We start from the raw sequence: 144,179 nt of genomic DNA on the forward strand, positions 1-144,179 counted from the left end.
AGATAGTAAAGCCCCACGCGAGCTCATTACCACCCTTAATGCGTTCTGTCTGAAGGCAACTCATTTATCACATAGCCTGTTCCCATCGTTATTTATCACTCGACTAATATTTGTCATGGTGCAGGTTTTACTGGCGTTATCTTATGCGTATTTCCAGAACACGCATTAAAAATGTCAAACTGTTCCTGTAGAAGCGTTTCCTGCAGAAACTCAACAGGAATTTGACAGGGCAGTAAAAATCAGTCTTAGAGGCTCTTATTCGGCAATAAGTACTTTAACACGTGCTTCTAGGTGCTGTAGAAATGTTAAATACAACCATTCAACTTACTGCAACAGACACCCCGTGGAAAAGAGATCGCTCTTATCCTTATGCAGATTCTTCTAGTAGCTATTCTCTCCCCTCGCCCCCAATTCTCAATTTTCTCTGTTAATTTACATGCCATGAAACGATTCTTTTATGATCTCTGGGTTTGAGATTTTTACCTGGAGCTAACGTCATGCCAATTGCTCAAGAGTGCCGTAACATCTCATGTTTAGTTTTTTCACCATACCAGTAGAACGGACGAGACACTTTCGAGAAATACTCATGGATGGTCTGCAAAGCAGCTCCTGTTTGCTTTAGGAATCAGTAAAATAATAGACAGGTTTTGTTTTAAGATCTACAAAGTGCCACAAACCTGAACCTGCCTGCTCAGCAGCCTGCCCCTTTTACAGATGGAAATGCCAAGACATCAGTGTTTTGTAGCCATTCTAATTAAAGTGTTTATTCCATATATTTCTGTGTCCCCATTTCTGGAAAAACTTGAGGGTGAAAACGGCTGTCTGTTCTTACCATGCTAACAATTTCATTCTCTCAAAAAGCAGAACTGAACCCTACTGAAAAGTGCTATTTGTGAGCATAAAGTAGTGGGGGTTTGGATGGGGATTAAAATTTAGACAACTTCAGATCTAACTGCTGAAAAATTCTATTTCAATGATACATTAAATTCAGCTACTATTACTACACTACAAAATTCACAGCTCTCTTACTCAATCCTAGCTCTGCAATCCTAGCTCTGCAAAAGTCTTTGTCTGGACCTGTGCCCAATATATAGCCCCAGATCCTAGGGCCCACCAGCAGTGTGCAGTCTTTGGGGGGGGAGGGGGGGGGGATGGTGCAGAATAGCAGCTTTTCGAATCAGTTGTTTCCAGTGTTTTTGAACTGGGATGCTGATATTTCATACTGAAGAGTCACCTACATGCCGTGCTGCTGGACTCATACTTTCCAAATGTCTGTCAGATGCAGGCAGGTTACCTGGGCTTTAACAGCCCTTTTATCAGCACGCACCACTCCCCTCCCGCTGCTTGTATTTCCCCAGACTGCAGCAGTCTCAGCCGGGCTAATTTCTGCAGGCGAGCTTGCGACTTCAAAATCTTTTTTTTTCAGATCTAGATCCCTGCCTTGGTTTTCATAGAGGCTGTAGCAAAGCTGCTCGGCCACCTAACGGGATAAATCCTTGGCCTGCCTTCTTCTCCCTGAAGGCCTGCGCGGGTTCTGGCCCAGGCCCGGGCACCCCCCAGCGCTGAGGCGGGAGTGGCTGGGAGCGCCCTGAACAGGACAAGATCCTCGGAAACTGCTGGAAGCACACTGAAGGAGCTCTCCCCAGAGCACCAGAGCGAACCACGGCCATGCCCCCAGCAGCTCTGACACTCCAAACCCTGCCCCGCTGCCGCCTCCTCCTCCTCCGCCCCTCGGCGCCTCCCCAGCCCCCCGCGCGCCACGGCGGCTGGCGCGGCCGTTCCCCATTGGCTACGGCGGTGCCGGGGCCCCGGCGCGGCCAATGCGCGGCGGCCACGGCGGGGCGCGTGGCGCGGGCGGGGCGGGGCACGCAGGCCGTGGCGGCGGCGGCGGCGGCGGCCGAGGGAGCGGGGCAGCCATGGGGGTGCGCGGCGCGGGCCGACTGTGGTGGGGTAGGAACCGTGAGGGCCCGGGGGGCGGTCTGAGGGGCAGCGGGATGCGGCTTCTCTTTCCCTGGCTTCATGGGCCCCGTCGCGGCGGGAGGGAGCGGGGCCCGAGGCCGTGCGGCTGCTCCGCGGGGCGGCGGGCGGAGCGGAGAGCCTTCTGAAAGGAGGATGTAAGCCGGTGGGGATCGGCCTCTTCTCCCAGGCATCTTGCAGTAGGACTAGAGGCTATAGTCTTAAGCTTCGCCGGGGGAGGTTTAGATTGGACGTTAGGAGGAATTTCTTCATACATAGGGTGATTAGCTGTTAGAACGGGCTGCCCGGGCTGCGGAGTCACCGTCCCCGTGATTAAGGAAAGGTTGGACGCGACACTCAGTGCCATGGTCTGTTTGGCATAGGGGTGATCGCTCATGGGCCGTGCTTGATCTCAGAGTGCTTTCCCAGCCCTGTTGGTGGTTCTGTGGGGGCAGCGCTCGCAGTCGCGGTCCGGCTGTGGCCGGTCTGTGCCGCGGGGGCGGGGGATTGCTCGGTGGGTTAGCGAAGCACACGTAGAGAGAGCCTAAAGATCCCCGCAGGAAAAAAAAAAAAAAAAAGAAAACCAAGAAAAGAAAAGGATGGTTATCTCTCACCCTAATCAAAGACTTTCTTTGATTTGAGTGATTTGAGTAAGCGGCGGTGTTGTGCGTGCCTGGCTGCCCTGCCTTGCGATCTGGCGCTTTGAGCGCAGCAAGAGAGCAGTGACCGAGGTCAAACGGAGCAGTCCGAGCGGGGTTGGTGTTCCCCATCCTCTGCCCCTGCTGCCGCCTCTTGTGTGCCGGAACAATCGGTAAACGATTCCCGTTCGGGCCCTTGGAAGGAAACGCCGGAGGTGCCGGGAGCTCTGCTCGCCGAGCGCACGTGTGCGGGGATGTGGGGGCCCCGGCACACCGAGCACTGCTGCAGGAGGGGGTAATTGTAGGAGGAAGTTCACAGAATCTTTATCATCATCCCGTGACAAAAGCTTTTTTTTATAATAGATCTCCTGACTTGGCATTTTGCGGTTCAATTAGGACTAGTAATACCAGCATTGAGCTGCCTTCGCTGGTTTATTGATGCTTTTGTCTTTGTGATTTGCTTACATTAGAAAACAACTTTTGAAGTCAGATTATGTATTTCTTTTTTCCTTAATAACAAGGACAGATTTGCATTTATCTGGCTTGATGCTTATAGGAAAATGATCTTTTTCTTTGCTGAAGTTGAATTAAACCTTGAGTGTTTCACTATAGAAAGGAAAGTTATGCCACCAGTTGATGACTCATAGTTTAAAAAATGATGCAGTGACGGGACTAGGTGAATTTCACCATGTACTTTGTTTTGTGAGTTCTCTTTAGCAGGTGTATTTACATAAGCTAGAACTTCTCTCTTTCATGGGACAGAAGTCGCTGAGTGAATTGTCTTCTGAATGTATTCTGCCAGAGATCACCTAAAGGTGAAGCGAGAATATGCTGATTTCAATTTAATGGTATCATTCTGTCTAGAGGAGGTTTTTTCTCTTGAGAGTGACTGTAACATTGAAGAAGCTTTTTCCATCCTTTTTTTTCTTACTCTTCCCCAGCAGCAGCTGCTGCTGTAGGTCATTGTAACATGCTGTGACAGCTACAGATCGCCTTGGAAGTCAGTTTTTCAATGCTGACAAAGTGCTGCTTATGTATGGGTTTACTGAAGAGACAGAGCCAATCTAACACATACATCTGGTGGTGGAAGCCAATTTTGATCACCCCAGAAGAAAAGGGTTGGGTCCTCGTGCTAGAAGAAACCATTAGTATGGGGTAGTGGTGCAGTGGAGAGGGGACTGGTTTATATTGTGGCAGTTCAGTCCTGATCTCTGCTTGAGTAACCTGGAAGATGTTCTGCCAGCTTCACTCTCCTGCAGAATAGAAGAGTGGCTTTTGTTGTGTGGGACTAATAAAGTATAGGTGATGCACTGCAGTCTGTATACCATGTGCTGTAGAATTTCTGCATCATTGACCTGGTTTTCTCTCATGTTGAGTCTTGAGAGAAAATCTGCAGCTTCCCATTCAAGTTGTTAACCACTTGAAGCAAAGCTTTTTTTACGTCTGGTCCTAACTTGAGTGTCTGAGCTCTTACTCTCTCCAGTCTTTAGTGGATTAAGAGAAGTTTTTTGCTGGGTGGATTTTGTTAAAGAAATGCTTGTCATCTCTCAATCTCCCTGACTAGGTAGAAGGAAGGATTATGAGGTTTTATGTAAAAAGTCTCAGGTAATAATAAGTTCCAGAAATTATCAGAAGGACAAATCCATAAGAGAAAGCAATTTCCTTCTTTTACTGTTATTTTTTAGCATTCTCAGGGTGCTTGAGTTGTTAACCAGAGAGATCTAGCTGTTGTTCTCCAGTCTGTTCCTAAAGATATAAATCAATGGTAGACTAAGATCCTCATGAGCAAGAATGATGCACTTCCAGTGCATCAAGTGCTGGTCCTAAAATCACTGTAACTGTGCCAAGCCTACTTGGGACAGTCCTGCATTATGTGATCCTATGAAAGATGTGTTTGAGTGCCTACTGTGCAAGAGGTTTGAACAACTGGCTTAGGAGTCTGTATAAGAACTGAAAGAAAGCATTGCTGATGGTGGGGATCCCTGCAGAAGTTCTGGTGGTCTGGTGCCAGCAGGAGTTAGAGTAGGAGCTTTGACACAAGTCTCTCTGGAGAGCCATAGCAGGAGTGGTGTAACTCCAGCTAGCTTTAGTCACAGACCTTATTTTACATGATCCTGTGGAATCATGTTTTAAGCAAGGGAGAGCATCTGTCTTGCCTTAACTTCCTTTTTTATCTGGTCTAACTGGAATCCCTTCCCACCACTGCTGATTTGCGAAGAGTGGGGAGATGATTTAGCCACGGCAACAGGAGAGTCATAAATGTTCTACAGGACTGCTGATGTCTTTGCTTGTCGTTGTAGGCACGGTGAGCTGCACTTTGTTCCTGGCAGTTAATGGTTTGTATTCGGCCAGTGATGATGTGATAGAGCTCACACCAACTAACTTCAACAAGGAGGTCATTCAGAGCGAGAGCCTGTGGCTCGTGGAGTTCTATGCCCCATGGTAAGAACTGCAGCTGTGTACTTGCTTGCTCGTATGACAGAGAAGCAGCACAGGAATCTGATGCTGATAGCTCAAGGTTTCATTCAGTTGTTGGTAGCACAGTTGTCAGTTTGATGGCCTCATGACTAGCAAAATAGCTGTACTTGGGGTTCCTGCTTTAAATTATTTTCATGAGGGAGAAGGGCAGGAATTGACATTTCAAGTTTGCAAATAGAACCTGGTAGCAAAACCTATGCCATTTTTCTACTTGATTTATTCTGGTTAAATTAGTATTAAAAATGACTGATTAAAATTCAGTAGTTAAGTGAGAAAGTCCCTCACTTCTGTGTTTCTGAGCCTGATGCTTATGTGAAAGCACAGATCTGAATTCACACTTCAAACTTCCAATTTTCATTTAAAAATACTGGCTTTGAGCATCTTAATTTAGCGTTCCTCTTTGTCTTCTTTCTGCTCAGGTCCAGAGTATGGAGTCTCTATTCCATTTAAATTCTGGTGATATACATATTGCATCTTTGTACAAATCCTCTGTGATATTGCCATCCAAAGCTTCACATTCTGGAGAAAGTGGCCTTTTTTTGCAACAGCTTGACTCTAGACTGAGAGGTTTAGCGGAAGCCTTGCTGTGCCTCTTGTAGTGTTGCTTGCAGTCTATATAATGTGGAGGTTTTCCTTCAGAAGCCTGAGTGATGTGATCTTGTGGCGCAGGCTCTTTTCCTCTTCATGAGTAAATCCTCAGTATCCTACAGTTTGCTGCGACTGTGAAATAGTTGTCAGATCTGAGTGACATTTACCGTTTTTTGTTTGGTTTTTGTTTGTTTTTTCTAAAAGGTGTGGTCATTGTCAAAGGCTAACCCCTGAGTGGAAGAAAGCAGCAACAGCTTTAAAAGTAAGTTTAGCCTTTCAGATGTGCTTGTGGAAGTGTATTGAAGAGAGTTTGGCTGTTTGGCATTTGGATTTGGAATGTGGGGGGGTTTGGTCCTTACAACCATTATCACTTTAATCATACTTATCTAGCCAGAAAAGTGTTATTCAGGCACCTGAAAACTCAGAATTTTTGTTTGGTTTGGTTTGTTGTATCCTTTTTAAAAGAAGCCATTGAATTGTAGAGGAAGAAAGTCAGTTCTGTCCCTGTGAATTCCCATTACTATTCTTGAGGACTGAAAACAGCTTTGTAAGCCATTGGTGTTGACTTATTTTAATTACAGAAAAATTAGTCATGTTGTGATAAGCTGAACTCTTGCCTATGTGAAATACATATATATTCTCCTCCTTAGAAAACCAAACAAAAACACCCAACTAAATAATAGCCCAAACAATTTAAAATTTATTTTGTCACGCTGAAGAAAGAAGTGGACATTTTTAGCGTTCTGAACTTTAATGCTTGTGGGGTAAAATGCCTCTCTTCTGTTGCAGTGCTAGGAACTGCCCCTCTCTCTTCCCCCTTTCCCTTGTGCCCCCAGCAGGGAAAAGGTGTTAAATTGCTGTAGAAGTCTTGGGTGTCATTTTTTGTTTTGTTTCTGCAGGGAGTAGTGAAAGTGGGTGCAGTAGATGCAGATAAACATCAGTCCTTGGGTGGACAGTATGGAGTCAGAGGGTTTCCAACTATCAAGATATTTGGAGCCAATAAAAACAAAGCGGAGGACTATCAGGGTAAACGTGATGAATTTTTAGATGTTGCATGCCTAAAACCTTCCCTAAATGCAGTAATCATGGTAGCTGTTAATGCTGTGTTGAGTGGCTTTTCCTTCCTGTCTAGTGCTTGTAGTAGTGGAGAGACAAATGGGTGGGAGTGGTTTGACCAAACTGTGTATGCCTTAGCATTGTCTAACAGTCCCACCTGCAGTTCACAGTTGTTTGAGCTTGATAGGGAGTTTGAAGGAATTATTCCTTTCTTCCTGTTTATTTGGAGCTTGCTATAGAGTCACTCCTCCTAAGAAAAGCCAGGTAATGAAAAGGTGTAGTGAAGTCTGTCTTGCTGTTTGTTTTTAAGTAAGATGTCCCACCAGTAGTACCATATCACTCATAGCCCAGTCCTGCTTTTCCTGAAAGATCATTTGGGTGAGGGAAGATTAAGTTTGTAATTAAGTTACGAGCATAACTTTAACTGGCCATTTGATGGTTTGATCATTTATTTTGCTGCACTGCAGGTGGCAGGACAAGCGATGCTATTGTTGATGCTGCTCTGAGTGCTCTTCGGTCCCTGGTGAAAGAACGTCTTAGTGGCAGAAGTGGAGGATACAGTTCTGGAAAACAGGTATTTGAGGGAATGTGTGTTGGTTTTTCAGCTGGAGAACTGTCTTGTACAGGACATCAAAGCTCCTCAGTCACAGAATTGGAAGAGATGTCTGGAGTTTAATCTAGTCCAGGTGCCCTGCCCAGTGCAGGGCCAGCTGCACCAGAATGCTCAGGCCTGTGTCCCCTAAACTTGTATCTCCAAGAAGTGAGACTCCAAATGGATTGCGTTCTCTGGGCTACCTCTTCTAGTGTTTGACCGTGTTCACAGTAGAAATCTTTCCTTTTATGTTTTAGGTTACAGAATCATAGAATGATATTTCTTGTATTTCAACTTTGTCACTTTTGTCTCTTGTTGCAGCAAAGAGCCTGCCTTTGTTTTCTTTAATCTCCTGCATCCTCTCATCACATATCAGATGCTCAAAGCCCTTAATCAGCTCTGACTGTTGGCTGAACTTGCTCCTGTGTGTGCATGCCTGTTCTGTGGGGGAACCTAGAACTAGACCCAGCACTCCAGGTGTTTCACATTGTGCTGAGCAGAGGATTGCCTCCTCAGACCTTTTGGCAACTCTCTGCCTAGTGCAGCTCGGGAGGCTGTTGATCACCTTTGCCACAGGATTGCAGTGCTGGCTCATGTTCAGCTTGTCCACCCGGACACTCATGTTCCTCTTTGAAAAGTTGCTTTCCAGCTAGTCAGTTCTCAGTGCGTACTGGTATAGGGGGCTGCTACTCTCTGGGTGCATCTCCCTTTGAACTTTGAACTTGTTCCTGTTAGCCCCATTCTCCAGGTGGTTTAGGTACTGTTTGCTAATGAGGTACCTAATTCTAATCTAAATTAGGCAGATTAAGTTTTTTTAACTTTGTAGTATTTTTTCTGAAGTTGGCTTGCTGGATTTCTTCCTGAAGGTAAATTTAAAAGCTTCCAGCTCCTACTACTATTTCTGAGTTGCGGTGCAAATACAATCTGACATCCTCGGGGTGGCCACAGAGAAGACCTGTGGACTGTACCCTGTAGTGTGTATCGCACTCCCACTTGTTTGTTTTGCCTGGAAACCAGGACTTGGTTCCAGATGGAGTTGGGCGTTGGAGAGCACTGTATTCATGGACAGATCAGTGCATGAAGAACTGAAAAAGTGTTCCTTCGTCTTCTTGGTAGTCAGCTTGACCCAATTTCTCTCTTTTCAAGAGAAGGTTCATTTGCTGTGTCTTGAAAATGCTGTGGGGAGTAGGCTGCGTGTACTGTCGGTTCTAAAAAGGAAAAGTTGTATGACCTAACACTGCCTGTTTTGTATATTGCTTAAATAAAGATCATTTGTTTCAATGTGACACACACACAGGAGTTGGCCTGTGTGGGAGACCAGTTTTGGTTACTTCTTATACGGAGGTCTGTTTGTTTCTTATAGAGCCGGGAGAGCGGAGGTGGAGATAAGAAGGATGTGATTGAGCTGACTGATGACAGCTTTGATAAGAATGTCATAAATAGCGACGATGTGTGGATGGTGGAGTTTTATGCCCCATGGTGTGGGCACTGCAAAAAGTAAATGAGGTTTTACTTTAATGATTCAGTTCCTGTTAGTGCCTGTTTTGTTTAATACCCTTAATCCCCTAAAAGAGACCTTGCATCTCTGGTATACCAGAAGTGAGGTTTTTTGTAAGGTGATCTAACAAAAATTTATGGGCTTCTGATTAGGGCCCCTTCGTGCTGCTCTGGCTGCACTCTTCCTTGGCAGTAAAATTCCCAGTTATCAATAGAAATAAAATATGGAAGTTTAATAAAACTTTTCATTCCTTCAGATGAAGGACATCAGTCTTGTTTGGATAACCCCCTTAGCTGTCATTCTCAGCAAGAGACTTTTTTTCTTGAGTAAAACATGCTATGTGGTGTTGAAGTGTGGTACACTTTTGCTAGCTCTGAGAGCGCTTAGGGCACTTGTACTCTCTGTTTTTCAGCCTGGAGCCAGAATGGGCAGCTGCTGCCACTGAGGTGAAGGAACAAACAAAAGGAAAAGTAAAGCTGGCTGCAGTAGATGCAACAGTCAATCAGATGCTGGCAAGCCGATACGGGGTGAGTGTGCTCTGCAGTGATTACAATTTCCTTTCCATCTCTACCAAATCAGATTTCTCTTCAATCCTTAGTGAACTGTTCCTTAGTCTGGTACTACTTGAATGTTTTGTGCCAAAAATAAGTGACACATTCAGTTTGTTTCCCACAAATAATTAATGAATGTCAGTAGCAGCATAAATAAACAGAGAAAGAGGAAAAGAATTATTCTGGATGTTGCTGAGGAGAAAGGCTATTTATTTCCATAACATCTTGTATACCTTTATCATCTGGAGTAAGAGGTCTCTTTCTTGAGACTGTAGGCTGGTTGGGCATCTCTGGAACCCTTGGAGCCAGTTATCAGGGATCACTGACAATATCAGTTGCCTGGATCAGGTGCATTGCTTGCCAAAAGAGAATGGATACCCTTGAATTTTTAGTACTGTCCATGGAGTTTACAGTGTCCTGCATAGTTTTCCTCTAAGTGCACATGGCTGACAACGTAGAGGGAACACTGAGCAAGACTTACTGGAGGTGTAGCAGAAGGAGCTTAAGGTCCACTTACTGCCATGTAGGCCCAGTGTTGTCCACCCCCAGACAAATCAGGAAATTAATGTTTAATAAATATCAGGGTTAAAGATAGTCCTCACGGTGCTTAAATCTGCAGTGCTTGGTGCATCTAAATTGAGGTAAAACCATTGCAGGTTCATCAGGCCAAAACCCCAAACAGCATTTTAGTGTATATTCACCTTGTTTTGAATTGATGCAAAGGTAGAAAGCTACAAAATTCAAGTTGAGTCAGAACATGTGAGACTCAATACACGAAGATGTTGAATCTCCTCCCTTGCTCTTAGTCTAGAGGACATCAGACAAGCTGATAATTTCTACCATAAATATTCAGGTTTATTTGAGCTGATGGTTTAAACTTGTCTTGCAGATTCGTGGATTTCCCACCATTAAAATCTTCCAGAAAGGAGAAGACCCTGTTGATTATGATGGTGGGAGAACGAGATCTGATATCATCTCTCGTGCTCTGGATCTGTTTTCTGATAATGCACCACCACCTGAGCTCCTGGAGGTACCTATACATCATTTTCTCAAATTTCTTTTCCATCATACTGTTGGCAGCAGTTTTTACTGGTGTATGTGAACGTTAAATAAAACTGCCTAAGTGTTGTGCTTCTGCACTGTTTTGCCCCAGAAAGTAAAGGATGACAAACTCTGAGTAACAAAAAGCTGAATGTTCATTTCTACCATCAATTTGTTGTTGTCTGGAAGATGGTCAGAATTGATACAGCAAAGGCATTGACAGGATGGTGCCAGGGTATCTGAATCTTCTCTTGAGGAGTGAGTGAAAAAGTTGAGTTCTGTTCCCTTCTCTTTTCTTACAATAAGAGGGCAGGGCCTTGCCTTTTGCAAGCTGTCCATTAGGAGATGCGTGATGAGTACTTTTGCTTGTTGTCCAAAAACTCCACCCTCTGTCAGGCGACTTCTTTTTTTCAGCTTGCTGTTGGTAGATTTTGAATGATGATCACTTGTCTCCAAAGTGAGGTGCACGCAGGACAGTCAGTTGGGATGCAGGAAGGAAAAAACCAAAAATATCTGTACTATTAGTAAAGTATAGTAAAGCACCGTTTTTATATGCTGCTTATTTCATCTTTCTTATCCCTCTTAATTTTTTATTTTGTATGCATTCTAATATTAAAACATGTTGATGTATGTGTATATGCATACAATTGATTTTTATATGTCAGAGGCTGCATGCTTAAAAATTTATTTACTGGTAGGATGCACAATCAAAGTTTGGAGGCCACTGTTGTAGGTCACTGGATCAATTCCTCATTGAGACAGATCCCACAAAACCAGTGTTGCTGTTACTGTTGCTTCAACATCCTCATCCACAGCAAAGGCTGCCTCTGCTGGCTCTCCTTGTGCTCACAGGCATTCGCGTGGGCCTGGGGGTGCTCTTTCCAGCCTTGGGCAAGATCAGTGGTTTTGAGCAAGAAGTGACATCTGACTGTGCCTTCTGTAAGCCCGTTTTGGTACTACTGCATTTTCCTGTTACTGCAAGTCTCAACAGAAGACTTTGTGAACTCTTTGTAAATTACTCTTGTACTGGGGGACCAGTGAAGTAGAAAAGACTTGTAAGCTGTTGTGTCAAGTTGTTTCAATGCTTACTACCTTGCAGGATGGAGTTATTAGGCTGTTGGAGGGAAGTACAGTCACAACTGAAGAACCAGATCTTACTGTCATTGACTTTGTGCTGCTTTCTTCTAGATAATTAATGAGGATATTCTGAAGAGTACCTGTGATGCTCATCAGCTCTGCATCATTTCTGTCCTGCCTCATATTCTTGACACAGGTACACACATAAGCAAGAAGACTTCTGTATGAATTTGTCACTTAAAGCATGTAGTTGTGTATTTTAACTTGTCCAATTCTGTTTAACAAACAGGAGCTTCAGGAAGAAATTCTTACTTGGATGTCATGTTAAAAATGGCTGAAAAATACAAAAAGAAAATGTGGGGGTAAGTGTTATTGTCCACTGGTCATCTTGGAAAAGAAGTAAGCATTTCTGGGTGTAAATGGGATAAAATTTGTATGATATTGGTTAGGCTACAGAAAGAGTTGTTCCTCGTTCAGGGTAGGATATCTTGGTATTTCACTAATTACTGGAGAGGGGAATACTGCAACTTTAAAATAGCCCTTTTTTTTTAAATTTCATCCACCTCTCAAATTCTGCATTTACAAGTGATATCTAAGCATTAATGAGATTAAGCATCTTTTACTCTCTTGTCCTGAACACTCAAGTATTTTTGGGAGGTTTCTTTTACCATCTTTTGCTGGTTGGTGAGTGTGCCAGTGTGACTTTTGAATTCTCCAAGAGACAAGTAAATTGCAGTTTATTAACATGTTTCATGCTCTCAAAGAAATAGGCCAGCAAGCTGTGCCTTTACTCCTCCTTCTCTTAGGTTCAGGTTAGGATCTCTGTGACTTCTCAGGAAAGTGAGAGCTGTTCTGTCACACTGACTGCTGTGAAGAGGAGCAAAATGGCATGAAAACCTGGGGGAAAATGCTGAGATTGGCTCATTCCAGACATTGCTCAGGGGTCTTGCTAAGATGAGAGGAACTGAGACTTGAGTGTCCTTAGCTAGAAATCCTCCATAGTGATATTTGGGCAGGACTTTGTAATCTTTAGATCTGTGACTTAAGTACTTTTAAACCTTTCCCTTAATACCAGCTAAAGTGTAGCTGTGTGTTCACGGTGTTAACATAGTTCTTCCCCTGCACTGTGTTTAGTGGCTGTTCTTACCCAGCTTTTGGTGGTTGTGTGGGTGGGACTGGCCTACTGAGAGGGGGCTTTCTTCTGTTGCAAGGTTCAGGATCAGGACTTTCCTTTTCCCTACTGACTTTAAAAGTGTCAGGGTTAATACAGATCCCTGCTTGAACTCTGCAGGGTTGCAGGATATGTGATTTGAAAATTATTGTGGTGCCTATCCTCATTATTAATTTTCTATTTCATCTTTTCCTCAAGGTGGCTGTGGACAGAAGCAGGTGCTCAGTCAGATCTTGAGAGCTCTCTGGGGATTGGAGGCTTTGGGTATCCAGCAATGGCAGCTGTTAATGCTCGGAAGATGAAATTTGCCCTTCTGAAAGGATCATTCAGTGAGCAAGGGATTAATGAGTTTCTCAGGTATGAAATCTTTAAATTATTTAAATCTTTCTGTATCTAGGGCTATGACTCTTTAGACTACAAGCATACTCTCCTGCATCACACAAGACTTGCATGGTTAAGAGCATTAAGACGAGAATTCTGTGGAGTCAGGGAATGGTTTCAATGGCAATTACAGTAAAGCAGTCATTACCTTTTTGTGGTGTGCAGAATTAAGTTGGCCATTTAGACTTAGGTAGTTTTAGTACAATATTTGAAAACAAGTAGGTTTTGATGTTGAAAAATTCTGTTCCTCTGGTAACTTAAGAAATAACTTATTAATGAATTTTATTCAATTCAGAATTGGTGCATTCTGACTAGTCATTAGTAATTGGAAAGTCCCCAGTATGGGAATCATAATGGGTGCTGTTGAAGTTCTTGAGGTTGTATATGTTGCTGTTCATCTTTCTGATTCAGTCCTGTCTTCCCCCACCTTTCCGTTCTCCTGGCACTTGGTAAATTGATTGGGAGAGTTGAAACAATCCATCCAAAAAGTCAGTAACTCGCTGCTCAGCACAAGTCCTGTGAAACTGCCTCTTGAGTAGCTGGGCAAGAGCCAGTGCTGAGAAGAATGGAGTAGGGAAAGGAACTGGAGAGGATGACAGAAGGTGGCAGCACCACTGAAACAGAACAGCCAAACTTAAAGTGTTACTTTAGTATGGTCAAAGTGAAGTGGGAACTCTGCTTCCACATGGTCCTGGTTTAGGGCAAATTTGGGAGAAAAATCCTAAAGGGGTTCTAGTAGAAAGTAAATTTAAGCAGCCCCTCCCCCAACTCATTTTGGAAAAGATTATCTTGGAGAAAAGTGGGGGAAAGCTTTATTTAACAGACAAAGAATTTACTAGCACAAAAAATGAACAATATTAAACAATAAAACCTCTTGGTGCTCTGAAGAGATGGCTAACTCAGAAAGTCTCTTTCATGGGCTGCAGTTCAGCTCACTCAGTCTCTTATTAGTCCCTCTAGTGCTGGAAATGCCAGACTAGACTAATAGACTATTAAAAACCACCTTGAAAGCACTGGGTGGGGGATCTTTCAGAAATTTAGAGCAACACCTAACAAAGTCCATCCAGTTAGTTAACACCCGTTAACTAACTAGTTAACTAGTGACATCAGAAGTCACTATTAAGTCCTTTTCCCTGAAGGACTTCCATGGGCTAAGAAAATATTACACCTGATGAATCTATAATTAGTTGGTTAGTCCATCTTTATGACACTGCAGGCGAGGCTACAGTTCTAGACAGTACTAAAACGAGGCATTTAAGATCCCTGTCACATGATCCAGGTATTGACCAAAGAATGATGGGGAGGATAACCCTCAGAGTATCTGGGCACGGGTTCTAGGAAGTGTGACACAGATCTTTGTGTGTGCAGACAGTCTCTATATGCAGCAAACCCATATGGAAGACCATAAAACAAGGGATTCAACAATTAAAAAAATAACAGTAGCAGAAATTGTCTTCTCAAATGACCTAAATACTAAATCCAGACTTAGTACCTTATACATCGGTGAAAATTTATACTACTTGGGCCACAAAAATACGCTTCTGCTTTAGCAATAATGAAGCGAGATGACAGTGAGGAGACTGTGCTTGATATGGCAAAGAAGCTGTATGGCAAAGAGCATATGCAGATGCTGTGCATGGCCCAGTACATGCAAGAATCAAAGCTGTAGAAACATGTCTGAAGAAATTAGAGAAGAAATCAAAGAGAGCTTTCTCCAAATCTCAGCAGTACAGATCAAAAGTTCTGGTACCAAAAGCAGACGTCCCCCAGATAGGGAGAGAAGGTACACCCCACAAGCTGAGCAGGATCTTCCTGTGTGACCATAGAGAAAACTTGAAGAGATAGGATAGAAAATCTACTGCTACTCTGGCTCTGGTGCTTAACTTAAAAGACAGCAAGACTCACAGAAAAAGTTCCACCAAAAAGGAAGGAGTTCCAGTAGCCCGTAGCTGAACTGCCAGGTATGATAATGATGACAGCATGTTCAATCCCCTTAGAAGAACATCCAAAACGTATGCCCAGGGAAAGAAGGATTACCAGGCTTAGAGGGGCCCTGCCTCTAGCCAGATAGAGACTAAGGAAAACCATAGTTTTTAGACTGTGTAGATTCATTAGCCTGGCACATCAGAACCACAAAAATATTAAGTCTTAGTCAGCACTAGTGCACAGTCCACATTAATCCCATCAAGACGTGGGGGCAGAATATGTTTCTATTGCTAGCGTGACAGAGGGATCACAAGATTTTACTCTAATGAAAGCTGATGTAAACCTGACTAAAATAAATGAAAAAATACCCTATTGTGACTAGCCCAGAGGCTCCATACATTTTAAGCATAGACTTCCTCCGAAAAGGGTATTTCAAAGACCCAAAGAGACTCAGGTGGGCATTTAAGGTAGCAGCTATAGAGACAGAAGGCATTAAGCAATTAAACACCTTGCTTAGGCTATCAAAGAACCCATCTGCAGTAAGACTTCTGAAGGGGGAAGAGCAATGAGTATCAATTGCCACTTCAACAGTGCACTGCCAACAGTACAGAACAACTCAAGATGCTGTGATTCCCGTCCATAAGATAATCCATGAGCTAGAGAGCCAAGGGGCAGTCAGCAAAACCTACTCACCCTTCAACAATCCCATTTAGCCTGTACACAAATCTGAAAGAAAATAAAGATTTACTGTAGACTACATGCCTTGAATAAAGTGACTCCACCATTAAGCACTGCTGTGCCAGACATGCTCAGAAAATTCCTTCAGGGTTTGGCCCGTATCCTCTCATTCTCTACACCACTCAGGATTTTCCATGGCTGGGTCTACTTCTGGGTCAGGGGTCTCATCAGCTCCTCTGGACATCTCAGCCCTCATTCTAGACAAGCTGCAGACCATATAAAGGAAGCTTACTAGATTAAATATTAGGATGCTGGTATCTTTAACATTCAGGCGAAACTGAACATTCTCAAAAAGTGACTTAACAGATACAAAGGAGAAGGAGGAAAGGAAAGGCTGAAAAGCCTCATCCCCTGCTCCTCCTCTAACAAGCTGGGTGCAATTACCAGTAAACCTCCAAAATACGCTTCTGGAACTGGGACGCAGGGTAGGATGAAGAAACCATAAACCATATATATTTAAACAGACTCTAGTACCTTTATAAACTGCCTATAAATCATTATGACTGAGCCCAGCACAATAGCTGTTCTAATGTGTGCCCCTCTACTGTAAAAGCTACATGTTAGGGACAATACTGGAGCTATTTCTGGATAAGAAAATAAGCCTAGAAACCAGAAAGGTATTAAAACCTCAAAAAAGCCTAGGAACCAGGAACACAAAAGGCCTCCACCCCAAGAGACATTATGAATTCAAGCAACACAGCTACTGACTGCTTTATCCCAATACAGAGTAAGCACAACCAAAATGTGGTTCATACAGTTTTTTTCCACTTTCTCAAGCCCCATGGTTGGTGCCAAAATAATGTATTTGTCTTGGTTTAGGGCAAATTCGGGAGAAAACTTCTAAAGGGGTTGTTCTGGAAAGTAAATTCAAATGACCCCTCCCCCAGCTGGTTTGGGAAAAGATTTCCTTGGAGAAAAGTAGAAAAAAACCTGTTTATTTAACAGGCAAAGCATTTACCAGCACAAAAAAAAAGAACAATATTTAATAATAAAACCTCTTGCTGTTCTGAAGAGGTGACTAACTCAGAAAGTCCCCTTGTTGGGTTGCAGTTCAGCTCACTCAGTCTCTTATCAGTCTCTCCAGTGCTGGAAATGCCGTGGCCCAGGCCCAGCCTGGTGGGCCACAGATGTGAGCTGCTGGTGCTCTGCTGGGTTTTCAGTCCAGAGCAGGTTTAAACAGTTCCAAGAAAAAGAAAAACCACAGTCCAGGGAACTTCTCTGCCTTAGCTAGCTAAAAACTACCTAAAAGCAAAGGAAAGCACTCTCCCACCGCCTGTCTGTTCTGCAGACAACACTGTTCAGGAGAAGGATGTGGGGGAGTAAGTGCAGTTTCTGATAACAAACTCTACGCTGCTTCTCTCTCTCCCTTTACTCTTGGAACCTGTTTTAAAGGTGCAAAACTTATTTTTGGCCTAAACAGACAAATGGGGATAGAAGCATTATAAAGTCACCTCAGGACAGGTGCCATAAGGTGCCACATAAAAGGACCAGCTGCCATAAATTATTCAAGAGCCCTTGAGACCTGACATTAGAAGTGTTATTTCCACGTCTGACCTTGGAGAATGACAGAGAACAGCAAGAATTGCAGAAGCAAATGCAACAGCCTCTCCCCACCTTGCCATAAGAAGCACATTAATTGAATGCAGTTCCTACTGGATTAATGGAATCAGTGCTACATTCTTACCTGTGAAAGTGATCAGGCTTCCTTCTTAATGCCAAAAAAAGGAACATTCTTAGGGCATCAAGTTAAAGTCAATATACAGATGCAAGAAGAGAAATAGCAGATGGTTTTGTACTAATGCAGGTGAAAGTGTCTGCCTTTGTGAGACATGGCAAATTTTCTTAGTCTGTAAAGTCCATCTTAGTGAAGCCTCTCATGGGTGAGGCTGGATGGTGCTTCAAGGACACAACAGCAAATTTAACAGCTTATATTGCATTAGGTAATTGGTTTGGTATTGTCTTACCATGCAGCACTGCTTGCTAGAATAATCTCTCCCTGACACTGCTGTCTAGAGAAAGCAGTATAATCACCGCTAGTGTGGCTGGCCATTCACTCAGCTGCTGTAGGCAGCTTCTGCAATCCAATAAGCAGTCTCAGCAGTGTTGACTACAAGTAAGGAAATTGGCACCGTGAAGAGCAGAAAAATTGTGAATTCCATTTGGAGAGACATGCTAATTCAGTCTTATTTGCCTCTGAAAGATGCAACGGGATTAGCTCCTTAGGATTTTAATGCTGGGCTTTTTGAGCAAGCTTAGCTAGCAAGCTCAGGATGGAGTGTTTAAACAAAGCTGGTTACCTCAAACCCTTTGGAACCCATGGAGACTGTCTCCACTAAAGAAGATCACTGGTGATTTCCACTAACACTTGCAGGTGACTTCCAGAACTAGAATTACAGCCTCCCCTTGGAGATGCCTTAAGTGATAAACTGTTAAAGAGGCTGCATTTTTCTGTGGTTTTTACACTGCTGGAATATGATACAGTGTATCTCATGGATGCCTTTGAATCCAGTTGTAAATTTTCAGTGCTGTTTTAAGGGCTCTGTCATTTTCTTCTTCTTGAAGTTTTAGCATCCAGACAGCTTAGATCTACTTAAAGAGATGAAATCTTGAACTTGTATTCCTCTTATCTGAAGCAGGCTCTGTTCCAGGTGGATAGAAGTTGGAGGAATTTCTTAAATTTAACTTCTACTTGTTTTTTCTCAGGGAACTCTCTGTTGGTCGTGGTTCTACAGCACCAGTAGGTGGTGGAGCTTTCCCCAAAATTCATTCAGTTGAACCTTGGGATGGCAAAGATGGTGAGGTAAGAGATACTCCATTTCTGAAAGTTCTTAGCAATTGTGTTCAGAAGTGACAGGATAGAGTAACTAATACCTGTCAGTGTGAAAGTTCCTGTTCTCACAAGATAGTGGCAAGTTGTGTTGATAGTTTCCCATTATCTTAATCTTGCCAGCAGACCAAATGGTACACTGATCATCTGACATTGCAGACCAGATGTTCCTGCCTGTTAGGATGTGATCTGAAAAACTGGATCCCTTGAGGCAGAAATGTATTACGAGTGCTGACTAAGGCAGGTGGTAGTGCATGCATCCGAGACCCCCAGTGTTGTGGAATTCTGAATATGCTGACCTTGCCATCAAGGTTTTAATGCCAGAAAGTTTGTTAGGTAAAGCCTGTGTAATAAATAACATGGTGACCAAGTCTGCCTTCTTAAGGTTCAACATTTCTGTGAAAACCAAAGTTACTGCAGTCCTTTGATTTACTTCAGATAGAAAGAAACACAGAATAGCGTAGTAGTTTTGTTACATAGTTTATTTGTATAGCCTTCATCTGGAGTATTTTGATTAGTAAAAAAACAAACCTCCTAGTCTAAACTCTGATCATTTGTCCTGTGCTTAGTGCACTTGGAGTTTTGTGAATGAAAGAGATGACAGGAGAGAGCTTTACTCTCAGGATGAAGTAAGAATCTTTCCAACTCAGGGATCTTCTGGCATTAAGCACTTCTAAACATGTACTCAAAACCTTCCCTTTTTAACAGCTTCCAGTTGAAGATGACATTGATCTCAGTGATGTGGATCTGGATGACTTGGGTAAAGATGAGCTGTGAGATCTTCAGGAAACTTCTTTTCTTGGGAGAGCCTGTGCAGCAGTTTGCAGCCTGGATCACAATCAGACAGATATTTCAGTGGCCTTTTTACGGAGAAGTAGCACATGACACACTGTGCTATTGGATGCACTGCAGCAGTGGACTGTACGCATCTCAAGAAAACATTGCAGAAATTCTATGAATTGTCATAACCAGTAAACTTGATTGTATTCTGTGTAACAAATATTTTGAGGACAACATGGATATTTCTTTGGAACATCTTGGGTTTTATTTTGTTGATAATGTGGTGTTTGAGTGTTACTGGAGGCTGTTAGTGTAACCAATTTTAACTGTAATTTTTTTCATGGAGGTGGAACCTGCTCAGCTTCTGTTTCAATTAAAGAATAAAATATTTTTTGACACACAGTGTTAGTCTTGAATAGAGTAAGAAAGGTGCACATAGTACAAGCAGTCCCATTTTGGATGACTCTTAAAAGTGGACTTTAGAATAGAGAGGCTTGTGCAGAGGGGAGTCCTAAACCTCTTTGCTGTGAGATCTTGACACTTTGGCTAAAGCTTGATAAGATGGACAATCTTAGTTTAAATGCTCTTCAGTCTTCCTTTTCCTATTCCTTCTCAGGGGCTTTCTCTTTCTTTGTGCCAGGCTTCATAAGATCATTAAAACAATGGGAGTGGGGTTGCTACTGCAATGAGAGATGCTGGGAGCTGTCGGTCTTTTCCCTGGATTAGTGATGAAGCTAATCTGTGTTTTAGGGCATGAGGATTTCCAGGTGCTAACAGAAAACCACCCTGGTGCTGTCTCCAGCAAATAGAGTAAGATTTCTTCACTTCCCATCTGGCACTGTTTTGACCTGAAATTGCTATTTCCTTGGAAGGGGAATCAGGATTGTGAATAGGGATGTTTACTGCTGCTTTTTTAATAAAAATACTATTATTTTATTGCTCTCCATGTCTTGTATATTGGTGTCTAGTGAAGTGACCCTGATGTGATCAGCTTGTTTATAAGGAATGAAAGAGCTGAAAGATTCCCCTTCTTTCAAGGAAATAACATAATATGCATATTTGTCATCTGGGGTCTGTAAGAGATTGCCCATAGCTCATCCCCGTGAAAGGCAGTGTCAGAACCGTGGGCAGCCAGCAGTAACTGCTGATTCCATGCAGGAGATGTGCTCCAACTCTTAAATCATCCCAGCAGATGAGCTGTAATGGAACTGTTCTAACTGAAATATCTTTGCAAAAACTAAACTCATGAGTACTTGGGACTGTAAGTCATATTATGATAAGTTCCACAGCACTTTTGAGGATCTTTCCTCTTAGGCTTTTGGGTTTTTTTGTTCAATTAAAGGAACTTTGGGCTTTGCTCTGATGCTTTCTATTTCTTCTGTTTGGATTTTTTTAAGTTTTCTTTGTTAGAAAAAGAGGACTGTATACACCTAGTAGATCCATTAGCCACCATACCTTTTAAATTGTTTTATTTCAAGTCCAGTAGATATTCCATCTTTGTAATTGACCAAAAAAATAAATACTACCATAGTACCTCTGCCTCTGAAATATGTTTTTGTAAAACTATGAATGAGAGATAACTTTTATTGTAGTCACTGTAAAAATTACTAGACATGGTAGGAAGATCATCCTGCTACAGTGTCTGCATTTTAATTTGACTTTCAGCAGCTAAAGATTGTTTTACAGTAACATGACAGTCTTGAAAATTAATAGATGAAGCTTGAGCAATTCTTTAACTGCAGTCAAGAAGACTGAGGTCAATCTTGAAATAGACATAAGGATAGTATTCTTGATTGCTCAGTTGTAACCCGGGGATGTCCATGCCAGGCTGCAAAAGGAAGTAACAGCTTTAGTACCAGTAAACCTGCACAGTTCCAAGCTCCAGGGGATTGCTTTCCTGCTCCTTTCCCACAGGTGCAGTGGAGCTTTGTATGTACCATGCTTAAGGTGGGGAATTTACCACTGAGAATCTGCTCTGCTTCTTGTTTCAGGTTGCCTGATGTAATTAGCATTGAGAATTCATGCCTGTGCTGTTTTGAACTTATAGCATTTTTTTGTGCTTCAGCTCTACAGCAACTCGTCGCTGTCCCCCTGTCATGCAGTGGGACCCGTGCTTGCTGGTTTTGGGCTGTTTTGAAGGCCTGCTAGCTCGTTTATTGCTTTAGCCTGAATTGTTTTGAATTGTAATTGAAGATACGGGGAAGGAAAAGCGAGTAGTGGTGCTTGTTGAAGGCCTGGGTTATTTACAAAGGACAGCCTTTTACAGGGGACAGAGGTGTGACAGTCCTAGGTTTTAGTTCCAAATTAATTTTTCTTGCTTGTGTTGATCTGAATATTTATAGTAGATTTTAAGCTTTTATGTAGGGGAACAGCCATAATTGAGCAGACCTATTTTGTTCTGGTAGCTGTAAACATCAGATGCTTCAACAGAAATTATAAGCAATCTCTCTGCATCTGCATCATAATCTGAGCCTACCCTAATCCAGTCTGTAACCAGCTGGGATTAGAGCTGCATCCAGGACTCCTATCACTGCAAGATGTGAGCAGATGCATGCTCTAACCCCAGGACAGTGGAAGTGTTCATTCAGCTAAGCTGAGAGAAGCTACAGCATGTGCACTAGCAGTCCAAATACATACATCCATTATACTTGCTGCTGCAACTTCATCCAGGTGTTTGAAGACCACATTCAGGACGTCTCTCAGGCGCTTCACAGACTTCCTGTTTGGCTGCAGCAGCATTGCTTGGAAATTCACAGGGAGGCCATACCTCGGAACACAACATACCTGATCATCTGCTGGGAAGGGCCACAGCTGTCTGCTCATGCCCTTCTCCCTCCTCAGCCTCCAGGCATGCCCACTAGTGGTGTGTTGCAGAAACAATGCTGCCTCCTTATTGGACAGCATTTTCTTTTTGAAGCCAAAAGTCAACTAAACAGTGTCTTTCTGTTCTCCCCTTCCCGGTAAGTACCCCCAAAAAATCGTTTTTCATCAGATTCATATGTCACTTTCTTTTGGGGACACTTGTATTGTCTGCTGTGAGCTTCTGGAATGAAGTGTGTAAGGCACACACCTCGAGCAAGACAAAACAAGGTGTGTAAGGGTTCCTCCCACAAAGGAACTGCACCAGGAAGAGAGCTGTACATTTTGACTTCCCCAGGAATCTCTGCCTGCACTCTGTGTTTACTCACCTCAGGACAGATTCAACAAAAACTCTCAAGGCTTTCACATGAATCCAAGCCACAAATGCTTCACTGAAGTTCACCTTCAGCCAGCGCAGTAAGGGGCCCTGTGAGACCAGAACAGTGCTGTGACCCCCTCGCTGAGTGAAGCAGCTCCCTAGGCAACACTGCCACTGAGGCCATCATGGGCTGCTGGGATAGTCCCCAGGCAGCCTGATAGTGGCTCTCAGTCTGTCAGAAACTCATGTGATCTTAGCCAAATCATTGCTATTTTTCCCGTGCCTCAGTTTTGTGGGCTAAATGGAGCTCAGCAGAGACAGTTGGAACTATAAAGCCATTTCTGAGAGAGGTGCTTAGGCACGCTGGTAGCAAAGGCTGCCACTATGTGGGCCACCAACTCACAAGGTGCTACTCACATATTGTTGTTTCTTGTCAGAAGCTAATTTCATCAGCTCTTCCTTTTCACATTTCAGTTCCTTCTCATCATAATAAAATTCTCGAACCATGAACCTACAATTGAATGACATTTGCTCTCACAAGCCTTAGTCCAGGCAATATGTACACTCATTTCTTTTTCCCCAGGAGAAGCAGGTATGGGAAGTTGCTAGCCATTTAACAAGTTGAAGTATGTGGAGGGTAGGAGTTGAAATCACCCCCAGAAAGCCAGCAGAATGAGAGCAGAAAGGGCAATTCCAGGATCTGTAACTCAGCTTAAAGAACAGGATCGCTGATTCTGCTACCACAGCTCCTTCCCACCCTGCCTTCTCAGTGGCTTTAGGACCAACAGAAATGCACGCAGTCAAGAAGCCCTAAAACCAGTGATGGATTCAGCATGCTGCACACAGAACAAGCCTCACCTGATCATCATCTCTTGCTAGTCTGCCCTGCCCAGCAGTCAGGGCTTCTTACCTGTTCTCCCTGGCTTTAGCCTTAAAGTCATCCATCACTTTTCTAAATAGGGTCACAGTGAAGAGTCCTCCCTCTGCATCCTCAGCAATCATTCTGTGGGAGGGAAATCCACTGCTGTGATTTGACATGGCAAATCCCTCATGCCTTTTTTACCTACCTCATCTTCCCCTTTAGCAATTCTTTTTATTTTCATTTATGATACTGAACAACACCCTGCTTTTTGAAAACTGCTGTGACAAAAACAGGGAACAATTACTTTACTTGCACTGGCTACTTTATCTCAATGTAAAACTCAATTGGTTTAGTTCCTGAGCCCACTGTAATACACACACATTCTGCCTGCCTGATTTTTCTGTTTCCTGGTAACATTCCTCCACCTTTACATGAACTTGTGTTTTTGTGACAGGCAGTAGACAAGACAGCTTGTTTCTTTCTCTATGCTTTCCACCTTCTGCATTTCAGGTAATATTATGGTCAGCTTTTGTGCCCTGGACTGGATGTCATAGTCTGCATGAGCTGAGCAATGGAATATTTAAGTCCTAGGAAAGATTTTTTTACCCGAGGTGAAAGGATGAGTTAATATAGCTTTTGCTAGTGCTAATGACAGTATGCTGAATTATTCTATGCTACAACAGGAAGCAATTAAAAATGTAGATTTAGTGTTTCATCTTTGTATAAAGTACTTTCTATAAAGCTCTATGTGATTGCATATGTCTGAACTCAATTAATGTAATAAATTGCCTGTTTTACACAAAAAGAAGCAATGGCCTGGTTGAAAGTAAAAAGAAACAGATTACTGGAAAAGGGAAGCTAATTGTAAAAAAAAAATGACCTTTTTTTCTTTCATCTGTACTTTCCTTCAACAAACTGATTTCTATTTGAATTGCAAATACATTAATGTGGAGCCTATGCATTTAGACTAGTTATTACCTCTAGGATCCACCAATTTGAGGGGCTAAAACATGACAGGCATCTCTAAAACAAACACAGAGCTTAATTTGAAATTTCACTTACTTGGTGGAGCGAGGTACTACCATATCTGAGAGTGATTCATAGGTCTTCTGCCACTGTATGTAGTTTGACCTTTGAGCAACACAAAACAAAGCACAGTAGATAAATACTATATACTGGAAAGCAAATGTTGATATATGTAGTTAATTAAGCTAATAACTTAGCGTAGAAGGGTTGAACTCTTTGTGCTTGGTTATGTCATTAAATTACATTAAGCCACTCCTATCCTTTCCTCTCCAAATCACCAGCTGAGAAGATGCTTCCCTCAATGCTACATCCTCAGTCTTCACTTTGGATCTTGGCTTGCAGAAGGGCCAGTATCAGGAAACTGATGGTGGGAAGAACAGGGCATATACTCCCAGGCTGCCACACATTGTCCCATGCGCCAGGACCCCTGCACAAGCTGCTCTGGTCCATGAGTAGGTGTGCTACATCTGCTATGTGCAATCCCAGAGCTGATCTGGTGCTAGACTGCACTCATGGTGAATGCCAGTCCTGTGAGAAAGGGAACAAGGGTATGGTAGGAGTTTGCAAAGACAGAAGTCTCTTTTTAGTGTGAATAAACTCACATAATGAAGTCAACAAACTTATCTCAGATAGCTTTTTGCCACCTGTTTCTCAGAGACAGAAGAGTGATGGTGCTGTATGTGTGTTGGGACAGGGCTATATGGAGAGGAGAAGTTTTGTGTAGGGCTCTGAGGAGAACATGGTGGAGCTTCCCCATTGTTAGCAGTCATCCTATGTATGGCCACTTACAAGGGCACAGCCAGCACAGAGAGATTATGAGTTTAACAGGTCTAATTCCTTTTAGAAACTGGCTATGCTGCAGTAAAAATCTGATTTTCTTTTAGCTCATACTATTCCTATCAGGAGACTGAGAACCCACTCATAACCATAAAGAACCTACATGCCAATTGTCCTGCTCCAGCTTTGGCACAGTCTTTATCTCCCTCTTTTGTGCTAGCACCACTCTTGGCAGAAATTGTTCTTTCTTCTTTGCTAAGAGCTCCACCTCTGTCCCAGTAGGGCATTCGTGAGCTGCCCCAACCTGACCCAGCATCACCTGGTTCTGGTGCTTAGGCCTGGGGCTCAGTGCCACCCGGGGTGTGTGCACACACTGTTGCCTTACTTTGGCACTACGACGAGCAGCGTGATAAGATACTCAGAATTCAGAACAAAGTCTTCTTTGTGCACAATGTCTGCCAGGGTCCGGGTCAGCAGATTTCCCCTACAGTGAAGGAGACAAAGTAAAAATAACAGTAGCAGGAACTCAGCAGCGGAACATTGGAGGCATTGTGCTGTGGGTGGAGATGCTAATCTATACTGGAGGAGAAGAAGGCCCAGAAGGAGGTGGCTAAAGGGCACAGCTAGGCTTCTTAAATGGCTGTTTCGTTATTTTTACTGCAACTAAAAGAATCAAAAAGTAACTAATACTAAAGGACACAATACTGGTGACTAGCAGGAGGCCAGTTTATGTCCTTTATGTAAAATGGCACCATTCTGCTGCTATTGTTTTTACAGTAATGGTGTAAATACTTGGGAAGTGCACATCTGCTCCCAGTCATCACCGCACCTTGTGGGAAGAACCTGCTCTCTCAGGAAGCGTGTTGAGCTGCTTGTGTGACTGTGTCACATGCAGGCAGAGTGAACCACGTACGTACAGACCTAAGCCATCACAGCAACCTGGCATTCCTGGACTGCCATGGACCAGCCCACCGAGACACCTCCTGCTGAACAGCAGCAAGAGCAGCAGTCTCACGCACAGGTGGGACGTGCAGGAGGTCTCCAGGAGGTCTCCACACACTAAGCCCACCTGATTAATTCCTAGGACATGTAGATAGCCTGGGCTGGCTGTATGTGGCTGGAAAGCACTAGGTATGAAGAGGAGCTGCCCTTCTTGTCACTGGGCAGGAGTGAAGAAGGATCTAAACTAGTAGTTTTGGGTGTGAGGTTCACTGGGCCAGTATAAATATTAACTAACTGGCTGGTATCTTATTAGATGTTTGTTCAACCCAAGCTATCTGGCCCTGGTGGACACCACAGTTGACAGCATTTAAAGATGGATGGAATGATGACCAGGAGGATTGTCCCTGGCCTTGAGGTCTCCATTCTTCTCCCCCCTCACGTTGCTGGAGCCCTGGCCGGCAAGCTGCCAGCCTGGCTGGCTGCAGTGTCAGGCAGCCACCTGTGCCCTGTGCTCAGTCCTGAGTAGGAACAGTGGCACATACGAGCATGTGTTGGGTGAGGGCTTGCACAGCATCATTTAAGTTGTTTTAAATTTGCTACTTACTGAATTTTACCATTCTCCCCAGTGATATCCTAGAAAAAAACCCAGGTATCAGCATAGGCAAAGATCATAAGCAGAGGAAGACAGGAGAGAGAACATTTGGGAAGCCTGAATGGTGCATTATCTGAATCAACAGAAAGAAAAAAAGAAAACAAAAATATAAGTGGGATGCTGGTGAGGTGCAGGATCAAGGTAGACATAGCTGTTTCCTATGGGAGCTTTGCAAATGCTGTTCAGAACATAGGGCACAGCTCCATGTGGCAAAGGAATCCACCAGCTGGCACAGCTCATCTAATTTCTGACTCCCTGAAGTCCTATCAGAGAAAAACAGTTGACTTTTTCCAAGACTGCATGCTCACGCTGTCAATAAAATCCTATTAGGAACTTCTGTCTTCCTGAGCTTATTTTGAGATACGCTGACCACAGCAGCTACCACCTGTTTTCACTGGGTGTCTAATGCTCAGCATGTCCCAAAGCTGGCAAAGTTGTTCGCACCAGAACACAGCAATGGGTGTGAGCACACACTGCCCGCATTTCAGCCAGCAACAGCATCCCCAGTGCAAAAAACTTACATAGTTTTTTTCTCCAGGTTTTGCAAATTTCCTTTAATGTTGTTGTACGCAGCTGATCGGGTCTTCAGGTCTGTTTCTATTTGAGTCACTTGCTAAAATAAAGTGAAAAAAGGGAGTCAATGCAGTGCTTGAGGCCTTGTTCTCACCTCTGTCCCACAACTACCACCTTAACACAGAGACACAGCTGCCAGCTCCCCTAAAACCACCACTCTCTTGGCTTTGGCCAAGAGAGACCCAGGGTCAGAGCTCCCCTAGGCAAAGGCCTCTGCAGAAAGTAGGGTTCACTCAGCTGTTGCTGTTGGTGTGCTAGAGCTGTACCCAAGGGGCAAGTTGATGGTTTTACCTGTTACCTACATTGAACAGCAACACATCATGCCTTTCTGAATGAACTGAAAGTTCATTCAGCCTGAAGGCTTTTGTTTTAATGTCAGACTAACAATTTCATGAAAAACACCTCCGAAGTGGAGAATAATATATGAAAAAAAAAAAAAGAAAATTACAATGGAGTGGATTAAAGTGCAGAAAATGTATCAAACATATCAATGTACTCTAGTGAATCTGATAAAGTGCCATGTACTTACAGACTGGATAGGTTTCAATACATGTATCATTGCTATTGCAGTAGAAATTAAAATAATATCAACTGCTTCAGTACAAAGTGTGTGCTTCTGAGCTTGTTCCTGCCCAAACCAAAGGCAAGGGCTCCTCTCCCACCATGAGAGGAGGGATCACAACCAGCCAAAAGACATGCTTCCCCATGCTGATATCGTAAAATCTGGAGTAAAATTTACCTTTGCTAATGCTTCTGATATATTCTTCAGTGGCTGCTTTATGGGGTATTTGGCCATGTCCCACTCAAACCGTGTCAAGTAGCTAATTAGGTCAACTGAAAATACAAAGAAATTAATGAAAGCAGATAGTGTACCAGATCGCAGGTCAAGCTTTGGGGCGTAGTCCCCAGCTATAGTTTAGGCATAGCTTTGATTAACTTTAGAGCATTAACCAGAAGCCCACTTCTCAATTCTTATAGAGACTGGATCTAGATCAAATATGCACAGATCCTAAGCCAAATCGAATCAACTTCCTAAACATTCCCAAAAGTTAAAAGTTAAACCAAAAACTCTTCTGCATTACACCTAACAGTACAGAGAAAGTGCAAAATTATCTGTATCAGTGGGACACAGCAGTGTACAGCTGCTCTTCTTCACAGTAAAAACAGTTTTGTGTAATCTCAATCTTGATTTCTACAATTTGTCTGAATTTAATCTCAGCAACAGCTATCAGAAAAATACTTTTTGCCCAGGGTCAGCAATAATATTCAGGGTTGCTGAGAGCCTGATCAAAGGTACTAAGACCATAGCAGATATCACTTCTCTGTGATTCAGTCAAATGCTCACTAGAAATCAAACAAATGCAGGTGCGATAATGAATTCCTCATTGACTTTGCACACAGAGGTCCCCATTTCACACAAAGCTAGAGACTATTTATATAATAGATAAATCCAGTCACAGCATCCAAGAACAGAAATTCAGAGCAAGGACCTGTGCATGCAACCCCCAAAACAAAGCACCCTCAGACCACGGGGACCCATAGCATCTTTCCAGAATGAAGGGGAAATGAATACATTCAACACCCAGCTCCTAGAGCAAGATTTTCCTGTTTCACTGTTTGAAGATCAAGGGCTCTTAATGTTAGGAAACATTAAGGCTTAGTACATTATGGTACCAAATAAAGAACACTCCTCCAGCAGCTCATGAAATCAAACAGCTCTTTGTCTGACTCCTGAGAGCCTTTGGATTCTGAACTCACCACTACACAGTGTTCTTGCAGATCTTTATAGGATGGGGTAAAGTCATGCATTCTGCCACAATGAGAAGGGCTGGGACTGCCCCCCAGAAAGTTAGGGAGACAAGAGGAAGGCAGCAGGCAGGGTCTCAAGGTCTAGACAGGGAGGCCAGAAGCACTGTCACCTAAAGGGTGGGCTTCCTTCCAGACCAGGAGGGTAGATATGAAGAATGTCTGCGAAGCTGCTCTAAGGTGACAGGGAGCAAAACAAGCTCAAGGTACCAAGTAAAAGGACATGCACCCTGGGGCCCTTCAGTGTTCTTTGCTGCCTTGTTCAGAGAGTGAATTCAGTCCCGCAGCAAGGTTTGAAGACAATTTCTTATGGGCTGGACTTTGAGGTTTAGGGGAAAACCTTTTGAACAAAGATGAATGAGAAAGAATGTGAAAAACTGTGCAATTGCCATACTACCAGGCTGAGGGTACTCTGCGGTCTCATGTGATACTGAATACCCTTGGCAGGAGAGCACTATCCTTTCCATGGGCTTCTCTCACCCCACAACAGAGTCAGTTTACCCTATTAGATTTCCAAAGCATGGAAAATCTTATGTTAGGAGAAACAGGCTTCTTAGCAAGAGATAAACTGCCTGGAAGGCAGAGAGCACTTGCCGTGGCAGTGTTCTCCCCTTCTTCCAAAACCACAGCTGTGTCAACGTCCCCCACATTCAATGGACAAGAGTCTTAAGGCAAAGATCCAACCCTTCCTGCTAATAACCCATCAAGAATGAGTAAATTCTCCTGCACAGGGAGGGTGTAGAAAAGGGGCAAAACTGCAGAAGACTGGGAGAGCTATGACACTGCTGCTGTGTGCATAGTTCTCTGTTGATGCTTGCTCGTGATCTCTGTGGGGAAGGCAGAGAGGTCAAAAATACTTCAGCAGCAAAGTTCACACAGCATTTTCAGCACAGGGTACACAACACAAGGATTTCACCCTGCTGCCTTTCTTCTAAGCTCGTGTGCTTAGGCTTTGCAGACACAGTCTCTTTAAAGACAGACACTGACCAATTTATAGCTGATGAGATATAAAAGTTCCTTGAAGAACTTCACATGTCCTTTCTATCCTCACATTCCTTGAATCTCAGCAGCATCCAAATGTTGGGCAGTTGAGCACAGCATAAGTTCTCAGCCCAGTTTTTCAAGCTCACTCCTGAGTGAGCTTGCCCATGCTAGCTGGCACTGCTGCAGGTTAGTTAAGCAGCCCGATCTTGGGGATGGCACAAACTACTGTGAACACACTAGCAGAGCTGTGTTTAAAGTGCCAAGCAGCCCCAGCACCCTGATGCTCCTGGAAAGGCATCCCTCATTTATGGCACCTGTTGAGTCACTTCTAAAAGGCTTCACACAGATGCCCACCCAGGGGAGATGATTCCTACCAGCTCACAGATGCCCAGGGAACCCACAGCCTGCATGTCTCATAATCTAACTTACACACCAGCTCTAAAACACAATGTTAAATACTTCCTCTCCAAAACACTAAATTCTTCAAAATTGTTATGCTTCCCATTTTGCTTTGTTTTGGGTTAACCATAAAGAATGGTTCCACCACTTACCAAATTTTTAAATTAATTTAGGTTTAACATTTCCATAAATGGAAGAGAATTTGGTATGAATCTTTGAAGAAGAGCTTTACTTACATTTCAAGAAAGGTTATGATATATTAAAAGTTTCTATATTACACAAGCACACATTTCCGTCTATAAGAGGAAAATTTGCATTTGCCTGCTTTCAACTGCTGTCCACTGGAAAGTTGAGTGTCTGTGTCTGTGTGTGTGTGTGTGTGTGTGTGTGTGTGCAAGTTCATGTAACGGAAAGTGCTGTATTTTTTACTATTTTGCATTTTTGTTCCTAAAAATCTAGCAAAAAATACTTTTTATACACATAGCCACTACCAAACTGCTATTGGGGTTATATACAAGTGAGCTAAAGTCAGTGCTACTTGAAACCATCTTGGGATGGTCAAACAGTAGGAAACAGGACCATGCAACAAGAAATTGTGTCTTATCATTTTGTTTCTGATTTCACAGCCTCGAGAAAGTCTTCAACTTTATAGTTCTTTCACTAATCAGAAAGGGAAGGAGGAAGAATTGGTCCAGTAAAGTTGCTGATGCTTATGAAGACTGACACTGGAATATATTAGGGGAATCCTCATATACTAAAGCTGACTTATTTTTTAAGATGCAGTCAATAATCTTGAAAAGGTTAATCTCCTAATTCAATGTGATTTGTTTGGATGACCAAACCCAGACAGAAAAAATTAGTAACACATGCAAGTAATTTCCACATCCTTCTAATACAACACATGCAGAGCTGATAGGGAGAAAAATGGTGTAAAAAGGGGAAACAAAGGAAATAACGAAACCTGTTGTTTCTCAAGTCATAGGGATATCGTGATCAAGCTACGAGGTTGTTACTTGAGAAATCCATCGTAACCTGATCACTGTATCTCTACAACCAGACCAAGACTTGTGTCTAGCACTAATATACACAAATGCATGCATGTAACAACACCACAACCATCAGTCCTCAACATACTTTGGAGACATTTCATTTTATCCTTTAGCCCTGAAACACAGTAAATGGGATTATTGTATTTCTTGAACAGTTGCACCCATCAAACATCAGTTTTATATCATTCAATGACATTTCTAAAATAACTTCCTCCCCATCCTTTATTAATACAGGTCTGAAGTACAACATTGCAGACAAAGGGAGACGGATTGTACACTCCTAGTTTATCCAAAAGCATCATGCTGTAAGTCTGTAGTCAGCATGCAAACCACATCCAATTTTGTTGTATTTTTCCAGAATAGCTGGGGAATGCAAATTACTGACAGATCACTGCCAGCTGTCACACAACCATACAGAATGAGATTTAGGTGCCCTTAAGAAATCAAGCCCAGGCAGGGCACAGGAGTGTGCTAAGTCATGTTAGGAGTGAACAAGGATGTCTCTTACTTTCATCTTCACTCCAAAGTTAGCTTCTGCTGAGAAAAATGGGAGGAGGCTAGACACGTTCTTATAAAATGTTGCTGATGGTTGTCCTTTCTGAAGTGTGAGGTTGAGGGTTACAATTCCACATATTCATATTCTGAAGCAAGCAAAAGCAGCATCAATGCATTTAAACCCCCACATTCACAGCACCTACCTCCATTGGCCAGAAGATTTTCCTGGACTTTATCTTTTGAGTCCTCCATAACTTCTCCTATGTACTGGGCTATTTTCTTTATTACGCTTAAGTGTAACAAAATAAACTTTGTTAGTGAAGAAACAAAATTATTAAAAAACAGTTTCAAAGTGATCTGATAAACACAGAAATGCCCAAACAAAACACTTCTGAAGCAAGGCGGGTAAATTTGCAATTCAAACGATAATAAAAAAACTAGGACACAATGGAGAACTAAATGTTTTACCTCTAAATACACTGATCTCTGCAAAAACAAGGGTAATGTCATTTTGCCTGTGCTCTGGACTTACAGAATATCAAGATTCAGTTTTCTGTACATTCATTACATGCATAGCAGAAACCAGAAGGCAAGAAAGGCAAGAAACTCATGTTTAAAACCCCCAAGGTGTTGAAGGCAAAGGAGGCTACATACAGACACTGACTGAAGATCTGTTCCATAGGATGCTAAAGAAATCCTTAGGGCTCGCTGAGAAAAGGTTCTCAGACAATACTCCAGGGAAAATAGCAGTGTTATCTGGCTTGATGGGGAATTTCTTTCTTATTACTTTTTTTTACAGGACTCTTTCTCTCTTCTTTTTTAGCATGGTGGACAAGACACTCCTTTAAGGTGCAAGAGAGCTAGATTCAAATCTTTCTGCCCAGTTCAGAGTAGTGATATGTACAGAGACCCTCCTAGAGAACACAATCTCCACTGTGCGACTTACTCTTTGCTCATTTTAAGAAATGGATTAATCAAATCCCTCTAGCAGTAGTTCCCCCTGTCAAAGTACCTGTTTCATATAGGCTGCAAGACTTTCTGGTTGTTTAAGTATCCTTCCGCACTCAAAAATACTCACAGAATTTGGCCTGCAGTTCCCTAACTGTCCCAGGTTGACTACACCTTGTATAAAACCCAGCAGCTACAAGGTTACTGCCTGACCATTAAATTGGCAGAGACACAAAGTGGACATAATCCTTGGCCTTGTGACAGGGAGTGGAACAGCAGGCTTCATTTCTGCTTCATTTCTCTTTCTTTCCTTACTGAGAGGAGACTACTACAGCTGCAGATGAGCTGGAGACTGAAAGGGCATCTACAGTGTTTGGACATTGTGTCACGTGATTGGACAATGTGGTGTTGTGACCAATCCTGTGGTTTTCAAGAGCAGAAAAGGGACTTTGGGCCAGGTATACACACCAGGCAAGCATCAGAGGAGAGGATTTTTCTTTCATGTGCTGCAAAGCAGTTGCATCTATCTTAGTTACTGTGAAGAAGCTTAATAGTCTTGGGAAAGGTTTTCCAGTCCTATGACAGGTAGGAAAAGTCTGAAATTGCTGATGCTGCCAAGAATGCAGTACTCAAAATTTGTGCTGTTTGGCATCAATTCAGTCTGAAGAAGAGAAGATCTTGTGACTTCAATATATAAAAGGCTCCTGTAAGAAAGTTGGACAGAGGATTTTTACCAGTGCCTATAGTGACAGGACAAGAGGCAACAGTTTTAAACTAAGAGAAGATTTAGTCTGGACATAAAGAAATGCTTTACTGTGAGGGTGATGAGGCCCTGGCACAGGTCACCCAGGGAAGTTGTGGATGCCCAGTCCCTGGAAGCATTCAAGGCCAGGTTGGATAGGGGTTTGAGCAACCTGGTTTAATGAAAGGTTTTTCTGCCCATGACAGGGGATTGGAACCTACAGAGGATCTTTAAAGTACCCTTTCAACCCAAATCATTGTTCTCATGACCCTGGACAGATGCAGTTCATAGTGCCTGTAGGAGGAATCTATCCCACTGTGCTCCAGTTCACATCTCTTAGAGCTGCTGCAGTGTTTCACCACCTGGCTGCAGCCCCGCAGGGACCCAGCAGCAGCTGAGGGTTGTTAGAGTACAGCACATGTTGCCCACACTCAGGCTGGGGGGGAGTTGAGGGATCAAGACAGAGGTTCCCTGACAACTGCAACCGTGCCAAGCACTTCTGCAAATTTCAGCTTGTAGATAGAGCTGGTTTTTGTCTCCTTCACGATGCTCAGAGAGCCCAAAGAACTTGTAACAAGACAGCAGTTGGTAACACCAGCATAGCAGGAGGCTAAAGACATTATAGAGAAAGCAGTTCACAGGGACGTGTATAAACCAGGAGCTTCTCCAAAGGGTCCGCTTTCGTTACTCTTGAGTGCATCTGGTGGCTGACCTGACAGGTGGGAGACAGTTCTGGCCTCTCTCCATGGATACAGAGAGTGGGACAGGTGTGTGCTCTCATGCACCTGACACTCCTACCTGCCCAGGCAAGGCTTGGCTCCCTTCCCACCCACACATCCCATGGTCCCTGCAGCAGGATACAGCTACACTATGTGTAATACACACACAGAAAACCTATCCCCTCCACACCACTGATGTCTGGGGCAAATGACAGGAATCAGACTCCTGGAGGAGCCCCACTGACTACACTGACATCCAACAATGGACGTTTTCACAGCCAAGTATCAGATCTCTGCCTTTAGATAAGATGAATCCCATCTTGAGCAAATATCATGATGAAATGATGCATTATAAAAAGAGAGAGTATCAGCAAAACTGCTTCAAGAAGTAGCAATAAAAATCTATAAAGGGAGTAACTCCATTTAACCTACTATTATGTCTTGAGACTCTGATGTTTTGTTTCTGCAATGGCTGCAATGTCATTAGCTTCCAAAAAAAGCAAGTCTAATGCTCTAAATGATACTGAGAAAGAAAGGGTGCTACCCCACCAGGCCTCCAAAACACTGCAGAGAGCAGAAGTCCTGCAATCTGAGGCCAATCCCAGGTATGCCACTGACTGAGGACCAGAGAGAATCCCTGGGTAAGAGTGACCCAGGAAACTGTCAGCTTTTGAGAGAGCTCCATGCTACCACAGGATGACATGGAAAAACACTCCTCCTCCCTGTGTAAATAAATAATAAAAGTATGTGGAAACAATAGCTCCTGCAAACTCTTGCCCCTTCTCTGCTGTCCTGGCAGGAGGCAGCGCTGACAGGTTTGCGCTGCCTGGCTTTACTGGCAGCTGTGTTTATCCAGCAACAGTTCAGCAGGCAGCTCTTTCACAGGACCAGGAACCTAAATGCTCAGGTCATCTGAACAGGCTTGTAACCCTCTGGATGCCATTTACTTCAATCAAGTGCAAGTGCTTGGCATTTTAACCCTTGAATAACAATTTAGACATAAAACCTGAGGCATTTATTTAATGCAAAATGCTTTTGTATGTCCTTGTGGGACTCAGTCTGCTAATACCTTTGATTATTGTTATTCTCTGTTACTACTCTAATGCATTTTTCTTATTTTTCAAAACATCTTTCTTATTTTTAAATCTTGTTGATCTTTCCTGGTTATCTATCTTGACAGGCAAATGAGACAAACAGGAAGAGTCCTTGCCTCAGCAGATTACAGTGGAAGGGCCTCACTGACCCCTTTGCTCTGTATCCCTAGAGCCCATCAGAGGGTAAGAGTCATTACTGGCATTAAAGGGACAATTAGTGGAGTAAAGTGGTGCTCAGCTTTAACAAGCAGCTGTATCAAGCTGGCAAGTAAAGACAAACATAACAGGAGTCAGTGAGCCTAAGGAGCTCTTACTGACATTTCACTTCTAACTGCCCTCCACGATCTTACATGGATTCTGCACTCACCTTTTCAGAAGTCCTAATTCTTCACAAAGCTGGGAATTAGTTTTGCCTTTCTGAAATATCAGTTCTGATGATTTCTGGCAGCCCTCAAACCCAGATCACACAGCTGCTTCCTATCTGCTATCCTGACTAGAGACAGAGAATCACAGAATATTCTGAGCTGGAAAACATCCACAAGGATCCACAAGGATCATTGAACACTTTCCATTAGAACAGATAGCAGGTATGGACACTGTCTCTCCCCAAATTTGTCCCCCTTTCCACTTCCTCAAGAATCTCTGCAATTGAAGAAGAAGCTGGAATGTGTTACAAAGAATATGGGGCAGTATTTTTGGCAGGGTAACAATGGAGATTGTTTTGTTGATAAATTAAGTTGCTCTGTCTTGCCTAAAGTCCTGAAGAAAAGTATGATTTAGTTTTAGGTAGTTCTGTGAGGAGCAGGGTGTTGGACTCAATGATGGTGATGGGTCCATTTCAACTTGAGATATGAATCATATCCATGATTCTAAAAGATCAATCTTGCATGCTACCCAGAATTATCATATGCAATCGTTCTAATACAACCTTTGTGTACTAGTAAAATCAGAAAAAAAAATGCTATAGAGAAATGTATTCTAGGAGACCAAATTTCACCTAAACTGCCTAGCATAGATGCAAACAGTTTATATCAGGGTTTCTGTATATCTTTGCAACTGCCACACGAAGATCTACAAAACAATTGAGCATGTTTAGACAAGAAAATGCTTATCAGTCCAGACTGGGAGAAAAAAGGCAAAAAGACCCAGAGCTAACACATGTGTCTATGACCAAAACTAGGTAAGCTGCCAAAGCAAAAAGTAGAACAAAGCAGAAAAACCCAGCAGCTTATACCTTCACAGCATCAAAGTCTACCTTGTGCCATGAAGTATCTTAAAACCTGACATTTTCTTAGCTTGCTGTACCACATTATTCTTTTGTATACCCAGGTCAGTTTGTCCCAAAAGGCAAACTTGCTAATTGCTAGCAAGGAGATCATGTGAGTCATTGCATAAGTAGGTTTGATGCAATATGAGTCAATATTCTGGTTTTTAAGGAGTTTAAAAGCCTGAGAGGGAATAGTCTGACTTCATTCAAAAGAATATAATCCTTAGAAGTCCTCTATCTGGTTGAAAAGGGATAGAAGGTTCAATAGAAATATTCTGTCAAAACAAGATAGGGAGGGCTTCACGTTCTCTAAATGTTGTTTTATCAAGTTTCTGGATGAGGTGGGAGGATGGTCTTTAAAACAAAAACGAAACCACAAAACAAAATACCCCCACAACCCACCATTTAAGTTTCCTTAAAAACTTCCTAGCTTCCCTAGCATTGCCACTCAAATGGATTGCTGTGCTGACAAAACTACCATATATAATATGATATAATTCAGCTAAATTTTAAGGAATGATCCTTTCTTTGTGATAATTCCATGACAATCAACCCAAGGGTTAAACAAGGCCTATCCACTTTAGTCCAGTTGTAGTCCAGGCTGAACTGAGTCAGACCAAGGTGAACACAAGGACATACCATCCCATAAAAACAATGTCTGTTTCTCATTTGTAGGTGGTAAATAAGATCTATTTTACCTTTCAGCAAAGCTATCAAGTTTTCCCAACTCATCTGACAGACCAACAAGAGCATCCAGTGTCCCCACCTGTGCAAAAGATGAGAATTAGGTGAAAGATGCACAACTCTGTGTAAGGATTTTGTTGGCAGAGCCTTAAGGAGACTGACTTGTCCTTAGTACATGTGAATTTAACAGTTTGGCAGAACCTTATTTACTTGGTGGAAAATAGTAGCAATTCCTTTACCCAAGAACTAGGGCATAAAAAGCCTTTTCCAATAAAGGAAAAAACTATGTGTAATCTCAAGATTACATGTCAGTGTCTTTCTTCCTGTTTTCACTTCGTCCTCTATTATCAAGCTGCATAGAATTGTCTTTAACCAGACAAAACAGTGACTGGAAATGCTCACAAATAATGCACACATACAAACAAGTCAGATGTACTAAGAGAACAAAGGGAAGCAGCACTTATTCAAAAGGGGGTGTCTGTGTTCTCTGTTATTACCAAAGCAAGTCTCTCACAAAGCCATTTCTGACCAACATCTGCTTTTTGAATCACTGTCAGTCATAACCCCATATTTATGGTATTGCAGCATATTGCCAAACCTTTTCTTGTAATGTTGCCAGCTCAACATTATGTAGGGTCAATCTAAGGGAGAAGAAATAAATTTTATGTAGAACAAATAGAATGCGAATGGGCATCTTCAGACACTCCAAATGCTTTACTTCCTTCAACATAGCAGACTCTCACCACCACCAGTGGGGTAAGGTCCACAGATGATAAAAAATCTTAACAATCTCAGGTGTGCACACAAGAAAGCAACACTCTTTTCTCTGTCAGTAGTCTTGCTGCCATGGCTGTGGATAGTCAGCTACTCCCTTTGCATTAGCAATCCATGATGTACTATGCTGTATGACTTTGATGACTGGAAGCAAATTGTACATGGAATGCAATAGATCCGCTATTTAACATCTCATTCATGTTTACTCCTTATACATCTACCCTTCCAATGTGAAGCTCAGCGTCAAGAACAATGACTTATTTCTCTCTGATCAATTGTCAGTTGATTGAACACAACTCATTCCCAACCACAGTCTGCTTCTACTCTCTGCATATTATCCCAAATTATAAATCAAATATTTATCCCAAAAGTCTTTAGCCCTGGCTAATGCTGCTGTTTTGCCCATACACAAACCCCTTCCTCACTTACCTTTAAGTCTGGGATATGGAATTTACTGTTGCTGGACAAGTTGGATTTAGATGTCACAGTGTTCATTCTCTCCCACGCCTGCAGATTTGTTTTGTCTCCTGGGGCAGAAATTAGCCAGAACTCCGACATGATCTATTATTTTCTCTTCACTGCTGGTCACTGTAGAAAGTCAAAGCAGGCAAGTGGCTAAAAGAGCACCACACAAAATGTGTCCTTCCCTAAGAACAGAAAGAGTTAGAACAGATCACTGATTTCTTTCCTCAGAAACACCAGGAGAGTGAGTCAGTTGTGCGTCTCAGGCTGAAATGGAACATGACCTTCTCCAGAATGTCACGGAAAGAGTGTGGCTGTTCCTTCCTTCTCAGGATTGTTCCATCCAGTTTCTGCATGAAGAAATGAAGTTTCCTCCTCCCCTTTTCCCTCCCAGCCTGTTCCATTTGCCTTGCGCTTTAAGTTCAGTGCCTATTGGGGAGCTTTGGGGCTGCATAAACCCACCTGAAAGTAATAAAGAATTTCTGCTTGATAAATATTCTCTCTCAAATTGTTGGACATTTGCAAGGAAAGATGAAAGCGAGACCTCTGCTGAACATAGAGGCTGCGAAAGATGCCACTGGCAAGACGGATTATTGCTCTCCTCAGTGTTTTTCCTTCCCAGGTTCGATAGGAAGGAGCTGCAGGAAGGCAACCCCTAGCACAGAGGGACGCTATCGGCAGAGCCACACAGATGGAACAGTGGCGAGAACAGAGGAACAACTACTGTGGTGCGGAGCAGAGATGAGGGCAGGAGAGCGAGCAGCTGGCACCACGCCGCAATCCTCCGTTCCTTCCCGAGCTCCCGCGGAGCATCCCCGCCACACGCCCTCGCTCTCCGGTGCGCGGGACGGGGCGGGCGCGGCACTCGCCCCTCGGCACCCGCGCCGGGCCCCGCCGTGCCCGAGCGCTGCCAGCACGGCTGTGAGGGGCTGTGAGGGGCTGCCGGGGCTCCGCGGGGCACTGCCCGCTGCCTCTCCTGCCCGCTGTTTTACCTGCCCGCTGCCTCTCCTGCCCCTGCCGCTCCCGTGCCCGCTCCCGGCGGCTCCCGGCGGCTCCCGGCGCGGCCGTGCCCGGAGCGGCGGCCGGGCAGGGTCGGGGCGGAGCGCAGCGCAGCGCGGGGCGGCCGCCGCATCCACGGGTGGGTGCAAGGGGGCCAGGGCTCCCTCCCAGAGCACAGGGGGCTGCTTCGCCGGGTGCCCTAAAAGCTCTGTCACAGCTCTGACTAGGGCAGATTTGTGTCCCCTTGCTGTCTTTTAAACTGGCGCAAATAATGCAGAAGCCATTTGTTTTTATTAAATACTGACTACCTTCAGCAAGGCTGAAGCTTTTGGAATAATTAAAGACCTCTAGGAAACTCTTGTTTCCGGGACTTCCCTAAGTGCTTCATTTAACAAATATGCGGCGCAGGAGTCTGCAAAATAGCGATGCTTACACTCCTGGTGATGCTTCTTCCTTCATGTGTGGCTTTTAGTCCTTAGCAAATCTTGGGCTTGTCTTACATTGCCTTAAGCGTGGTTAAGACATTGGGAGTATTTCACAGGTTGTGTGGAATGATGCTCTCCAGGCATTTCTAATCCAGGCATGCTCTGAAGGTAACAAGTGTCTAAATGCTCGGTAGCTGCCTCTGAGAGGCATCTCTGCAAGAGGGAGTCGAGCCCCCTCACTGGGGGTTATCCAGTTCTCATCTTCCAATTGAGTCATCTAATACTTAGGAGTACTTGTCATACTTAGGCAAGCTCTGCTATTACTGAGGGTTTATTTTCTTCCAAAAATGGTGTATTTTTAACTCATGTTTCTCTGTAACAAAAGTAAATGAAGGCCCTACAAGAAATTAAACAAAAGGATGCTCTTCGTTTTCCACATGACCTATCATAAACTGAGAGAGTTTAAGATGCTGGGGGCAGGCAGGTCTGGTCATGCACAGAAGCAGAGCTCCTGACACTTCCAAGAACCTTAAGTGAAGACCCCTAAAAGATTTAAGTGTCTTCAGCACTAGGAAGAAGCAGCTGATGCAAGGCATCCTGAATGATGCCATGTACCTAATGCTTTAGGTAGCTAAAATGTAGGTCAAGGTCTTAGACCCTAAAGGTATAGATTCTTTAGGTTAGCCAAGGATTCATCTTCCTTTACTTCTCTTTAACATTTCTAGTGATATATAAAAAAGCAATACATGTGTGGAGGAGGCCAGTATCCACTGAAAGCATTCCAGAAAAAGACACTGAGAAGATTGGTAGCTGAAATAACCATTTTGTAGGGATTTTTTGTTTGCTTGTTTTTGTTTTTTTTTTTTCCTTTCTAGGCTAATTAAACATTCAGTTCTCATAATTGCTATGATTCTAATTCTTTTCAATCACAGTGTCCCCTAGGGCATGACAAAGGGTTTTTCAGAAGTTATGGGAAAAAAATTAATATATTGATCTGTGAGATGGCATTCACAGAAGAAGTGATTATTGTCTAATCCTTCTTTTTTGTTTGTTTCTTTAGACTATACATTTTAATAATGAAAACATATTTAACTAATGTTTAAGTATCTACATCATATATCTCTTTACCCACAGCTTACAGGTCTGAAAGGTACAGTAGAGCTAATCACCTAGATAAGGCAGTTCTTTCCCATCACAAACCAAGAACAGTTTTAACTGGATCCTTGTCACAGTCTTAAGCTGTGAAAATGCTTAGCATAATTAATTTTAGAAATGTTATTTAGAATCATATAAGTTGAAACTAATGCTAACAGATGAGGAAAGTTTCTTGCTGCAGTGGTGCTAGATTTTGGGAATGTTTTTCTGTACACATGCTTGTTATAACAAATAAGGTAAAATCCAAGCTGTAGGGTTGTTGGATTTCTGGATTCTACAAGATACACTACTTTATTCCTGAACATTTTTATAGCAGGAATGCCTTTTTTTCCCCTTCATATATCTATTTTACTATTATTAAAGTGAAATATTTTATGCTACTTATTGTTTTAAAAGAAAATTAAGAAGAAATGATGTTATTGTCTATACAATGTCCCGTTGAATGTTTTCCATTATCATGTTTTCTTGGTTTACTGTGATTTTTCAAACTTTTTTTTACCCCATTACATATTTTTAGGCTGGATGAGGCAGCAGTGAAGGTGGAGGGGAAGGAGCAGGCAGCACATGCTGTGGGACAAGGATCGTGCTGCAATCTGGTGGTAACACTGCTCTGCCAGCTCATTTCCCTGGCTGGCCCCACATGTGGTGCCATGTGATCTTAGAGCTGTCTAATTCCCTCATGATCATCACGTGTCCTTCTGCTCCCTTTGATCCGCCAAAGCAATGAACTTTTCTGTGACTTTGCCTCTCTCAGTATTTGTGAGTACTTCTTCAGGCGCCACACTGAGGGAGCAAAACTCTGCCTCCCAACAGTCATTAAGGGTATTTAAATACCCGACTTGAAATATCTCCCAAGACAACTTCCTCCAACAGATAACCAGAATTAATTACCTAGGCAATTATGACACTTGCACTAGAAGGAAAGCAGCTATCTCCAGCGTTCTACATCTCTAGGAATTCTTTGTAGGTTCAGACATCAGACGCTACTGAATGCATTTTGAGGTGCCCTGGAATATCCTGTTGGGCCTTCAAGCTGCTGTTCTAGGATAACACAGGTCTTCTGCACGTTCCAAGTCACAGTAACCAAACCCCCATGGATGTCTGGGATTCCTTACAATACTCAGAATTGTGGACAAGTGAATTCAGCAATTCAGCTTTAAATGTCAATTAAAGCTCATGGTGCTGTAATCAGACTGTGGAACCTGATCAAACTCACCCCACAGAAGACATCCAGTGGCTGCTGCACCACACTCCGCACACTTAATGAACTACATTTACCAGGAATGAGATTCAGCTGCCTGAGCTTCTAGTGCCACCAGAGACGTCCCTGCACATCCTGCCTGCAGATTACACTGCAGAAGGGTTTAGATTTTCCATAGGTCTTGTCCAGGTCCCCTGGATACTATACGGTATCTCAAATGTCACTAGACAACCTATGTATAAGCAAATATAGCCTTGGCTTTCTGAAATGGGAGCTTAAACACCTAGCTTAAACTTACAGGTACCTATATTTAGGTGTGCTCATCTTCCAGGAATCTCAGTTCTAACACCCTCTAATACAACCCCAAATAGAGCTCTTTTTAGTCATGATATTGGTATCATCATTGTTGTGGTAGACCATTCAGGGAACATCATTCATAAGCCTTATTTGAAACTGCTTCAGTTTGCTTCAGTGCCAGAGTTATGCATTGTTAAAAATTTAGTTGCGATTTTCATTGTTTCTTCAACATGCATATGGACTGGAAATACATTATTTCAGTCCTTGTTTTTGGTCCTGTAAATTGGAACAAGAAGGGTCGGAAGTCTGGATACTGGTTTGTTTGTTTGTTTCCAACAGTGATGCTACAAAGCAATAAGAATGTGTCTTTCTACGGCCGCTGTCAAGGTTCTGATCAGCAAATCCTAGACTCACTGTTTTCCATGGCTAACGGGAACGGCTGGCCACGGAGTGAGAAAATTAACCTCCTCCACCAGGGCTGCAGGAACAACTCCCGCCTTCCTGAGTTCACATGAAGACCATGGAGAATGACGCCACAGCCTGCGTGATGGACACTCCTGACGGACAGACAGGGCTCTTTGTGTCCGGACAGAGGCCGGGCCCTGCGGAGAGGGCACACGGCCGCCGCCGCTCCCGCCCTCTCCGCCCGTCCTGACTCCCGGACCGTGGGCGGCAGCGGAGCTGCTTCGCTGTGAGCTGCGGAGCCAGCGGACCTCGCTGTCCCGCGGGTTTGCTCTGCTTCCCCCGATCTCCCCGGTGCGAGGCTCTGCAGGGGCAGAGCCGCGGCGGCGGGCAGCCCTCCCCGCCGGGCCCCACACGCCGCCGGGTGAGGCCGAGCTGCAGGAAGCGCCTCGCCTTCCGCTTCCTCTCTGCCCGGGAAGAGGCGGGCGCGGCTGCGGCCATGCAGGTCTCCAGCCTCAACGAGGTGAAGATCTACAGCCTGAGCGCCGGCAGGAGCCTCCCGGAGGTGAGGGCGGCGTGGGGAACGCGCCCGGCCCGGCCCGGGTCCCGCGGCAGGAGCCGGACCCGCGCGGTGCCGGCGGGGGCCGAGCCCCGGCCCGGCCTGGCTGAGCTGCCCCGGTCCATGTGCGCTTGTGTTGGGATCGTTACCGGGAAACAGCTGAGCATTTCTTGCATTAGAAATGCAGTTTAAATGAGTGAACCTCTGGCTGTAGCGGTGCTGGTCCACAGACCCGTAAGCAACACGACCTTTTAAGTTTTCTTTGTGTGGAATGGTTAAACTTATCAGTGGAAGGGAAATTGGAAGATAATCAAGAAAAAAAAAAAAGAATTAGCGGCCTAAATGTCTTGTGTTTCAAATGGTTGGATAACCTTTGATTCTCGGGTTCCTGTATGAATAATGAGCTCAAGACTGATGTATACCTTTGCTTGCAGTGGCTCTCTGACAGGAAGAAAAGAGCTTTACAGAAGAAAGATGTGGGTGAGTTTTCCCCTGGAACTCGCTACTCCACATAGTTAACGTGCAGGCCCAGAGTCTCCTCACTGACTGATACACAGAAGTTATCCCTAAGTCATAATATAAAAACTACTGAATTAAACTTCAGATAGGTATTTCAACTTCTTATATAGCTTCACATGAACACTGTATAACCAGTGGTGTTTTAAATTTTGGACATTAAATGTTTGGGTTGTGGATTGTAACAGAAACGTGATGGATGAATTCCATGTTGTCCCTTTTGTTATGATAAGACCATAGACTCCTCTGTGATGCTGTGCTAATCTTAGAGAGCAGGACTACATCATTTTAGCTTAAGCTTCTTACACAAAATAAAAAAAGCTATTTGTATTCACAGGAAGTGTTATATAAGAAATTTAACCAAGAAAAAAATGCATAGAGGTAATGGGGTTTGGAATACCTTATACAAGGCCTTAATTGTGAAAGTGTGCAATGAGTATTTGCTACTATGTTCTATAATAATTTGTAACACAGTGACCTTGGACTACTAATTTATTTTGCATAGGGATAGTCTTGCTTCTCAGGGTTAGCAGACTGTATTAAACTGCTTATAATGCGGTAGTTATAATATCTGTAAAGCATATTCCCTACACTCAATTAACTCAACATGCTTCCTTAGGAAACTGTTACAGTTTTTTGGACTGATAGAATTGTGGTAATTCTACAATTTGTTTCTTTACAGATATCCGTAGAAGAATTGAACTTATTCAAGACTTTGAAATGCCCACTATTAGCACAAAGATTAAGGTATCAAGAGATGGACAGTATATTATGGCAGTTGGTGAGTTAACAAACAGTCTCTCTAACAGAGGCCAAAAGTCCTAGGTAATCTTGGGTGCCGAGTGACTTAGTGTTTCAGGTAGAATTGTTAAGAGTTCATTTTAAAGTGTGGAACTGAACATTCTGGTGGAAGCATACTCTTAACATGTGATAGAACAGCTGTCTTGAGAGTGGTGCTGTGGAACACTTCTCTTTAGAATACATCCATTTTTAGAATCATAGAATGGTTTGGGTTGGAAGGCACTTTTGAACACTATCTAATCCACCCCCCCCTGCTGCCAGGGTTTATAATACAAATAAAAAAATTATTAAAACAAATGCATACAGTTATATAAGTTCTGAATTACTTTTAGTGTGTTTATGTTAAATAACTTCTGAACATCATTGTTTGAATATTGTTGTATAGGAGGAGGATAAGCTGCATTTTGTGACTATCAGAAGGGATCCAAACATGAATACTTTAGTAGGTGTTAACAACATAAGGATCCTTGGTCTTTCAGATTTACTGGAAGGTGTTACTAGATTCTGTAGTTAGGGAAACCTGCATACTAGTAGGGTGCTTACAGAATCCAGGCTGTAAGGTTGTGTTACTAAGAGGTATGTTTTTTCAGTCACAGAGGCTTTGGGAAGGTCAGAAGACTTATAGTAGAAACACAGTTAAGCCTGTGGATGTAAAACATACACTTAAAAACTAAACATACACTTAAAAACAATGCTTTTGTGTTATCTTCTTGTTCAACTTTTTTATTTAATTAAACATCAAATTGCTCTTTCAGGAACTTACAAGCCCAGGGTCCGCTGTTTTGATACGTATCAGTTGTCCCAGAAATTTGAAAGATGCTTAGATTCCGAAGGTTAGTATAAGCCATGGCTGTTAGTACATAATAGTACATGTCCGTCATACATAATTCAGGTTGGACTGCAGCAGAAATTCTGCTCCCTGTGCTGAGGGAACAGAATGTACTTCAGGGGAACACAAGAATCTAGAGTAAAACCATCTACTCTTCATCTCTAAATTTTCCCCTTTTATTCCGATTTCAAAGTTCTTTCCTTGCCTGGGAAAGAGAGTGTGAGGGATGTAAGATTTACCTTGAGCCAGAAAGTGTGGGGCTTAGAGGGTGAATGTGGCTGAAATCTGTGTTCTGTTTGGTGAATGTGGCAAAGGTACAATGGCTGGGTTGTGGCAAGATCTCCCTTTTACCTGTTCTGTGAAGCAGTAAGGTAGGAAAACATGCTGTGGGTTCTATTGCTCTATTTTCTCTCTGGAGCCAAAGCTCCTTAAGTGAGTGACAGGGTAAAGAGAATTTCCTGGGAGGTAGTTGGTTTGTTTGTTTGTTTATTTGGTTTTCTGTTTGTTTTCTGGAAACGAGGTACTTAGGGGTAGGTGGTAGCATGGCCAAGGCCCTAATTGCACCTTATTTGCAACTAATTTGGTGGGAGAACAACTGTGGTGAGGAAAATAAGGAGCCATGTAGACAATGGGAAAGGGAGAATCAGCTAGCAGAGCAGGGCAGGAGCTGCCACAGCTCTGAGCTTTTAGGGTGCTTAAATTTCAGGAATTATGGGGTTATTTTTGGTTGTTTTTTTGTTTGGTTTTTTTTTTTTTTTTTCCGGGGGATGGGGGGGAGGGTTGTTTTTTCAGATTTTTTTATTTGAAGACGGATGACTGAAAGCTGGGATGTAGGGGTGACCAAAACAATGAGAAGATGAGCACATTCATTACAGAAGAATTGAACTGGTCTAACTTTGATGTGTGTGAAAGTGATGTGAGAAATAAAAACTGTAATAAGAGCATGGGGGTGTTTCTGTGCTCTCTGCCTCAGGACCACAAGGAGTCATGTAGGGTGAAGGAGCACTGTTAGGCAGGGTTTCAGAGAGGCTGGGGAGAGGAAGGTATGGCAAGAGTGAAACCCTCTTTAAAAGAGTAGAAGTCATTGTAATTATAAATGCTTGCTGCTAATTAAAGTAAATTTTTTTTCAACTGGCATCTTGGTAGACTGCAGAAGTATGTTTAATTTGAAGTCTAGCGTAGAGTCACTTCAGGTAACTTTAAATGAGGTATCTCATTTAAATAGAACTAATTTAGCTGAAGCAGCTACTCCTTAATGTTCCCAACTCAGCTCAATTAAAACTAGGCAAAGTTCAATATGGTAGTGTTCAACATGAGTAGTAGCTTTCACATTTGTGATTTTTTTTTTTCAGCCTTAACTTCTTTTGTGGAAGTGTTGACCCCTTGGAAAGATTGCATGTGCAAGTTTATGCATATATGTCCAAACTCATGTAATTTTTTATCATCTTTGATGGATTACCAAAGCTCCATAGATCACACAGTCACTGAAAACTCATTTGATTAGACATTCCCACACTCATAAACTACATGGTTGAGCATTGTGTTGGGGAACATGTCAAGTATACTAGAACAATAAAAAGATTACAGGATGCTTCCTATGTTTCTAAGGTTTTAGAAAACTACTTATTGTTTTGCAAATCAAGTTACATAATTAGAGATCTTATAAAGATTAATGCCTGCATTATATACTGACACCTGTGGGGAATACTTACATGACTAAAGATTAGCATGAGTGTAAATGTTTTCAGGATTATGCCAATGTTTGCAAATAAGTTTGCTTGCTTAGTTGACTCAAAATTCTCTTGCTCTCTCCTCTAGTGGTTACGTTTGAGATTTTATCAGATGATTACTCAAAGGTATGTTTAATAGTTTCCAGTGTATAAATGAAAAAATTGTTTAGTATGTATATTAAAATGCATTTTCATATATAGTAAAGGCAGTCAATCAACACAGCTTTTGCAACAAATTTTTTTTAAAAAAAACAGCAAACATAAACATTTTTTGTGCCTTTAAAATTTTGTTTGTTTTCTTTGTATCTTTGTACTATAATTTACTTTACAACTTTTAAAGTCTTTTTTCTGTTGGAGAAAAAAATTTCTAATAGTGATCTATCCTACAAGCAAAATAATATGAAAAATGGAATTAACTATTCTTTCTGGGCTAACATTTAGTCACAATCCCATGTGACAAGTGATGCACACATGCACTGTTTTTGAAAGGTGGGATAGCTATGGGTAAGTTAACAACCTGATTTGTCAGTGTTGTTATAGACATCATGATGATGAGCGTATGAATGAGGCAAAAATTGTGGAGAGAAGTAGTATCTTTAGTTTTATTTTTAAATGAAGTGCTGTACCTGAAGGAATCACCTAAGTGTTTATTTTACACTTTTTTTTTTCCGTGAAAAGACCTTACCATTTCAGGTATGGGTTTGTTTTAATAAATACTGCTCTTTGATCAGAGACATGATCATCTAGCCTTGTAGCCTTTTTGCATTTTTCCTGTGAGATTTCCAAGGAAGTGCATGAATTCAAGTAGCAGAAGGTAATGGCTGATACTTCACAGTAGCTTCCCACTTGTCTGCCTGGTGGAAAATGTTTCTGGCTCTACATACCAAATAGTCATTTGGGAGACTGAGAAATATGCTGTCTTCCCAAATGTTTCTGACTGGTTATGAGCAGAAAGGTGTGTGTGTTTTCAGCTGAAATGGGTGCTATATTTCAGGCTGAAGCCCTACTTTTGCAGCTTCATACAATCTATATGTTTTCAATTTTATTTTGCTAAAACTTAAGAAATCATCAGAAAGAAAAATTAACTTCAGGCTGTCATAATGTTGTGGACATGTGGACAGAAAGAGGGAACAATATTCGAGAAATTACACTTGAAATTTTTAGAATCATAGAAGTATCGATTGGAATGGGACCTTAAAATATCATTTTAATGCTTGAACAGTTCTGTCAAAATCTGCAGGCATGGTGGTTCCACAGATTTACTGAATGAATTGTTTCAATTCTGCTCTACCTTGTCATAAAGAATTTTTAGTTCCTGTCAATCCTGCCCAGGAAAATCTTAAGTTTTTACTGTTGCTACTGGAAAGAGGGATTTTTTTTTTTTTTGTGCTGTATTCTGTCCCTTGTCAGTCTTGGTAGCCCTCTTGGTGCTCTCAGCATCCTTCCATAGCCAGGGAAAATAGCGTCTCTCCAGATCTGTTCCTGCCATCCCTGTAAGGTTGCTTTGAGGCTTATTTGCATTTTCACGATGAGAGCACCCTTTTTTCATACAGATTAGTACTCATAAGGCCAGTTACATTTCTGTGCTTTTCTAAGTTTTAGGCTTAAAAGTCTTAGACTTGGACTAAGTTTTAGGCTTGGGAGAGAGTGTAGTATATTTTTTCCCACAGCCTTTTGCCAGGAGACCTGTATTTCCACATCGTATTTTTGCCACACACCAGTGCCAATGCTTTTGCTACCCTTAGGTTGTAGTTTTCTGGTGGTGACCAAAATTGATTTAGTAAGAAGAAAAAGCAAACATGATTTACAGTGAGCTGTATCCACTACTAATGAAGGAGAACACGAATATATTCAAGTCCAATATTGTACGAATTTGTGTTTAAATAGAAAATCATTAGCAGTAAGACAATTATACAGATTTATAAATAAAGATGACAGATTTAAAGTAACTTGTATACCTCACCTTCCCTGAGTTTCTCATCCTTATTTGCATTGCTAGCAATGTAATTCAGCAGTAGAAAATTTGAGATATTTGCTATGCACTGTTTTTAGAGGATGCATGTACTACACAGGCTAAACTAAAGTATCACTGTTCTAATCCAAGCTAAATAGGGATGAGGCTCAGAGACAAAGGTTTGGCTGTGATTATCATGCATGGCATGAGTTTGGGCCAGGCCAGCTGTTCCTCCATTGCTCAGTGCCTGGCCATAGTTTGAGGTGCAGCATGAGTGCAATAGGTGATGGGGGTGGTCCTGTTGCTGGAGTGGGAAGAATCCCTTCCTGTGGGTACATGCCATGTTAACCTGCCATAAGGAGTGTAACAGCAGGACCTGGCCTATTTTATTTACTGGGGTAGATTGAGCCCTCTAGTAATGCCTCCCTGTAGGTTTTTCCAGGACTGAGATGTTTGTCTTGAGTTTCAGAAAGAAACATTGTTCCTTTTCAGTTGGCAAAAGAACAAAAATGCAGAAAGATCATTGGTGTCATTTACTGGAATGCTGCTGTGCATCAGGATGTGTAGCTCATGTGCCTAGCCCATGTGAACGTACTGGTGTCTGCACAGCTTTGTACCTGGAAGAAATCACTAACTGTAGTGTCTTGAAGGAAGTAGAAATGTTAATTTTGGTGTAGCAGAGCATGAGATAACTGCTGCTTCTGACTACAGAGTCACTTTCAGGGTGTCTCATTTACTCTTGTAAATATTCACATAATGTATATTAACAAAACTCTGCTGTGGCTAGTGAGAATGATGAAGCACTAGTTGATTCTATCATTTTAGTAGAAATTGTTTGAATAAGTTGTGATAAATCTGTATGAGTTTGGAAAAAAAATCACTGAATTTTGTGCTGTAAGACAAGTTGGGGAGATACTTTTCTGTTTCTGTAAGTTTCAGTGCTTTCTATTTTATTTTCAGATTGTCTTCTTGCAATGTGGCAGATTTGTGGAGTTTCATTCACAACATGGCCATTACTACAAGACAAGAATACCAAAATTTGGTAGAGATTTCTCTTACCACTACCCATCGTGTGACCTGTATTTTGTAGGAGCAAGGTATTAAGTGAAATATTTTGTTTCAGGTTTGTTAGCAGTGTTTTCCAATGATAAAATGAACATTAAAATATCAGAAAAGGTAAAAAGTGGAAGAGGCAATTCCTTCCAAATTAGTAAGGGAAATGGTGAAGAGTGGAAAATGTGGGAAGATTAAAATTAATTCAGTTTCCCATGCTATTTTTAGGCAAGGTTTTTTTATTCTTAAACCATGTATTTGCAAATTTGTATTAAAAACTGCAGGTCAGTGTATTGTTTTAAAAAGTGTTTAGTGTTTAAGTCAGGAAAATTAAATAACTTTTCCTATCCTGGTTGGTGTTTTATTGCTGTGAAGTGTGAGTTAAATCACATCATTGGGTTTCTGAAAAGACACAGTAAAAATAAAATTAGATCCTTAGGATTTCAAACAAAGTAAGTAGAAATTCAAGATATAACTTAAATCACAGGAAATTAAAAGGTCTTGAGAAATGAGTTAATGTATCTTTTGCCTGGAAAAATAGTAATTGGTAGGATATTGAAGTATAATAAATAAATGATGAATATGCACATTTGTCTCTGTATTTTGAACACTGAAGCATATATTTACATTTGTCTCTGTATTTTGAACACTGAAGCATATATTTATCTTGTAAATTGTGAATTCTGAAAATTGTTTATTTGGCAAAATTAGACTGTGAATAAGAATCTTTACAATGCTTCCAAATTTACAGCAGCGTTTTTCAGTATTTGTTAGACATAAGAGTAATTTTGGGTTTTTCTTTTGTAGTTCTGAAGTGTACAGGCTAAATCTGGAACAAGGAAGATTTCTGAACTCCCTGCAAACCGAAGCTTCGTAAGTTCTGTGTAATGCATGACCTCTGTCTTCTTTCCACCAGGTGGAAGCAGACTTCTAGCATGCTCACCACCAGTACTGAAAGCTGCCCAAATGCTTTGCAGACTTGAAAATGAACATATGCTGAGTCTGTCTCATTTCATTTTATGTTCTGTAATTTTTTCTGTTCTAGTTTTTATGTTTAATTGAATTTTCTTTTGTGGATGTTTTAAAATTGCTTAATATGGACTAAATAGGTATTATATAACTTGATTTTAAGAGCATTTCATTAAAACTTTGCCATTATTACTCAACTTAGCCATCAGCCATCATATAGAGATCTACCCACAGGGTATGTACTTTCCCAGACATGTCTTTGTCCTTCTGCTCTTGAAGTAGCCCAAAGAGAATTTTTATATCTCCAGCATGTGTCTGATTCTTTTGAAAACCCTACCAGAGTAGGAACTGAGCTTTTTTCATGTGGGGAGAGGCAGATGAGAACAACAGACTTCACTAGATAGAGTGGCTTGTTGGTGGCCAGCAGCTGATGTTCGGTGGGCAGAATAGCTTAATGGATGAAGAAGTATTTGGGAAGGCACTATAAAAACTGAGCAACAGGAGAAAAAAAAAGGGAAATCCTGGAATGGGAGAGGTAAGGTTGTAAAGTAAAATCTGGATTAGAGAGATGAGACTTAAGTTATGGAAAGGTTTTGAGGTGAGGGAGTTGGATGATTTACAGAATTAGAGGTTGAGAGCTTTGAATGGAAGAAGTTGGAAAGTGCTGGGATAAGTAGTGTAGAAAGAAAGAAATATTTGTACTTTGGAAGAATTGTTGTGGAAATACAGGGCTCTTGAGTGCCCTGCTGAGAAACAGAATAATTGGGTGAGAGAAAGGAGACCACTGGTCAGACAGAACATGTTGGAGATGTAAGCTTAAGAACATAAGTAATCATAAAGATCTTTTGACACAATTAGAATCAGAGATTCTTTTAGGTTGGAAAAGACCTCTAAGATCTTCTGGCCCAACCATTAACCCAACACTGCCAAGTCCACTACTAGACCATGTCCCCAAATGCCTCATCCACATGTCTTTTAATTAAATTATCTCCAGGGATGGTGATTGAATCACTTCCCTGGGCAGCTTGTTCCAGTGCCTGGCAACCCCTTCAGGGAAGAAATTTTTCCTTGTATCCAATCTGAGCCTGGCACACCTTGAGGCGATTTCTTCAAGTCCTGTTGACCTGTTTAAGAATACAGTGAAGCAGAGTGATGTGGCAGGGCTTGGTGGTAGGTGGTGGATGTGGGCGGTGGAGCGCAAGAGAGCCTCAGAGCCCAGGCTCCTGTTCAGGACACAGTCATATGAATTCAGAAGAATTTTCTCAGGGGGGGTCTTGGAAATTCCAAAGATGGAAATTTCTCAGCCTCTATGATTAACACATTCCACTGCTTAATTACAGCATAAAAATACTATCCTTACATCCAGTTGGAACCTTACCTGTTTGAAGTAATCAGCATTGTCTCTGCCTCCAGATTTTTAGTAAGCTCCCCTTAAGTGAGGGAAGCTGTTGCCATCTGTCCCTCCCTCCCTCCCTCCCTCCCTCCAATTTTTGCTATTCCTATTCCAGACTGAACAATAGTGTACGTGATTACAGAAATCTTATTAGTTGTTAATGTGTTAAATTGTTCTGAGGTCATTAAACTTGCTCCTTTTTCTGTTGTAGAGAGAGTAATGTCTGTGACATAAATCCTGTCCACTTCTTGTTTGCTATGGGGACGGCTGAGGTAAATGTTTGCATTTCTTTTATAAAAAGGGCAGTAGTGTTTGTTTCATTTTGATATTAATTTGCAGGAGGTAAGAAGAAATCATGAACCTAATTAATTTAATTGGTCTCATTTGCTGTGGCAGATACAGATAATGTTAAAGATGATTTTTCAGAGCGTAGTGCAGATAGAATATTGGAGTTACTTGGTTGCTGAGCACTTGAGATTTTGCAGATGGGAGCAAAAATAATGTTCTCTCATTTTGCAGTGTAGCATCTGTAGAAACTAGCTGGCATGTGTACCCTATTAATCTTAAGAAAATTAGTGTTAGTGATTTTCATTTAGATTGCATTGAAAAAACTACAAATGAAATGTGTGCACCCGGCATGTCATTATTAGAACAACTCATGTCAACCTAGGAAATTTTGTTAATTATTCCTTAGATTAGATAATTCATAATTTTATTTAAATGTTTTCAGACTACCAGTTTTCTGAACCATGTTTTCTAAACTGTTTAGGGAAAAGTGGAATGCTGGGATCCTAGAACTAGAAATCGAGTTGGGCTGTTGGACTGTGCGTTAAGCAGTGTGACAGCAGACACAGAGTGAGTAAAGGCTACCTTTTCAATGGATTTTTCAGAAGTTTTGGTTGTTTTAGAAATAAATCCCACTTTGCTTTAAAATGACCTTCCTGTTCACTTGTCATTGCTAGTGTGAATAAAGGATTTTTTTAGTTACAAAGGAGTTATCTTGGACACTTTAGTAATAGTGGCTATTTTTGTATACAAATACGTGTTGTGAATGTAAATAGTGCAGCTTTTTGAAGTAGTATTTCTGAGTGACATCTGTGAATTATTTTACTATTAGCTAAGAATTAGCTTGGCTATTTTTTAACATTAAAAAAATTATTTACAGGCTTTATTGAAAGTATGCCTAACTATAAGCATTGTACTTTGCAGGATAGAAGGTTTGCCATCCATTTCAGCACTGAAATTTGATGGGGCTTTGAATATGGCTGTTGGAACATCTACTGGGCAGGTAAATTTGACTTAATGTACCACAGCTCTTAGGAGATCCTGCTCTTGAAATTCCCAATCCAATCCAAGTCTATCAATACATTGAGTGCAGTATATATCTATTACTGCAAGTATTTATTAGACCATAAATTACATGTATAGAGTAGTAATAGTCAAACTTCAGTTTAATTTTATCAAATGCTTTTACTCTTCAGAATTTTGTAGGTACCACTTTAAATCATCATAACCTACATACTGTACAACTGCAAATTTGCAGTTTTCTTATGCCTTGAGTCAAGTGTGTGGGGGAGTTGCTGCTTTTTGGGGCTATTGGTACCATCTCAATGCAATATATGTGATCTCCCTTGTCCTAATGGTGGTTAGAAAACCAGAAATTATTGTCTTTCAACTGTTATTTTTAGTGTCTTATCTTGATATGAAGAATAATTTCAATTAATTTGTTGTTACCACCTTATTTGTAAAGGGAAGTGCGGGGATTGTTTCTGCCTTCATCGGTATTTTCATGGGTTTAGAAAACTGTAGCTTCTTCAAGAACAGATATGTGTGTGAGAATTGTATTGGCTCTGTTAGTGTACAAGTCAGACATATTTTATTGTAGGTGGTGTTTCTGATTAAATAAACTGATAATATTATTTTTCCCAAAGATTATTGTTATTCACACTTCACATATGAAAGATTTAACTTCCTTCAGTTCCATAGGAAATTTTGGAGATAAAATACAAGTTTCTGGAAGACAGGGTCTGTACTCTCTACTTTCCTTGACATAAAAAATTACATTCTGTGGTGTTTCACTGAGGGAAAGTTACATTCACTGAATCTGGAAGGGAGTCTGAAAATTTAGATAATGTAGCAACAACACAAAAATCTGGAAGTGAAATATTACTAATTATGAAATACTAAGAGTATTGAAAACAAAAAAATGTTTTTTTTTTTCAATAGAAATTAAAAAGTCTTTAGAAAGATGATTAAGTCTTCTAGACTATTCATTTTTCTAGATGGAAACATGTTGATGTTAAAATGCCTGGTTAGAATAAACTGGGATCACTTAATAAGTTGTTTTCAACTTAGTAAGTTGAATTCAAAATTACTTATTTTATGTAAATCTGGCCTGCGTAAGTAAAATCTCAAGTTTAGTTAAATGGTTAGTGAAGATCTGGTGGTCATGACTTCCTCATGGTCTTACAATGTTATAAATTTAATTTGTCTCTTATTCTTCAAGGTCCTGTTATATGATCTCCGGTCTAGTAACCCGTTAATAGTCAAAGATCACCACTACGGCCTGCCTATTAAATCCATTCAGTTTCAGCATCAGTTGGATTTAATTATCTCTGCAGATTCTCGAATCATAAAAATGTGGAATAAAGATACAGTAAGTAGTTTTACCTTACTGCATTCAGATTTTTTAATTTTTACTTTATTTGGGTTGGGAGTTTTTGAGGGTTTTATTTTGGTTTGTTGTTTCTGAGTGGTTTTTGTGCAGCTTGATTAAGCTGAAATTCAGTGTAAGAAGTTGAAGTTTTAATGTCTCTTAATTTACATAGCATTTTGTCGTGTCTGAATAAATCAGCATCTGGGAAGTTATTCAATAGCCTGTCAGGTATAAAGATGAAGTCTTAGGGAGTTTTTAGCTGTTTGTACATGTCTGACCCAGAAGCTTCTTTCAGGAGACTGATTTAAACATAAAAAGTACTATCTTAGCCATTGCCTTGGTTTATATATTTCTCATAATGTTCTTGAATACCTCCAGTTAGGTTTTTTCACCAGAGAAAACATGTTCATTCCAATTCCCTACTCAAAGTAGGGTTAATTTCAAAGGCAGATCAGTTAGTTAAAGACCTATTAAAATCAGGTACTGCTTATTTTCACAGGATCCTATTTGGATACTGAAGCAGATAGTATGCATGGAGCCAAATACCAGTGTGTCTTAATAACACTGTATTAAGGGGTTATGTTGCAATGGGCAGTGTCTTTATCCTTACCCTTTGCACCTCTAAATGAAATTGTAATCTCTAATTTTCACTCTTTCACTCTTTTTGTTGTATCATGCTGTCCTCTTTCGTACCTTTCTTTCAATGAACCTTACTGTGGGTCTATGGGGCAGCATATTTTGTTACCCCACAGATTCACAGTAACACCATTGTAACTTGTTCTGGTTTGAGGGGATGTCTGTAGTCATTGTTTTCCTTCTAAAAAACATCTATGCTAACATCTAAGCTCCATCTATGCTTTTCCAACTTCATAGTGAAACATAGAGTTATAGTAGAGGGTTTTTTTCCTAATTATTTCAGGCAGTCACTTCAGTATTGTTGTGCTGCCTCATGAACTTTCAACAGCCTCTTGTATTTTTTCCGTGATCACAAGTAGTTTTTTGTAAGCTCCTCTGCAGTTAATTGTTACTGTTTGAAAGAGCAAATAAATTATTGGTTATTATTTAAAACATCTGCAGTGGCCTCTCTCCATTTTTCCTAGGTATATATATTTCCCTCCTTGAGAATGAAGCTCTGTAAGGTTTGTCAGGTGGCCTCTGGTGGGAAAAGGGAGGGTTTCTCACCGCTGGAAGGCAAAGATAGCTTTGGACTCTTTCCTAGAGTATGTTCCAGCTGGCTCCATCTGTCCCAGATGCTGGTTCCTGACTATCTCTGGCCAGGAACCAAGTGCAGAGGCAGACTGCGGGTGGAGAGCATATGGCTTTGATACCAGAGTAGCCCCATGCTGAGACGTGCCTTGGGGTGGGGAGCACCAGGCTTTTGTCTGCTGAGGCCAGGGTGGAGGAGGACTCCTCTTAATCATCAGGGAGAGACCAGAGGTGGGTGGGGTAACAGCATGTAACTGGGAGGGAAAGGAAGGGCCCAGAAAGGTAGGTGGGATTGCTTCAGGGAAAGAAAAAAAAAAGAGGAACAGGATCAAAATTTACCTTGTTCCTGTCCCTCATTTAGAACTGTGTAGGCATGTAGTCTCATGCTTCAGATTATATGGTCCAGTTGTTAGAGACTCTTCGTTTACTGGCTGTTTTGTGTGTTGGCTTATAAGAGCACCTGTATTTTGTCTGGGTTTTTCAGACTGTGTTCCAATTATTATTTTGAGAACGTTGTTTCCTGCTTTTAGCTCTTTCTTAAGTAACCTTTATAACTTCAGTTCTGATCTAAGCTAGATACCACTGTATGCTCTTATTGCTTTTATTTTATATCAAGCCCTCTTTAATACTGAGTTTATAAATCATAATAAATAAAGTGCTGAATTGTATTTCATTTCATGTAGAAAGTAGTACAATTGGAAGAACCAACCTCCAGATTCAAATTCCGCTCCTAATCCATTTTTTGAGCTAATCATACTTAGCAAAAATTATTTAAAACTGCCACATTCAGAGTTGAATAAAGTGAGGGTTACACTGACAGTTTGCCAAGAACTTGCGGACCTCAGCCCCACTTTTGGTAAAATAAAGTAAATCTGACATTTATTTTCAATACAGAAGTGTAAGCTGAGAAATTAGAGGTGCCACTGTACATTGCCGTGTCTTCAATTACCAGTAGGCTGCACTTCCTTGTAAGATATTGAATCAGAGATAAAAGACAATACTATCTTCCTTGTGTTATGTTCAGATTTTAATAACAGTTTATTGTTCTACAAAATCTGTTCCATCTTTATTCCATCATGTCTCTTAGCTTCTATAGTAGCCATTATTAATGTTTAGATTTACTGAATTTAATTATATTGTTTGGAGTTCTTTATGATTTATTTTCTTCCTACAATTCCAGGGAAAGATATTTACTTCAATGGAGCCAGAACATGATATAAATGATGTCTGCCTTTATCCAAATTCAGGTATGTTAAGTATATAATGTCTTGTTAAATTCAAAAGGAAAAGCTTGTTAACCCAAGTTGTGGTCTTTGTTTAGGTGATGCAATTTAGGTCTACTTTCCTCCTTATGGCAGAGCTTGGAATAAAGGACTATTTGTCAGTTAGTGTCCTTGTTTCCCCTGCATCTGTATTATATAGGAGCCTCTTTGCAGTTAGAAGCTGCTGTGCTGTTATTTGAGTGATTGTCCTCTTTTACTCCTTCAAATATCTGAAGTGACTCATTTCATAAGAATAGAAATTTTGGCCTATTGTCTTGACTAAGTCCCAGATGAGTTAAAGCTTGCTTTCTAGAGGTAGGAAAAATCTTTACAGCAAATTTACACTTTTTTTTCAAGTGTTTCAAGAGTTTGATCTTTCCTTTATTTAAGTACAGCACTTAAATTTTAATTTAAATTAAATTAAACCTATTAAACTTAGGTTTAATACTTTGGTTTTAAGTGTAGATTCCTAAGTGCAAAAATTTGCATGGTTTTTGTGATTGTTTTCAGATTTGTTGCATCTCATAATGTTATGTTCAGAGATCACAACTGAGGATCACTTTTAACCAAGGTTTCCAAGACTTAATTTATGAGTAAAAATATTTTACAAAGTGATGGTTTGGTTGTACTTCAGATTGCAACTGGACTTAATTTTCTTGCTTAATATGAGTTGCTTTAGTTCCTAAGTATGGTGTGACACCTACTTCCTTTTAGAAAGCAGTACTGAAAAAGACGAAATAAGTTAGGGCCACTAGGATGGCACAGGGCAAAACTCTGGAAATAGACGATGCCTGAGTTGCAAAGCTGCAAACTGCTATTATCCTAATTTAAGAGAAAGCTAGCAGTAAAGACAGGGCAACTTGGACTTTGATTCATACTAGCAGCTCAAATTTAAGATTGTAGATAAGTGAATGTGAGATTTCTGGCAAGTTAAAACCTATCTGTCTTTTCTGCCAACTTCAGTTAAGAATGGGTTGGAGGTTTTTTTTTTTCCTTTTTTTTTTCTTTTTTTTCTTTTGGTAAGATGAGCAATTTAGTACTCTTCCCTGATAAGATGGTGGGCATTTTTGACCTTTGACATGATGAGCCACGTGTCCTGGTTGAATGTAGGAGTTCATGTCGGTGTATTTGAGAATTACTGCATGGTAACAGGGTCGACTGTGCACCCTGGAGATGGATAAACCCTCATCCATGGTGGCTGCAGAGAGAGATCATTGGAGTGAATTATTTTCAGCCTTTCACCCAGGTTTCACCTGTGAGCTTATTGGTTACATCTAAAGGAGAACCTGGCAGCAAATTAACGTCCACAGAGCATCAATGGAGAGCTCACCACAGGGAATGGAACAGAAAAAATTTGTCCATGTAGAATCATAGTGTCATTTAGGTTGGTAGGTATGCCTGGGAGTTGTGTATTTCCTACTCAAAGCGGGGCCAACTTGAAGTTAGATCCAGCTTTGAAGTCTGATCAGATTGCTCAGGTCAAGTTAAGTTTGAATATGTCGAGTATGGGCATTACTCAGCTGTGGATGCTCTGTAGCTTTTGTGGTATGTGGACATGACTCGTGTGCTTTTGCAGAAATGATTTTCATGAGACTCTGCAGGACAAATCTTGCAGCACAAAGATATGAATGCACACATCTGCCTGATGTTGCTATTGGACATTGCTTTTCACGTGTCTGTGGTTGAGATCTAGATTGTGCAGTCCAGTTCTGTGTGCCACATCTCCTGCTTATTTTAGTGCTGCTTTTCCTAATGTCTGTAGGGGGACAGGTTGATGGTTTTGGTAAGAACTGTTGTAGGGAGAAAACTGGGTTGTATCTTATAGTCACATGGAGACAGTGGGGCAAAAACTAGAGCCTGTTGCAGTGGAGAGATCAAGGGTAAGAGGTGGTGGATCACGTGGTCACCATAAGGTGCGGTTTGACCAGCATTTAAGATGCCTTAGAACCACGTCATGGTTGTTCAGAGTTGAAGGAATAGTCATGACTTAAGATCTGAAAATAAGGAAATGCTTTCAGTAAAATGGGCTTGCAGTTGTGGAAAGGTGGAAACAACATGATTTCAGTATGAGTATGAGTTTGGCTCAGTGCTCTTACTGCTGCTCCAGCATTCTCAGAGCCCCTCTAGATGCATGGTGCAGGAAACCCCAGAGATCTTTGCCTATCTTGTGTTTTAACACTTCATGTGTCACTGCTGCTCAGAAAGGCAAAACCTCATTTTCACCCTTATTGGAGAGATAAGGATTTGATGGATGGGCTATTCAGGGGATGAAGAATTGGTTGGATGGTCTCATCCAGAAGGTGTAGTGGTCAACAGTTCAACGTCCAAATGGAAATCAGTGACAGGTGGTGTCCTTGAGGGCTCTGTATTGGGACAAGCTTTATTTAGGATCTTCATCAATGACATAGACAGTGGGACTGAACTGTCTCAGCGAACTGGCAGATGACACCAATCTGAAGGATGTGATGCCATCCAGGCATACTTGGAAAAGCTTGAGAATTGAGCCCATGGGACTCTCATCCAAACCAAACTGTTCTATGGTTCTATAATTCTATCAGTTGCTGTAAACTCAAGATCAGTATACTGTGAACTGATTTTTTTGGTGATATTTTGTCATAGTTAGGCATTTTTAATTAAACTATTTTACCAACCAGCTTCAGTATTAATACCTTTCCTGGGAAGCAAACCCTTGTATATCTTTGACCAAACTACATGATGACAAATTTCAGTGGATCTCTTTAATAGTTGAATATCTTCCTCTGATCACAAATGAACAGAATGGGGCTAGGGGAAAAAATTTACCACTTACTGAGTCAATTTAGCCTTTAGTCGATTTTAGTTTTAGACTATAAATGAAACTTGACAGTATCTTCAGTGATAGAAATCTGTGTCCAGTTACTGTAAGAAAAATTAAAAGGCGAAAAACTGCATTTTCTAAAACTGCTGCTCCTACATACTGTCCCTTCATACTCCTATTTTTATTCTTTTACATTCATGATACTGTATTGCAGACCATTGTCCAGAGAGGGTCTGAGTAAAACTTCTGAAAACAGGCTCTCCTGTGTTTCCCTTCTACAGTAATCAAACTAGGCTGTTATGTAGTTTGTTGGGGTGTGGTCTCTCTTCCCATAAAAATGGATTAAAACTAACAAGCTAAAGCAATAAAAATGCATGGAATAGACTTTTCCTTTAAGAGTTGTTAACTTTCATTCTTCTATTTCCCTTGTAGTATACACTCATATACTGTTCATCTGGTTTTGTCCTCCTTTAGTTATTGGTGGAAGACACTCAAAGAGGAGGTTTTACTTCACTGTCGTCTTTGAAGCATCTGCAGAATTAATTTCTGTCTTTATTTCTAATGATTCCTATTCGGTCAATGGAAAGATGCTTTGTCCTATGAAGCAGTAGTGAGCGTGCTGTTAGGGGAGCATGTAACTTGTGTACTGTACTGGAGTTCTCTTTGTGTGTATTCAAGCATATGCTGTAAATTCTTGCTTCTTCCTTAAATTTCCTGCAAACCTTTCCAGGCACAGTTTTTTAGTCTGTTTGCTGACTAAGCTTTCACAAATATCTTGCTTTGCTGGGAAAGCGAGCCTCCTTTTTTCTGACATTATAAGTCCAGCTGCATTGTGTATTTATAATAAAAGGATTAGGTAGGAAGGATTACTCCACCCATGGTAATTGCATTCCTCTACTTGGGTGTAAATTAAATTTCTGCCCTCTGGGTGTGTAGTAATTGACCCAATTATTCATAGTCTCAGTGGCATATGTTACAGTTCTTTCAGATCAGAATGTTATCTAATTTGAGGGCACTTTTCTTCTCCATAATCAATCTTTTGTATTACCTGTTGATCAGTTACCTTGGAAAGACTAAATTGAGATAAACATAAAAGTATATGGCAAATGTTCTTATTACTCTTTTATGTAGAAGGAAATTGAGTGTTCTTCATTTTGAACTTAAAAGAAGTCTTGTGGCAGTAGGAGATTTTCCACAGATTTTAGTATTCCTACAGTATTTTTTTTATATTCAGAGTATGTAAACCCCTTATTTGTCATGTTTCTTGGGTATATTCATAGATGCTTCAAATTCTACATTTGCCCTGCTTGGTTATAGGACTAGTATTACTCCTTTTGAAGCCACCATATCCTATGTCTCATTTTGGGTTGAGAAGCTGCTGTTGTATTTATTTCCCAAGATGAAATATGAATGAAGGTGTAAACCATGTTATGATTTATGGCTCTGTTGAGGTGTGTGTTTAAGAAAAACCAACAAATTACCACATGTTCTAATACCAATATGTTAATAATGCAATTTTATGTCCAATGTAGTTTTTAACTGCAATACTAACTGGACTTGTTCTAAACAGTATTAAGGGATGAACTGTTCACATTTGTTATGGAAGTTGGCAGCCTGCACTTGTCAGAGCTTAGTGTTGCTTAAAGTGGTGCTGAACAAGTAAGATAGAGGACAAAAGGGAATGAATATATAGAAAATTAAGCTTTGTTAATTATGCTGATACCATGCCTTTCTTTCTGTGGTATTTGATGCAACAGTTTATTACAGGTCTTGATTAATGTCCATTGCAAGCCAAGAATATGTACTCTATGAGCTATTTTTAAAAATAGTATTATCCTCTTCTGATCAAAATTTTTAAATCTCTTTTTAGGAATGCTAATGACTGCCAATGAAGCCCCTAAAATGAATATCTATTATATACCAGTAAGTAATACAAGTTGTTGCGGATACTGCTCCTAAAGACAAAATTGTTGGGTGCCATTCAGGTATTTCAGTTGAAATTCATATCTACATTGTCTAAGTTGTCACAATAAAGTAAATTAAGGTTAACCATAATTTATTAATGTAACATGCTGAATTACTTAAAAAACAGCCTGTCATTTGCCTTTTGCTACCAGTTTCAAAACTGGTTAGTGGCTGCAGAAAATTCAGGTGGAGCTTTTTTTGATAGCTGATGAAAAATAGGGACTATGTTTTTCAAGATAATAACTTTGCTTTGTTGTGAAGTAATTAATTAGTGTCTTTAATATGTGATGTACAGTGACATAGTCATAGCAGTAAATATTCTTCTCTGTTCTGACAAAGAAGTGATACTGTGTGACTTCAGGTACAGCTCTTGACTGTGGCTTCTGCTCAATGCCCTGCAAATGCAGCTTTTCTCAGGATAAGCTTTCCACTTGAAAGGCTTAACTGTAGGTTTAACTATATGTTTTATCTTTGCAGATTGGTTTTAGGGAGACTTAGCAGCAAGCCTTCTGGTGTCAGGGAACTGTACAGAAAATTACACCTGCATTTCACTCTTGGTTTAGTTTCTACAGTGTGTTCTCCAGAAGTTTTCTTGTTCTGATAGAAGATAAATAGTAGGATACCTATGTAAATTTTACCTGTGGAATAGCTGACCAGATTCTAAAAATACATACACTTCTTAATTAATTTTATTCATGTTTTGGACAAACTATAAAATTTATTAATATTGAAATATATATTTAACTCTTTTTTATGAGCCAAAAAGTCTTCATTTAGCTAATCGATTAATTAATTTTAAATTAATTTAAATTTAATATTTTTCAGTTAATTTCTGGTCATCCCCCACTGCCATATCCACTGTGTATGATCTTGATTATGTTCAGGATAGAGATTTATGAGTTTACCTTTCTCTTTGTGGAATAGAATATATATACATGTTGTATTTGTGTGTCTAAACACAATAGTACACCCCTCTAAACAATTTTGTAGTCTGATATATTTACTTACATTGTTAGATTTTTTTGCATTTAAAGAGATGGGGCATTTTATCCATGAGTTATATCAGGTTGTTGTGTGGATGTGAATTGCCTGTTTCTGTAATTCAGCTCTACCCAACTCACATTTTGTTAACTGCACTGTTCCATGCTTTGAGTGACAAAGGGAGACAACAAATATTTTTTTATTTATGACAAAATATTAACTGTATTTAGAAGATGAACATTTTCTTTCCATTTACCTTGTCCTTTGTAAGATTGAGAGAGTAGCTCTCCAAGCATTTTTTTTCTTTATTGTCTTTTTTAATTAATGGATTGGGGAACACAAACTCACATATTTTTGAAATCTGATGAGTTTTTAAAACTGGAATGGACTAGTTAGTCAATTTAAATAATCCAGATGCAAAAAGCATTCCTGCTGTCACTAAAGGTAAGGTTCAACTTTTCTCTGAAAATTGTGCACTGAGATTGTTTTATGCAGGTGTTCATGATACATGAACCTGACAGCTATAGCACATGAGCAGTTCGCATCCAACTTTGCCAAAAAGTTATTTCCTTGTCTTGATTGTCACCAGTGATGAATGTTTGTTAGAACTTGTTCAAGCTAGCATTATTTTAAGTTGATCATTAATTTGAGCATTATTCTTGCACATATTGTGAATCAGAGTGAAAAATATGTAGTTTTTTTCTCTCTCAAAAATCTCTCATAGAATCCTCTCTGAGTACTGAATTCGTGTTTCTGAAGTCAAACGAGTAATGTTTAGTTAAGAACTATAAGCACTCTGTATTAGATCTCAGATCATATCTAGAGACAATATTGCAAACTTAAATACTGACTAGTACTGTCTAGTACTTTTGCAGTGTGTAGGCTAATTCCAGTGAAGATTAACATAAATCTTGCCCTAAACCTTCTTCCTGTGTGACCATCCCCTGATTTTTGTTACCTGAGTCTGCCTGAACTTGTTTGGATGGTACCCTTTTATGGGTTTTTTACTCAGTGACATGAGTATACAGATGGACCCAAATGATGAACAAAAAACATAAATCCAAATATGAGTTCTATATTTGGAATATTGTTGTATAGAAGAAAAATTTAAATGTATTTTACAGGCTACTGCCCAGTTTAAATTGGCTTTTCAAATAAGCTAAACTTCTCCAGTTTGTGTCAATGGCTTTGAGTTTGAAGGCTGTTAAACATACCTGAAATACTGTTGTTACTTTTTTAGTTGACAATCTGTAGTTCCTTTCAGAACATGTAATACTTACTTTAGACAATAGAAAAGTTAAATAGAGGTGGGAAGAAGTTACTTTGAATTAGAGACAGAAATCTCACACTCTGGTCTGATTTTTTTTTTACCCTGTGCCTTTTTACAGGCAAGACAGAAGGGGCTGGCACAGCCAGTGTTACATAATTGAAGGGTGTTTCACTATATTTCCTAAAAATCAAGTATGTAGCTCACTAAATCTGTTTTTGTTGGCTGGTTTTGTTTTTGGTTTTTTGTTGGTTTTTTTTTGGTTTTTTTGTTTTTTTTTTTTTTTTATCTACCTTTTAAATGAAGAAAATATGAAATGGAAGACTTGTGTCAGCCTTCAACTGCTCCAGGGCTTTTTTTATTAAGGAAAACTTAATGTTATTAACACGTTCATGTTACAGTTTTATTCCTTGATCTTCTATACTAGTTATTTGAGCTCAGAGTAGCACACCTGTCCTTTGGTTTCTCTGTCAGTAGATGATTAATACATGTGTTTTTTCCCTTGGAAGACTTACTAATTTCTTTGCACAGGCAAAGTTGAGTTCAGTTACGTGGGGGTTTGGAGCAAAACTCTGAAGAACTGTATTACTTGATCTCTTTTCATGGTGTCATTTTCTATCTTTTCCTAAGAACTAGGATTCACAATTTTTTTTAATGAGTAACTTAATTTTTTCTTCATTTCTTTAAGGTAGACTTGAATAGTACTAAAAATGTGTCCTTTGTCTTTGAGATGTTGACAGGAACTGAGTTATAAGTCTTGTTGACTTCTGCAGCAGAATAGATGCCTGGGAGAAATGCTGCTAAGTGCAAAGGACAGTTATGTAAATAAAATCCATTCAATTGCCTGTGCCCATCACTGGCCTGTAGTGCTAATAATTATTCTCTTGTTTTAAATGCTCATTGGAACAGCTGTAAGGAATTGCCATGACTGTGATCAAGGAGGATACTTCAAATCCCAAATGTATGGTGCTGTGCTCTACATAAGGAGAAAAAATTCACAGCAGCGGGAGTCTTGCAGAGCAGTGTGTGCATTGATGGGTGCAGACAGACCCAGCATCCGCTGTCCGTGATTGGAGTTGGCCAGACAGTGCAGGACTGTGCCCAGCCCAGCGTACCCAGCCCCTCAGCAGGTTTTATTAGTGTGGGCACAGTGCTGTGCTAACACAGCTCATGACTGATGAACTAGAGCTGGCTCATGTCCGGCCAGCTTGGAATGTGCTCTGGCTGAGCTCATGTCTGACTGAATTATCTGTGTACGTGTGCCCGTTCTCTCCATTGTTAATGCCAAAGCTAAATTTCCATTTCAAACCCAAAAAATTACTGTCTCTTGAACTTCAGGATTATAAGAGTTTTGACAGTGAGTATCATAATGTTTCTTGCAAAAGAAATGGCATACATCAGCTTTTCCTGCAGAAGTTTCATCAGGGTAGGTATGACAGTTGAGATTAGGAATGTCTGAGAACATTGCATTTCTTATAAAGAAGTAAAAAAATCACTGCAGTTTTTTCTTTTGTGTGCAAAGCTGTAAGTAGAGGACGTACAAAGTGATTTTTTTGTTTTCTAGAAAGGACAGGCAGGTTTGCTTTTCAATGGCAAGATACCTCATATAGGTACACAATGCAGAGTGACCAAAAAGCAAGTTGAATCGGACCCTTGAAATGAAATGTTTGTGTTACATAGGTAACATTAGTGGCTTAGCTTAGAGACTTTGTTTTTGTTTTATTTTGCTGGGATTTAATGAGGGCAAGTGCCTCTGAGAATTCCTGACTGGAATTGGGCTGTTTGCCATTAGTTTAATAGCTAACTTGCAGTTTATGCAAACATTTGGGACCTGCTTCTTGCCAGCTGGCTTCCAGGTACATCACTTTGATGTGTGCCTCAGGAAGGTTGAAATGAAAGTTGTGTGTGCCTTGGGATAGCTTTTAGACTACTGACTCAGAAACATAAGTTGATTCAATAGTGCAAGCAGGTCCTGGCCAAAGAAGTGGAGACCAGAAGTTCTACTGACACATTGTGGTCCACTGACCTGCGATCTAAGATGGGTCGGATTCTCTTGAAGTTTAATAGAGGCTGTCATGTTCCGTAACATACAAGGTTCTCTTTGCAGGTTGTACAGAAGGTGCTCTGGGTGGAGAGCAAGGGGCATAGGTGTTACTCTTAGTGTTTACTTCTGTTTACACAAACTTGTTGCACAGATGTTGCAAATCAGTCTTGTCTCATTTATTGGACTTGAAACTTTCAGCTACATGGACATACTGAAACTGAAACTTGCTCTATTCATTAGGCTGTTAAAAGGAGAGAGCAATTAAGCGTGTAATTAATTGAGTGTAATATTCTGTGTTCTGGATTTTTTTTTACTTTCCTGCAGTCTTGGCAGAAGACTCCCTGTTGAGGCTAGAAGCAATGTACTTTTGGTGAAGATATTAAGCTCTTAAAGGAAAAATAAATCCTGGAGCATCTCTGGCTTCTTTTCAGGTGGTTTTGGAAAATAATTTGATATCCTAGCACTCCCCTAGTTCAGGGCTGTTGGAGTTATAAACTGGAAATGCTTCAAGAGCAAGTTTTTCTTGCCTACTCAATGATTCAGTGTCTCCAAAAATATAAGGGTTCTGGTTTCTAATACAATACCTACTTTGGACATGAGGCTGTCCCTATTGTTAGAAATATCATTAATTTTGTCCTCTTAAAATTGTGTGGCTTTTCAGCCAAACCAGCCATTGCTGGTACTTCTTGCCTTTCATACACTCTTTAATGTCTTTAATTGATTTTGTTTTCCTTTTTTATTTTGATACTACTCTAGTCTAGTTTAATTACTGTTTATCAGCATCTTTTTGTTTTGAATATGCATCAAAAATGCTTATCCTTAAAAAAAATAAATTCTTGGATTTAGGAAAAAAATTAGTTTTACAAGACCTGAGAAAAAAACCTAGTTTTTCCTGAGTGGTTAACCCTGAAACAACATAGTAAGGCTACAAATCCTATTAGTTTACATGTTTTAATTTAATGCTTTGGTTACTTGGTAAAACAAATCTGTTGAGGGAGCTTGTACTGAAGGAAATACAAATGAAAGCAGTTTTTTAATACTTTAGTTCATCCCCTTTATTTCTTTCTGGATATTCTTTTGGAGTAGTTCTGGAATGTAAATTAGGGTTGAACATGCTTTGATCATAGGTGCCCAGATGAGCTGCTTCTAAATGGCTGAATTGGTCAAAGTTGTATTCGGTTCACTCACAGACAGAAAAAGCATTTATCTGAAATAGGTAGGTGTTTTCTGTCAGTCTGTGACAAGATGCTCTCATTAGTTCTATACAAGATGTTATGACCATCAGATACCTGTCTTTACAGTCTGTCATTTTTCACTTTAAAAAGTGTGGGAGGTTAGCCCTGGGTTATGCTCTCCACACTTAGCTCTATGATCACAGCTTTTCAGAACAGTTTTATCACTCTGAGACTTAGATTTTATCCATTTGGGATCTACTGATTGCCTTTTTTTCTCTTTTGGGTCTTTATATGATAGGAATACAAACCTACCTGTCCACATCTTGTACTTCATGCCTTTAGGGCCAGTGTTCTGTATAGTCAGCTGTCATTCAAATAGTTTGTGGATGCTGTTAGAGTTACAGTGAGACCTTCTGTACAGATTTTTAGCTAGTGTAGTAAAAGCTATGACTCAAATGATGCAATTCTTATTATATTCATGTTTGGCATTTTGACACTAATAGAACAGATTTTCAGTTGAGTGCAAGATTTTGATTTCTTTTAGAATGTTTTCATGTCTTCTGTTTGGCAGTATTAGGTCATTCTGCATAGCTGCTTCCTCAAGTGTTGTCTTGAAGACCATATGATGAGGCTGTGTTTTTTAGAAGACAGTTGTTCATCCTGTTCAATATAGCCCTTCCCTGTCACTGTTGTATTTTCTGAAAAATCCCTTTGCTAGGATTTTTCTCCTGAGAAGCTGAGAAAAAAAAGCAAAAAAAGAAATGTCAACAATAATTATCTGCTGCTGTGGAATGTGGCAGGTGCATCTTTGATTGGTCTCATGTAAATTGTTTTTACTTAATGACCAATCCCAGTCTAGTTGTGTCGGACTCTCTGGTCTGTCATGAGTTTTTATTATTCATTTCTTTCTAGCTTTCTAATGTATCCTTTCTCTCTATAGTTTAGTATAGTTATAATGTAATATAATATAATGTAATTAATATAATATAATAATGACTCAGCCTTCTGAAACATGGAGTCAAGATTCTCATCTCTTCCCTTGTCCTGGGACCCACAACACCGCCACACTTCCCTAACATGTTTTTGGTAAAGTGGAAAGCAACCATGAAAGAGGCTTGTGCTAAGAGATTTTTTTTCTATCCTGAAACAATAGATAATGTAGAAAAACATTTCATAGTCTGGGAAAAAAATATGATAAAATAAAATGGTAGTTGTGACGTAAAATGGAAAATGTTGGTCTTAATCTTAGTTTGTTCATTTTGAAAACTGTGAAATGACTGGAAAGAAGGGTAGTTATGAAGTAATGTATTATGGTTGAGCTTTAGGGCTGCCAAGTGTCAAAAGAAGAAAGTTTCCATTAATAAAAAGGTACTTGAGTGCATCTTTGGCCTTTAAACTAATACTGAGTTTTGATATATCAATCTTGCAAAATTGCGTTTTCCATCCAGAACAGTAATCCTTTACACAAAAAAAAAAAAGTCTGGTGAATGATACATTACCTATCTCACAGTATTTACAAACATAGGAAAAAAGTTGTTTATCTTCACAAGCAGAAATGTGAGCTTCCTACTTTTAACATAAACACTTTCAAACTGAAAAATAACACGCTGGGCTTATTCCCAACAAAGGATATCCTCCATTTCCCATGTGCTGGCTGAGAGACACAGTACCACTTATCACATATATATAGAAGGAAAACACCAATGTGTGATGATCAGGAAACAATTTCTGATCTTCCTGTAAAACTTGTTTTAGATGTTTTCTGGTGCTGATGATATAGTAGTCTAGATTATGAACGTGTATGAACCCTGCTTAGTGCTGTTGTGGCTGTTAGTGTACTAGGCAGCACTTCTTCAGTATTTTTTGACTAGACAGCAGCACACTGACTGTAAAGTCATACATATAGTTTACAGCAAACCCTTCATATAGCACAGGAGAAAACTCTTAAAAGCAGAAGTTGTATGGAATTATACCAGGTGATTGCTCTTACCTCTGAGAAAAGAATCACATGCTTTTTAATGTTGTGACCTTTCTCAAGCAATTGGTGGCAATGCATCTTCTGTTCTTGAGTTCTCATTTTAAGAAACATGTTTTGAGGGGGGGAGCGTGCTCCCCTTGTTTTAAGCCTTGAGTATCTGAAAGGTATTTTTTATTTCTTAACTTGCACTTTTTCTTTCCTTTGGGCCATCTATTCTTCACTTGATTTTTGAAAATCTAGAGATGCAGTTGCCTAGCTTCAGTCAGTGAAGAGAGAGGCAGTCACAGATAATGAATATGTGTAATTGCTGAATGGAAGTTTTGTCCTGTGCTACATGTCTATCAGCATGTAATAAAAACCAGAATGTTTTAGCTTTTGAATCAGAAAAGACAAAGCATGTGAGAATTTTCTCCATGTAGTAATTTCAACTCAGTCTTTATTTCATTACATTTGAAAGTACAGGGTAACTGTATTGTCATCTTCTGTGTTGCACTCAGAATTGAAATGTCTTGTGAATAATGACTATTTTATGCAGAAATAGTGAAAGTTACAAAGATCTAAGATTTCCATCACAGAATACCTTATAAGTAAATAAAAATATCATGTATGTGAAAGCTTTTGAGTATTTATTTGAAGGCTGCTTTCTACTTCAAATTATTTCCTGAATTATGCAAAATTTCTTTAGCATTATGCTCTGCAGCAAAGTTGGTTTATGCTGAGCTTATCTTCATTATCTGTCTGGAGGAGCTGCATATTCCTAACAGGTAGTTGCTTTTTCTTCCCTTTGTGTTGTCTTGCAGTACTTGCATAAACTCAGAAGTCTTCCTCCCGGTTTTGCAAGAAGCAATTAAGCTGCAATGGCATGGAGTTATTAGAAACTCATACATTCCTAGATTTCTTGTAGTTTGTCCATCATGTAAGGTAGACAAAGAGCTGGTCATTACCTTTACATCTGTAGCATTCCTCAAATTTCCCTAAAATACAGATCATCCTCCAGTATGTTTTGTTTTAATGAGTATAAATATACTCATGCTGTAACTTTCATTGGCATCTGGTGTGTACTGTAAGAACTCGGTTATTCCCAGCCACTTAAAAGCACAAGAGGCAAGATCCTACACAGTGAGACAGTTGAGGAATTTTCCTGTCCCATCAAGAGAAATTGATAAGGGGACATGCTGGGACTTGGCAATTCTAACTTATTTTTGGTGGTTCTTACTTGTTAATTTAGATTGGCATCAGGGGCTGTTGCATACTTACTAAAATCAATGCATGTGTTACTCTCACCTGTTTTAGTAGTGGAAGTTTTGTCTGTTGATGGCCTATGCTCTTCGTATTGCAAGAAGAATGGCATATGTGCCATTATGTTTTGAGAAACAGATTTCTGAACATATTAGAACAGTTAGAAGCTGTCTAGAAGTTCTTTCCTTATTTAAAAGGAGGGCCAAGACATTATGAAGTTTCCCACTTACCATTTCCTTGTCTGCCTCTACTGTAGTCCCAATTGTAAATGCAAGGGAAGAACTTTGCAAGGAATTTATTCTTTCTAGTGTGTCATGATGGGGTGGAGTTTTTTGCTTGACTGTGTAAACCATGAAGGTGGTGTTGTTTGTGAGGGAGATTGTGTCACTGAACCAGCACAGCGTCACTGAACAATAAATTGACTTCATGAAGGTTCTGATTAGTACCAGAACCTATGCAAAGGAATTGGTAAGAGCACTTAGTGAAATGTGGTAGGGAGTGGAAGGTGTGGGTGGCTAAAGTAAAATGTGGTTCCTGACTTACTGTCAGCAAAGCATTAGATCAGATGATCATACTTGATCTGCAACTTTTTTTTTTTTCCATGGATAAAGAAAGACAATCGGCACATGTCCATAGGTAAATAAAACCAGTGAAGTGAGTCCCAGCTGAACTTACTGCACAGTATTAAGGCAATTTACCTAGTTGCCTCTCTTTTTACAGCTGGTATGCCCTGGAACCTGCTGTGTAGAATAAGGACAGACTTTTGATAACTCTTGAATTATTTCCAGCTGGTATTTTTGGGAAGGTGCTTGAAGCAGGTCGTGGTTGTAACAGTCACTTTGAGAAGCCACTCTCCCCTTACCTTTTGAGCTTCATTTGATTAGTTGACTTTATGTGAAAGTAGCATATTCTTGTGCTTCGGGTTTCAGTGTATCTTTCTGACTTCACATTGTCTCAATATTTAAAACTTGTAGGGAGTCTGATAAATAACAGATTCATAGCAATACTGATGAAGTGTTTGTTTTATGTATGCCCGAACATGATAGGGACATTGGGGGAGGCATCAGACTCTACTCTTAATGCCATGGCTGGTAAGTCACAGATGACTTGAGAAGTGTCCCTTTTTAGTTCTGTCTTGTGAGGAAAAGAGCTATTCTGGTAATCTTATTTATGGTTTTAATGAAAAACTTCATTTGCTTGAGGTTGTTTTTTCCCAACATTATGAGCAACTGGACCGTTGTCTCCTTCAAAAGATAGTGGCTTCACCAAGAGCGCTCACAGTGAGAGCAGAGCTGTGACTGGTTAACTGACTGTAGTACTTGTCAGACCAGAGAGTATGAGATTGAAAAAAAAAAAACCCAAACCACCACTATAAAGCCAAACTGCTTAGAATTAGAAAAAGAAGTACTTACTATCTGATAACTACCAGGGTGGAAAGATTTAGTATCTCTTTCCTAGAAGATGCATGCAAGTTCCTGCAGTAATTTTTGTTTAACACTGGGAAGATCTTAAAAGCAATGTTTCCTTTAACGTGCTCTCTAAGGAGTAAAACCTCCAAATACTTGATTTGGCAGCTTCCATAGCATAGTGAAAGGTAGGAAAACCAACTATTCAACCTCACTGATTAATGAATGTGCCAAAAATGTCTGGATGTGCTGGAGTTAGGATGAGAGAAAGAGCCAATTCATTGTATAGTTCAGTGAAATTTATGAATGTGTGGGCTTAAAACCAACTGCAGTTCTGTTGGCAGTAGTATGCCAAAAGGGGAGAGTGTGCTATTTAGTCTCTCTTGGTCATGTCTGTACTTCACTGAGCTACTTGATGCCTTTAAAAGCACCAAATTTACACCATATGATGCAGGATGAACAAAAGCATGAATTTATGAAGAATACATGGGAAATTTGTTTGGAGCTTATTCCCCAAAACAATTTAATTTAGAGAATCAAAAGAATTTTCTTCAGTCCATTACATAGAATTACAAGATTAACAGAGCATAATTGGAGTTGATTGTAGAGCATTCATAGGAAGAATGATGATTACAAAAGAATGGTAGAATTCAAAATTACAAATTGTTTGGAGCACATTGGTTGCTACGGGAAATGCTGTGTTTGGAGCACATTGGTTGCTACGGCAAATGCTGTGTATGGAAATGTGGGAGACAGAAACGTAACAAATGTGGTAGACAGAAATGCTGTGTTTGGAGCACATTGGTGGCTACAGGAAATGCTGTGTATGGAAATGTGGTAGACAGAAACGTAACAAGATAATGTGATCCCAAGGCTCCTTCCTAACACAAGCTGATCTCTTGGGCTGGCTGTGGTTGAAGGCCAAAAGCGTAGTAACAATAACAGAGAGCTGCAGCTTTTCTCATCTCCAAGCTAGGAAAGATCCATTTGGGCTTTTTGAGTTACGGATGGCAATTGATTTAATGTTAACTTTTAACAAGGTGCAACAAGATGTTCTTTCTCCTCTGGTCTTCTCAGTGCGTCTAGATGGAAACTTTTTAAAGTTACTACATATTGAGATCTGTCTAATTCTTAAAATTAGAGAATGAAACATTGAAAACAATATTCTTAAAATTAATAGTAATTAATATTTTGTGTAATTGCATTAATTAAACTTGGCTATGCAGTTAGGAAGCTAATTATGTTTAAAATGCAATTGCACATTTCTATCACTGCTCACACCCTTGGGATCATAATTTTTTTTGCCTCCCTCATTAGACCTTCTGTAATCTCTCCTGTTAAATGGTGTGATTGAAACTGAGAATATGCATGCATGGATGTGCATTTGCTTTCTCCAGCAATTATATCCTGTTAAAGGTTTTAAATGCTTTATATTGTGCAATTTCATTAAAAACAAACAAAATTAAGATTTCGTTGTTACTGTTTGTCTTCTCCAAAGAATTCTTTTTTTGTCCTATAAGTAAATATGTATGTGAAGTCTTTGAGTTGGATATATAAAATATATTTAGTTTCAAGAAATGATAGTCAAGAAAATAATCTCTCCTTGTTGAAGTGCTTTAAGTTTTATTTTTGGTTTTGTTTTTTAATGGGAATGGAGGAATGGATGAGCCACCTTGGATTGTGAAGTCAAGTCCCGTCTTATCACAAGCACTCACATTGTATAATGTTTTTCTTGAATATTTCAGACTTCATCTGAAATTAGTTGTTGGTTGTTCCCCATTATCTCCACTTAAAAAGCTGTTAGGAGTCACACTACTCTGAGGCTTAGTTACTTAGCTCGGCTCTAGTTTACAGTGTCTCTGTGATGTATTTATTCTTGTGCAAGCATTACTGTTTCATAAATCCTCCTTGCTGCCTTTCACAGTCCTTGCTACAGTTTGCATTCAAATGTTCTGGAGTTGTACAAAATGTCTCCACCAACTCATTAATAATTTTACACAATACACTGTACCTAGAGATCTGTTGAAGACCTTAATATGTGCTATTTTTGTTGTAATCACCATTATTCAAATAATAAGGCAGTGAATTATTTAGTTAGTACATTTTTGCTTTTTAGTAATGGTCTTAGTCAAAGTGTGTGGAAGGTACCATAACACATAGATTTTTGACAGAAGGTTTTACTTCTAAAATACAAAAGAACAGTGATAGGATGTATTTTCATGCTTTTTTGTTACTAGCTCTTATCACTGTGGTGTGGGCATGATACGGCCTTACAGAGTTAATTTTTGTGAAACTGAAATTTTTCTGAATCTCATGCAGCGACAGCAAATAATGCCTCTGCTTTCCAAAGCCTCTGGAACTGTGTGGTTAAATGCTGTCCACATACATTAAGTTACTCTTCTAGAGGAAATTTGGACAGTCTAAACGTTCCAAATTCTACTGAATAATTTTCAAATCCGATTAATGTTCTCTGTGAGCATTTTGCGTATTTGTGATTGCTAAAATAAACCAGTGAAGATTGGAAGAGTTGAGTCTTACTATATTTTGACATCTTGTTTATTGCTGAAGAGTTTAGCACTGCCTTGTTTGAAATCTTCCAGGAACTTACTGTTTGACATCCAGAAAAACAGATTTTGGAACCTGTTTTTACTCCCTGAGAAGAAAAGAGCAACTGTTCAATCACTCCTGTAGAATTGGTCTCAGAAACCTTCAAACAGATACTTAACAATACTTGTCTGGATGTGCATTCATAGTAGCTTAGTTAAATCTCTTGACATCTGACTGTGGAAGCTTCTACACATCCTGGGCTTTTTTTGAGTTGTTGAACATGTTTAATACTAGTTAGGATTAGGAAAGGTTTTTGTGGCTCTAAGAGCTCTGCAGAGCTGGCTGTCATATTGTTGAGTAATGTTTAGAAGTGTACAAGTGCTGTCTGGTGTTTGAAATTGAAGATAAGGAATGTCTGTTGTGGGCTGGGTACAATACCTATGATGTTCTAGGGCTCATTAATTTTAGGAGAATTACAGACCAATGACAGGATGATATTTTCTACAGAAGTGCTCAGGAATTAGGCATGGCCAGAAGAACATTCTGTACCATGTAAGACTGGTGGTGCCACAAGATTACAAAGTCAAACATCTTGTAGAATAGAATACACAGGACTGTGATTTTTGAAGTTTTTTTACAATATTTAAAAAATATTTTTCTGTGAACATTTTTCTCTTCTATTTCTTGGACAGTTTGGTCTTGGACTCGTTGTCTCTGCTCAGTTGCATACAGCTCGTCGTATTTTATGTTTTCTATGTGTAAAGTAGACAAATATTCTAATGTGTGTTAGAAAAAATTGATATTAGGTGGCACAATACTAATAATTATTAAGTCCACATTTTTACTTCCTATGGCTTGGAATAAGATGAAAGGCAGTGGTGAGATGTTGGCATTACCATTGTAGTGGTAAGTTTTGCTGTGGGGAGGAGGGCACTGGTGTGTCCCATCTGTCACTCTGCCTTGCAGTGTGGTGGTGGGACACTGAGGGACAGCTGTGCTTTGGTCACCTCCTGGGTGCTGTTTCCAGTTGGTGAAGGAGGAAGGCGCTGGGAGGGGAGCAGAGCCCGGAGCATTCCCTCACTTGCTGCCAGCTGGGCCCCACTGGTGGATGAGGCTCCTCTCTTGATGGGAAGAAATTGTCTCTAGAAGTGGTAGAGACAGAAAGCAGAATAATAATGAAAACAGCAAAAAATATTAATCTGATCACTGTTGGTGCTCATGTCTGGTTTTCCTGTGCTAAAAAGTATTTGGATAAAAGCCGAGCATAGATGTGCACTCATTTAATAATGATTTTTCCATTGGCTGAGTGCAAGTTTTCTAAAACTTGCAAAGAAACCTATTTGGTATATCATGAATATTGTAAAAATGATATCTGTCACTTAAGTTGCATGCAGTTACCTACCTCATAACATTTTCTTATATGTGCTGTGAATTTCAGTGCATTTTTCTCTGTGAGGTGTGGTAGATTTGTACCTTTTCACTCCAAATTGGCAAATATATTACTTGACCTACACAAACTCCATAGCTTTGTTTTGTTCTGGTGGATTTGACAGAGACTGCAGGCCAGGCTGAGATGGTGCCAGTGCTGGATGACAGCAGCTCCAAGGGGTCCCACTTGTGTTGCAATGTGGCCACTGTATGGAGTGTCATGAACTGGGGAAGACAGGACAGTTTCACTTCTCCCACCTTGTCCCTGGAGGCCCAGTGCAGACCAACCCTGTCAATTGTTGCTTTTGTATCTGGGCACAGGAATGGTGGAGCCCTGGAGCCTGGCATTCTGGAGTGCTTTTAGCATCATCGTGGGACAGTTGTTGTTTGACAGTGGACCATTAAATTCTGCAGTTAAAAATGCAGTAGCAGTTAAATTGTGTGAAGAATTACTATTGCAAAAGAGAGGCATTTCTTATTTAAGTTCTTGTCATTGTGGCTGATATTGTTTGCTGTTTCTATTTTTTAATTTCTTCCTAAGCTTAAAAAATGTTTCATTTTAATGCATGAAGCAGAGTTCCTAAGGAGTCTAGAATAGGTAGGCAAGTGGTTTCAGCAGGGTGGGAGAAGGGGAAATAAGGTAATAAACATACACAGACATCTCTGTAGAGTTTTCCTTTCTGTCAGTTAACATGTGAAATGTTAATAATGTTTGGACTTTATATTTTTCCCTGGTATTCTGCCACCACTTTTTTCCATTAATTATTTAATTTCCCCCACTTTGTTTTCTATTATCTGATCATCCAATTCTGTCCACACACGATTGTGAATAATCAGGTTTTTTGCTTCATGTGTTTCATGATATAGATTATGCCCCATAAAAGGTTTTACTCTCAGTGTCAGGTTTTGCGTATAGGAGTGAATGTTGTCCTTAAATTTTATTACAAGAGAAGTTTTGTTTGGTTAGTTAGCAGCTTGGGAGTTGTTTTTTTTTTTTTTAGTGAGAAGGACAAACTGCTTAATCTAAAACAAAGTTGTAGGTAAACTTACGGTTCTTCCACACCAGTCATGTTTTGATAGTCTGGTAATGAGGCACAGATAACTGATTTCTTAAGTGACATGAAGATATTTAATAGATCTAGACTGCTTTATTTTTAATGTAAAAGCTTTTAATATAAAAGCTTTTAATAAATAAGTGGGTTGGGGGGAAATGAAGCAAAAAATTAACATCTGTATGGAGACAAGATGGAGACAAAAGCTTCTGGAATGTTGGCAAGAAGTCAGTCTGAATGTTATATATGTCATTTATTCCTGGAGCAGACATGGGGATTTTGGTTAATTAAGTAGGTAAAATGTTTCTGGTTAGTGACATCTTGGGTATTTTCTAGGAAGCACTTGGTAATTGGAATGAAATATGCAGCATGGTAAAAAAAGTGCACTTTTCATTTGGCAAGTAATGGTTCTCAGCTAGGGCTGAGATCTTAGGAAGATAAATCGTATTTTATTCTATCCCAATAGTGGGCTAGAGTAAAATATTATTCTCTGGAGTGTTACAGGCAAGAATATACTAGATAGAATGTTATGATCTAGAACACAATTTTACAGGGTTTTTTGTGTGTAGTTGTCTTCAAAAGAAGACTTTTGAATTGGAAGGAACACACTTTTAAAATGAACAGCATTATCGCATACTGTTAATCACCAATCACATTAAAACAAACTATGTATATGTTAAATAAATAAAATCACTTCTATTGTTTCCATAATTGAATAGGATCTTATAATGTTGTATCACAAGCATTCCTATGATTGATTGACTGGAGTTTTTAACATGAATTTTTAGCAAACAAATCAGAAACCTTGTTAAAAGTCCTACAGTGGGGTCTCGTGCCCCGGATTGGGGTGACCCCGAAAGATGGAACAGTCTCTCCTCCAACCCGTGCTTTCAAAGAAAGACTCAGTAGTCCTCTGTTGTCTGGTCTCAAGGTTGTTTATTGTTGGTTATCTAAAAGATTCTTGTCCTGAACTGCTGTGGCCCGTTCAGCAGGTCAGGCAAAGGCACACTGCCCTCCCAGGGGGCTGGTGCCATCTTTTATATCATATATTACGTGTTACATGTTTATACCTTTTCCCCAATGCCTATTATCTATATTGAATGGTGACTTTCTACTCTAAACCAATCTGTGAGTGCCAACATCACCAAAGACATGGAGGTTAGGAAGGAGAAAGAAAGAGGACAGGGCACACCCAAATCCCTCCATCTTAGAACCCCTGACCCCCAAGTACAAAACTTGGACCCCTGCGTACAAGGCTTAAAACCCCCCTGTACAGCACTCAAAAATCCTTCCTTTCACTTCATGACTACTTCTACTACAATACCTAAACTTTTGTGTGTGGCTTGTAATTCTTCATACAGAGTTAGTAATTTGCTCCATCGGCTAAGATTGAAACCCCAAGAGTGTCTTTGGCTGCATGCCAGGGTCTCAGAGCCCCCTGCCAGCGGCTCTGGCCATCCAGGGCACCCAGAGGGATGTCCTGGGTTCCCACATCCTACTATGGGATTTAACTGGTCACTTAACATTCTAAAATGTCAGCTGATTTACATTAGAGAGAGAAATGCAGTGTTAGATTTTTCCATGCAGCTAACTCACCTACTAAAATAAGACTGCTGGAACAGCTGAGTGTGGCTGCATGAGTCAAGATGGAAAGGAATCTCAATCAGAACAGCGGGAGGGAAATGTAAAAGGATCTGATATTTAATTTGAAGTATTGGAGGAAACTTACATGGAAAAATACATTGATAGTGCTACCTAATAGTGTGCAAACAAATCCTTTCCCTCATCATGGAAATATGCAAGTATTCTTAATATTAGCTATTATCTGTTCATGCAGTCTGGGTTTATCCAGGAATAAAATACATGAAATACATCTGTGGTGTCATAATTAAGATAAACAGGGCAAAGTAGGATTTAATGTGATTGCATAGTGAACCTAACAAGTTCAAGATCCAGCAGCACTTTACAAATTAGTTGCTATCTAGTGCCATTGGTTTGTAATTTCTTCTATAAGGTTTGGCTCTAAGCTTTAAAAAAATTATTCAGACTGTGACACCTTGAAACAGTTAAACTTGAAACCTCCAGACTGGCCAGTCTCAAATGACCTAAATTAAAATAACACTTACATAATCTATATTACTCTTTGTTGGTAATGCAAGCAATAGGTTTAATTGTGTTCTCTAAGTGCTGTGGGATTAATTTGTTTGTAGCACAGTAGCCAAGAACCTAACTGTAGACTTTTTCTGTAAGAAAATGCAATGTTATAACTTTCCATAATATCCACAGGTTTTAGGACCTGCCCCAAAATGGTGTTCTTTCTTGGACAACTTGACTGAAGAACTGGAAGAGAATCCAGAAAGCACTGTTTATGACGATTACAAATTTGTTACCAGAAAAGACCTTGAAAATTTAGGTAAAATAGTTGTATATATTCTTTGGCTGACTTCTTTGTTCAGTTTTTGAACATTTACACATCTGATTTTTGTCATTTCAGTGTGATGTATGAGGACTGCTAGAAATTCACTGACAGTAGTTTTCTCTTGTTTTCTTGGTTATTAATATTCCAGACTGGTGGCTCTAAGTTCTTTGATTCCCAACCAGTATAACACTAGACACTTGTGATTTTCAGATTTTTATCTCAAGAAGGTGATTGATATTTGCTGATATAATACATCTGGGAATCTGTTGTGCTTACATATGCCACATGGAAGGCATAGGAAGATAAGTTGGTTTAGTTGTCAAAGTATTTTTGAGGTGCTGAAATAGAATTTGGAACTTGCAGCCAAAGGCTACCCTATTTGAATGTAGTAATTTTCATAAAATACATATCATTCTAGGGCTAATAGTTTCAAGAAATTGAAATACTGAAAATTATGTAGCCGAGAAAGTAAACAACCTTGTCCTGAGGCAGTTTGTCCTTTTTCTGTCCATTACATGGTTTGATTGCAATGTTTTGCTCCAGTTTCCTTAATTTACCTCTGACTCTGTGTGTTGGGTTGGATGCAGGGCAAAACTCTTTAATGAATAAATCTATCACACTAAAAAAGGGATTGTCAAATACCTATAGACTTCCAAAAAATCCTCTGGAATTCTTTGTGAAGTTCTATAGAGCATAGTGCATGTGGGCATTTTTTTAAAGTGCTCGGTAATGTGTGTTATGACAAGAAAAGTGGATCTGGTTGCTCTGAAGAAGCTTAAATTTTTTTGCTGGGCAAAAGTATTCTTATTCCCAGTTTTCCTTAGTTTTGATGTCACGATTGTGACTGTTAGATTGATATTTTGCATTGGCAGTGTTTGTTTGTCTTAAGGAAGTGAAATGGCTGGCTTGGAATAGAAGTTCTTTATACATGAAAGCTCTTTGAAATTCTCTGGAACTTCTTTCCTAGGCCTTTCTCATCTCATTGGATCATCATTGCTCAGAGCATACATGCATGGCTTCTTCATGGACATAAGACTTTATCATAAGGTAACTAAGGCTGAATCTTATCAATTTTTATTCTTAACAATAAAATATATGTGCTGTGGGTTTTCGTCGTCTTTTTTGTGGCTTTTTATTTTGGCTGGGTTTTTTTCCATCCAGATAACGAACTGTGTCCTGTATTAATGGTACTTTCTTTTTACTTCCTCCTATTTGTTCAAAGGCAAAAATGATGGCCAACCCCTTTGCCTATGAAGAATATAGAAGAGAGAAAATAAGGCAGAAGATAGAAGAAACTCGTGCACAGAGAGTTCAACTGAAGGTAAATCCTAGAAATAAATAGTATACTTTGGGGAAAACTAATCATAAAGTGTAATATATTCCTAAGTGTGTCTTAGAGATGTAGTGACTTAGGATTTGAATCTGTTTGTCATTGCACACACAAAGTAATTTATAGAACTTCTTGAATGGAAACATAAAATTCCCATGTGTGTGATTTTGAAAGGCTGATACCAAGCTAAAAGAGCAGGTCTCATCTCATTTGCCACTTGAGCAAATAATCCACTGGTAAAACTTTGCATATTCTGCTCTGTCATTAAATTACTTAAGCCATTGAAACATGATTCTCTGGAAAGAGATACATGAAAATTGTATTGTGTTTAAAACTGGTAACTTTCTAGATTGGATCTGTTCAACATAAAAGGAGAAAGAGTTGCTCTTGAAGTTCTAAAGCTGATGCATTAGAAGTTAAAAATAATATACAAGTTCTTAAATCTTCTCTAAGTGCAGTTGCTTTACTAGTACCTAGAGATACTTGGAACCAGTCAAGGAGCTTTACTGCAACAGTTGTAAGAAAGTAAAGCATGTAGGTTGCATGTGTAAGAGGCTAATTTATTTATTGCTTTCCTCTTTTTAGAAACTCCCAAAAGTTAATAAAGAACTTGCACTCAAATTGATTGAAGAAGAAGGAGAAGAGCAACAGTTTAGTAAAAAAAGAAAACAAAAGGTGAGCTCTTGTTTTGGTGAATTCTCTAGCTGGGAGCACAGTACTAGCAATGCTTACAGGATTCTTTTTTTGTTTTTGTTGCTGTTTGGCCAAAGAGATTCAAAATACCATTGGTTCTGTTTCTTATAAATAACTTATTCTGGTAGGTGGCTTTAAGATGTATTTGACTGTAGCGCAGCACAAAAAGGACCATGTAGTAACTTGAAGCTAAAAAATATTTAATATTCACTGTGAAGTAATATGGGTTTCACTCCAAAAGCTGGTTAATGCAGCCTTAATACCACATCTGTTCAAATAAGACCTGTTGTTTGCATTTGTTTTTGGTATTTTGGTGGTGACCATGACAGGATAGATGTTATCTATAAAATTTAAGATACAATTGCCTTTTTTGTATATACAGTTAAATATATTTTATCAAATAGCCAAAATGGTTTGCTTTTATGCAACAGGAGTTCTTCTGGATGTTAAAGTAATCCATTAATCTGCTATGAGGCCTTTTTAATTGAAGAGATGGGTAAATGTTTAATATCTAGTGGCAGGGGAAGGTTTTTTTAGGTAGCACTTCATAGGTGCTCATTCTCACAGCACCTATGGTGTCTGCCATAGGCAGACATGATAGGCAGACACCAGCTGCATGTGATAAATAATGAAATCTTGTGTGTTGAAGTTAGTAGGAAGGATGAAATACTAAAAAGATAGGTGGTGGTGAAACTTAAATGAGAGTTCAGTAGATGGGGACTGATTTGTCTGGAAGTACATAGAGATTGTGTTATTAAGTGGACTACATAGAGTGTGTATAAAAAGGTGCATAGAGGTTATTTTTATGAAAGAGTATTAGAGTCCTATGGCAAGCAATTTATTTTAGACTTTGAGGTGTAATTTTTTTGCTGTGGTTGAAAGTTACACATTTGCATTGGATTTGTGTTTGAAATTTATTCTTCTTGTTTCCTGTATCCTTAGTTCCACCCTCCTTTTCTTCAGTAACAATGAGAACCTAGTGCAGTGGTGGGATTAATATGCTGGTACAATTTGAGCAATGTTAAAAAATAACCATTTTGTATTAAAAAGCTATGTATGGAACGATTTTAAAATGACAGTAACTGGTCTTCTCATAAGATTAATTAGTATCTTGAACTGTTTAGAATTCACCAGTAGCATAATTTACACTGAGTTCATTTTACTTTGACATGAATTAAACTGCCTTTTCCATTCCGTATGTGAAAGTAGTTAAGAAAAAGTGTTATAATATGTATAACAACATTTCCTCATAAGTATTTACATTAAAATAATAGTAGCATTACATAAAGACATGTACCCTCATAATTTGTTTTACATGTTGTAGACTCATCCCCATCAGGCAGTATATTTGCCTTGCAGGTACTGCTGATTAGTCAGTAGATATCAACATGTCTCCAGACTAGCTGGCTGAATGTATGGGAAACATTTATTTGAAAATATTAGTAATTGTGTATTTAAAGTGTCTGTACTGTGCATTAATAAAACTCTTGCTTACAGGTAGCTTAAAACAATCTTTGTTAAAGTACAATAAGCATAAATCTTGATTTTTATTTGACCTGGAAGGATAAAGCAACTGGCATTTCATATGCTGATTATTAATTTTGTTTAATTAAGAAAAAGTGCTACTTATTTTGTTAATGTCTGTTTCAGGATTGTCTAACTTGCACATGCTTTGCTTCTGTTCCAGAATCTGCCCAGCCTTCTCAAAGATGATCGTTTTAAGGTCATGTTTGAGAATCCAGATTTCCAGGTGGATGAGCAGAGTGAAGAATTTAGGCTACTTAACCCACTTGTTTCTAAAATAAGTGAGAAAAGGAAGAGGAAGCTAAAGATCTTGGAAGAACTGGAAGCACAAGGACAGGTAAAATATTTTCCCTTTGGATTAAGAAAGCCTATGGAGTTTTCTTTTCCTCTTTTTCAAGCTTTCAGACTTTTCACCCCAGAAAGATGGAGGCAATGCAACAATGTCTTATCAGCTACAATAATTAAGTGTCATTTATAATTTTAATCTAGTTTTTAGATGTAATACTGGTTTTGCACAAATAGAGGTTTGAAAAACATAAAATATGTAGATGGTAACAACTTTGTAATATATTTTCAGATTATTTGCTATTACTGCTTTTGTTCAAAAGTTGTAGTTCTCTTCAGCTGTATCTGTGTAAAAGCTGTCACGTACTCTAATTGCAGGAATGATTTGGAAAGAAAATTAGTTGATGATTTCTTATTTTATACTATTTTTGTCTGCAGGAAGAGGAGGAAGAACCAGAAGGAAAAGCAAGTGATGCAGAAAGTTCTGAGAGTTCAGATGATGAAAAAGGCTGGGTTGAAGAGGTCAGGAAACAGCGCAAGCTTTTACGCCAAGAGGAAAAACTAAAGCGGCAGGAAAGGCTCAAGGAGGATCAGCAAACATTACTAAAACCTCAGTTTTTTGAGATTAAAGAAGGAGAGGAATTCAGAAGCTTCAAAGACTCTGCCAAAAAACAAAAATTAATGAAGTAAGACTAATGTTCCTATTTTAATAGGTGGGGGTGGGTGATTCTCAAGTATTTCCCTACAGTGCAGGCCCACAGTGTTTTGGCTTGGAAGCACTTGCTAGTAAAGCTACATTTGGTGATCCAAGGGTATAACTTATGGTGACATAGTCATGGAATGTTTTGTCTTATAGATGAACAAATGCACTATTTAAGGTAGGACAGAGACACAAAACAAATGAAATGAGTAAGATACTTCTGAGTCAGATTGGAGGATCCATTACTTGGTATTAGTGAAGTGCTGTTCTCACAGGTAACAGTGATGTCTTGTGAGACTGGTTATATTTCTCCACCAGTGTCAGTATGAGGTTAACAGACTGGATGTTTTTAATCTAACTATCTAAAAGGGTTTAGAGTGCTACATGAGTAGTCACTGTTTTGGGAGTAGGATCAAGATGGGTCAACACGGTAAAAGAAAAATTGTTTTGTTTGGGTATTTTTATGGCATCTAGAAATTTTCAAAATCTACACTGTCCTTATAATGTCAGGACTTATTATTTCTGTTTTTCATTTTGCAATACAAAATATCAGGCTACGAGGGTGTTTGCTAAGTGTAGTTTTTTTTGATTTGGTTTGGTTCTTTCATTTCCTTAAATTGATGGTCATCTGAAATAATGGGTACATGGATAAGCATGTCAAACTAAAGAAGGAGCACATTAAATTAAAGGACTTGGCTTTGAGGTGCTCAGTGCCTGTAAATCTCATTGATTTAGTTATTTTCAGAACTAAAAAGTTCTGAACTTTTTTTTCAGAACTAAAAAGTGAGTTTAGCCCTTCAGAAGATGAGATTTAATAGCATTTTATTGTTTGGCACTCATTTAGCCTTTCAAGACAGTAGCTTCAAAGTTCTTGCAGCACAGTTGGTGCAGAGCAGAATTTTGACTAATGTTGGAGGTGGGTTGCTGGGCTAGATGGATCTCATAATGAACATTTTGGTTTTATTTAAAATGAAATTATTCAGTCAAAGAAAAGAAAGTGAATAATATATTGGGGCTGTTTCTTTATATCACTAATGACTACTCTACAATCTAGTTGTTTTATGATAGGAATTTTTAGGAGACACAGAAAGAAACACTTGATAAAAATTCAGCCTTTTAATTAGAATGATCATGTAAAATGGATTTTTAAGTATTAGCAAGACAGTGTTCCTATGGTAGTCAGATGGTCTATGATTTCTATGTTGTACCTGAAGACCTCTTTTAAGTAGAAATAGTGGTATTTTATAGATAAGGACTTATAGCAGTTCAGCAAAACTGATTGCAGTGTTTTCCTTGGCTGTTTTTTATCAGCAAGTAATTTCACACAGGGGTTTTTCTTTGTTCTTTTTATTGAATATACCCACTTATTCTGAACTTCTAATTTCCTTAGATGTTTCCGTTAACTTTCTTCTGATTATTTTTTCTTTTTCTCTTTGTTCCAGAAGATGAAGCAACTTTTTAATTTTGTCAGTTTTTCTTCTTTGTCAGGAGAAAATCTGCTCTGGATACTCTTGACAAAGTATTATAGGTTAAAAATAATTTTTTTACATTGTGATTAGCTTTATAGTTATATTAGCTGGAACTTGGAGGGAGCCTGAAACATTGGTCAAATGGCACTGTATTCTCAGTGCAAGTGAAGTATTTCATTAAAGGGTGGTATGGCTGTAGAGTACTCCTCTACTGTTCTTTTGTACAAATTCAGCTGCTCGAGCTCTAAAGAAAATTCTCAAGGACACTCAATTTGAAGCATAAACATTTCATTTTGTTCAAAATATGGAAGGCTCAAATATGAAAAACAGTGTGGAAATTCAAGTAAATAAGCCAAGATAGTTGTAAAGGAAGACAAACATTTAGAAAATAATAATGCGGTGTGACACAGGACAAAGTAAATTCTTTCATCTGGGTTTAAGGGAGAAAAATAATTTCTTCACCCCAGGAAAAGCAAAAACAAATACCACAGCTCTGTCCTGTTGATGAAGGAATATCTGTGATGACATAAACCATTAAAAGACTTTTAACAGACTGCTCATAAAGAAAGGAGAATCTGTCTTAAGATTTGCTGCTAATAGAGACCCTCTCTGGTAGATGCACAGATAGGGTATAATGTAAAAACGTAACAAAAAAAAAGGAGAGGAATTTGAGGACAGAATAGGATGACCCAAACAATGAATGTGGTAGCATCACTTCCTTTGTTTTCTGAGTTGCAGGCATTGAATTGACTTACATGGGGTTTTTTTATCTTTGTCTAAGCAATTAGCTCTATACTCACTGATCCCCTTTGTGTTCGTCCAAGCATTGTCCTCAGTATGGAGTTTGGTGTTTGTCAAATTCTTAGAAGAAATTTAAAAATCAACAGCATATCCATTTCATACAATGCATATCTGATACCATTTTGTAGTCAGAATGATTTAGCCTGTGTTGTGAGCTAACTTGTTTGGTTAGTAAACATTTTTATATATTAGAATTTTTTGGAGAAAATAAATATGTTTTCTGCTGGCCTTTTTCAGTGATAAGTAGTCAGCATAAAAGTAATTAATTGAAGTAGCATACTGAAAATAGGAAAGACTGTAGTGGCATGTGCAATCTGGTGAGGCTGGCATGTTTGTCTTTGATTTGATATATCCAAGTTACAGGATGATGGTCTGTGACCGATATAATTAAGTACCTTAATACCTTCACTATGCATTTAATGGCTAGATGTTCTTTTTTTCTCTCTAATCATATAATGTTCTACCTGAGGAAACAGTTTATGACTTATATAAAACTGGGTGTTTCTTTTGACATGTTCCTGACTCAGCACGGCTCCAAGCCCAACTTTTAAAGCAGTGATGCGTACTATAAATTTCTTTCTAGACCGACAGTCTACACGTTTTTCCATGCAGGAAAGCTGCAAAAGTTACTCGTGGTTCTAGAAAACACCTTGTTTCAAATCCATCTACGTTTGATTTTCCCCTTTTGTGCTCTTATGCTTGCACAACAAACCTGCAAATCCTTGCTTTCTTTCCCTACAACATAAATTTCCTACCTAGTAACTTGAAAGGAAATCATAAAAGGAAAGGATTTTTATCTGTGTGCTAAGAGTTCTTTTGATATACTTGATGTCCCTTAAAAAGTATGTTACCAAAGTTAAAACATGTCAAAATCAAAAACTATAGTGGTCATATTTTATAAAAAGTATGTCAGATAATGCATGTGACTTCAGAGGTGGCCAAGAAAGCCAGCAAAAGCATAGTTGATATTCCTTACTATTGCTAAAGAGATATTCCTGTTTTACAACAGGAGAAGTCCTGAAAAACTGTCCTCTTATAATGAGGAAAAAGAAAATTGCCCGGGTAATTTTTTGTTCGGTTTTTACATTAGGGCAGGGGACATTGCTTCCCATAATGCTGTGAATGTACCCCTTGAATTATTTCTTGAGGAAGATGTAAAAAAACCCAACTGAAAAAAAAACCCAGCTGTTGTTTGTGTATCAGTATGTACAATTCACTATCACTTGAGGTCTGCACATTTTCAGATAAATAGAGCCATACCTATGTTTTTTTCAGTAAGATTACAACCCCACAGCATGTTGCTAGTATCTACTCATTTTAATTTTTCTCCTGACTGAAGCAGTGTCCAGGCAGTCATGCTAAATAATTGCTGGGTAGTAGCCATATTTCTCCAGTTCACTTTCAAAGGGGAGAAAATGGGACTTCACTTGAATGTAGAAATCCCACCACAATGTTGGTGACTGATCTTCTGCCACAGTTAGCTCTAAGGCTTAGCTTGTCTTTCCGATTCGCACAGATGGAACAAGTTTTTACATGTACTCAATGAAAAATATACTACAGAAAATAATACAAAGTACCTAGTCATGAGAAATAAAGTAGTTCTTGACAGTAATTTTTCATTGTTAATCTGAAAAGTCTTTGTTACATAAAATGGCTCATTAACCAAAATTCAGTGGACTTCAGAGACTTCATGCATAGGCCACAGCCGTGAGTTCTTCATACATAGTAAATGCCGTTGACTTTGGTGGCTGCTCTTTTTTTATATATAATCTCTATTTTTATGATTATTTATTTTCTGCTTTAAAAATTGTACAGAAAAAGTCTCTTGGCCCTCTTCAGAGAGAACTAATGAGGCACTAATAGTATCTCAAATTGCAGACACTAATTTTGTTTACAGTCAGGAGAATGTTTTCTAAGCACATGCCGAGAGTGTGATCGTACCAGCCGTGTCATATTCTCAGAGGGTGCTACTTAACTTAGAGGACCTACATTATAGGAGAAGGATGAGCCATGTTAGGACTCACTGGTGCCTTTAGGGAGGCTGGCTGAAGGCATCACTGTCCCTGCCTGCCTGCCTGTCTCCCCCTGAGCTGGAGGCTGTGTGGGAACAGGGCATTTTTCTACTCCTCAGCTGTTCCAGTGTACAGCCCACCTTAACTGAAGTTGGCAACCTTGATACTAAATACCAGCTCACAACCTGGAGCAGCTGGACCACATCCATGTGGCTTGCTTTTGCAAGGTATTAACTTCAGTGGAGGAGAGCTGAAAATTGTCAGTTTTGTCCGCAGCACCTACCCCCTTGTCCACAGAAATGCTGGAGTTTGGTGCCCAAGGGAGAGGCTCTACACCAGTTTGCTTACAGAAATTCAGTGATAAGCACTGGGCTTGAAGGCATATGCTTCTGTGGAGCTCCTGTCTGGGTACAGGATCTGTCTTTATCAAATTCTCTTGTTTATATTGTTCTTTTATTCAGTAAGCTACTTAGACTGTTGTGGGCACAGTGTCCAAACAGGCATTTGTTCTTGGATTAAGTAGCGAAGTGATTCGTTTGGAGATTAATTCATTCAGGTGTGTAGTCAAGCTTACATCCTTCCCTCAAAAGTGTTTCCAATTCCAAAATTATAAGATTTCAAGAAAACTGAATATATCTAGCATTACTTCTTTTATTTGTGCCATTTAACATCACCAAGTTTTTTGAATATTTCAGAGAAAACTATAGCAATAGAAGGGTGTGGTTTCTTCCTCAAATAGAATCATGTTAATTTTTAGCAGCAAAAGCAATGAACTTCACATACATTTTAAGTGTTTCTACTGAAAGCAGTGTCTGGAGAGAATTATTTTAATTTATCTTTCTTTCTGTTTCCTGAATGTTTATATTTTTTTTTAGTTATGACATTTCAGGGTTTCTGAGAAATTGAGACTAGTTTTGACTGCGTTATCAACTTTTATTTAAAAGATGTGTAAAAAGATGGCAAAAATAGGGACTAATGTTAGTTTTTCTCTGCAGGAAAACTCTTGAAGATCGTTTAAAGCTTGAAGAAAAACTTGGCACACTCAATGTGTCTGATACCACAGTAGGCAGCAAACAGGCAACATTCAAATTAAAGAAGGTGAGCTATATATATATATATATATATATATATGTAATTTTTAAGATAATGCACAAGTAACTTTAGTTTTTGCATGAAAGAACAGGAACTTGAAACCGTCAAGCAAATGTCCCTCTTCATTTCTTTATAAGCTGCCAGCTCTTGAGGTTCTTGCCAAGAAAATGAAAGTCTCCGGTAGTACTCTGTGTTTTATCCTGTATAACTCAGGCAACACTCATAAAATCTTATGTTCTGGTGGAAAATAATGGCTTGCATCTTTTAATAGTTTATTTGCAGAGGTATCACCAGAAGTTTGTGGCCTTGTCTGACTTCACTGATCAGATCTCAGTCTGCAGATCCAAACACAACTTAGGGTGCTGCCTTTTAGGCCTTCTCTTGGTTCAGCATGTTGAGAGGTCTCAGCATGATAGAAGCAGAGCTCCAAACCACCTTTATTATTGACCTTATGCAACACAGGTCACAGGAATCAGCTCTGGTCCTGTACTGGTTGTCAAATTCCATATGGAGTGTGTAGTTGACTGCTGCCTGTTTATCTTTCCCAAGGGTTTTGATTTTCCATCCTACAGAATTTTGTAGACTGCATACAGATAATTGCTTTATAGTGTGGGGACAGTTAAATAAATGCCTATGTGTACCTTCTACTGCTGCAGTACACTTAGGGATTTTTGTACTAGAAATATGCTTAGGAACTAAAGAGAGGATCCAATTTAAAAGCTGAAGACCCATATGAATTGATACTTGACCTGACAAAATTTACTTTGGTTAAAATTGGTTTTCCTCAGGTAAACAACTTTGCTATAACACATTTCTCCTTACCACTGGTCAAATACTGTTCTCACTGGTAAAACACTGTCACAAAAATGGCAAAGTAGTTATTTAATTGTCACATTGGATATGCCTGAAGGAAAAAAAAACAACAAACAGACCAGAATTATTGACTGTTTCTACCTTACTTAGTTTACTGATTACTATCTGTTTGCAGATGTCCTTTGTCATCTATTTTTGATTCCTATATTGCTGGAATTTAAAATGTGGTGCTGTGGAATAAGTTGTAAATTCCTCTGCAGGGCCAAGTAGGGTGATTTACCAACCTGAAACCTTTCTGGTGATTTTACCAACTCTGTAACTGATGGTGTCTTGTAGCTTATTAAATAGGCTTTGCAGGGCTTCAAAGCACAGGTTTTTTTTACAGTAGCTTTAACTTACAAAGTGCAAAGCCACAAGGTTTCTTGCAGTTGATAGTGCACACTGAACTGTCAGCTTTTACTGACAGATTTGAGAGCAAGGTAGACAGACCTTGCAGAAGGAAGACAGACACAGCAGTGGTTTGGAATGCCAAATTTACTTGATTCCATCAGATAAGATACAGCTTTGAGGGTTTTCTTTAATTATGGTCCTTCTAACATGTATGGATTTTCTTTTCCTAACTTTTTACTGATATTGCTTTATTGAAATATGTACACAGTAGTCATCTGCATTAAAACAATTTTTTTAAAATCTAATTTAAAGAAAAATAATGCATCTGCAGTGAAGATATTTTCTCCTATCAAGAGAATTACAAAGTAAGACTCAATAAGTCTTCTCTTAAATTAAGAGACTGTATATATCTTCTGAAGTCCCAAGGAATAAGCCAGGGAGAGCTAGGAGGAAGTCACACTATGCAGTCTTGGCACTCTTTTTCAGAGGATGAAGAGTTAGAATTAACAAGCCAAAAAAGGGATTTTAAAGTCACTTGAAACGTCAGCTTCTGCTTTGTGATGCCCTTTCCTCAAAGGGCAGGTGTATTTAAGAGTAGGTGGAAAGATTTAGTAGGGGAAAGAATTGGCTTCCATAGGGTTGGTGTCACTTCAACTCCTAAGTCAGTGGAACTGAAGCTGAACTTGACTCCTGCAGGTGTGGTATGTTGGCAGCCTCCTGATGCCCATCTACCAGTGACAAATCCAGTGATGAAACTGTTTGTCATTGATATTTTAGTTTAGTTTTCAGGGAATTTGAATATGGTTCCTACAGTGTGGCAGCTTATTTTTCAATTTCAATATGCTTTATCATAGTAAATAGACCTAACAAAATAGTGTGATTTCTAAAATACCAAAGTACTTACACTGCTGGGACAGTGTGGAATACATTTAAAAACCCAAACCTTAACATTTCTGATGCACATCAAGGTCATTCAGTTTCAGTACACTGTGAGTAGCTGTCAACATGAACTCAAGTAAGATTCATCAAGATTCTTTCAGAAGAGGTCTGGAGACAGGGAGAAACTACCTGTATTTTCAAATAGTGGGTTTCTTGTTGCTCTACTTGCAGCGAAAATGGGAATTCATAAATTTCATCAAAGTCTAAAAACCAGTAGCTTTTTCTGGCTTGATACCAGTATCGGCTGATTGCTGAATTTGGTAAACTGGTTTGTATCTCACCTCAGCCAAAATGCTGTCCATGCAGGCAAACCTTTAGCTCAGTTTAAATGGCGTGTGAACGGGAGACTGGGGGAGATGAACTGATGTGAATGCTGTTGGTTACAGAATGAAATGCAGTGGGGATGCAGCTGCATCCACAGTGGTAATTCTGTCATGCTGTCAGTGCAGTTATCCTGGGCTGCTTGAAATTGCTCGAATTCCTGGAGTACTTTTTGACATGGATAGTTGCCTGAGCTTGGCTAGTTCAAGTCTGCTAGTTACAGTTTATGCACAGTTTAAAGACAAGCTTTAGTCTTCCAAAGAAAATAATAGTTTGAGGCTGTAAGAACCATTTCATCTACATGGTACATCAAAACATCTTCCAGCATGTTTTTGATTAAGGGAAGAAAAACATTAATCGATCAAGCACCTCAGGAGCAGAGATTTAGAATCACTTTCATGAAAGTGATTCTAAATCTCTGCTCCTGAAAAGTCCTCTAGAATTGCATACAGTCTATCAAAGTCTCCTAGAAAGTCCTTCTAGAATTGCTTACAGTCTATCAAACACTTTGAAGAACTCCTAAGAACATGTTTTAGGAAACACGTATGCTTCAGCAAATTTAACTAATTGTTCTGTCTTTGTAAAATTAAATTGTGGAATATTAAGCCTGACAGATTTCAAGAAGCATTTGGACAATACTCTTGGGCACATAGTGTGGTTGTGGCCAGGGAGACTCCTGTAGGGCCAGCGGTTGGATTCAGTGATACTTGTGGGTCCCTTCCAACTCAGCTTATTCTATTTTGTGATTCTGTGATTAAACTTGAAAACACTAGTTAACCGAAGTAGATACTAAGTAACCACAAATTGGGATTGATATTCTTAAGGGTATTTCAACATAAATTATGGAGTGTATTGTTAAGCATTGTTTTTAATCTGAAACACATTATTCACTGTTTTTTTATATCTTTATGTTAAACATTTGCTTTGAAAAGCATGGAAGGATAATGCCTAAGGATATCTAGAATTAACAGTTGCAGTCTGACACAAGATAGCATGAGGCAACTAACTGTAACATTTCCAGATTTGCTCAATGGAATTCAGACTTGACATATTGATTCTGGGTGTCATGGTTTGACCCTGGCACAGTACCAGTGGCCCCATGAAAATATATTCTCCCTAGTGTCTGCTGTGAGATGTGACCAGGAATAGAGCCAAGCTGGCTCCAGCTTAAGAATAAAGAAAAAAGAACTTTATTAACCTACAACTATAATAAAATGAACACACAGAATTACTATCACAGAATTCAAAATTAAAACCTTCCAAAACATTTCTCCTCCTCCCCCCAATTTCCACTACAGCATAAAATAAAACCTTAGATTTTCTATTGAGTCACCACCCCTCAGATAATCAACTTTCAGTCCTTCACCATCCCTCAGGTAATCATCTCTCAGTTCATCAAGATGAGAGGAATCCCTCTTGTACCGTAGACTTCCCCAGGAAACACAGGTGAAACCTCTTGTGTTTCCGTGTCACATGTGGCACTGCCCGGAGAACACCTGCCCTCGTGACATCTTCCTTCTATGTCCAGTGCTCTTACCACTGTGCATGGATCAGAGCTGCTTCTAGGGTTCCCCTTTTAAGAATGCTTTGCCCAGTTCCAAAAAAGCAACAGTCTCTCACTTTCGGGACACCAGTATCCCCCAAATTCACCCCCTGGGGCCGAGGGGTCTTGAGAACAGAGATCTTCCTCTCCATCTCTGTTCACGCTACTCCTTCACACAACATCACTGCCCTCTCTTGGCTCCGAGCCATTGCCTCCCCCTAAATGCAGTCCCTGTGTCACAGGAAAAAAAAATGGGTCCGTCCATGGCTATCCAAGAAAATAGTCCAGCCAAAGGCCACTCCATCATCTCCTCCCACCTAGGATTCTTCTCAACGTCTCCTGACATCTTTCACTTGCAGGAACTTTCATCAGACTTGCCCGTTTCCCTCTATTTCATCTCTCTCTCCCGTAAGGGGGGTGGGGGGTGTGGGAGCTGCCCGATGCCTCTCAGTGTTCCCCCACCCTCCCATCCTGCAGGGGCCTTCACCCCCTTCTCTGTGCCTGTGCAAGGCTCCTTCTCTGTGCCAGGCTCCAGCCTACCTCACCCAGGCCACATGGCTTCCCCTCCCCCGCCCAGCCCACAGCTGGGCAGGACAGGTCTGACCTCTTTCACCCACCGGAACCCAGAGAACTTTCCCCTGGGAGTCCTCTGCTTTTAACCCCTGTGCTCTCAGAGGCGTGTCCATGTCCTCAGTGGCCACGCCGGGTGCCAATATTCACATCTGAGCACCCACTGGTTTAGCCACAGCCTCCCAAAAAACTCACTTCCTTTTCAAACCAGGACACTGGGACAATGAGGTGATGTGTACATTTACAGGAACCTGAGACTATTTTTGTTTTAATATTCCAGTCAGAGCAGCAAAGGAAACAGCAGGAAGCTGAGAAGCGACATCGTCAGGAGAGGAAAACCCTTCGGCGCTCTGCCAGTCATCTCAAGAGCAGACGTGGAAGAGGACGACTATTTCATTGATTTATGTTGGGTTTTTTTAAGAAACTTTTTACCTCATTTTCATTTGAAAAAGGGTCTTTTTCAAATTGGGACACAGTACCAATGGATTTGTATTTTGATTCATTGGTGAACACAAAACCAGAACTTCCTAAATCTTGTGTTATTGAAAAGTTTATGAAAGTTAAAGTACTGACCAGAGGACACTATGAATATGGTCCATTGTGAACTGTATTTGTTCAGAAATTGCCAGCAATTGGTTATTGTGTAACCCTGGATGTTTTCTATATAAGAATTTGTGTATACAACAAGGCTGCCTGTCTTTTATTTAACTTATGAGCTGTGAGTTTCAGTTTCTGGAATCTTTGTGACTGCTTAGATGAAATATCAAAGGTAAGTTGTTTTGTCTAAAAGCTTATCATTACAAGGACACAACACATTTTTCTGGTTCTTGATGGATGATACACAGATGTATTTTTGAAAAACTGACTTCTGCTATATATTCTTGGGTTGCTTTTAGTAGCAAATGGTAGAAATGGTTGTTGGGACAATTGAGAATGCCTGATTTGGGTTCCTCTGAGTCATTCTCTAAGGAAACCTCTTTTACCACACCAGTGTACAAAGAGGAAGCTCAGAAAGGTAGTCCTGTTAACTTGAAATTTGTAAATACAAAACGTGATCCTGATGTTTCTGTTTTGGAAAGCCAGCCATGTTTCAACATAGATCAAGTGGTGTATGTTCATATAGCAAGCACTTTAAGGCCATGCCAGTAGTCTCCTATGCTTCCAAAAAAGAGTTCAGTTAAATAACTTTAAAAAACCCTTGAACCTAAGTAGGTCATTATTTAGCAAATAAATTAGTTTTTACCTTTGATCCCAAGGGAACCTTTTTATTATTTTTTAAAAGCCTTTATAAATTGCCATTTTGCTAGATAAAAAAACTTGAACTTTGGATCCAGCTAGAATCAGTGAATCTCCCTGTCACTGTAAATCTTTTTAAGAGACTCATAGGTTCTTAAGAGTTTTGTTTAATAAACCAGAGAGGTATTAATCTGGTCTGGTTTCTTGGACGGTATTTATAGAATATTTGCAATTACTTCAGTAAAAAGCCTTGGTTTTTCATAGCCTGATTTTTTTTTTGTTTGTTGTTAGATGATAGAAAAGTTAGCCACATGGATAATTTTTTTTTCCTCCCTGACGTAAGTTTACCTGGTTTAATTCATGGTTTTAATTATGTTGCTGCCTTTAGTTAAAAAGTTGCTTTTCACATGATATTTTCATCTTTAAAAACTTATATTGTAGTCATCACCTCTGCCCTTGCATTTAACTAAATGATGAGTCTCTCAATACCTAGTTTTTTACCTCTAGCTGTCAAATTTTTGCATTGCCCATAAGCTTCTCATGCTTTTTATTTTTGCATCTTCCCCCTGGAGCATTATGTTATCTCTTAGAAACTGTGTGCAATTCGGGTGTGCTTGCATCATGCACAGGGCCATAGGAATGTGGAAAGTTTAACAGTGGAAACTGGCTTCCGTCGTGGTTGATACAGGGAGTATTGGGGACTGAGTGGACAGAACTGGCATTTTAAGAGCAGGAATTTGGCGGAGTTAGCTCCTTCTCATGGTGGGTCTAAATCCCATTATGTTGACCTAGAGCTGCATTTATGGTTGAAGGCATCTGTATTTTACAATGATTTCATGGGCTGTCAAGAGCAGTAAAAAACTAAATGTGGTTGATCTGCAGGGTGGTAATACACTGAGTTTGAAATGGTTAACTTTCAGCTTAAAATGAGTGTATTTCTTGTGGCTTGAGATTATTCTGATAGACTGGTTTAAGTCAGTGTTTTGCTTTTCATGCCCTTACATTCATAATAAGTATTGTGATAGTATTGATCATGTATTTAAGTTGAAGCCTATAAGATTAAAGGAGTATGATTTGTACTGTTATATGGAAGGCACATGTAGACTGCCCTTAGCATGCTATTTATTTCACCTCAGAGTAAGTTGGAATACACTTTAAACTCCTTCTTCGACCTACTGGTGATGATCTTCCTAATGTGCTCCAGGACACCTTTGGCCTTCTTGGCCACAAGGGCACTGCCAGCTCATGGACAGCTTGTTGTCCTTCAGGACCCCCAGATCCTTCTCCACAGAGCTGCTTCCCAGCAGGCCAGCCCCAGCCTGTGCTGGTACCCGGGGTTATTCCTGCCCAGGTGCAGGGCCCTGCATTTGCCTTTGTTTAATTTTAAACTGTTCCTCTCTGGCCTTCTCTCAAACCCATTGAGTTCTTCTGAAGGGCTGCACAGCCCTCTGGGGTGTTGGCTGCTCTTCCCAGCTTTGTGTCATCAGGCAACTTGCTAAGGAGGCTTCTGTCCCTTCATCCCAGTCATTGATTAATAAGTTAAACAGTATTGAACCTGGAGGGACACCACTAGTGACAGGCCTCCAACTAGACCTTATGCCACTGATTATGACCCTCTGGGATCTGCCATTCAGCCAGTTCTCAATCCACATCACTGTTCACATAGGCACCTGGCATGAAACATGTTTAGATTGTTGAGATTGATTAAGCAGATTAATAGCAGTTAAAGTTGTTCTTGAGCAGCTGTCTGGGGAAGATTGGAAGTTTCAGTAGAAGCTGGTGCATTATTGCAACATCATTGCAAATAATTAACTTCATCATGCAACCGAAGCAGGCATTTTTTAAGCATCAGCCTGGGTTTCATTAATGTTTCTCAGTCCGCTGTTACTTCAATTCCCACACTGCAGGAATCAGTCTTTATCCAGAATTGCAATTCCTAGAAGCTGAGCAGCTGCTGGGATCTTTTGTGACATTTAAGGTTCATACTCTTAAGGTAAAGTGTAATCAGATGTTGTGGCCTCATGGAAATCCGCGTATGATTGTTTCATACGTGTGAGAACTTAGTGGTAAGAATCAGTTTTAAAAACTCACTATAAATAAATATACAGATAGTGGTTAAATGTGAGTGAAATGGTGGTGAGATAAATGAATGACCTAGGTCTGATGTGTCGCCTGTATCTGAGTACTTTTTTACTCCACAAGTAATGTGGTTTATATCAGTTAGGCTATTAGTCATTCAACAAACATTGAACCAAAACGAATTATCTAATGTTCTTTCCAAAATTCTGTTGCCAAGCCAAGAATCATTCTGTGTTCCTCTGGCTGGTATATTGGCTGAAATTGAGAGCATCTACCAATTTAAACAAAACAGTGAAAAGATTTACTGTACCCCACACTGCTTGTTTTTAACATCTGAACTAAAGAAATGTGATTTTAAATTATTACCCTGCATACATAGCAAGTGTGTGTAAAATGTATATGCACATTTTTATACTCGTGGGGTTTATGGATGGCGTTTAAAGCAGGTTTGAGATTGTCAGGCTTCAGGGGGAGTTGTGAGAGAGAATGAACCAGTTTTCAGATTAGTCCATCTTGTTTTGCAGCAGTCTTTTAAATTTGTATTCTTCATGTTTCCAGGTTTGAAAATGGGGAATATAATTTAATTCCAGGAAGAAAGGACCATATTGCAGATGCAGAAATACAGTGAAGCAGTGCAGCTCCTTGACTGGGGAGGTTGTGCAATGTCCGTGAAAAGACTTGTGATGTTGGATTTAACATCTGCAGGTATAGATATAGTGTACCTTCAGGTGTAGTGGAGCCTTCCCTGAGGAAGAGGAATGGTTTAATGAACTTTAGAGGACCTCTCCAGCCTGATTACTCTATGAATGTTGTAAGGCATAGGGAGGAAACATGTATCATTAATTGACTGGAGTAATTTTCCCTCTTTGTCTCATCCTTCCACTGAATCACTCACTAGTTTTATCTTTTTATCTCTTTCTTAAAGATTAAGTACTTCTTTTGGCATGTGTCCATAGCTAATATATTTTGTCTGATCTTGAGAAGTATGAGGATTTTAAACTGAATGAAAGCACATAAATCTATTAATAAATTTTACCTCTTGATCATTATCTCTGTATTTCAAAGCCCATTTTACTCAACAACTGACTCTTTGTGTTGAACATGAAATAGTTCTGTCACCAAAACGAACAATTTATAGTAAAACCTGCAGAAAATAATAATATCTAACATCACTTACAGTTTATGCAACTGGAAGAAAAGGAATTCCTGAATTTTAAAGGATCTGTAGGTCATAGAGATTCATTTGGAGTGGAAGGGACCTTAAAGATGATCTCATTCCAAGCCCCCTGCCATGGCCAGGGACACTTTCCACTAAAAAAACCAGGTTGCTCAGAGCCCCATCCAGCCTGGCCCTGAGCACTGCCAGGGATGGGAAGTCCACATATGCTCTGGGCGACCTGTGCCAGTGCCTCACCACTCTCTATAAAGAAGTTCTGTCTCTACGCTCAGTACATGCCCATGTGCAAAGTCCCTCTGCAGCTCTCTTGAATGCCTCCTTTAGCTATTGGAAGGTGATCTAAAGTCACCCCAACCCTTCTGTCTCCAGGCTGAATTACCCCAGTTCTCAGCCTCTCTTCATAAGAGATGTTCCAGCCCTGTGATCAAATCAGTGCTCTTCTTTGTTTTTTAATTTAACCCAGATCCTTGATCCACGTGGGGTCTAGTTGCAAATTTCTGTTGATAAAGTGACATGTCACTGTGTTTGTCCTGTAAGTGGCATTTCCATACAAAATACTTGTGAGTATCCCCTGGTACAGACTGGTTTGCATTAATGTATCAGCAGAGCTAAAATAAGTAGGTTTTTGAACAAGTGAATGAAAACCACAACAACCAAAGCATCCATATTAGTGTAAATTCAGAAATGTGTCTGCCTGTTGCTGACTGTTTTTCAAGATCTCCATCTTCTGTTCTTTCCTTAGTGTTTTAGACTATGGAGCATAGAAGAAGAGAAGATCCACCTTGAGCATGTTCAGAAAGGAGAAATTTTTATCTTACTCTTTGAAAAGGATTGATCGCTTTACTTCCTTTGACAACTATATTTAATTAGAGTTGAAGGACAATAATTTTGCAGTTAGATCAGGTACAAGTTGAAATGCTCTCATTCAGTGGGGTTATGCTTACCTATAGAGATTTGGGTCAGCCTACCTATGAAGGCAAGTCCTTGTTCCCAGTTAATTCTTCATTGAGTGGGGGCAAAAGTAAAAATTACATTTCCTCATTAAAGAGAAAACTAGGCAGTTGAAGTGGGAAATACCAGCCCAGCCCTAATCAGAATTTATACTCCCAATTCCTGGAACCACCCTTCCCTTCCCTACAGCAGTTTCTGCCAAAGCTGCTTTCTCTCTCTCCTGCTTATTATCTTGTTTGAACATCTGGCTCTTTCTTCTGGAGTGCATCTCTCTACACTTCCATTTTTTTCTGTTAATATCAGGATCTGTGGTACAAATTTGTACAGATACAGCACGGATTTGAGAATGAGCACTAAAATGGTAATAGCAGACTGGCTGTGCATGGGTTCATCTTGAGCAGAAGAGATTTGTGTGAGCTTGGAGATATAGAGAGCTGTGGCACCAGAGGGGGTTCAAAGAGCTGGTGCACACTCCTGTACATATTACTGGCAATAGGCAGCACAGTGCTGCTTTAAATCCCCCCAAATCCACTTCTGTTCTGTGTGTATGTGTACTGCTGTGCTAGCTCTCCTTCACTAAGGTCTGGGTGTTTTGACTGGGACTGATGTGTTTTATATTTTTTAAAAGAATTTTACCTGCAGCATTAGTATAATTGCAATGTACATTATATACATGCAGTTACATTATGTACAATTACACAAAACATTTAGCATTCAAAAGCATCTGAGTAATATATTTTCTGATTTCAAACATGAATATGATGTCCTTTCCATTTACCAGCATTTCTTCTGTAAACACATTTTCTTCTGTTTTTTAACCTTTATAATATGCCACAAGTGGAGTGCATACAGCATGGGTCATAAAAGACCACATGCCTACCTGTGAGGATTTAATCATCTTATGCAAGTGACAGTGTTGTGAAAAGTAATTATCTTGTCTGTTGGGGTTCTGCTGATATTCTTGTAAACTGAATCAAAAGGGAAGTTTCATCATAGGTACTTTGTTTTTCTCCTTTCCCAGATGTAAATTGTAGATTGCCCAATGGGACTATGACGCTGTTGCACTGAAAATGAGGCAACATTTTAAACAGATCTCCACAGCAAATAAATATCCTCTATCAGAGATATTTTAGACAGGTTTCAACAAATCACTTTTGCACAGTGTCATGGTAACTGCATTGCTGCAATTGAAGTAACACTAGAAGAGTAGTGTAGATGATCGTTCTCCAGTTCTTAGGACGAGGCCTGACGCTGCTCAGTTTACAAGTACAGACACAACCAAGAACATTGTGTAACATCTCACATGTGCCTGTAGCTGGGGACTGGTGTCACCCATATGCAGCTTAGCCACCAAGGGAAGGCACTAGAATGATTGGTAACTTTAGAGGCAGTTATTTCAGGAGAATTCGAAGGTCACGATCCTTTATTCCTGTAATTCCATCTCCCAAACCATGAAAAGTTCCGGTTAAAAACTGGAAGATGGAAATTTCTCAAGAGCAGAGGTGAGGCACAATTCTATGTCAGGTATTCAAGAAATGCTTGTCATCCCTGGAGTGGTGGGAAGAAAAGCTTGCTTCTGTGATGGCTTTTGGGATAGATGTGAGGGCAGGGCTGCCAGAATATGCTGGATGTGTAATGTGACCAAAGCAAGGAGGATTTACTCTCAAGTAGAGATAACACTGCACCTCAGGGTGCTACAGGATGAAATGACCAAACAAGGCAGGTGGCTCCTTCCCTCCAGAGGATCTCTCTTTCCTTTCCTAAATGATGTGTACATGATGCCTACTGAATGGAAGCTTCTAGAAAGTAATGCTTAAAAGTGGACGTCTGCCTTGGCCTTTAGTGATGTTTACATGCTTCCTCTTTATCACAGAAAAGTAATTGACCTCTGGTGTCAGTTATAGCACACTGTTTTCCCTTGCCTCTGAAGATCTGGAGAATCAAAGTTCTTTCCTTCAAAGAGGCCACTTCCCATGAAACTGAAGGAATTTCTCACAGAAAGAAATCACTTAGAAAAAAGTCACTGTTTAGTAAGGCAGTCAGTAAAGCAGCTGGAATGGAAAATCATTTGAGATTTGGCCGAATGTTTCTCTCAAAACATGTTCAAATTTAAAAAAGAGCTTATCAATGTAAATGTCAAATTTTCAAGAGCTGAAACTAATCTGCTCTGATTTGGGCTTTTCAGTGAAAACTTTCAGTGTTTAATTTTATTGCCATTTTCCTTTAGAAGGTGTAGTTCTGTCCTGACCTGGTGTGGTTTCTTGCACTTCAGGGTCTTTTAAAAACTGGATTCCTCCAACCAGCATGGCAAGGCTGGTACAGCTGATCAGGTAGAAATAGTAATGTAAAGTCTTTAAAATTTTTTTTCTGATTCTGCTGCCCTCCCCTCCCCTGCAACATTTGAAATTATTTGGGCTCTGATATTTGGGCACTACCTAATCACAAGGGGTCAAGTGCTGGGCTGTCTGAACCCTTTTAATCTTCCCTTCCTCCTATGTAGGCATGTTTGACACCTCTTATTAGATTTTCTCCTCCCTGTGCAGCTGAGGAGGACAGTGACAGAGGAGCTTTGGGGCACCTGGTGTCCAGCTGCAGTCAACCTGCCACTGATAGAAAATCTCTTCATTTTTTCAGTCTGTCTTTAGCTGTTAAGTTTTAACAGCAAAACAATTTCTGCACTAAGTAGAAATAGTAGGAATAAAAATTACTATCAATGCTTTTTCCCCCTAGTGTAGTTGGAATTTGGTGACAACTAAGAAATAGGAGCTAAGTGGAAATTATTTCTTAATCACAGGAAGCCTTGGAGCTTCTGGATTTGGGACACCCCTACTTCTGGCTTACTTCATGTATCACTTTATCTAGCTCACTGTATTGGGTAATGCAGTTTAGGGCATCTACAACTAACTTCAAGATACAAAACAGGCAGAAGAACTAGATGGGCTTAAGGAGCTGTTATTGTGTAAGGTGCTTGTACAGCCAACCAAGTTCTACTTTATGAGCTTGTGTTACTCCCACAGGTCAAATTTTCTGCTTCTCGGCTAAGACAAGAATTGGGACTGGCCTGCGGGCTTGTCAGAGTTCAGGTGTGCTTGAATCTCTGAACACAGCTCAGAAATCCCCAGGACAAGGCTGTCCTAAGATTTTGGCAGCATCTATACCTCCAGCCTTCCCTCTACTGTGCATTCTCTGAGCAATCTTCCTGCTCTTTCTTGAAAGCTTTGTGTATGTCAGTGCATTTTAAAGCTGGTGTATCCAGAAATATCTTCAGTATTTCAGCAAGGTACCACAGGCTCCCAGTGGATCCTAGGCAGTGTTCCTCACCACCAAGCTGAAAAGCGATAGAATCAAAACTTTCCATAGGAGATTTAACTTTCTTCTATAAATATTAATGTTCTCTAAAAGTAAAGTTGGCCACTGGATTCAGAGAAAGGAGTATTAAGCCCTAAGGCAGAAGGGCATACATATACAAGGGACAGTAACTATTCTGGGGCACTTCAGTCAGATTCTAAATCAGATTATGTAAATGCCTCAAAGCAAGAAATTTGAAAGCTATTCAGTTTTCTTTGAACACTATTTTGCATGTGGATTTCAAGCATTGAAAGAGGGAAATCTGTTAAGTCAATGGGATCTCATGTGTTTTAGCTGGAGAAGCAGTGATAACATGTGAGCGAGCTGTGGTGCTGTGCTCCAAATCCCTCAACAACAGACTTGTATCTTGGGTGAACTAAACTAGCATGTGATCATTGAGAAGGACTTTTCTCCCAGTTGAATGTTCTTACTTGGGTACATAACTACCCAAAGGCAGAGAAAGCTAATCTGAATGACTGGTACATAATTTTTATTGGCTCTCATGGATGCTGTGCATTCATTGCAGAGAACCCATTGCACAGGATGAAGTGTTACTGAATCATTTCTTAGAATTATCAAGCATAAGCCAGCTTTCATCCCACATGCAGGCTTTGAACTCTTACTGAATAATTTTTTCAATTCATTTTCTTTGGGCTTTTTGTTCCACCTACAGATCTTGTCTTTACCATCTACACAGCTTCCAAAACAATGAGGTCGACCCTGGTGCTTTTGTGCAAGATGCTCTTGCTGGCACTGGAGGAGCTTTACTTGTGCTTGAGATGATGTTGGCTGTATATTTATTGTGACAATGACAAGGCACTGCCTGGCTTACTGGTTGCCTGTTGGTTTGGGTGCTGTTGAGAGGAAGGAGTCTGTCATTCTGGGGTAAGAGGAAGTGGCTGTGTAGGTGTTAGAGCTCCCTTGGTTCTCAGAGCTGCTGCCCTGGCCCCTAATGGTGGCTGGGCAGAGCAGACCATGGTTTCTACTCTGCCTCAGTGGCCAAAGTCTATCAGGGTGCTCTGCTTGGGAAATCAGATCTGCTGTATGCTTTTCATAAACCCACTTCCTGACTACCAAATAATTTCCCAAAGTAGAATGAGGATGCAGGAACACACTCAAAGCTGTGTAAGATTTCTGCTGTTCTATCGCTTCACACACATTCCCAATGTATGCTGTGGTGGGTCCCAAATTCAGAATAGATGACATGAGGACAATGTCTCAGGAGAACAAGGTGGGACAGAGGTGGAAAGATAGGGACAAACATTTTAGCCGGGCCTGTGGAAATAGGACAAGGGGTAATGGTTTTAAACAGAAAGAGGGCTGATTTAGATTATATGTGAGGAAGAAGTTATTTACAATGAGTGTGATAAAACACTTGCTCAGGTTGCCCAGAGAGGTGGTGGATGCCTCATCTCTGGAATCATTAAAGGTCAGGTTGGATGGGGCTCTGAACAATCTGATCGAGTTGAAGATGTCCTGAGCTTGTGGCAGTGGGTGGACTATGTGATCTTTAAAGGACCCTTTTAACCCAAACTATCCATGATTCAATGATTCTAGAAAGTGAAAGTTTACAAACCCATGGACTGTTTCTATCAAAGCACTGTCTTAACTGCTGTGGGAACAAGCTGAAATTTTGGTCTGCTCTGATGGACAAGACTGTTTACATCTTTGATTTGCTGACAGTATGGCACACCATACACCAGCGAGGTGGTTAAATGCAAATAAATTCTGCTTTAAACAGAAGGTAGGGAGAATGGTGCATTCCCTGCTCTGAAATTGGCCGTGTAATTAGAGACTGTATTTGTCAAAATATCCCTGCCCCAGTTGCTGTTGTTAATGATAAACCAAAGACATCATTTTCTCTGGAAGATGAAATTAGTGAGGAATAAAAAGAATCTTTAAAAATATTTATAAAGAATCAGAACAATACACTGGGGTTTTTTCTTCTATTTTACTTCTGAGGTCTGAAGACAACCAGCAGAGTCTATTTATGTGTGGTTTGTGCCCTTGAAATTCTGTGGATCTTGCTCACCAAGATGACTGCTCCACAGTCAGGAGCAAATTGGATCTTATTTTTAATTGAGCATATTGGATCTCATTTTTAATTGGGCTTTATATGTAGAAGGCTTTATATTTTCCTCCAGAGGACAGCTTTAGCATCTGAAGGTGACTGTGTAGGTTTCTTCCATTGTTGGAAGATTGTAGGATTAGATGAGGGCAATGGGATTGCAAACTGACATAGCACCTGGGGAGAGGCGAAAATGCTGTGAACATTTGCAACCTCAGATGAGTTGTTTCTTCTTTCATGCAACTTTTCTTTGAGCAATGCATAGTTTTGGTGTAGCCCATGTTGACTCGGACATGTCAAGCAGCACCTTCTACATACTACTCAACAAGCTACCAGCACCATTTAGCTTGGGAACAGCCTTAGCTGGGAATGATTTTTGTATACTCTTCCAGCTTCCCCTTGAAGCCTGTAGATTTTTGCTTCCACATCATCTACTGCCACTGCATGGTGTGCCACTTCCTACTGCTAATGCTGTGCCTGGCTCCGTGGCTTCACCTGAGCTCCATTCTAGCTGTTGGAAACGGTGAGGCAGCTGTTTACTTCTCATGCTCTTTGTGACAGTGCTGTTGATTTTGCAGACTTCTTTCATTAACCTTTTCAGTTGTCTCTTTTCCAGACTTAGTCCTGAACTATTTGGTAACTCCTTGTACAGAAGGTGTCCCATGTTTGGATATTGGTAAATATGCCAACAATTCAAAGTACTTGGCTTTCTAAAAAGCGCTTGAAATTGTATCTTGCCTTTTGCTTGGAAAATAGGCTTGGTTTCTGTCAGTTCTCAGGGGGGAAGAGGAGAGGTCCTTCTGTGGGTTCATAAATTGTTATACACAGGAAAGAAAGGGTGGCAGTCAATAGGCTGTTTCTCTGAGAGGAAAAGGAGAGTGTGGGTGTTCCCAGAGACCCTGTGCACTTCCATGTATTTGTAACTGATTTAGAAAGATAGATCATCACTCAGGAAAGTGAAAATAAAGAAGCCTGCACAGAACAGTAGGACATTTCAGTAAACTTGAAAACAAAGTGACATCTCTAAGTGTGACATCAGGTGAAATGGCAGTGGCACATCAGCTGTGCAAAGTAATAGGGAGAAGCAGGAAAATACAGTCACCTGCAGGGTCACAACAGTGAGCTCTCAGCTCATTACTGGTATTCAGGAAAGATTTTGGACAAAGTTGTCTGAAACTATTGATTTGGCATTCAGCAATAGTCTGAAGTTATCAGAAATGAGAGGAGAGAAATATTTTAAAAAGTAATTAGTATCTGCCCTATACATAAGCCTCAAGAGCTCCTGTACTGTGGATGTTAGGCTGAGTTCTGGTCAGCTCACTATGAGAAAGGTGTTGGTGCAACTATGCACTGAAGAGAAGCAGCATTTTTTATAAGAAAATGAAGAGCTTCCTTGCAAATAAAGATCAAACAGTGGGGAACACTTCAGTTTGGAAATAGAAACAACTTAGCAGTCGTATCATAGAAGCCTATACAGTAGTTGGAGTGGTCTGTAAAGGAAGTTTGTAAAACTACTAAGTATTCTTCATTATGTATGATCTACATACTATCAAAATTATCAGCAGGTTTAAGACAAGCATGTGGAGTTGCATGTATGATACACAGCTACATTGTGAGATCAGTTACTTTAGGCTATTATGGAGGCCAAACATAGGTATTAGACCTAGAAGGGGTGAGATATCTACTGAGCTCCACTGTACCTCAGAACCTGGATGCCAATTCCAGCTCAAGAAACCTTCAGTGATTGCCTGAAGCTGGAAGGATTTGTTGAGAAGCTCGCTCTGTACTTATCCTGTTCCTTATGCCTTTCCTTACTTATCTGCAATGGAGCAGGGAACTTTGCTCTGCCTGTAGTTGTCTGTGAGGGGACCAAAAGCTGTGAGATTTCCATCACAGGAGCTTAGGAGCAGATTAGCTGAACACCTAACTGATGCAGGATAGGTAGAGCTTATCCTCCTCCAGAAGCAATGCTAGACTCAGAGTCCTCCAAAAGTCACCTTGTCCCATTTCCTGCAATTCCATGGAAACAGTGAAAGTGCCTACCTCTCCACTTCCCACCTCTGGGTTGTCATCAGGACATGGCAGAAAGGGGTCCTGGGTGCCAAAGGGCAAGAAAAGCTGAAACCAGGACAGAGTCAGCAGCAGATGTGCAGTCCCCTCAGCACTGGAATCACTGTGGAGTGGAGGGTAAGTCACACCTCTGAAGTGCACCAGCGCAGACATGCTGGGAGGGGGTCCAAGGCCAGGCTGAGCTAGAAGCAGGGTCTGTAGGTGCTGGAGCCAATATGGTGGCAGTCTGGTGAGTTACTGGCAGCCTGCCCACAGCAGAATGCAAGGGGCAGAATTAGGTTCTTCCAAGCTCCAGGAGAAACAAATTGCAATCACTGAGCCTGTAGGAATGAGCTGCTGTTATAACATCACTGCCGAAGTGGTGACGATCCACATGAAACATCTGAGGAGCAGTTTCACAACGCATCTGGCCATGAGCTTTCCATGGGAAAAAGGGCAGAACGTGAGCAGGCTTCCAGGATGGATACCAGTCTCATCTCTGCTCTTTGTTTCTCCTTTTGGTAAGGTTGTGGTTTTGGGCTGTAAGCCAACCCACAGGGTTCTGTAGTGAGATGCAGGGTGCAGGTGCTGATGCTCATGCATTTCAGGATGCACATTCTTCAAGAACAATGGATTGGGGAAGTTACCACTGACTTGAGTCTCCTTCCTGCTCTCTCTGCCCCGACAATACCAATCCTTGTAGATACCACTGAAAATGGACAGCAAGGGAATTGAAGAGCTGGGGACAAAACACAAAGAAAAAATTAGGAATTATATATTTGCAGTTACAGAGATTAATTGAGCTCACAAGGAATTCAAAGAGCAGAGCAAGAACTAGCATTTGCAAATCACGTCATGCAAAGAAAGGTACAAGCAAACAGTGGATTAGTGCATATTCCCTTATGTCCTCTTTGAAAATACCTGCAGATTTATGTGAACTATAAGCTTTTTTTTTTCTCCCAGGGTCTTATTCTGAGGTCTTCTGTTATTAACAGACAAGTACTATTGCCAGGAAAGTTGCTGAACCTCTGAATAGTAGTCTTCCTACTACTATTGAAAGAGGAAAGAACCTCTTTCAATAGTAGTCTTCGGCCTTAAGTCTGGAAGACTGGAGCTGCATCTAACCACAAACACACAAGCCTGGAAATCCCTCCTCAGAGGCAAAACATCTTCCAGGCTCTGGAGAAACCTGAAGAAACCTGAACATGCTTTCCATGGCCATATCATCCCTGTTAAGAGGCTGAAGTGTTTGATGGCTCCCACCCAAGTCAGCCTCATAGTGTCTACCACATATGACTAACACCCAGTCTGTGAACCACAAGTAAAACCACTTCAGTGTAGTTCCATTAAGGTATGTTCTACAAATAAAAATTGAGAACAGCTCCCTGCAGTCCACAAATGCCTTCTGCTTCTACAAGTCCTCTCCTTTTTCTATGCAAGATCTTTCCCTAATGCTCTTGAAACCAGAGCAACACAAAGAAAATATTTCTAGCTTATTTTAAACTGTTGCTGATAACATCTGAAGTGATTAGAGTATGTTTTCATTCATTTATTTTTGTTATTTTTCATTCATTAAATGTATATGGTTTTAAACAACCTGGTATGATGGAAGTTGTCTCTTGGAACTAGATGATCCAGGGGTTCCTTCCAACCCAAACTATTCTATAGTTCTATGAAATGCAGGCATAGAGCAAAAAATTAAGACCGTAAGGGATGTGTTTGTTGCATAAAATCTGGTTGGAAGAATGCCAATCTTACTGCTGGTAGTCTTGAAGGTGGTATTTCTGTCATCCTGCTGGAAAGTAGAGCCTGACAGGACATTATCTCTGCTGTTCCAAAAGTACTTGTGATTTTTTTTTTTTTTTTCTGTTTAAAAGTGTAGTTTTGATGTGTTTAAACTCTGACCTGAATTCCCCAGATTTTTTAGGCAGGACTTCTGAGGGATTCAGGCACCACTCACAACAGGCCAGAAAACTTGTCATTTGCACAAGCTGACTAGAGAGGTCTTTGTGTGTTCCCCCCTGAGCAACAGGACATTCTGGGGCTAGGGCTTGCCTTGCTCAGCAAGTAGGACAGGTGTCCTTTACACAAAATTTCAGCTTGGATTGCAGATGGAAACACAGGTTCTATAGCTGTAGTTCAGACATCTCACTGTGAAGCATTACTCATTTGTACCCATACATACAGAAGAGGAGACTTCCAGAACCAATTCCCTGTCATGTCTCTTCTTTATCTCTGTCCAAGCTATTACAGAACATTTGGATAGGTTTGTCAACTGCACCTGTGAACCAGTCTTGGGCTTTCACGGCAGACAAAACGGGGAAAAACTGAATTTTCCATTTTCTTGAAATCAATTACAATCAAGCATTTTCATTTCCTAGCCCACCTACAATAATTTTTGTTCATTTTTCTGTTCAGCACTGTAAGTCCCTTCTCTCTTCCCTCCCCCAGTAAAATTTGCATGTTCCTAATCCTAGGATTACTTAAGCAACTACAGAGGATCCTGAAATGGCTTCTCCTCCAACTGCTTTGTCTCCAGCTGGAGACAATTACCAATTTGTCCAATTCTCACCACATATATTATTAAGATCAAAGGCAGACCTCAAAACATTAGTAACTAATTTCAGTGTTATAGTTCTAATAAAATAAAAGTGGGCCACTATTAGGCAACATCTCTTTTGTATGTGGTAACTTCTTCATTGAATTCTGAGGTTTTCTTCCTTCTCAGATAGAATTAATCATAGTTGCAAGGATCTATGGATTACTGCTGTTTTTAAATTTAAAGCAGGGTGGCAGATGGGAGTAATTTGGTTATGTCCCCAGCAGGAGCATGGAGAGAAGCAGAAGAGTGTTAATAATTTTTTTTTCTCATTCTAATTAAATTCCGTATCCAGTGATAGAAACTCTTATTGCAATGGTCTCACTTTATCACAAAGCTTGCTAGCGGATGTTGATTTATTTTGTACCAATGCAAGCAGGAGGAAAAGAAAGTGCCACAGTTTGGTCTTGGAGAACAGATTTGGGCAAACGTAGAAAGTGGTAGAAGCTGGATTTACTGTGATGCTCTGCTGTGGGGACCCAGAAGTCCAAAGTAGGGGCTGTTGAAAGGGTCTGGAGAGGGAAAGGTGAGCAGTGATTCCCTCTGTGGTGCAGGTCATCTAAACCTGAAACTTGCCACCAGTTAGTGCAAGCAGACAGGAAAATCAATGATGATGAGAGGATTATGTGTGAAACCACCTTACCTGACTTGTGCCCCAGTGCTCAGATCGAGCCTGGAGTAGCACCACTCTTGCCAGCAAGATTCACAGCCTAAGAGAAGCTTGTCTCTGGGGCAGTTGGATAGGGCTACCCAGGAAAGAGATGCATTGAAGATAAAAGACACAGGCATGGGAGCAAGGTCTAGAAACTTCAAGAACCTAAGATCTATCTTTCCATGTCTCCTGAGGTGTGAATTGGAATGCTTCACTGAAGATGATCACTGACATTTCCTCTGGCTGTCCGGCTGCTTCTCTTTCATAATGAATGTGGTTGCTGCTTCTTGGGCCGTCAGTGACCTTTGTTGTGGGTAACCTCTCCCCGGTGTGACCCTCCAGGAGCTGGAGGCACTATGTACCATGTTGCCATACTTCCATCAGCAGGCAGTGTGCACTGCAGCCCTCGGCTTGGCCAGGGTGATTTTTGTCACTGAATCATTTTGCAGTACCATTCTCCCCATTGCCATCCCCCCAAGACTGTCAGGCAAGGGATGAGGTGACATGGTGGCAAAGTGTGTGGGTGCCTTTAGCTGGTCTCAGTGTCTATGTGTGACAGTCTAATCCCCTGTGCATGGGCTGGGTAGCCGGGGTGCTCTTGTGAGCCCCATCTGTCTGGATGTGCTGCAAGATAAAGGAGATGTCTTAAACCACTGTGGTAAAATTTGTTAGAGCTTTTCTGCCAGAGCCTGGAGTTAAAAGAGACCTTTTCCATGTAGCAATGCCAGAAAAGATGATCACAAACAACTGGCTGTCATGAATCTGCTCTGAAGTCCAAGTTTTTGCAACACCCCAATTTAAGCAGTTCCATGCCCCAGTGACTCCAAGAGTACCAATCAACTGGGAAAGCATCCTGCTCACAGGGAAAGATTTGCAGGAGGAACTTCTGTCGTGGAGCTGCATCTGCTCCATCAGGGCAGCATGGAGCAAGCCAGCCACTGCCAGAATCTCTGCCCTGGCTGCCTGCATCCACATCACTTGGAGTGTCTCTTCTGCCCTTTCAGGGTCGGCCATGGAGCAGATAATTCTCTTAAGATTTTTACTTGGACATGAGTTTGACATCATCTTTGTTTGACCTTTAATCTTCAAACTATTTTTATTTACTTTTTTAAGCTTAGATAATACATAGATTAATAATTTTGTAAAAGGTGTGGGTCTGGATTTCCCCCCTTTTTCACATCTACAAGATTGGGTACGACCTACCACAGCCGTGTTGTGTGCGTGGCATCTTGCATCATTGTAGCCCCAGAGGGTTTCTCAAAGCCTAATCTGGAGCTGATTTATGGCAGTCCACCTTGACCCTCGTGGGCCATTAGCTCACTTCTTACTCTTTGCTAGGTTTCCTGACTTTCTGCCTGGTGTATTTCGGAAGCAGGAGGGAAAGGTGGGATTTCTGCTGAATATAGGCCAGCTCTTCAGCCAGTCACTGGAGTTCTGCCAGTTCTTGCCAGATGGAGACTGAGCACTGGCTTTGTCAGATGAAATGTTACCCAGCCAAGATTCAGTGGCATCTGGCTAGGTATTCTTTGCTTCCTAAGAGATTTTCTATTACTTATCCGAAGGACTTTGGTTGTAGATCTGGTACTATCTGACTATAGCTTTTCCTCTAGCTGCTTGCCGCGAAGCATTTATGTACACACAATCACAGCAGATAAATCTCTTAGAATGAGATAATCATAATCTCTTTAATCAGCACATTGTAGTAATCCCTCGTAAACAGACTGGCTTCAGCAAACTTTTTACTAGGTCAGTGTCCTCACTGATCTTTTCCCTCTTCAGTTTTGTTCTGTGTCAGCCATGTAGCAGAAGGTGTTTCAGCGAGATCAGGAAATTAAATGATTGTGTGTACAACCAGGAGCTGATAATATGCTGGTGGTATGATGATAATATTGCATGCATATGCTATTTGGTGATAACGAATCTAAGAATAGCAATCAAATATATGTAGGAAGAATGCAAACACATATTCACTGTGGTTTAATGCATGAGAAATTCCAGTGGCTCTGATCTTAGGGCATTCCCTGCTCAACCAGCATTTACAACATGCTTTTCTTTGTTTCTCATTCACATTTGGTGCTGCTGACATTGCAGAAGTTGTGTTTCTACTCACACACAATGCTCATGTGTTACTGTAAATGTACCTGTGGGAATGAGTTATTGAAAGAGCAGGGAAGATGAATTACACATCTGCCTCCAGCAAACTTTCCTTCTCTGAGTTTATTCAGTTGCTGTAGAATCAGTAAAAACATTTCTAAAGTAAAAGTGATTCATCCAAAGTGCTCTGACAAGAGGTCAGCTCTCACTCCAAAATATGGCGAGGAATATCTCAACAGAGGAAAGCCAGTGGTGTTGCCTACCTGCAGCCCCTGCTCTGACCCTTCACACCATGCTGGTATTAACACTTTTGCATGCATTTTTTAAAGGAGAGTGTTTCTAAGTACATGTTAAGGCTTTAGCATGATGGCTACTGCATTGGAGGGACTCCAGGTAAAGCAAGGAGAGCAACCAGTGTTTGGGAAATTGATGGGGCTCTTCTAAATTGTCAGATTATATTCTCATTTCAGTCAAGGACCAGAAACCACAAGTTTGCAGCTCCGTGGAGAAACCAAGGAAGTTTGATGGGAACGAAGCGTGCCTCAGGCATCCCAGGATTTGCCTTGGAAGAGAGGACAGTGTACCCATTAATGTTTGTGTTCTTTCCCAATTTATAGGTCAGCTTTAGCAGGCCTGCACACACTTGAAAAATGAATGACAAGCTGCGTCCAGTCCCGTGGGTCTTACTCATGGGACTAGTCCTTACTCATCATATCGGCCCCCGCAAGGCCGGTGAGACTGCTCCTGTGATTGAGCCTTTTGGCAGAAAGGCCTCTTCATTCCAATGGGGATCTCTTTGCTTTGCACGCGGTAAAAATGCAGACACCACTGGAAGGCAGTGAGAATTTTACCCGTGTGAGCTCAAATGTGCAAAGGGTCACATGCCCACCTGGCACAGTCCTGGAGGCCGGAGCAGTCCTGGCACCCCAGTGAAGGTCTGCAAAAAGATGCTCTGAATGTACATCCAGGCACAGAAATTTTTTGTGGTTTTGCTTCTCATCCTGGAGTATCCAGAGCATTCCTCCTCCGAAGGTCTCCTCCTAAGTAGATAGGGCCTTCATGTATTTTTAGTTGCTGTAGGACTTATGTCATTTAAGTCAATTGAGGAAGGTGGGAATGGAGGCAGAGAGTGCCATTCATGTGATGTGTTGCAAAGGACATTTCTCTGTGTCTCTGTTTTACCTCACACGAGCAAAAATGTTGCTATGCTTAACTACAGAGCAGCTGGGATCCAGGAATTGGAGTAAGCCACGATGTGGCAGCTGGAGGCTATAAACTCTGCATTGGACTGGTTCCAGGTGCAGAGATCTACAACCCTGCTGATCACAAACATCCTGGACATCCCTTTCAATGGGGCATCTCATCAGCAGTGTGTGTGTGGGGCATCTCATCACCCTGGCTGTGGGTGCTGATGCTAGCTGTGTTTCCACTGTGTTTTCATCTCTGTGTGTAGAGATGGATGCATGGGCATTGCCCAGTGCAGAATAACAGTGGTGCTTCCTGCCCTGCAGAGCAGACAATGGTGGGACACAGCAGCACTGGAAACCTCTTCATTATCTCAGCTTCCCCTTAAAGCAGAGTGTCTGCAAGGAAGGATGGTCTTACAGTTAGACCACTGGACTAGCAGAACTGAACAGCTTCTACCTGTACTTTCCTGTGTGATTTTGAAAAGTCACTTAAAATCTGCTTCATTTTGTTTGATTTTAGGAACAGGAGCACTTACCTGTTTCAGAAAAGAAAAAGTTTTGTATTGTGGCTTAATTGTAAAGAAAATGTTTGTGAGAATTTAAAAAGTAACAAATGTGACAAGCTGATAGGCTGTGTCACTTGGGGGTCCTGTTTGATGGTGGTAAAACATGTCACAGTTGCAGAAGCCTTCCAAGTTTAATGTGGGTTCTTATTTTTCTTGAGGTGTCTCTTTCAGACTCACAAAGTTCAGCTTTTTGAAGTTAGAGAAATTTTTGAAGCATTCAACCTAAAAACAAGGAGAGATTTTACCCTGCTGTGTATAACTTTCAGTGATCTGTGCGTGGGTGAATTTGCCCATGAAAAAAGTCCTTTCTCATGGTGGGCACAAGGTTGCTGTGACAGTACAGTCCCACACCATGGCCATCACTGACAAACAGGCACAGCACTTGGTAATCTGTTTAAAAACACCTATTTAGGGGCAGATTGCTCTCAGGAACAGACAACCAGAAGTGCTGAGCGATCAGCCTGGAGACCAGTTGGCTGGTTTGTCTCCACTGTCTTTGCTCCATCACTGAGGCTGTGAAGAGAAGGTGAAAAATACCTCAGAGAATTACCTGGTAGCCTCAGATGACATTGGAATTTCACAGTCAGTGGTTTCGATTGAGATTTTCTCATCCATGTTTTTCAATCAGTGGAAGGTGTTTTTAAGAAGGGACTTCTGTCCCACTCAGTAATACAGTGCTGACCAGATTGGAGTGGGAAAGGCTTTGCTGAAAGACATGGCTGGACCTCAGAACAAAGAGCCAGAAGGGAAGGTGCATAAGCAACTTTGTCTGAGGGATCATAGGATCCTTGGGACCAGCACTGGACTTCTACAAGGCCATATTCTCAGCCAGTCAAAGTTGTTGGTGCTCTTTTCAAGACAATTGTTTTACAGAGTGTAAGCCATCAGTTTATAAACTTGAGTATCTTCTGAAACTTCCTTGGAACTGATTAAATAAGCTAAGAAGGCTCCATAAATGCAAAAATTTTAACTGAGGTGTTGGACTTGGCCTGCCCATTTGAATGAAGTGGTGGGCATATTTCACTGAATCTTGACTGAGACTTTTCAGGTGCTTTGGCTGCCCAGTCATCAGCTCCATCCAGCATTATGGATTACTCCCCTTAGCTGCTCCAGCAGGCAGTTTGATGTCCCAGCTAGACAGCCCATCTGCAGCAGCCTCTGCTGCTCTTTGAGAAACACAAGTGGGACAAATTTGCCAACACAGTCTCAGAGAAAGATGGCCAGCTTGGAGAGGCTGTCTCTTCTGAAAATGCTCCTCCTCTTTCTAAAGGGAACTGGTTTTGCAGTTAGTAGTTAGGGAGTGGCTCTATCTTAGCTGTTAAGAGTTCTGCTTTGGCTTGCTTAAACCCATGTTTTCAGGGCTCTTCTACATGCATATGTCAGAAGTTTGTTGATAAACCAGGGATGTTTTTTGTAGGAGTTCTGAAGCATCTTCCACAGGCAGCTTTGCACTAATTAACTGCCACAGTTTAAAGCTTGTTGATATTGTCAAATTGATTGGTTTGTTAAGCAAACCAATACTTAAGCAAAACCAGTTTGAACGTGGTTTTGCTTAAGTAAATTTCTAAACCATCCTTCAAAGCATGCTACTACATTGGTGAAGAAATTTGAGAATGGACATAGTTTTTTGCCTTTCTTTGCACTGTGTGTGACCAATTTTTACTTGAACAAGAGTTGTGGTTCATATCAGAGGGTAAAATACCTATTTGATGCTTTGAAAGAATTTGGTAAAATCTCTGATCTTGTCCTTTCTATTTAAGAATGTGCTAAATAAAACTGGGGAAGATTGGTTTTAAGAAAGCCAGGAATTCAGAACAAAAAATTATTCTCCTTGGTTCATATGCTGTAAAGTAGCAGAAAGATGTAATAAATTACAGATACTTTCACAACATCATTAAATCTATTTATCTTTTCAAGGTCAACTGTTTCCTTTGTGTCAGTGCACTTTGGTTGTGCTCTTTTATGATCTCTTTTCCACTGCCAGTCCACAAGACTAAACATGCTTTATATTTTTCACGGTACATTTCCTTACTTCCTGTTCTTGCCTCCTCACGCTCACCCCCAGAGATCTGGGATGGTCTGAAGGCAAGACAAGCTCCTGCTGTGTTTAAAGATAGCTCCTGGTCTGGATGTGTAGTTCACTGTCTGGGTTGCTAATTTTGCTCTGAATAGGATTCATAGGCCTCTATGAAATAGAAATAGGCTGCTCTTCCGTAGCTTTCTAGTAGGTTTGATACAATTTATTCATGTTCCTATCAATCCAATCCCATTTGTCACCACAACTGAGCTTAACCTACTCTCAACCTGATCTCTACCAAGATGCTCTGAGCCTTTGGATACATCTGTCCTGCCTGGATTTTCTCCTTGTAGCGTTGTTTCCTGTGTTGTTGCTGCAACAGTTCTTTTTACAGAAAAAATTGACTCGGTGCTTTTCATTAACCAGAAAAGACAAATCAGTGCCCCAGCAGTGAGGGCACAAGCAAACCCTCCCTTTGCTGTCAGCTACACCATTTGAAGATGTCACTGACTCTTCAGGGCGCAGGTGACTGCCAGTTTTCTGCAGCTGACTATTTCCAAAGCTCTGATGCTGGACAAGACCATACAAACAACCTCTGATCATCTCCAGCCACAAGGATTTGAGGAGTCAGCACTGCTATGTTATAATCTGTGTAATTTTGGGAATAGCAGGCTGGGAAATCCTAGTGTAGAGGGCTCCTTCTGCTGAGGGATCACAGGTGTGGCTGCTGTGAGTAAGAGAGTGCTGTTGTGAGACACCCTGGCAATGAAAATGCCTTTTTTTGGCAGAGACAACCCTGTTCTCAGCCTGTGTGTGCACTCAGAGATGGACTAGACACCCTCTCCACTGATGAAGGTTTGCTGCTGCAGCTTGTGTGGTGTCTGTGGAGTGTCTTGACCTGCTGCTATGCCTAGCATGGTTTAGACCTAAATAGATTTGGACCTAAGTCAACTTGGACTTTCAGGCAATGTTCATTCCACAACTTGGGAATTAGCTTGGACTCAGTCTCACTAAGTGGTTTGGATGTTGCCACACTGCTGCAAAAAGCTGAACTGAACTGATCTGTTCTGGCATGTCATTGTCCTCAGGATCAGAGAATGAGCCTGGGCCCATTTTATTTGCTGGTATTACTGTTCTATTTGTGCCTCTCTCTATGTCGTGTCTGCACCCGGTCTTTCTAAATCCTAAAAATGGCATTGTAATACAAAGGCATGACCATTTGATACCCAGGGAGACAGCTCTTAGGGTTTTCTGCACACCCAAGGTCACCCTATGCATTCCAGTGCTCTCAAGCTACACAGGAGATGGACTTGATTAGACAGGTGGGACTGGAGCAATGTGGTGTCCAGTCATATTTCCTAGTAACTTCACAGGAGTCCCAGCACCAAGAAGTACTAAGGCCAAGGGAGGAAAACACAGGGTAACTATGAATAGGAGCTGAAAGTTTGAAGTTCTTTTCTGGCATGGCAGATTTGCTTGCGGCTTTCACCAAGTTTCTCTAAGCTTTAGTGCCTTGGCATTGAAAATGGAGAAAATAAGATACTCCTGTGGTGTAAAAGCAAAGAGGAAAACTCATCGAGGATCCATCAGCAGAGTTCATTAGATCAGCAGATGGGAGCCTTTGTGTGGCATTCATTATTTGCATCACAGACCTCCCATTTTCTATCCATTTAGGAGGTTTTCTTGCCAGGGTGTCTTGTTGGAACTGCCACTGGCATCTGGGCATGGGCTGTGCATTTTACCTGCTCTCTGAACATCGATCAAAGCCTCTGGGAGGAGAAGCCAGCAACATACTAAATACATGTCAGCTCAGCTGTTTTCACATGCAGAGCTTTGCTTAGCCTGCGAAAGCTCATTGTCTCCAAGCCAAGTAATTGAAGGAGTCAAGGCCCTGTTTAACCTTTCGGGAAGAGCTGATGCTTTGACATCCACAAAGAGCTGCTTTGCTTGAGGAGCTAAAGGCTCTTTGCAAGATTAGGCTCAGGTATTACAGCCCAGCACATGGCTGCTGGCTGTAATGAGTAGGTAGATGCCTGGGACTGGGATGTGGGAGTCCTGGGGCTCGACTGACTCCCCTGCCTGAGGGAATCTGAAACTGCACATCTTCCCAAGGACATTGCCCCAGCCACCAGGAATGAAGTAGAATACTCCTGAGGGAGCCGGAGAAAGATGTTGCAAGCACTCTGTCCCTCACGTTAGATCTTATGCTTTTTATAAAGTAATGATTCATGCACACGATAAAACCCAGTCTTCTAGCCCTGATCTCAGGCACTGGTTCCTGTTTCTGTAAACAGGAAAGACTGACAGTTACCCACAACAGGATACCTTAGAGTTCATTTTGTGATGGCAGACCTCCACTTTAAAATCTTGTGCTGAGACAGCAGATTTGAACCAGGAATATTCAAAACTCTGGGTTAAAAAGATAGTAGTAGTTTTCCTCAACTACTACTACTCAAAACTACTACAGTGTTTGAGCCTGGGCTGTCTGGTGAATGGGGTGAAAAATTCAGAGCAGAGCAACCCAAATTTTTCCAGGAAATGTTCTACCTGAGATGCCAGTCCCCATCTCCCAGTCAGTGTGCCTGTTTAAGGCAGTCAGGAGTCAAGACAATAGGAATTTTACCCAACAACTGTCCAGCATTCAGTACAGCTGTTGCTTTATACATCATGTTCCATTCTGTTGCAAAATGTCTGTAACAAACAAACCTGTAACACCTTTCTTTAATATGTAAGCTATATTCATACAGCAGTTTTTTTGGCTCTTTTTTTCCTCTTTAGTTGCCACTGGCGCTGTTTTCAGTGCTTCTGCCTGTGTTGGAAGTGAATTTAGACCAACAGACTAAAGAACTGTCACTCCTAATCTAGTAGCAATCATATTCAGCAATTTTGTTTAAGGTCATCTAGTTAACAAGAGGAAAAATTAATTTCACCACCTTTATTTAACTTTATTTCCTTTGTCCCCTTTCAGGTTGTTACCATGGCAACTCAAGTCACCCTCTGATTGATCTCCATCATTCCTCAACCTGGAAAACAGGTTGCTGTTTCTGCTTGCTGAAGCAGGCAACACGTGAGGCATTTCTCCAGTGTCATGCCTGGTATTAGCAAGGTACTCCACAAGCTACTTTGGCATCTTCACCTCTATAAATCTGTCCAGTCTAATGAGGATCGTGGGTTATTTTAGGTGGTGGGCTATTAGCTACAGTGCTAATGACCTGTCTTTCATCTACATCCTTGTGTAAGCAAGTCCTCGTGTTTACTGTCCTTATGGACATTGCAAGAACAGAGGAATCTTGGAAGAGCATTTAATGTACATAAGAAACCCATTTTACTTGCTAAATTCTGCAATAAACACATCTTTTATTATTTGAAAAAGAACAACAGGATCATCCAGGCCCCACATAATGTAATGAATACATTGATTGTAGGTAATTAATAACACTCCTTTTTATTCCAGAACATGGCCAGAAAGCCAAGTGTATCATGAGCAGCTACTGAGGTGCTAACCAGGTTAGTATTTATGTCCAAAGAAAGCAAATAATTTTGGGTGTGTTTGAGCCTGTGGAGTGGCACTAATATGTATCCTCACGCTCTTATAAAACACTATTTTATGTTGCACACGGAGGGGTGATTCTGTCCAAGCCCTGGCATAAGCCATAGAAATCTACAAAAAGCTGGGCCAGCGCTTTGCAGTTACCCTTAACTCATCCCCTGTTGATGCCTTGGCAGTGAGCATGGTCATGGTGTAATGTGAGGCACTGTCTCATGACCCTGAGCCCAGAGACTGAGAATACTTAAAGGGCTTTGGACCACAGCTGGTTTTCAAGAACAGTCTTCCTTAAACAACAATTACAAGAAGATAAATGTTTTGGTGGGCCAAAATGATTGCAGGATGGATGCTGCTGCATTCCTGCATTTCTTGAGGAAGCTCCCTGCTTCCTTCTGCCTCCTGTCTGTGGCTGGTGCAATGTTACCAGCGTGCAGAAAGCTCAGGACACACTGTGATGGACAAGGTAGGTGGTCTCCAAGTCACCTCTACCTGGTTGATATGTTTTCCGTCAGGTTTTTGAAGCTGGGCATGGAGCTGTTTGCAATTCTTTTGACTGGCTTTAAGTCTGCTTCAAATCTGCTCTGTTCTGAAAAGTCTTATGCACTTATGATAAAGTTAAAAAATCCAGGTGCTTCTGCCCAGTGAGTGTTACACAGCCAGCCTGGAGTGTATTTATGCACTGAGACACAGGACAGAGGTCCTGGTGGCCCATTCTGGGACTGGACAGACAAATGTTGCTTCTTGGTGAATGCCTATATTTTCACTACTGGGGGGATGTGCACCCAACCATGTGAAGAGGACAGAGCTAGATATTTGTCTTTTTTTTTTTTTTTTTGTCTCTGTAAGCAGTTACAGAAACCTCCTTTGCAAAAAAAAAAAAAAAAAAAAAAAAAAAAACAAAAAAACACAAACAAACAAACAAAAAAACAAAAAAAAAACCAAAAAACCCAAAAATACCCCAAAAAACCCACACAAACAAAAAACAAACAAATAAAAACCCAAAGAAACAAACAGACAAAAAAACCAAAAAAAAACAACAACACACAAAACCCAAAACCACTCAAAAAATCAAGACTATGAGAAAAAAAATCTATCTTCTCCAAAAAGGTACTGGAATATTGGAATATGAGGCAAAAGAATAATTTGACTTCTAGGTGCTAAGCAGGGATTTGTGGTTGACCACTGCCAATTGATGGTGCACAAAGCCAGGACTTTTGAGGCCTGAAAGCAGTGTGGTGCTGGGAAATCTCTGCCCCACCAACCACCTACTGTTTGGCCTTGGGGTAGTCGTGTCATCTGTCTCTGCTTCCTTCTTAGAATATGCCTTGCCTGTGTACACTGGGTTCTCTGGGGTAAGGACCAGCCCATGACATTTATTAATATAGTGCTTGGCATGCTGGAGCATGACTCCACTGAGGTTTCCAGTTGCTACTGAACTGCAAAATAATTAAAACTGTATGTTGAGGCTTCTTTTATGTAATGCTGTCATCTAGACAGTTGATGCTTATAGGCTTCTAGATTGAATTTGATTTAGACCTCAAAATTATGTGTCTTGCTTACAAGATTATTTGCTTACTGTGTGCTATACTGTCTCAGTTACAGCCACTGGAGAACCCCTCTGCATGTGGAAGTGTAGCTGAGCATTTTTCCTGCAGAGTCCTTAGTCTCAGACTTGTCCCTGCTTACTCCAAAAGAGCGCTCAGCAGAAAATACTCTCACAAGCATTTTAGAAAGGGGTCTCTGAATTTGCAAACTCACAAAGTGAGTCTGCCTTTGTCTCAGAGGCCTGAACAGCCACAAACCAAAGTGCTTGGCAGATCAGAAAACCCTCCACTAGGCAGATGATCCTGGCTCTCTGAGGATCTGAGTCCAAGGGAATAGAAGTCTTTTGCAGATTGATGTGACATGGAAAAGCTCTCCTGTCTCCAGCTGAGCCAATGCCTAATGAGAAGCCAAGTCACTGTCGTCCCAATGTTCCTGAGCTTTCTGCCACTGCATAGTCCCAGCTGCACGTGGTTTGCTTTGGCTTCACTCAGAGCAGGAGCAGAAGTCACTCCTGTCTGGTGTGAAAGGCTGCATTACATATGTTCTAATGTAACACCAAGTCAGCAGCACCCGTAACAGGAGACCCCAGAAATACTGGGCCAGATTATATAACCTTTGCCAAGGTTTCTCTTTGAGACCATTGACAAGTGTTGGGACACCTACTGAGAGCAGGCTTTTAGTTCTTGTGCCAGAGCTTTCACCTCTTCAGCAGGTTGCAGTTTTTCACGTGCTGCTGTTGGCTGTGGAGGCCCTGGTGTGACCCAGGAGGGAGCAGCTGTGGCTCCAGGCAGGACTAAACACGTAAACTATCAGTAAGCTCAGCTCTGAACATCCAAGTTTCCTCTTTGGTGCAGATGGTGTAGCCCTGAAGGGTGTGTTCTGCCACATCACATATGCAGGCAAGCAGTGCAAACTGCAGCAATGAGATGATTGTTGTGGCAGCAGCTCTGTGGCCACGGAGAGCAGCAGGCACAACTTTCCCAGGCGTTGTCCTGGGGAAGGCTGTGAGAAGATCAGAGGAAAGAATGAGAAACAATTCTTATCCTCACTTATTGCACCTGTTGTTGTGAACATGTGGAATGTGTTATGGAGATATGTTTACCAAAGGGTGGCTTCTTGACTGGCCAATGGTGATGGTGTTTGGATTGGATCAAACTGTATCAGACTGTCTGTAAGGGCAATGGGTTTCTTAATAAGTACAGTATAATAAAGTGATTGATCAGCCTTCTGAGAAGCATGGAGTCAATGCTAATTATTACCCAGCTGGGGGCCTGTGGTGACACGTAATCCTCTGAGAAGGAGCACAAATTAGAGAGGAAATGCTCATTTTCAGTAAATGGCTTTCAAGTAAAACAACCACGATGGGACAGCTTAAAAAGACTTTTAATTAGTCCATTTTACTTCTGCTGCTTAGTGCCTTATTACTTCTGATCTTTTTCTTGCTTTACATTTCTTTTCCAGCTTGTATTATAACCCAGTAGCCTACATCAGGCTTCAGTAGCAGCAAGCTCTGTTGCATATCGGAAGCAGTTTGAAAACTATCTTAGGTTTTGAAAAACAAAACTTCTGACAAAGGGTTGGTCAGGTACAGTGTTATTTCTTTCTCTGTACTCCAGTTTTATCTGACATAACAAGAGGCAAGCCTCATTTGAGGAGGATAACACTGGAAGAATGCTACTACCAAAGCCCAGTCCCACACAGCTGTTAGCAGTACCTCAGGCACCTGTAAGAAGTGCAATGAATTAGAAAGATTTGTGCCTTAGGTTTAGTGTTGGGGTAACAGGCAAGGCACACGACTTCAGGGTGGGAAGTAGTGCTGTGATCACATGTCCTTCTGGAAACAATGGAGTTCCCTGAGAAGGGGTAAAACAAAGAAGAACGGGTGGATGGTACTTACCTGATAAATGATTCTGCTGAACTGATCCTGTGTAGCTAATGGGAATGGCTAATTTGTTCTGCACTTTGCAAGTTCAAGACAGATCACTTCCTGTGGTGCTTTGTGACTCCTAGGGCAGCTGTACAGTAGTTGATGTTGCCGTGGCCAAGAGCCTGCCTTGGCTCTGAACAATTCACTGAGGCAAACTGCTCGCTGACGAGCATGTTTTGGTTGGATTATTTCCTCCTGGCATCAGAAAAATGTAGCAAATCCAAAAGAGGGGTGGGATGGATCAGGCAGGTGTCTGGCTCATGTCCCTTTGTTGCTACAGTCTTGCCACAGCCCTGCAAAGGCAGCCTGGTGCATATATCCAGCCCCACATGGTCAGTAGGGGTCAGTTCTGCCGGACAGAGCTGCAGAAATCTCCTAGGCTGTGCTGGAGGCTTCCAAAGCCAGCCAAAATGAAATGGTGGGCATGGGACTTTCTGAGTTGCTGCCTCTCTCCTGAGCATGGGTGCATACCCAAAGTCTGCTGCCTGGGACTGGGTACTAGCACTTCATCTCCCAGTGTTGATGGAATAGAGGCCTGGAAAAACCTCTTTTAAGTTGATGGGTTTGGGGCCCTTGTATTTGGATTGTCTGTGCTGGACCATTATGTTTTTCTTGTTCTAAGGAAGCTGCAAGAACATCTTTTTCTTTGCTAACTTTAGCATTGGGACTAAGCACTGGATTTCCTACTAACTACAACCCTTTCCTAGGAAAGGGCCCAGCTGCCTCAGGCTAGTGGAAGTTCCAGCCCTGGCTTTGAATTTCACATGTTCAGAGGTGTGTGAAAGAGACATAATAAGCATTGTAAAGACTGTAGGCAGATATTCAGTGTATCCTGAGATATCATGAAAAAACACACAGACACAAAGGACATGGATGCAGACAAGACACAGACGCATGCATCTATGTGTATGCATGTGTGTGTATATATATGTGTGTGTGTGTGTATATATGTATATATATAGGTGCACATATGTAAGCCCATGTGTGGTTCTATGTTCAGTTTTCCCCTGGGTATTCACAGAGCTAAGGGCAGTGTCCCTTTACTCATGAAGTCTTTCATCTTGAAGAGGCTGCAGTGACATGGCTGGACCACTGCTATTATCCTTTACTGGGGCTGGTGTCTCCCAGAGCTGCTTGGGGACTACAGTTTTCAAGCAGCAGAACTAATCGTGCTGCTTTATTCTTTGTTTGAATTACTTGCCAATTTTCATTCTTCTCTAGCAACATCAGGAAAATAAAACACTTGATATACTATGCGGGTGTGTTTCAGTCCAAATTGAAGGGTTGGCTTTAACTTGCAAAGATCATCTTTGGTCGAGGAGACATGGGTGACGGAGCCTTGGCAGTGTCATGGATGCATCTGACCAGCCTGAGTTCATGAGCTCTGCAAGGACAAATCCCTGGGGTAATCGCAGGGATCATCAGGTCACAACTTGGAATGTTGGATCCATTTATAGGTAGCCCTCACAGATCTATTAAATGCTGCTGCTTTATCCAAAGCTCATTTTTAGTTCAGTAGCCTCTCATAAAAATGTTACAGTAGACAAAATATTCTGGACAGAAATCTGCTGAGCAGAAGAAATCCTTAGTTGGAAAGTACCCTTTCTTCAGTCTCACCCAACCCAAAACACTGGCTAACAAGTTTGAAATTGTATCACTTTTTAATTAAGTACTGACTGATGTTACCTTTAGAATGATGGGCTGGAGACACAGGGTGCTAATGATTAAGTAGCTTGATCCCTATGCCATAATCCTAATATTTTGCCAGTTGGCTATCAAAGTATGTCCGGAGCAGAACAAGCACTTGGCAACTTCACAGCCTTCAGTAATTTAAGAAAAACCCTGAATGACTCCCTAGATTCTGTTCCTATTTTAATCTATAGTCAGTACCTACAGTTGCTGAAGAAGGGCTGTTCAGCATTTTCTAGGTTTCACAAGCTTTGAGGAACAGTCACAAGGAACTCTTTTTCCCAACTGCAAAGAAGTTTGGAATTTAATAGCAGGCTTTGGACAGGAAGACAAAACGTTTCTCCAGAGAGCAGCAGTAGGAGTCCCTGCAATAAAAAGACCTTAGTCATGGTCGTGCGTGTATGGCTGTAAAGGCACACCTGGCTGCATCCCTTCCTCAGAGTGAATTTGTCTGGGGAACACAATTGCAAAATCCTTTGCCGTGGTCCATCCTCTTCAATGACAGACTTACAATTTTGTCCTGAACTGTGTGAAGTCTCTTCAGCTTGGCTGCTTGTGGGGTTTCTGAACCCCTTCAGAATCTCTAGAGTATTTGAATTAAAAACTGAGCTGTGTTTTTCAGACACTTCCCCTGTGCTGCCACAGTGCCAGGTCTGGCCAGAGGGCTATCCAGCAGCCAGCAAATGACTTAAAGAGTAATTCCTTCTCCAACAGACAAGCTTTAATGGTATCACATTCAGCAAAATGGAACCAGACAGGGTAGGTTGTCCTTCCTAGCAGGAGCTCACCCATCTGTGGCCAGACATGCTGGGAGCTGGGGCAAACTGGAGACAGAAATCTATCTGCAGGAGTGGCTTTGGCTGTTGTGATGAACATTTTTTGTTACGTTTCCATAGATGGATAGCCCCTCAATTTGCTTCAGTGGTTGCTGCTCCTACCCCTTTTTTTTCTTTCATTTTATTTACAGAGGCTTAAAATCAGTGATGCAACTATTGTCATTATTTGGTTTTGGTTTAGCCACAGATTACTTGCTCTAATGTTGTTCTTCTCAATACAGACCTCTTGACAGGAAAGACTTTGTTTTCCTGAATTTCCTACAGTAGTCCAGCCAAAGCTTCAAAAACAGATTTGTAATTGCCTGAGTTTAGCTCACTGAGTTTAACAGATGTGAATCTAGGTGTTTCAGAAAAAGCAACTGCTTTTCTCTGTTAGAGGATGTGCCCTGTTCCCCCGCCACAGGTACTGTATTTGATTCATTCCTACCCACTTCATGTATTTCCCTACTGCTATTTCTCCAGAAGATTTCTGATCTGAGAGCAAAGTCAAAGTGCAAGATCTTTCTACTGTGGAATTTTCTATTTGATGGCTTTTTAAAGGCAATTTCCTGCAATGATGCCACATCCTCTCCTCTTCCTTGCTCTGGTTTTCAGGGCCCTTTGGGCTCTCCTCACATCTCTTGGGAAGGTTAAGTTAAATAACAGTGAAGAGTGTAAATCATTCAGTGATTTTCACCACGTTGAAAAATGTAAACTCTTTCATGTTGAAAAAAAAAAGATGTGAAAACCCCTTTTCTGTGAGATTTCATTGCTCTAATTAAAAAAAAAAAAGTGCAAAAATATCCATTTTACCTTAGAGCTCCATGTGTTTTGTTGCTGTTAGTACACTGAGTCTGGTGCTGGGAATCACATCCCAGCTGTTAATAAAGTTTTTAAGGGTACTTAACATGCATTCATTACTAAACCAGCATTTCTGCTGTAATTGCTCTGGTGTTTCCCAGACACCATTATCTGATCTTCTTAATTATCACAATTTTATTCTTGTGTGGGTAATTAACAGGATGTATTAGGGTTCTCTGTGTGAAATGCTGTGTTAAGTTTTTAACTCCAGAACCTTTTTAAGACCCCTTCATAAAGGGCCTGGAGCAGTCACCCCAAGTCCCAGTTTCCGTGGTGTACAAGAAAGTGCAGGTATGATCTGTGGGATCACAACTCAGCTGGCCACTGGCCAGAGGTCACCATTCAACAGGCACTGATGCTAGTTTAAATTTAGAGTACCTGGCTGCAAAATCTGTCAGCTGAAGAGTCAGTGTACTTTGGCTAAGGTGGCAAGGCATGGTGACATCTGCTAGGTAATTGTAAATGGCAGAAATTTCTTGTATCAGCCCATCATGAATTTATCTATAGAAGCACCAGTCCTAATTTTTTCTACGTTTTCCTTAACCCAGCTCAGTGCCAAAACCCAGTGAGCCAGAATTAGACCAAATTCACCTCAGAGAGGGCAGCATGAAGCAGAGCAGGTACATACACAGACCAGTCAGAGGGAAAGGAGGACAGCTTGAACAGCAATCTTGGAATTTTCTTCAAATTCAGCAGCCCTTTTGCATGGATTTTTAGGGCCAAACCTTCAAAGGGTGTAAAGTTACCGCATCCCTGCACAGCTTTCCTCTGGGAGAGAGTATGACTCTGCGGAAGCAGAAATTGCAGCAGAGATGTACTGTCAGGGAAGGGGTCAAATGTCTACAGTCCAAGACAGACTTTAAAGAGGACAGCAAAGTGCTTTGACAGCATCATGCCAATGTGAGGCAAGTGCAGGGAGCACCAAGTGAGATGATATTAATGGCAAAAGCTGTAAACCAAAGCAAAAAAACCAAATACTTACACAGCCTAATGGATGATGTGGTTTTTAACTGCAGTGCTGGGTACAAAGTGCCCCTTGTACAACAGTTGGTGGGAGGGGGCATCAAGAGCAAGGATCTTGACTCTTCATCACTATCCTGTGAAGGCAGAAGGGGTTTTCTGCCCTCCTTTATTCACTTGCTGCTACCTTGAAGGAGTAACCAGTGTGGGATGCTGAGGGCCTAGGAAACCTGTTTTTCTATATGGAAAACAGGTCCATTGCATAGGGGAAGGCAGGCTGGGAAGCACAGCAATGCTCTGCTGCCTGGCCCCTCTCTGCCTGCACTTTTGGAGGCTCAACACCCATAAGTCTCTGCTAACTTTTATCACTTCTCTGCGTTCCCATCCCTTGCACCTGATTTGCCTTACTGGGATTTATTCACCTAAGGTCGATGATATCAAAAATAAATAAGTAATCATTCAGGAGAGATAGGATAATATCTCCTGCAAGAGGATGCACATTAGTTGTCAGCCTCATGAGAAAAGCAGGTGAGACCTTTCTGTCCCCAAAAGTCAGCCTTTGAAAACCTTTACTCCATGGTTCTGTCCCCATTGTTTCCATCCTCCACACCACAGATACTGTCCCTGTGCACTTCTTGAAAGTCCCTGCATGCATTCATTCCACCCTCGGTTATATTAATTCCTATGGGAAAATTACATCCTTGCCCATTGCATCAGTAACCACAATGTTTTCCAGCACCCTGGGTGGTGAGCAGGTCATGACACTTACTTTTCCCCCGTGCTTTGGACATGCACTCCCCTCTCTGCCATTTGCAAGCCTTGTCTTTGTTGCTGGTCCCGGAGCCACTGCATCACGACTTCTCCCCTCCAGTCCCCACACACCTCCCCCCACCATGTGCCTTGTGTTTTCCACAGCAGGAAGGTGTGAACCCTTTTCCAAACCCAGAGCTTCACAGGGCCACAGCAATGCCTTGCTTGCAGGAGGAAGCAACCAAACATGACTACATCAGAGGTCATCCAGAGGAGTATTCCAAGCCTAATTCCACAACTGCATGGGATGGAAAGTAAGATAAGGAGAAGGAGAGCTTGCCTGCTCTGCTCACACAGCATGAAGTCAGCATGGAGCTGTGGTCTATCCAGCTCGTGTCAGGCTGGAGGCTCCTCCCATAGACGCTTCCCCGTGTGGGCTCTGGCCAGTGGTGATGTGGGAAAGCAGATGTTTCTGTCCTGAAAAAGCAGTAGCTGAATCCTGTATTGTGTTTACATTCCCAACAGATACGCAATGTGGAAATGTCTTGAAATAGGAAATAGTGTCCTGGCTGAACAAGTAAAAGGCATGAGATGAAAAAAATCACTATCATCATTTCCTGAGAGACTTGCCAAATTCCTCTTTTCTGTGCTTGATTTGGACATCCTGCAGATGTGTCTGCTCAAATTTCCATCCTGGTATTTTCCTCTTACACGGTATGTCAAGCACATTGACATGAATGAGGAGCTGGTATCACTAATGATAAGTGAAATTCCAGCTGTCAGGGAGACAGGGTGAGGGAAGGGATGTGACCCAGTGCACTCGCACTCACAGACCCGGCCCTGGATGGGCACTGACATGTGTTGTTACTTTTCTAGACAACCACAAATGGATCACTGCTGGGGACTGCACCACAGGTTCTGCTGGTGAGGAACAGTATCTGCACAGTCCTGAGTACTGCAGTATGTTCCCCATGGGATGTTAAGAGCCACCTTTACTAACAGAGATGTACATTTGTGCCCTATATTGGAGGTCTTGTGAGATTTGGGGACCACCTGGCAGAAAATTTCCATATTGATTTCCAAATCTTGTATACATGGAAAACATTTTTTTTTGTCTCTCAGAAGGTATCATCTGCACATTTAGTTGTAGGACTGTTGGGACACATTCCAAAGGAACTGAGGCAGGCTAGGAAAGCAAGGGGTTTGCATAAATACAGACTGATTTTAAGATTATGGTTCTGATTATTACTTTTTTGTAAAAACCCAGGCTTAGAAGACCCAGTCATGAGCCTCTATGACAGAGATTCTATAAAACACAGCTGCTACCTCCCACCAGACCAGTCTCTGACCCCAGCCAGATGCTGACTCCCACTTGCTGTCTCTTCTGGTTTATCCATGTTGAGGTCAGAGCAGGGCACAGCTAAGTGGTCACCTGGGGTGATACCTCCAACAGGACCTGACCTCATTCCGATACAGTCAGAGTCATCTGCTCAAGCAAACATGACCAGTCAACAGGCTTGGGAGCGTAGGACTTCAAGTTAAGACAACTAAATACCAACTTCTTCTTGCAGCAATTTCCCCCAGTCAGGCAGGGGACACCAGAAGGTCAATGCTTCCAAAACACTGTTTCTGGGCTACTGTTTCTAGCAGGGTTTATTCTTTTATCTTTATTTCTCTGCACTGTGTTTTATTTGGAGGGGCTAGAGTGCTGTGAGGAGCTGCAGAGGTGAAGGTTGGGTTGGAGTGGGAGCTGACTGGTTTGGAGGGGACAGCAAGGGTCTGGGTGGAGTGAGCAATTGTAAGGAAAAAGGGGAAACTAAGCCAGTCCTTGCTTGGAATGGCACATTATGTGCACAAGCAGTTGTGGGTTTATCACAAGGGACAGAGCTGCCTAGCGTGGTAGATCTGTGTCGGAGCCATGCAGATGCCCTCAGCAGCAAGCAGGCAGTGCTGGGCAGGCAGCGAAGCACTAATGACTCTCTAACAGAATAGTGATGGGATGGGATTCCCCACATTTCTCTAAAAATGGGTTTGCAGGGCCTGTCAAAGACAGGAGATGCAATCTGACAGACCTGCAGTGTGATGTGGTGCACCAAATCTCATTGTGCCTGCTGCAGCTGGATGAAGGAGAACTTTGTCAAAAGTGGTTGTCATGACATAGAAATCACCAAGGAACATGGGAAAGATAGTATCGAGGGAAGGAGATAAATTAAGGAGATGCATTTTGAATGTATAATGGGCTGGAAAAGTTGTCGGAACAAATATTGCCTGAGGGAGCTGGAGTGCAAGTCCAACGCCAGCCACAAGTGGAAATGAATTCCCAGGGTAGATCCCAGCTCATCCCCAGGAAGCTGAGCACCTCAGTGCTCTGGGCTGTCGAGAGGCCCAGGCCAGGAGGAACAATAGCAAGAACAGATTAAATGGAGAGATTAAGGTCTTGTCTATACAAGTAAAGTTGTATCAGTTTATTTAGATGGATTTGGAGTGATGTAGTTTAACTGGAGAAAACCCCAAGCGTAGGGGCACTTCAGCTCCAGCTGCAATGCAGCACAGCCTTAGCACCTTTGAAGATCCGGGACCAGATGCCTATCTGGGTGTCTGAATGCTGCTGGAAATGCCTTCCCCTCAGCCAGCAGAGGTGGGGTAAGGACAGATTAGTGGAAGATTGTGAGACACAGAGGGGCTGTGGCTGCAGGTGCTGGGGGCCAGGGCCCCTGGGATGCTCCAGGACACCTCCCTGTCCTCCTATGAGGCATGTGGACTATGGGGCAGGTGATGAAACTTGGCACAGACACCTGTGATGGTGCATGGGGAATTTCCATGGTGAGTGTTTTTGTGCTGTCTAGTCCAGGTGCTAGAGGAGAATGCCGTTGTAGCAGTAGAGAATCAGGACTTTGCCGGGATGCAGTCTGAACTGACATTGCCCTGGTCTTCTTCACATTTATGCAGGCTTTGTTTCTCATCCCGTGTGCTAATCCACTGAAGGTGATCACGATTTTAGTTTGCTTTTTGAGCTGCCTAATTAATGAGTTATCCTCTCAAAGTCTGCCCAAAAGGGCAGTAATTTTCCTTTAAAAATCATGCACCAGCCATTAATCGGCAGCAGCTGAGCCCTGATGTGCCATTACAGTTGTGTTTTCTGAATGCAGTGTGAAACTGGCAGCAGAAAAACGGGACAGCACAAGCCACTGAGGCTGCACTGACAGCTCTGCATCACTCTGAGAAAACAACTTGTGCTTTTTCTCAGCCGGTAGGAGAAAAAAGGGAAAAAAGGACTATTTTTGATTAGTTGATCCTATCAAATGCTGTACACACATTTTCATGCATGGTGCACGTCTACTGTCAGAAATATTAAACAAATATTGATGAGAGCATTGGTTTCTTGGTAAATCACTGAGCAATACCCTGCTGTGTGCTGTGGCCAGCACCCTCCACTTGCATGCACATACAGAGCTTGCATAACTCCACAGTGAAAGCAAATGCTATTATTAGTTTGTAAAGCAAGTTTTGTTGAATTTGGCAGACAATGTGCATGTGTAAATTCCCCCAAATTAATTAAAACGTTTAGAGAGATGGAGGAGATAGCAGCGCTGCTCATCTAACAGATAGTTTTAACAGGTTCACAAATGCTTTTATGTAATTAATTAATGCTTGGCTACCTCAGGTGAAATGATCTGGGCACACATGCTTCCTTAAATCAGAGCAAAGGTAGAGGGGAAAATTCATGCTCTGTTTAAGCAGCTTTTCATCAAATTTGGTCTGAAGCCCATTGTGGGCTTTAATTTATCTCTGGAAGACAAAAGTGATCTGAACTGACTGTATGAGCAGAAGATAGAAAATGCATGAAATAATAAATAATGCCATGGTGCTTGCCAGCACTGAGTGCCAGAATTTTCTTCTTGCCTGGTTTAGCTCTTCCTTTGTAGAGGCAGAGTGAAACCAGGCTCAGGCCAAGCCAACTGGTCTGGTGCCAACCTTGTCACTGGTATGATGGCATTGTGGTGGCATTGTGAGACTCAAGCTGCTTATCATTGGTCACTTCCTGCAAGAGAAAGCATGGGATGTTTTGGTGCATGAGCCACCCAAACTTAATGGGATAGATCAAAAGTGCTCCTGCCAAACAAGGACAGCTAATGACATCTGGACTCAGCCCTCCATTTGTTTTTGTGCATAGGGACACAGGCACATGCAAGTGTGAAACACAGCAAGGAGACAAAGACCTCCTAGAAAAGAAAACCCACAGCTTAACCTGAAGATTTTCTGAAATTACTGTATCATTCCGATGTGCCTGGGAATGTGGCTGAGGAAAATAACCTTTTTTTTCATCAGATGCCAGATATGCTGAGAGTGCTAACTGCTGATTACTGTACCATATCAGTATATACTTACTCACTTTTTGTCAGTGCTCACCATGGTGTATTGCCCCTGCTCTAATAGGTAGAAAGCTGAATTTTGTCCTTTACTGCATTATCAGAATAATTCTTTAATAAATGGCAGTTTGTTTTTCCTGGGCAAAATCAGGCAGAATTAATGACCACAGTATAAAACAACCAATCTTACCACAGATGAAGGTGAGTGGAGAACCTTCCCCTCATTTTCCTCTGCAAGGAGGGCATATCTGATCTGAGGCGCCAAGAGAATCAACTTGGATACCTAAAACATCCTGTTTTCCTCTCTTTGCTTTTTAGAACAGCATTACACTTCAAAAATCCTACTTATATAAAGCACATCCGTGTAAGCTGTGCTCCTTTCAGGCAGATACTCAGCTGACTCAGACTCACCTCTGTCCCTTCATGGAGACCAGCTGGGTACAGCTCAGGAGCAGATCCAGCTTACTATCTAGTGTTTTCCAATTCAGTTTAATCAGCCTCTGGGTATAGCACAGCCTGTTTTAGTCCTCTGATGATGAGGCTGCTTCTCACTTGTTCATCTTCTGACCTTATGAGATTTGCAGCCCAGGCTGCACGTGGCCCAGCTTTAATATATACATATAAATAGATATGTATGCATTTTTTCTGTCCCCTGAATGCCAGGGACATGATATAGCCTCATGGCCAGGATATTCTTCTCCGTGTGCAATAAAAGAGCTCATACTCAGGTAGCCTGGTGATACTGGAAGCCAGGTCTCACTGGAAGTAGGCACAGTTCTAGACATAGGGATATTTCCCAGAAGTGGATAAAGCAAGCTAAGATGTGCTCTGGACAGATTTCAATGCTCTTGTTACGGGTAGGCTTCCCTTGAGGACACCTACCAATCAGATAAATTAAAAACTTTGGACTACTACTGCCTAAACCTGTATATGTCCAACATTTTTTGCATCTCTGTCCAGTTCAGGACCTTTTGAAAAATCATCTTAGGAGCATCAAAGTTACCAGGCACATTCTTAATGAATGGTCTCCAAGATTAAGTGCTGCTGCAGAGCAACTTCAGGTGGTCTGCATTTTATTTTGAGGAGCTCATTACAGAGGTTGACAGGACCACTGCTGAGAGGCTGATGGCATTTTCCCTGGGTCAAAGTAGCCAGAACACAACTCGTTTTCATCCAGGTAGTCACCTAGGGACATCTTGTCCAACTCTGGTATTGAATGGATGCTAAATGAGAAAGCCAGCAATTCTGCTTCCTGCATCACATTCGGTATTTTCTTTTCCATGACTGTGATGCCTAACGAACGAGCTCCCACCCTGGAAAACTGGCTTGTGAACTAGATATCCTGCACAGCTGTATGTGAGAATACTTCCTATTTATTGTTTAAAGAAAATCTCTGGAGTAAATTGTGGAAGAAAAACATGGGTATAAATGTGGCTTAGGTTACTGCCTTGTAAAAGACACAACGCTTCAAAGAGTGTGAAGCAAAGTGCTCACAGTCTTCCTTTGTTTTCACTTTGCTTCCTTTGACCAAATCCTTTTCTAGGATTACTTGACTCCTCAGAAGACTTTATCTCTGCTTGCAGTGGTACAGTTCTGAAGTAACTTCACTGGCTCCAGGAAGGCTGTTCCAGATCTAGGGCCATGCAAAGGAGAGCAGTCCAGCAGTCCCATTCTCAGTCATCACATTTGAGCATTGCTGTAAGACCTTACAGATCTGAATCAGGGCCTTGTAGTGTTCAACACTGTTCCCTCTGTTCCCTTCTCCGATGGAAAGATCATCCTGGCCAAATGGGATGTGCGATATAAGTCACATTTGCAACTTCAATTACTCCATGGATTTCTTGCCAATCTCTTACCATTCTTTGTTTTGCATCTTTCTTGATTTTCTTCATGTTATTTTCCGTCTTTTATTCTCTTTATGTTTCTTTATCCAGGTTAGCATATTTGTACATTCATAAGTACATGCACAGCTATAGGTACACTTTTTCTGGCCTGTCATGTCTTATGAGTTTATCTCATTCTAGCCAAATATGTATGCATATATTTGAATATATAATCATATAAAGAAATAAATACTTTCCTGACATCATTCTTACAGTTCTTGGGAACTGTATTTCTGAAATGTTCTGGTCTTGCTTGACTTTCATGTTGAAGCTTCAGGCAAGAAAGAAGCAAACACCATCTCGTGAATAAACGGAATCCAACCTTTTGTTTGTCTGAATATTCTTCTCTATGTCCATCTGTGCTCACTGTAAAGGGCTGTCATCCACAGGCACACCCTCTGACCACCTCCTCTGTGGGGTCTAGCAGCCCATTCAGTGGGGTTTGGTTTGCTTCCCAAGGATCTCAATAGCAGAGCTGAGAAGTTCAGCATGATGGAGCAATTTGGAGGAACATAGGTCTATCAGGCTCAGCAATAGCATACAGTCGTAATGAGCCTCCTACAGCTACAGTGTAAGATTATTGATCTTTGGTGGTTGGGAACCACTTGCACCATAGTTACAGTTTATATGGTAATGGCCAGGCCTGATGTGCCTGCCACTCAAACCCCACAAGTTTGGCTGCATGGGGAGGGATGCAAATCACCTCATCTTCTTATAGCAGGACATTAGCATTAAGAGCACTTTTTAAAAAAGTATTCTTCAACCACGGTTGTAATCTTAAAGTTTGACAGTGAAAAAGTCACCCTCAGAACAGCCTGTGCTTCCCAAATGAGTTAAGAGGAGAGTCTGTGCTACTTCTGGATTCTCTTCTCTGTGGCATCAATTGAATTTGGCCCAAAATTATGGTGGTCTGTAATTCGTGGAAGAAGAAGATCTTCAGATTTCTTTTTCTAAAGAAGTCTATGGAACTGTCATTCAGATAGCAAATCCATCCACGGGCAAGGATGAGTCTGTACAAAAGGCTGTGTTTTAACCTTACGCAGAAAACCTCCTGAACAAGGGGAGGCAGCCATTTTACTCTCTTCACTGAAATCCTTCCAGAAGAGAGACAAACCATGTCCGTGTCCTGGAGGAAGACCTTACTTTTGTTCTTTCTTGTTGTGTTTCTTCATATAAACATATCCAAGACTGAAAGTATTTGGCTGTTCTTCCTGTCTGGAAACATAAGGGGAGTCATGATGATTAGGTAAGTTAGCTGTGGGGTGATGCATCTCACTACCTTAACCACCTGGAAATTAGGTGTCTTGGCTCCATGAATTCTTCTGGCTCTATGAGCCAAGGAGGAAAAAATTGCACCTTTGCTGAGCAGTTCAGCAACTGCCTTAATCACCTGTCTCAGGACAGGATGACTTACCCTCCTGAGGTGTTTGCTTCTCTGCCTTACCTACAGAGGGAATATATATAACCAGTTCAGACTGAATGTATGATTTTTAGAAGGGTGGAGTAAGCTGTCCCTGTATGTCTGATTTCCGAGTCTGTGCTCCCACAGTCCTGTTGCTGTGAATGTGCTGCTACAACTGAAGTCAGCTGCCACCATTATCATTTCTGTGTCCACAAGACTGCTGAAATGAAATGTCCCACCTAACAAGGACACACTTTGCAGACAGATTTTCCATACCTCTTTTTTTTGCACAGACTAGTAAGTCTCTCTCATTTTTTAGCATGAGCACTTTATGCAAAGGGACTAAAAACCTATCAAACAGGGGTAAGGATTCACTGAGTTGTGTCTTAGGTGCTCTGTGTCAAAACATCCCCATATGTAGTTTTATCAGCTGTTTTCAGGCTGTTGGTTTATATCTAACATTGTTATGCTTTGGGACAAAAGTACAGTGGTGCATCCTAGACAAGTATTTTTATGCTATTAAAAACAGAACTCCTTCTTTCCTTCCCTAAAAAACAGCTCCAGTAGAAGTTGCTTTTAAAAAGTAGATAATTTGCTGTCTACTTCTGGTTAATGCTTGATTTATATTGTTGTTACTGGGCCTTGTAAAAAAGGGCTGCTCCTATCACAACATTTCTAGATACAAAAGCAGTCAAAGCCAGACATTTGAAAGTCCTCTGCTCTGTAACCCAATATTATTTAGCTATGGCTTTGATCTTGCGCCTGGAAAAATCTTTTCCTTGAAACACTGAAAGTTTCCACCATTCTAATAATGCATCAAAGGTGATACAGTACGTTGTTCAGCCCGTCTCCATGTTAGTTCACTTCATGAACCCAAATAAATATATTTTTCCCCTTATTTCAGCTTTTATTTCGTGTTTTCTTTGCAGTGATTCTGGGGAGTAGAGTGTTGCTGATGCTTGGGGAAGTGGGAGGGTGAGAGCGCTGGGTAACTCCAGGCACAGAACAGATGCTTCCTCCCACAGGACTGCCAATGCCCTGAGCACCTCTAGACGTCTCGTGAGCACAGACTGCTGCTCCTGCCAAATTGCATGATGGTTTTGGGGATGGAGGCAAGTATCCATTGAGTATTTACTTGATGCTATCAAACTCATTTGTCTCCTAACCAAAGTCAGAGTCCCTAGAGGTGAAATTCAGTGCATCAATCCACTGCTCCATCTTTTGAAAGGAACATCATTAACATGCCTAACACATGAACAAATGTGGCTTTGTTCCATGTTACTTCATTAATGCATTATTTAGGGTGATAGATTTGAAAGCCAGAAGGCACCTTCATGATGACCTAGTCTGATCTCATGAGTGCCACAAACTAGTAATCTAGGCAGTAACCTGTGGTTGATCTGTATCATGTATTTTAGAAAAATGGCCAGTTTCCCATGGCAGTTTGGACTGATCTCCCTAGATGTGCTGATTTCCAGCAAGTGGTTTGCCAAAGGGAGAGCAGAAAACACAATAGCAAAGCTGATGTTTGCTGTGCAAATCTGGAACAGGAGTTTCACCCTAGGAAGCCAGACAAGCCCAAATACAAACAAAGATGGAAACAGCACCATTCTGTAGATCTGAATTTAGATCTAACCTTTGGCTGAGGGCCTATTTCCCCTCTTAAACTGAAGTGGAAAGCAGTCTACTCAAGAAAAAGCATTCACTAGTTGAATATCATGGGTGAATTCTGAAAAAATACAGCACTTTGGACTCCTGTGAAGAGAAAGATTTGTTATTCTGGAGGAAAATAAATATCCTGAGAAATGTTTGTAATTTTATGTTTTCCTTTTCAATTGAGAAATCTGTTCTTGGGTTTTGAGTGTACAGTCAAAAAAGGCTGAACCATGGAAATGCATTTGTTTCTGTGAGCTGAAGTTCATGAACCTGTCTATTCTTTCTTTGCCACCTTGCTGCTGGAAATACAGGAATTTTTTGGAGTAGACTAGAGAAGACTGAAGGAGACAAGGTCCATCCCTGGAAACATCTTCCAGGAGGTGGCTGCTCCTGCAAGGCTCAGCTCTCCCCACGGGATGCAACAGAAGATCTGATAACTGGCATGTCACCCCTGGAGCTGGACAAAAGAGCACCCAGACCTGATTTTGCAAGCCTGCCTGGGGGAAGAAAGAGATCAACTGACTGCAACACAAGGTGGTTTTGCCAAGTTAAATGGCTGGGTCAGGGACTGAGCAGAAGCACTCCATGAAGGGATACTCTGTTTGATCTATATTTGAAAGCAATGTCATAATCAGGTAATTCAACAAAATTCCAGGCAAGATGCTGCCGAAGTGCTGTGGAAAAGTAAGTGCTGGAACAAAAGGCAGGGACAGTCAGGGGAGGCTGTGGTGAAGTTCTGGGAAGATGATTGATTTATTGAATGGAGGTCAAAACTACTCAGCAAAAAGGCAGGAAATCTTAGCACAAATAGGCTCGATGTGGAAACAAGGAACTTAAACATTGAGCAGGAAAAAACAGTGCACACAAGTGTAAATGAAGCATTTAGAAAAGTTAAATGAGGAAGTTCAAGGCTTTCCATGACACACATTAACTGGTACAGTGCAGCAATAAGCAAACACCTCTCAACAGGCGTGACTGGTACTGTTGGCCCGTGCGTGATGGAGGAGAGGCAAAAATGGAGTGACGCATGGTGAATTAGCTCAAGTGCCAAATGAGTCCAGAGTTTCTGGGCTAAATCTACTCAAGGAACAATTCCTTTGGGCAAAATCTGACCTCTATCTCTGGATCTGGCAGGCAAGACCATACCACAGCGTCCCTGCTAAGCTCTCTTATCTTCCAAGCCACAGTGGCCGGATCCTAACTACCTGTGAGGATATATCTCTCCCCCACACAAACTCCCAGCCTGTGCCTAAGAAACTCTTGGGCAAGCACTAGCTGGCCTGGGTCAAAATCCTGCCCAGGATCATGTAAATGATTCTGTCCAGTTATTAGTGTGGGCATAAGGGACAAAGAAATCCAGTATAAGCCCTCTGCCTGCAGCATGCTGATTTGAGGTGTTAACAAAGTCGCTTCCCTTCTGTAGAATTTGAGGTGTTTTTTGATTGCTCGGTGACTGTGTCACCCAGAAACCAGGATGAATCCATGCATCCACTCAAAATCCAGCCAGGAGAATACCAGTACATTCCCTCAGTGCTTCAAAATGACAGAAGTTTCAAGTACCAAAATCCTCTGATAGTGTCCTTTCTGCCACTTGGTGGCTCTCAGTTTTCCAAGCTGTGACTTTCCCAAAGTGAAGGTGTAGGACAAGCTGGCTCAAGAGGGTGGTGTGGAAGTGCAGCACCATCAGGCTGGGGTTATGCTGGAGCAAACAGGCTGTTACAGTGTTTTGGCACGTGGCTCCTCACTCACATCTTCCCTGTTCTCCTAAACAGAGACAGACTGTCTTAAAACCTCTGTGGCTGCTCCCCACAGCAGTTCTTGAGACAGAAGCTCAAGGCTCCTGCAGTGTTCAGACTTCTGCTCCACCCTACCCTGTCTTCCTCTCGGCTGTCTGGTTATGAGTGCAGCTTTCCTGGCCACAGACCTGTCTGTGTATATGCAATCATTCATTTGTTTGTGTGCACTCATGAAAAGGCAACACAGAAACCAGCACTGGCACATGCAGCTCATGCTGGCTTTGGAGAAAAGTTGTCTGCATTTGTTTGCTTGTGCTTTTCATTATGCAACCAAAGTTGTACTGGCAAGGCTGAGATGAGTATGGAGCAGTTTACCTGGAGATCCTTGGTGCAAGACAAGAAGGAGCAAAGCTCTAGAGAAAAATGTCTTTGCAGTGCTTTTTACTAGAGTTAGTAAAGCATTTGTTGAAGTGCTGCTTTGTTGATCACAAGGTGACTCACAGGAGTGTAACTACCTTTGGCCATCAAAACTGAGAGCTGCCCAATTGCAGGTGAGTGCTCAGGTGAAGAGTTTACGTGGATGCATACACAGAACATGTCATTGCAAGCACCCAGTGCTTTCCAGACAATTGACCCATTGGTATGGTTGTATCCATCCCCCATGAAATTTTCTCAGTCACTTAGGAACTGGAAATTTTAAGATGCTGCATTGGGTTTTAAATCCTGCATCTGGGCTCCACAGAAGCATGTAGTAATGAATTCCACAATGCTATTAGTCAATGGCTAATAACATGTTTTTTTTGGTCCAGACCCCTTGCATAATGATTTCTCCAGCTGGCCCTTAGTTCTCACCTTACGATAATACTTGCTCAATATTTTCTCTTAATCCATCTCCTTCACAGGATCATCCTTTTAGAAATTTCACTCAGTTTTCCAGTACCATTTACCCTTTCCTCATGGCAAAGCTGTTCCATACTTGTGTTCATGCTAGTTATCTTCCTGGAAAAGCTTCATGGACCTGCACAAACTCTTTACCACTGGTGACAATAATTGTGTGCACATCAAACACGAGGGTCATATTTCAGAGAGCCATGACTCTATGTTTTCTCCATGGTAAAGCAAAGCCTCTTGCTGCTTGCATATAATTAGAGCTGATCTTCCTATGTGAGCCACTTTGCATGAGTTGACACTGAATTTTTCTGGCCAGCCTCTTGGCACTGCAGAGTTGTTTGGTTTTTCATCAGGAGCTTTAGGTTGACTGGCCTCAGTTCTTCTCTCTGAAAATGTTATCACTGCACTGTCCAAAATGCTGCATTCAAATTACCACGTGTTTGATGGTTTTTCATAAATCTCAGCTCAGTGCCTGAGGAGAAACTGCCTGGGAGCTCTTAGTGTTGGTCCAAGGCTTGGGCAGGAGGGTCCCTGGTGGCGGTGGGAGCCTGTTCACTAGTGAGAGATGCTCCAGCTTCCCCAGAGAGGCTGTCCTTATTGGTGCTAGTCCAGACAGAATGAGGTCCACATGGTGGAGGTGCTTCTCCTCATGAAGATGTTTGGAGAATGAGGTGAGGCACCCCCAGCATTTGTGGTTCTGAGCATCAGCCTCTGGTCTTCCTGCAGCAGCCACACACCTGACATGGCTGTGCAGCAGGACACAGACCAAGCCAGAGACATGCATGTCATGGGTGAGGACACAAAAAGAAAGATGCCATGGCTGTGCTTTGCCAAAGAGTGAAATATGAGTCTGGGTAAGCAGGGGATGGGGCCAGGAGTCAAGTGTGGGATTGTCCCTCAGCATGAAGAGGGTGACGATTCTGTTTGCTCCTCTAGCTCTGGGTAGTTGTCCATAGCTGAGCATGCCTTCTAATTTGTAAGGTTTTTCTAATGTTCCTGTGTGGATAGCAGTGCTGGAAAAGTATAGAAAAGACCACAGCCCTGATCAAAGGTAAGGAATGGCTCCTGTCCAGGGGGTGGAATAGACTGGGAAGAGAGATGGCTGGAGGGGGATGAGATACATATCCACAAAGTCATGGCTGCTAAGAAGAAAGCACCTAGGGGATCACAGTATCTTCCAGTAACAGAATCAGGGGATGCCAAATGAAACTCCCAGATGGCAAGGTCAGTGCAAAGGAAGGGAGGCAGTTGTGCTCCCAGGGAGGAGGTGAAGGTGTGGGTCCCAGTGATGCCAGAAGTGGTAGCTGCTCAATGTTTACACAAGCTCAAATTAATGGAAGAATTACCCATTGATAGTTATTAAATACAAAACCGCAACCTCTGCTCCAGGATATCCATGAAGGGTGGAAGAACATCCTAGAGCAGCAGTTTTATAAGCCTGTCCTTTTATACTCTTCCCTGGCATCTCTTTTTTGCCAGGAAGGGAAGAGATCCTGAGATAGATGGATCCTTGATCTGGCACACATAGGCATTCTTAGGAATGCAGGTGTTTTCTTCACATGAAGACAAAAGAGGGTTTTTTCCAGCATTTGGACAATTTTGATCCCTCTAATGGTATGAACTCAATGAAACAAGATTATGGTTAAGACAACTCCATAGGGCACCATTGCCCAAATCCTTTTGCTGCTCTTGGCCCAAAATGGTTGCTGACTTGACCACGTATAAGTCAGATCCAGAAAAGAGGGGCAACATTTCTATGAGAGAAATGCTGTGCAGATAGAAAAACTGGTTGAGTTTGTCTAATATAGCCAGATGTGTTGGGTGGCCTCGGTGTTGGTGTCCCCTGTGCAATGCTCAGGCTGATCCAGCTTTATTAAGTCATTCAACTTGGCAAATTATGGAGTGTTGAGCTGTGTCTGTAGTCAAATTATAGCCTTGTACTCCAAAAATGTATGTATGAGAGGAGCAGCAACAGAGCTGGGAGCTCAATGATGTCAGGTGGAGCAGCACTTTTTCCATAATGAGTTTTGTTTGGAAAGAAACGCTGGACGAGATGACATCGTTTTTGGGACTGCTAAGGTACTTCATGTGTTTGAAACCAAGTGGATGCAACATGTGAAAGAATCAAGGTCACCCTTGAGATGTGGGCCACCCAGCCCGAGAGCTTGGCTCAGCCACACAAGAATCATTTCCTCAGCCTGCCAAAGCATGAGCCAGGGGTTAGCCTATGCTCGTGTATGTCATGGTGTTCATCTGATAACACTGCCTGATGATTAATCTCTACAATTAATTGCACATTAATATAGTTCACTGCAGCATATTGAAATGGCAGCATATTGAAATGAGATTCTCTCCTCAGCAAAACAAAGGAGTTTTATGGCTTGTAAGAGAACAGGTAGAAGAAAGAACCTTATTTCAAACTCGTGTGATGCAGAGTTAGTGTGTTGAATCCATGTGTCGCTTGGGTTGTGATATCCAGCCATCCCTCTCTCCCTTTTGACACTCTACACGCAACATTGGTTGTTACCACTCTGGCAACCATGGACATGGAGAGATTGTGGTTATCTTGGGTGGTCTTCTGCTGAAAGAAGGAGACTGAATATCTGCACCAAGCCTCCTCTAAAACCCCGGGCTGTATTTCTGTTGGGAGAGCAGTATCGTGGAGCTGCCATGGGGTGGGATGCTGTCCTGGTTGTAGGCAGATAAGGGAGCATGCTGAGCTCTCCAAAGGGCTGTGGGGCTGTTCTGAGGGTGTGTGCCTCACCCCTCCCATGACTGTCAAGGAGCTTCTCCAGGAACCTAAAGCCATGATTCAGCCATTTCTTCCTGTCGAGCTCTCACAGCAGCAGGCAGTTCTTCAATTTGGGTGTGAAGATAGGATGGCCTCTGGTCTAGGGGAAGGAAAAATCTTCCTAGGTTGCACCTATTTCACCTACAAATGACACAGTGAAACAATGAATGGGAGAAAGTGCAGTTCCTTCCTACAGGTGACTAACCTGTGCTATGGCTGCATCATGACAGCACTCTTGGACCAACATATCATTCATAAAAAGCAATGGAACTAGAAGGGACTAGGTCTGTGAAAAAACCAGCCATGGCACTGTGGTCTTCAAAGTGGAGAATCACAGCAAGGGATCACAAGAATGACAAGAGCAGGCAAATGTCAATAAAAAGGAATCACCTCAGAGCACGTGCAGAAATGCATA

At 41.0% G+C, this 144,179-nt stretch overlaps 3 protein-coding genes across 5 annotated transcripts; 2 read left to right on the forward strand and 1 right to left on the reverse strand.

Moving 5' to 3' along the window:
* Positions 1–1,873: 1,873 nt before the first annotated feature.
* On the forward strand, positions 1,874–20,831 carry PDIA6 (protein disulfide isomerase family A member 6). Its single transcript, XM_038130385.1, has 13 exons — positions 1,874–1,950; positions 4,895–5,036; positions 5,865–5,922; positions 6,560–6,686; positions 7,184–7,290; positions 8,672–8,805; positions 9,219–9,333; positions 10,247–10,387; positions 11,587–11,671; positions 11,765–11,837; positions 12,845–13,003; positions 18,395–18,491; positions 19,227–20,831. The coding sequence occupies exons 1-13, from the start codon at positions 1,917–1,919 to the stop codon at positions 19,293–19,295; spliced, it is 1,341 nt and encodes a 446-aa protein (XP_037986313.1). The 5' UTR covers positions 1,874–1,916; the 3' UTR covers positions 19,296–20,831.
* On the reverse strand, positions 20,751–39,698 carry ATP6V1C2 (ATPase H+ transporting V1 subunit C2). Of its 3 annotated transcripts, none has more exons than XM_038130387.1 (13): positions 39,194–39,698; positions 38,699–38,857; positions 37,510–37,577; positions 32,245–32,330; positions 28,048–28,142; positions 27,257–27,348; positions 25,527–25,625; positions 24,401–24,469; positions 23,387–23,479; positions 22,894–22,987; positions 22,487–22,584; positions 21,936–22,065; positions 20,751–21,126 (listed from the first exon to the last, which is right to left on the reverse strand). In XM_038130387.1, exons 2-13 carry the CDS (start codon positions 38,825–38,827, stop codon positions 21,031–21,033), a joined length of 1,149 nt encoding a protein of 382 aa, XP_037986315.1. In that variant the 5' UTR covers positions 38,828–38,857; positions 39,194–39,698; the 3' UTR covers positions 20,751–21,030. The 3 variants fall into 3 exon arrangements, with proteins under 3 accessions (XP_037986315.1, XP_037986316.1, XP_037986314.1); XM_038130388.1 differs by lacking the exon at positions 39,194–39,698 and adding an exon at positions 39,016–39,096; XM_038130386.1 differs by lacking the exon at positions 39,194–39,698 and having other exon boundaries at positions 38,699–39,158.
* Positions 39,699–43,242: 3,544 nt separating this feature from the next.
* On the forward strand, positions 43,243–95,602 carry NOL10 (nucleolar protein 10). Its single transcript, XM_038130384.1, has 21 exons — positions 43,243–43,775; positions 44,204–44,249; positions 44,968–45,066; positions 45,842–45,919; positions 47,734–47,771; positions 50,560–50,696; positions 51,460–51,525; positions 53,226–53,286; positions 53,784–53,869; positions 54,224–54,302; positions 55,521–55,670; positions 58,057–58,123; positions 62,806–62,858; positions 80,304–80,430; positions 81,404–81,483; positions 81,659–81,757; positions 82,352–82,441; positions 84,147–84,320; positions 84,707–84,954; positions 90,246–90,348; positions 95,199–95,602. Exons 1-21 carry the CDS (start codon positions 43,710–43,712, stop codon positions 95,316–95,318), a joined length of 2,067 nt encoding a protein of 688 aa, XP_037986312.1. The 5' UTR covers positions 43,243–43,709; the 3' UTR covers positions 95,319–95,602.
* Positions 95,603–144,179: the final 48,577 nt, after the last annotated feature.

This window comes from Motacilla alba, chromosome 3, assembly GCF_015832195.1.
Source record: "Motacilla alba alba isolate MOTALB_02 chromosome 3, Motacilla_alba_V1.0_pri, whole genome shotgun sequence".
Taxonomy (NCBI): Eukaryota; Metazoa; Chordata; class Aves; order Passeriformes; family Motacillidae; genus Motacilla; species Motacilla alba.

Excerpts from the sequence above, each read along its gene's own strand:
- PDIA6 (XM_038130385.1), top strand. The coding sequence starts at position 1,917 with ATGGGGGTGCGCGGCGCGGGCCGACTGTGGTGGG. Across the intron at positions 6,687-7,183 it reads CAAAGCGGAGGACTATCAGG|GTGGCAGGACAAGCGATGCT; the intron begins GTAAACGTGATG and ends GCTGCACTGCAG. Across the intron at positions 10,388-11,586 it reads CACCACCTGAGCTCCTGGAG|ATAATTAATGAGGATATTCT; the intron begins GTACCTATACAT and ends GCTTTCTTCTAG.
- ATP6V1C2 (XM_038130387.1), bottom strand. The coding sequence starts at position 38,827 with ATGTCGGAGTTCTGGCTAATTTCTGCCCCAGGAGACAAAACAAATCTG. Across the intron at positions 27,349-28,047 it reads TATCAGAAGCATTAGCAAAG|CAAGTGACTCAAATAGAAAC; the intron begins GTAAATTTTACT and ends ACTTTATTTTAG. Across the intron at positions 21,127-21,935 it reads CAGCAGCAAGTATAATGGAT|CCTGGCATGGACATCCCCGG; the intron begins GTATGTATTTGG and ends TTCCTTTTGCAG.
- NOL10 (XM_038130384.1), top strand. The coding sequence starts at position 43,710 with ATGCAGGTCTCCAGCCTCAACGAGGTGAAGATCTACAGCCTGAGCGCC. Across the intron at positions 45,067-45,841 it reads ACAGTATATTATGGCAGTTG|GAACTTACAAGCCCAGGGTC; the intron begins GTGAGTTAACAA and ends TTGCTCTTTCAG. Across the intron at positions 51,526-53,225 it reads TCCCTGCAAACCGAAGCTTC|AGAGAGTAATGTCTGTGACA; the intron begins GTAAGTTCTGTG and ends TTTCTGTTGTAG.